General features: G+C 44.9%; 1 protein-coding gene and 1 long non-coding RNA gene across 5 annotated transcripts; one reads left to right on the top strand and one right to left on the bottom strand.

Annotated features, from left to right (window-relative positions):
- The first annotated feature begins 10,194 nt into the window (after positions 1-10,194).
- On the top strand, positions 10,195-54,568 carry LOC147014403 (SERTA domain-containing protein 1-like). 4 transcript variants are annotated; one of them, XM_085852323.1, is made up of 3 exons: positions 10,199-10,479; positions 10,641-10,749; positions 51,792-54,568. In XM_085852323.1, exon 3 carries the CDS (start codon positions 51,803-51,805, stop codon positions 52,589-52,591), a length of 789 nt encoding a protein of 262 aa, XP_085708449.1. In that variant the 5' UTR covers positions 10,199-10,479; positions 10,641-10,749; positions 51,792-51,802; the 3' UTR covers positions 52,592-54,568. The 4 variants fall into 4 exon arrangements, with proteins under 4 accessions (XP_085708448.1, XP_085708449.1, XP_085708447.1 ...); XM_085852321.1 differs by having other exon boundaries at positions 10,200-10,479; positions 10,641-10,772; XM_085852322.1 differs by lacking the exon at positions 10,641-10,749 and having other exon boundaries at positions 10,195-10,479.
- Positions 22,840-90,280, bottom strand: LOC147014402 (uncharacterized). Its single transcript, XR_015050753.1, has 5 exons — positions 90,071-90,280; positions 87,558-87,652; positions 66,875-66,942; positions 23,426-23,490; positions 22,840-23,141 (listed from the first exon to the last, which is right to left on the bottom strand). It is a non-coding gene; the product is annotated as an uncharacterized LOC147014402 (long non-coding RNA).
- Between the last annotated feature and the right edge of the window lie 19,720 nt (positions 90,281-110,000).

The raw sequence follows: 110,000 nt of genomic DNA, 5'->3' as shown, positions 1-110,000 counted from the left end.
GTTTGCATTTTGTTTGCTGGAATCAAGCTGGGCGTTAGCACAGATAATTTATCGCAAACCTGATACATCACAATGACGACATATTCGTTTTTATGACGTCATCATTAAGAGGACGAGGATCTTGGATCATTCGAGCTTGTTACCAAAGAAGGATGCTTTTTCACCAAAATGGGTGCCTTTTCACCAAAATGGGTGCCTTTTCACACCCAAAAGGGATGCCTTTTCACCAAAATGGAAGTCTTTTCACCAAAATGGGTGCCTTTTCACCCAAAAAGGGTTCCTTTTCACCAAAATGGGTGCCTTTTAACCCCAAAAAGGGATGCCTTTTCACATAAAAAGGATCCCTCTTCACCAAAATGGGTGCCTTTTCACCCCATTAAGGAATGCCTTTTCACTCCAAAAAAGATGCCTCTTCATCAAAAAGGGATGCATTTTCATCAGAAAGGATACCTCTTCACCAAATGGGTGCTGTTTCACCAAAATGGGTACCTCTTCACCAAAATGGGTACCTCTTCACTTAAAAGGGTGCCTCTTTACAAAAAGGGTGCTTTTTACCAAAGAAGGATGCTTTTTCACCAAAAAGGGATGCGTTTTCACCAAAATGGGCACCTTTTCACCCCCAAAAGGGATGCTTTTTTTTGTATACCTTGTCGAGGCTCATGTGAGAGCGAACACACAACGCACATCAACGGGGGCATGAGACAAGAGGGGAGGGAGTGGGAAGGACAAAACAGTGGGGAACAGACATTGGGAGATAGGTGGAAGGGAGAGGGATGGGACGGGGAACATGGGGAATAGAAGATGCACATTACAGGGACTTTTAGGAATAAAAGCAGGGAATTCGAGGAAGGTGGGCTTGGGTGGATTATCGGGGGAAGAAAAGATCGAGGATTTGGATGGGGGATGATAAGAGGTGGTTGTGAACAGCTGTTTTGAAGACCTGGAAGGAAGAATGGGAATGAATAGAGAGAGGGAGTTTATTCCAAAGGCGGGAATGAAAAAGAGGAATGAAAGAGGGAATGTGAGCAGTGATTCGTGATTTTGGTAGTTTTACCAGAAGGGGGTTGTTGGCGGACCTTGAGCGCCCTGTGGAAATGTGGTGGGAACAAATCGCAGAGAGAGCAGGGGTGGGGGGCGAGGCTGGAGAGGAGATGGTAGAAGACAGAAAGACCACCGACCCACTTGCGGTGATTGAGTGAGAGGCCCAAAGACTCAGCCTCTTTGCGGAAGATGCCAATGATCCGAAATGCCTTGGTTTCTACAGCGTGAAGCCGAGAAAGGTGGGAGGCAGGAGCACCAGCCCAGAGGGGAGAGCAGTACTCCATCAGGTTGTGGACAAAAGCTTTGTAAGTGGTCAGGAGCTCAGGTGAGCTGAGAAAGGACTTTGCATGACAGAGGATTCCCAGTCGGCGACTCGCTTTGGAGGCGAGGCTTGAAATGTGGCTTTCCCAGGAAAGGTCATGGCAGATAGTGAGACCCAGAAGCTTGAAAGAAAGGACTTCTTCCAGAACATTGTTGAGAAAGTGGATGAGGGTTTTTTCTAAATGGTCCTTTCGAAGAGACATAGTGAGAGTGTGAGATTTGTCCGGATTGAAAGACATGTTCCACGTGTTGGACCAGTTTGTGATTTTATCCAGATCTGCAGTGAGCGAAGAATCTGCTGCTTGCCGTTCTGAGGGATGACCGATGGTATGGCAGAGGGTGGAGTCATCAGCAAAGAGATATAGAGGATTTTCCAGAGAGTCGGAGAGATCTTTGATGAAAACCAGAAAAAGAACAGGGCCCCTACCTTGAGGAACTCCAGCCTGGACAGGAAGAGGGGATGAAAGAACTCCATTTAGGGCCACACGGTGACTGCGAGAGGAGAGGAAGTCTGTGAGCCATGAGTGGAGATGGCCTTGAATACCATGGGAAGAGAGTTTGGTGAGTAGGGCAGGGTGCCAGACTGTATCAAAAGCACGTGAAATGTCCAGGGATACGGCTCGGATTTCCTGTCTGGCATTGAGGACTTCCATCCATTGTTGGGAGAGCAGAAGCAGCATATCCAGGGTAGAGTGACCTGGTCTGAAACCAAATTGATGATCAGGAATCAAGCCATTGGAGAAGAGGATGGATTTAATGTCTGAAGCGATGATGGATTCCATAACCTTGCTGATGATTGGGAGAAGGCTGATTGGTCTGTAGTTACAGGGATCTGTTTTTGCACCTTTTTGTGCAGGCAGTGATGTTTGCTGATTTCCAAGCAGATAGCAGATGACCTTGAGCAAATGAGAGGGTGAATAGAACAGAGAGAGTGTGAGCAAGAGCAGAAGAGCAGGCTTTGAGGACACGTGGGCTGATGCCGTCTGGACCAGTTGCAGAATCTGAGTCGAGGTTTGAAAGCAAGCTCTCCACCTTGTCAGGAAAAAAGGACACAGAGTCCAGGAACAGTTGGGTGCGACTGGGTAAGGTGGGTAGAGAAAGTGATCGGTTTTGGACACAAGATTTAGCTGCAAACACCGAGTTTAGGCATTCAGCTTTTTCACGTGCGGTATCAGCAGTGCGGCCATTTGAGGTCAGGGAGGGGTTTCCCACTCAGGAGTTGAACATACACCAGAAACAGATTTGATTCGATGCCACCAGGATTTTGAGGAAGGAGAGAGGTTTGAGAGTTCAGACTTGAGATGAGAAAGATGTTGTTTTCTGGCTCTCCTGAGGGTAGATACACACTTGTTCCGAGCTTTATGGAAGGAACTGTGATTGCCCTCAGTTGGGTTTGCTTTCCATGAGGCAAAGGCAAGTTGTTTCAGGACAACTGCCTCACCACAAGCTTCAGTGAACCAAGGGCGATAGCAAGGGTAGGACAACTGAAGACGAGAGGGGATAAATCTGTGCATGAGGGAGAGCAAGTTTCTTTGAAAGAATTCCCAGGATGAGTTGATGTTGGAGAAAGTAGCGATAGGAGACCAGTCTGTAAGTTTGATGGCTGCTCGGAGACCCTGCCAGTCGGCTTGAGTGAAATGCCAGACTCGACGGCGGTGAGGTGGTTCTCTGATAATTGCCAGAGAGATGTCCACTTTGACAACCACGTGGTCAGAATAACCGATTGGAGCAGAAAAAGAGCAGCAGATATTGTCAGGGAAATTTGTCAAAATCAGATCCAGAAGAGATGGAGTACCATTGGTTGAGATCTGGGTCGGTTAGTTGACCGATTGAGTCAGTCCCAATGAGTTGCAGAAAGCTTTTGCTGAGGTGCCATGACAGGTGAGAGAGGTACCCACACCTAGCCAACTGGCATGAAGACAATTGAAATCGCCACATATGAGGAAGAGAGAGTTTGGATGAGAAGATAGAGAGGTCCACACTTTTAATGAAGAGGGAGGGGAGGAGGCTTAGGGTGCAGGGGTGTGGGGGGGAGGGGGAGGGTAGGACAAGGGAGAGGGGGAGGGGAGGTAAGGAGGGTTGTTGAAAGAGTGTGGGGGGTTGCAGAATAGCTAGGGGAGGGACCGGATGAGGAGGAGAAAAGGCTCTGTGGTGATGGGGGAGCGCGGAGACAAGAGAGGGGGAAGAAGGCAGTTGAGGATTTGAGGAGGGGGGTGAAGAGATGGAGGTGAGAGGGCAGTGGAAGGAGGCAGTTTTGTGGATGACAGGGGGGGGCAACTTTGAGGATGAGTGAGTGGGATGAATGGTGGGAGAAATGTGAGGGGGGAGTTTTTGAGAGAGGTGAGAGGGAGGCTTGGAGGGAGAAGAGTGGGTTGGTTGCTTTGAGAGTGAGGGGTGAGTTGGCACTGAAGTTGGAAAAAAAGAATGGTTGGTGGAAAGTGAACATTCATAGCAAACGGGTTTTTAAAAGTTTTAGGTCAGAGATGCGATTTAACACAATTCTTGATGGATGGAATAAAGGCGAATTCAGAGAATGGAGAGAAGAAATGCTGTAACAGTTGGATTTTTTAGGCAAGGTATGAAGGAAAGGTCGAATTGAGAGCAGTCTGTTTAAATAGCAGAAGAGTCGTGCATTATGATAATGTAAAGAATATCACACGTGTGAAAGAGGAAGATGAAGCATTATAAGAGATAGTTTTCATTATTTTTAATATTTGAGAGAGTTTTCAACAGATTAGGTCATGGAAGTGTTGTAGAAAAAAATCGAGGAAGAAGAAGAGAGAAGAAGAAGAGGAGATGAAGAAGAAGAAGAATCGAGAGTCATGAGTGAGGAAGGTGAAAGGTAGCGTTTATTTATTTAATTATTATTTTTTAAGATAAGAAATAGAGTGATTAGTTGAGAGGGATGGGGACGTTAGTGGGGAAAAAGTGGGGAAGATAGAAATTGAAGGTAATGGGGAGAAAAAACAAAACATGATCGTACACCGAGGGGAACCAGTAGCCCTCCAGCCTCAAGGGTAGGCCTCAAGCACCTGGTAAGACATGGTCGACAAAATCTCACAAAATAGCACCATTTTTTAAACAAAACCGAACTAGGAACACACAGTAACATGTAAGTGAGAAAATAAACAGTTATAACTGGACAGATAACGACCGGAAACAACTTTGAGATTGTCAGCAGAGAGCCCTGAAGGAGACCTGTCGACGCTCCAAACCCAGAACCAGAAGTGAATGGAAATTTTCATAAAAATGGAAGTCTTTTCACCAAAATTGGTGCGTTTTCACCAAAATGGGTGCCTTTTCACCCCAAAAAGGAATGCCTTTTCACCAAAATGGGATGCCTTTTCACCCCATAAAGGGATGCCTTTTCACCCAAAAAGGATGCCTCTTCACCAAAATGGGTGCCTTTTCACCCCATAAAGGGATGCCTTTTCACCCAAAATGGGTGCCTTTTCACCCCATAAAGGGATGCCTTTTCACCCCAAATGGGTGTCTTTTCACCAAAATGGGTGTCTTTTCACCAAAATGGGTGCCTTTTGAACAAAATGGGTGCCTTATCACCCCATAAAGGGATGCCTCTTCACCAAAATGGGTGCCTTTTCACCCCATAAAGGGATGCCTTTTCACCCAAAAAGGATGTCTCTTCACCAAAATGGGTGCCTTTTCACTCCATAAAGGGATGCCTCTTCACCAAAATGGGTGCCTTTTCACCCCATAAAGGGATGCCTTTTCACCCAAAAAGGATGTCTCTTCACCAAAATGGGTGTCTTTTCACCCCCAAAAGGGATGCCTTTTCACCAAAATGGGTGCCTTTTCACCCCAAAAAGGGATGCCTTTTCACCCAAAAAGGATGCCTCTTCACCAAAATGGGTGTCTTTTCACCCCCAAAAGAGATGCCTCTTCACCAAAATGGGTGCCTTTTCACCCAAAATGGGTGTCTTTTCACCAAAATGGGTGCCTTTTCACCAAAAAAGTCACCCGAACCCCCAGCAGACCCATATTTTCTTAATGCTGTGAACTAACTTTGGTACATTACGGGTAATGAAGGTTGTGGTCAAGTTTCATCAAAATTGTGTGTAGTGTCGGAGAAGAGAGCAAATACCTATTTTGGGGGTTCAAACCCCCCACAGACTCCCCTAGACCCTGAATTTTTTTTATGCCATGAACAAACTTTTGTACATCATGGGTGATGAAGGTCTTGGTCAAGTTTCATAAAAATTGTGTATGTCGTTTCGGAGAAGAGAGCAAATACCTATTTTGGGGGTTCAAACCCCTCGCAGACTCCCCTAGACCCTGAATATTTTTTGAATGCCATGAACAAACTTTTGTACATCTTGGGTGATGAAGGTTTTGGTCAAGTTTCATCAAAATGGTGTGTAGTGTCGGAGAAGAGAGCAATACCTATTTTAGGGGGTCAAACACTCCCCCTCCCCCCACCGTAGACCCCCTCCTAAGTGCAAATATTGATGTCGTCAACACACCTTCGTTAGGCATCAGAGATGAAGCTTGTGGAAAAGTTTCATCAAACCTGTTCGTTTTGTTCAAGCGATAATGACTGAAGTATTTACAGACCGACTGACTGACTCGCCCATGGACACTGCTCAATAGCATAAGCTCACCTGACTAAAGTCCAGGTGAGTTAATAATAACATCGTTAAACATCTCAAAATATTAAATCTGCAGATTTCACTCCAAATTTCGACACTTATTTAGTCCACGAGAACCGATTTTGAAATCCGATATATTATTTTGATTATGTACTTCAATTATTCCTTGAGAGTAGATCGTGTTTCCAAGGCAAGGTATGTTTGAATATGCCAAATCAACATGTCGGATAAGACCCCATGCGAAGCGAACTTGGGGTGACCAAGGATAAGCCTTTCATGGAGGTAAGCCGTTAATTATCTTCAAAAGGAGTGTTTTAATTAACCCAAACGCCCAGTTTTCACTCATGCAATTCCTTGGAATTCCCTGACTATGCATGCACAATTTCAGGCTACTCAGTCTCATGGTTTTAGAGTTATGGAGGAGACACACTGACACACACATACACACACGGACATTTATTGGTATCGATTACTTTTTTTTTTATCAGTGCAAGAAATCTACTTCCGTTATATTTCGGTTACTTCTCTGAAATTAGATCATATAGTGGGTCCAGGTGTCCATCCGTACATACGTCCGTTAACATTTGACTAAAACATCTCACAAATGACCTGACCGATATGGACCGAATTTGATATGATGCATCAGGACAGCAAGGTTTTATGGGATTGTGCTCCATATCTGGATCTGCCCCCTATAAAAGGCTGAAAGGGGGGGGGGTGCCTCAAATTCGGGTAATTTACTATATTTTAAAACCTGCTCAGAAACCGATAGCCACATGCAGACCAAACTGTTCATGAAACACAAGGACAATGCCGTCAACTAAGTTGTGCTCAACATGACCGTACCATTTCAGGAAGGGTGGCCATGGCCCTTTCCCCCTAATCCCTCATTTTCACCCCTTCTGTTCGAGGATATAACCGTCAATAACCCCACAGGGCTATATTTTAATTGTAATGTGACTTTTCAGCTTTATGTCGCAATTGTTACGGATTGCTTGTAAGTTGTAAAAGTCAGAAATAACAAAGAAAATCCATGATGCCTGTCCATTTTATCTTCCCCACTGGCAATTTTACAAATCGCACACTGCCTTTCACCATTAAAAGGGCATCCATATATTATAACAACTACAACGGCACTCGGTAGAGCGCATACCTCTGCCAGGCTGAACAGTTTACGTTTTGTATCCCACCAATAGGAGGGATCTGGATTCAGACCTTAAACAAAATCGAATAGGCTTGTTCTTGTCATCTAACCAATCCATCCACCAAGTTTCGTCCGACTCCGTCCACAACTTTTTGAGATATCTTGCTTACAGACAATCAAACAGTCAGACAGACAGACAGACAGGGGTGAAAACACAACCTCATTCCACCTTCGGTGGTGGAACAAACAATGCTTTATCTTGTATAAAGAAAGAATACCTTTTTCCGCTTTAACTACTTCTTTGAGAATTTTGTTGTTTCCTTTTTATTGCTATTTTTTTATTTCCTCCCTTCCCAAACCTCTCTCTTTTTTTTTGGGGGGGGGGGGGTGGAGACTGGAAACATTTCGCCCTCACACAGTTTTTAGGGGGATACTTTCCTCCCTGCTTTTGGTGCCCTGGACATGGATGAGACCCTTCCAGGGATTTACCACCCCCCCCGAATTATCCCAACACCCCCCATAGAATCCCAGTTGTAAAATATCATATACCCCCCACCACTCCTGCAAAGCCCCCAAAGTTACCACTGTGGACCGCTCCCCTTTCCACGTCAGACCTGTTTGGTTCCCTGGTGTTCTTGCATTCCTGGGAGGTGTAGTGCATGGGCTCATCAGCACCGAGCGCACCTGTCGTGCTGCTTTTTGTGAATTGTTGGGTGCGCCCCATGGTGTTCCTCCTTTCCAGTTCCCAACAGGCCTGGGGAAGGAAGGCACGCTGCAACGTACGAGTGCGCACGGACTTTGTTGGCTCTCGATACGCAATGATCGTCTGGATCGGCACAGACAGCGAGCGAGGCAGCAATACAAGTTCAACACCCTCACCCTCTTGCACACTCACAAGCACGTTGCATCGGAGGAGAGACATTTTGAATGTTTCAACTTGTCGGTTCCGTCGAACAAACTCACAACCCGCATCCATCCTCCTGTGTTTTCACTTTTCCGTGCAAATGATAATTTGTGTGTGTGGCTGTTTTATTTGTACAAATTTGAAACGTGCTACTCATGAAATAAACCTTTATTTTTTTGATTCCTGAATTCCAAATGGTCGTTCATTCAATGCACACAATTTCCAAACGATGCTTTGCTCTGTACAGATGAGGTGTGCTCATTGACTTCGCTGCAGAAGAGTTCAACAGTTTGCCTTGGAACTCGAAACCCGATACAGTTGATGTTTTAACCGGATCCACATTCTGATTTGACTGTTCTTGTGTTATGCACAAGAACAGCTTAAACTACAAGGGCACTCGGTAGAGAGCATACCTCCCAGTGTGACCACTCCTTGGCTTTTTTCACAAGATCTTGGCTATTCGTTGTTCACCTTGGCGTCTTGGTTTTCTATAGGTTTTCTTGGCGTATAGGTTTTCTGTTATCATCGCTTTTTCGAAACCTTGTGAATTCTTGGCTTTTTCATTGGCTCACCTTGGCATTTATGAAAATGAGGAGTGGTCACACTGATACCTCCACCATGCAATGCCTGATACAGCAGAACACATCGGACCCAATACAGTTTTGTAATATCAAGCTATGTCCTGTATGTCGTTTTTGAGCCCCATCTCTCAATGGTGAAGAATCACTTCAAAATTAAATAATTATTGTATCCGGATCTGGATTCGGATCTTCACCAAAATCGAATCAATTCGTCGTGGTCACATACCAAACCTGCCCACCAAGTTTCGTCCGGATCCGTGCACAACTTTTTGAGATATCGTGCTCACAGACAAACGAACGGACAGGTAAAGAGAGACGTACAGGTAAAGAGACAGGTGTTTTTGGGGGTGTTTCACGTGCACATGCGTTCATTGTCTCACGAAAGTGCTCCTTCCCTCGGATGGATGTTAAGCTGGGTGTCCCGTCAGCTGGCACAAGTTGGTTGACGTCAAAAATCGCACGGTGTGCTTCGTGGAGGGTGGGCGAGTTATCGCCGGCACCATGAACAGATTACAAATTCCTGGCCAAATCACCTTCAAGCGAACATGAGGCCTGGCCAGCCGAGTCGTGAAAAACTTGTGCCAAAAACGATCCCAGGCCGAGCCCACCCTCAGGTGGGAATAATTGGGGCCGTTCAAGTATCAGTAGTTGCGCAAATCACGTCCTGAGTTTATCGATCAAACTGGGATTTCTATCTTGCGCGAAATGGATTCGTTGAAACAGGCACGTCCCGTTGACCCACCTGAGCCATGTTCAAGATTCGGACGATCGACCGTTCCTCGGGACCAGTTCGCAACCACCTGGTCAATCGGACCTACGGGAATAGCGGAAAGCATCCGAACTTGCGACGAGTACGTGTCCTTTAACATGTACACTGCGTACCGTGAAACAGAGAACGTGGCCATGGTCGGACAAACAATGGCTTTTCCTTTTGCGAAATGTTGTGGGATCTTTCACCTCCACAACTGAAATGCTGATATGAACGAGGATTTCCGTTGCAGTCCAAAAGGGACGAGTGCTCCAAGATGCATCGCCCCCTGCTGGCACTGCAGAATCATGGCTCTTTTCCGGTCGAACGTGGAACGCACGTACATTGGAAATAGTCAATGTTTTATAAAGCGTTTCGTATTGCCAAATTGTAATAAATATGGTTAAATTGCCGAGATCAAATAAAAGTGTTTCGTGTTTACTTTCAAAAGTAACATAATTACGTATTAACGCAGCCTTAATTACAATTTATCGTTTCTGCATCGTTAAACGATTCAGATAAAAAAAAAAAAATAGAAACTGCACGGAAGGTGTAAATACCTATTTTAAAGCGATTTGTACGGAAGTTGAAATGAAGACAGTAAAGGTAGAATTGAAAGAATAAAGTGCTAAAACGTGCGTTCATACAATCATACTGTTCAAGTTGGACCGATCAGGCGTGGGAAGCGCGGCGGAAGCCCATGACGTAACTGTACGGGAAAAGGGCGGAGACTCGATGATGACGAGGCGTCAAGCCAACTCCAAATAAGGGCAAGTGTGCCGGCGGAATGACGTCGCGCGACGGGGGGAGTGACGTCATCGTAATACGTCGAAGAACGTGTGGGCAGGGGGGGGGGAGGAGCGTCGACGAAAGGGTTGTCGAACGGCGAATAAGCGGAGGTAGTCAGAAGAGAGGAATTACCTCAGATCGGGAGCTCTTTAAAAGCTTCACCGGCTCTGCCGTGCGAGCGCGCATGGCGTTCCCCCAAGTGTGAGCGACGTACGTTATCCAGTCAGGAATTTCCTTTCCCCCTTTCCCCCCCAACCCTCGCCACCTTTATTCCTGACTGGCTTGCTCTTCTCAGCGTCTGCCCGCTACCAAGTCCGCCGAAACGGGGCGGGCGAGCCAGGGAGGTGAGAGTCATGTCCGTTTGTACGCGCGTCTGAGTCACATTGAGATCCGTGTCTGTGTGTCTGTGTGACGTACGGTCTGAAGAGCAGAGCGAGTCTGGTTCGGACGGAAATCGATTTTGCTGTGCGATTCGAACCGTGTAGCCTTCCCACTACCGTGTCAGGAACCCTTGCCTCGCTGTCTCATCGAGTGACCATGATATCGTAGAACGCGTCCTCCTCACTCGACAAGGAAGCACGGATCAGCGTTTCGCAATTGGAAAACTACTTTCGGTAACTCCGTGAAACATATCGAGGTTGGTGTGACTGACGGTGCTGCTGATTTTTGAGAAATGAGGCTGTTTTTGGGCGGAGATCTGAGATTGGTGGGAATCTCGAGAGGGAGGACGTTTTTTGGGTGGCGGTGTGACGAGTGGCGGTGATTTTTTTTTTTTTTTTTCGACACGTCAGATGATGTTTGATATCTTGGAATCTTTCCCGTTCTTTGTGTCTTCGAATTAAGAGGGTTTTTTTTGGGTACATGTTCTTCCTCTTCAGTCGATTACACGAGGAACTCTGACGCAGGAAGGGACCGTTTGGTCCATCACACCTGTGTTGCGTACTTACATCGACGCCACATCAATTCATTCCAACGGTTCCAGCAACTTAGATTAATTGTGGGGTGGAGAAGCATGGCTGAGAACAGTGGGCCAGGCACCAACATCACCAGGGTGATATAAAAGATATATACGTAGAGATATTTTTTAGAATTATAAAATAATTTGGGGGGGGGGGGGGAGGGGAGGGGAGAGGCAAACATGGTTGTAATGTGAAGAATGAAGAAACACAGACAGCACATATCAACTACCATCCATTCCTGCCAGAGTCCACATTCCACTATATCCCCAATGCTTCCAAGTACCTGTCTAATTCTAATTTAAACTTATCTACTGTTTCTGCTGCCACTACCTTTCCAGGGAGACCATTCCATGCATTAACTACTCTGAGTGAAAGCCCTGCTTTACTACCATCTTAACCCTCCTCTTTACTCTAAGGCTGTGGCCCCTATTCATATCACTGTCTACTTTGCTGAAAAACTCTTCCACACCTGTTTTGTCCATACCCTTCATTATCTTGAACATCTCCATCATATCTCCTCGTAACCGCCTCCCTTTCAGTGTACAAAGCCCTGTCTCCTTCAGCTGCTCCTCACAGCTGAGTCCAGCTATGCCCGGAATCGATCTCGTGGCCCTGCGCTGAAGCCCCTCAATGGCATCTACATCCTTCCTAAGATGTGGTGACTAAAACTGTACACAATATTCGAGATGAGACCTCACTGAACTCCTTTACAATGTTAACACTTCCTCCTTTGACTTATAATTTATCCTCCTGTGGATATGCCTAAAGCCTTATTCGCTTTACATATAGCTGTCTGTGTACCCCTCCAATAAGGGAGGCAAACAGACAGCACATTGTCCGATTGTTCTTCTTCATGTAGTGTAAAGGTCGTCGATCTGCTTACCCTATAAATCCTGTAAGTTCCGAAAAATTCAAAATAGAGCGGTCGATGGCGGGCCATCACAAATCCCCACGCTTACCACCTAAAGTAAAGCTGAAGGATGCCAAAACATTCCACCTGGAATGACCGGATATCTAATTTTGAGTTTAAAATCCCCCCTCCCCCATTTTGACCCCTTCTGACCTGAAGTCCCCACCCCCTGCGGCATGAATCTGGTGTCAAATCCAAAAAATTGTTACATATTTCATGCATCTCCCATTGTTGATTATACCTGGTGTTGGCTTAATGGTTAGGGTGGTGGGCTGAGGATCCTAGGATCCTGAGTTCAAATTCTACTCAGCTGTTGAATTAATATCAGGTTGGGTTGACTCTGCCTGTCATCCTTCCGAGGTCGGCAAAATGAGTGCCAGCATGCTGGAATACTGTGCCGGAGTTGTGATCTGTCCAGGATTGTGTCCAATAGCCAAGGAGTCTGCTTAGGCAGCACCAACGCTCTGCACGGAGTATTGTCCCAATGGATGGATGGATTGTTGATTGCATATACAGTTTCATTCAAAAATGTTTGAAAATGGGCCCATAATTGCATTTTTTTTTGGTGTTTGACCTTCGTGACCCCACCCCAGGGCTCCGGGGGGGAGGGGGGGCTGGTCAAAAGAAAACAAAACAAACAGTGCTCTTGCATATTCTTTCCATGTGGTGATCATAACTACCAAGTTTGGTGAATTTCTGCACAATATTTTTTGGAGGAGGCAGTAGTGTGATGGACGGACGGACGGACGGACGATTACAATATACCCTGTTTTTTTCCGAAAAGCATGGGAATAAAGATTGTGCCCTATACCCCTCCCCCTTTTCACTTCTATCTTCTGTATTCTAATTATGATGATATATATATTATTGTACCCAAAGCGGTGTTCTACATCATCAACAATGGCCCTTCAATTAATCCAAGAAAATGGTCCTTAATCCCCAAACCTCAGATTTCTATCTAAACCAACTTATAATGTCTGGTTCCTTGTAGTTTCCATTTGCAGTTAGCACATTCAGAGTTATATTAGCCAAAAGAAACACCTTTACAAGAAATAGTACTTCCAAGAAAATCGATTTGGCAAACTTTGAAGAGGCATTGTGATTGGTTAAAGAAGTAAATAAGATTTGGTGGGAATTTTCATTTGTAGGAGCTTGTTACTTCTGCTTTGAATTGCTTGTCGATGTGCGTACATTCCAGCTGATTGTTTGATTAAAAACAAAAGTGCTTTCTGGTTTGGTCACTTTTGTTGTACACCTCACAGCATTAATATGAAGAGTTTTTTTTGTGCACACGAGGGCGGAACTCAGGAGGTTTGTCGACTCTGCTTGTGCTCGTGTACGATCTACCGAGCTGTGGGTGACACATCGAGGCCTTAGGGAAGTTGTGAATGCAGAATTGGGAAAGGAACCCACCGGTGGTCACACTCATCACGTTCCCGTCATCGTGCCAATTTCTACGTCACGTTTGCCTTTTACGATGGCACTGGAAGTCGCCCTCTTCTTGGCATGCATCCATGTGCAAGCAAACGACCTGTTTTATTGTAGCCTCAAGGTCCCAATTAGAATTCGTTTTTATTTTATTTTTTGGTGAGTGTAGTTTTGGGCAGCTCTGCCTTTTCATAGTTTTCCTGAAGCATGAGGAGTAGTTGTGTGGACTGGTGTTACATGTAGACCGTACCAGTTTTGGCAGGTAGATTACCCCCTCCTTCCCCCTTTCCCCTTCATGCAGACCATTATTGAGCCAGCTGGGTTTATACTGACAATCATTGATCATTCTCCAGCTCTCATTTCAGAAGCTTAGAACCCATCAACCTTGCTACTGCGTTTGGTCAGATTCAATCACACAACCTCTGGGATGCTGGCCACCAACATATCCATGAGCAACCTTTACGATGTCACAAGTTTTGTTAAAAATTGAGAGCTTTTATTGTTTGTTTGAGCTGAGATTTAATTCATTAATAACTGTCATGGGAATGTTTTCCTCCTGACTTGATTGATTTGCTTGCAGGTAAATTTGCCAGGTGTTGATTAGCACGTTGACCTCCTGCAACGTTGTGATCAGTCATGTTGCACCTGCTACAGTGCCTCCTGGCTAAGCTTTGGAATTGGTTTTGAACTTTGACACTTGGAGGCAAAGGGCAGTGGAATTGAATGTGCATTGTGCAATTGTGTGCTTTGGGAACCCATTGCATTGAGTTTTAGTCCGGTGCACTAATGCCATTTTGCACCTGTTCATTTTGGGAAGAGGGGTCCTTCCCGTGTGGTGGACTTGTCTCTTGCCCCCAATGGTATCATTAGTTTGGTTTCTCTATGATCTCTTTCATTTATGTTCATGGCTCTCACCCATTTTCATATCGACAGCTTGGTTGGCGTCATGGTCTCAGCAGTTATCTCATGAGGCTGTGAACTTGGGTATGGATCCTGCATATTTCTTTGACTTGTCCATTGCGATACAATGTATTTCATGGGATATACTGTGTTTGCAAGCCCCTCGCTGATCCTTCCATAATGTAGAGAGAATATAATTATCAATCCAGCACATTGACCACTGTACTGTCACTACCTAGGATTGAATTTACTAGTACCGTGTTTATTTTCTTGGTTAACATCTCTGCATGGAGAGTATTTGACTGCTTATCTCATTTGCTTGTGGGACCTCACACTGTAAGTTAGACGGATAGGTTGGGCATGCCTGTATCCTTGAACAAAATCCAAGTTTACGAAATGGGGCGCTGATAACCACACTACTGTACTTCCTTTTGAACTGTCATTTGAAGGGATGGTCATCTACATGACATACGTGAAATAAAAAGAAAGGTAAGGTGCTAAGGAATGTTGGGGTGGGGGTGGTGGGGAGATGAGGTGAGGTGGGGGTGGGGGTGGTGGGGAGATGAGATGAGGTGAGGTGGGGATGGTGAGGTGGGGGTGGTGGGGAGATGAGGTGAGGTGGGGGGGGAGATTAAATACAGGAAAAAAGCAAGTGTTTGGGAGGTGAGGAAAAAGAAAATACAAAGGGGCTTTGGAAGGGATAGGAATCGAGCAGAAGAGGAAGGAATGGAAATGTATGGGGCTTATGAAGAGGAGAAAAGGTGGTGCTGTTGGTGGTAGGGGTGTGGGGGGTGGGTGGAGTGGGTATGTACATAATTTATACAAAATTCTCACATCCGGATCCAGATCTTCACCAAAATCTAATCATTTCGGCCTTGGAACACTCTCAACGTGTGAAATAAATTTGTCCGAATCCATCCACAACTTTTTGAGATACCCTGTTCACAGACAAACACACATATAGGGGTAAAAACATAACCTTCGCCCACCTTAGGTGGCGCAGGTAATAAGTTAATGTGTTGATAGGTATATTTCAGTGTGGGTACATGTCCATGAGCATATGCAACCATACATTGAATGAAAAATGGTTTTCCATTCGATAAGCATGTTGAAGTAGAAAAACGAAGGCATGTACGAGTGACAATTGAGATCTGAGATACATACCCATGTTACAGATTTATTTGTGTGATAATCTTTCGGTGTTCTTTCTACAGTTGTCTTTACTGGAATATAAAAGCGATTGGTTTAAGTGCAATGGATAACTTGGCAATTGCTGTCCTTCATCCTGCGGTTATTTATGTGATTGTTGCTTTGAGCAGCATCAGGAGCGAGGAACGTTCCTAACCTCTGCTCCTCTCCACTTGGCCCCACGCCCGGCTCTCATCCGAGCACATGTTCCTCACCATCCGCCATTACATGGCCATGCATAATTTTGTCTCCATCTCCCATGCGTGTTGAAATTGAAAATAAAACCTTTTAGCACTCAAATTTTCTTTTAAATTTTACTTAGGGAAGGTATCAGGAATAATCCCACACTCCTGATCACCAGATGTCATGTCTGAGGCTCCGTTGACACAGTATGCCTCAGTGCCGAGACCTTTCGTCCTGGGAAATGGCCAAACGGCCTCTTACTGCGTTTAATTCTAATTCTTTACCGTTCCCAAAGGTAGCCCAAATGAGCCAAAATTGATGGGACACGCATGGGAAGCAGATGCTTCAATCACGTTTTCTTACCTTTTCGAGGGTTTATTTGTAAAGAAAAGTACAGGGAGGAGGGTACACGAGACGCTATCATAAACAGTACGAGCCAAGCCATCACCGAACACAGATAGGAATGAGGGGGCACACAAACTTATGTACAAGGAATAATAAATATACCCCACGAAAGCGCTGAATTTACTGATTCACATGAAGAACAATGGGGCAATCTTGGATGGCACATAGTGATTGGTATATGCAGGTCACTAGCGCACAGGCAAAGTGCTGCTCAGGATGGGCAGTGTCGCAGGAATGATCTGGTCAAAGACAGAAGGAGAAGATGATGCGGTCAAAGACAGCAGAAGATGGTGATGTGGTAGAAGACCAGGAGAGAAAAGATGGTGGCCCAACAGAGGTAAGGCGAGAGATGATTAATTGCTTAAAGTTTAGCTCCAGCCTCCTATTCTCCAGTCCCTGACTCTGTCCTGACTTCCTTTCTCTACCCTTGGTCCTCTGGCCTGCCCTCCGTACTTTGGGACTGCCTTTTCATGCCACAGGCCCCGTCATTGGTTTCCCGATCATTGTGGGAGGTCCATACTTTGGGCCGTACCGCCCATGGGGCAGCCCCAGTAAAGACGTTTTCCTGTCTTCTTCCAGGCTCCACAGCCTATTTTCTGCCATGACTTGAACACATTGGCCAGACAGATTGTGACGGTCCTATTGAGCCATTTCAATGTGCTTTCAATCTTCCAATTCCTCTCCTGGCCTTGCCTTACAGAAGGTCTGGCATTTTACAGCCTTGATCTCTCTACCCTTTTAAAAAATTACATACCCATTACAATTTCATATGCAGTTGCGTACAGTGATGAGACACACGGACCATGTTACACTTACCACAATATAACTACTGTATAACATTATTTTGTACTGCCAATTGAGCATTTATAGGACCTTCTTCTGAGGTAACTGACACTTAATTATTCTCCCCAATTTGCTTGTGCACTATTTTTATTTATTTAACATATTCTATGGTCAGAGTAGCAACATCAAGAATACAATGGACAAACAAAATGTGCTAAGAATGGTGCTTAGCATGCACATATCCTTCATCCTCTGTTCTCTTGTCTGTGGAACTGATTTCCTGTTGCCTCATAACCTTCCCTCCCTCCAGTCTTTCAAGAATGCTGCTCATCGTCAGCTCATGCTTTCTTCCAAACCCACCCATGCTCTCTTCTACTCTTGCTGACCTCCTTTAATCCCCTTTCCTTTTGCCATTCATGCACTGCTGTGCAATGTCTTATCTCATTGCTCCCTTTTGATCTCCTGTCAGTCTGGAGAACCTGCTACCCTCTACACCAAAATATCTGTATCCAAAAAAGGGCTTCCTTTACCACTGACAACACAAACAACAAAATCATAACCATATAAAGGTGTGAAAAAGGTCAACAAAAAGAGTAAAGAGCCTGAGATTAATGCAGAATAAACTGGAACGGCACTCGGTGGAGCGCATACCTCTGCCAGGCTGAACAGTTTACGTTTTGTATCTCACTGATCGGCCGGATCTGGATCCGGACTTGAACCAAAATATAATCAGCTTGATCTTGTCACCGAAGCAACTCATCCACCTCGTTCTCTTGTCTGGAACTGATTCGCAACTCATCCACCTCGTTTTGTCATAAGCTGTCCATAATTTTTTGACATATGATATATATATATATATATATATATATATATATATATATATATATATATACATGTGTATATATAGTTTTTGGCCCTCATACCCTATCTCTTCGTTTTTGGCCCCATCTCTCAATGGTGAAGAATCACATAAAAAAAATTTTCTTCTATCTAACTTGTCCACCAAGTTTTGTCTGAATCTGTCCATGACTTTTTGAGATATCCTTCTCACAGCCAAACAGGAGGTGAAACCTCCTTCCATCTTCGGTGTTGTAAAAAAACTGATTACAAGTTGGGGATATTTATTAACCCTTTGTGTTTGCTCATCAGGGTGATCAGGTTGTCGGTTTATTTTTCTTACATTTTTGTACTTTTCTGATTTCTGATTCATTTTTGGAATGCACTGATTCAAAGTTCTTTTTTACCACAGTTGAATGCCCGAGGGCTATGAAACGAGTTTCTGTTGCACATGAACACCCCATCTCCAGTTGGGGTGAAAAGTATGTGGGGAAAGAGCACTTTAGATTCTTTAGTTCATGATATCTTGCAGGCAAACGTGAAATTCATGTTAAATTGTACAAGCAGTTTGGACCGTAATCAAACATTTAGCACTTTTAAAAAGACAAAAACAAAACTAAATCTTTGATGTTGGGGCATACCTGTTCTTAATTCTCCAAATGCCTGATTGTTAGCTTAGACCATGCTTGGATTGATGTTTTTGTCCTTTTTGTGACTTTAATGAATTCAAAATAGCTTGCACATCCATAGTTGGACTGTTATGAATAATATATATATATATATATATATATATATATATATATATATATGTATATATATATATATATATATATATATATATATATATATCAGTGACGATGAAAATCTTTTCCTGGAGTGTGTCGAAGGATACTGAAAATGTTATATGCAGCTCCTGATGAGGTTTTGAATAGGTATCAATGTCTATCGTTTCCTCTTACATCTGGTAGAGCTTTTGGGAAGGAGGCGAAGAAATGTAGATAAAGGCATATAGATGCCAGATGGTTGACCTCTACTTTGCACCCGACTTTCCCTGAATGATGGAAAGTTATTTGCCTGCGAAGCAATGCTTAGCACCCTGCTCAGATGGTGGGAGTTGTGTACAGTGATGAAACCTGAACTGAGATTGGTTTCTTTCATGTAAACATCACTTAATTTTCTACATCATGAACATTATCTTCCAGTGATGTTTTAAAAAGGACGTATTTGTTTTTACCTCCGCCACTGAAGGTGAAGGAGGTTATGTTTTCACCCCTTTCTGTCTGTTTGTTTGTGTACAGGATATCTCAAAAAGTTGTGGACAGATTCAGATGAAATTTTGTGGACAGGTTGGGTGTGTGAAAAGGAAGAATTGTTTCGATTTTAGTGAAGATCCGGATCTGGATCTGATGATTTTTAAAAATGATTCTTCACCATTGAGAGATAGGGCTAAAAATGATATATAGAACAATATCTCGAAGTTGTGGAAGGATTCAACTAAACCTGGTGGACATGTTGGGTGTGTGACAAGGAATAATTTATTCAATTTTGGTGAAAATCCAGATCCGGATCTGATAATTTTTAAGTGATTCTTCACCATTGAGAGATAGGCCTAAATTAACATATAGTACAATATCTGAAAAAGTTGTGGACAGATTCAGATGAAACTTGGTGGACAGGTTGGGTGTGTGACAAGGCCGAATTGATTCGATTTTGGTGAAGATCAGAATCCGGATCTGGATACGAGAATTATTTAATTTTTAAGTGATTCTTCACCATTGAGAGATGGGGCCAAAAACTATATCGTACTGTATAGCATCATATTTCAAAAATGTATAGCATGATATTTCATGCTTTACCGTGTGCCCTTCTTGTTTGTTTTGTTTTACTTTAACAATTGGTGGGTTTTTTTCATTTTACCAACATGGACTCTGCCTCAAAGATTTTCTTTAATCAAAACTCTTTTGTGGAAGGTTTTGAACCCAGAATCCATGTGTTTATTTGTCTGTTTGCTTTCAAAATCTAGGCTGCCTAGATTTTGCATACAAAAAAAAAACAGAGTAAAAGGCAGTAAAATGACTGGGGCAATGGGGCAACTATTGGACACAAGTATAGGAAGTGATGAACAGGAAATAATAGGTGGGGAAGAGGCAGCGGTGCTAATGAGAGAAAGACTGAGAGAGAGAAAATAAGACAGGGAATGAGACAGAGAACAAAAATGAGGAGTCTCTCCCTGCAAGTAAGGGGGTTCGGTTAGATTGAGCTCATGGGAATAGAAAATATCACGAGTATGGATGGGGAATGACATGACATGGTGGTGCACTGTTTGCGTGATGCTCTGGAGGGAGCAGTTTGATTGAATGGCTTCAGGAAAGCAGTTGCACAAATTGGAGAAAATGGAAACAAAACCTCGGTGGTGCAATGGTTAGAGCATCCGCTCTGAGTATGGGAGGTCGGCGGTTTGAACACCGGCCGAGTCGTACTGAACTAAAAATGCTTTGGGCTACTTTCTTGCTTGATGCTCAGCATTTCAAAAGGATACTGCACTGATGAACAACCACAAGTCGCTTATAATAGTAGTGACTTTGATGGTCCTAATGGCCTCCTCCTGTATTGCAGTTCTTTCTAAGGGAACTCAAAATATCATATTATTATTATTAAAGTAGTGGATGTGGGTGGTAAGCTTGGATTTGGGGAATTTAATCAGGATGGAGTTACTGGAAGGACATGTGCATCCTGGGTTTGGAGTGTCAGAGGTCCGAGAGAGATCAGCGGAGAGGTGGTAATGGATGGAAACCCCTAATCTCGGACCTGAGATCAGAGCTGTCTCTCCAGACATATCTCGAGCATTTGGCACAGTCTGGCAGCCTGCCTTGATCTCCAAACTCTCTGTTTGTGGCAACCAAGGCCACCTTCTCTCATGGATCATTGACTTCCTCCACTCCCATATTCAGCATGTAGCTCTGAATGAGATCTTCACATCTTTTCTCCCCGTCAAGGCTGGAATTCCCCATTGCAGTGTATTGAGCCCAGTTTTGTTCCTCATCTTCATCAATGATCTTTCTGTTTCCCTGGAAAATCCTGCTTATCTCTTTGCTGATGATTCTACCCTCTGCTGTATCATTTTTCATCCTTCAGACAGGCAGGCAGCAGTATCTTCAATCTCTGCAGACCTTGATGGAATCAGGAACCGGTCCAACACCTGGAATTTGTCTTTCAACCCCTCAAATCCTACACACTCACCGTCTCTGAAAGGACCATCTGGAAAACCCACCCAGCTACTTCCGAAATAAACCACTTGAAGAGGTTAAGTCACTCAAACTTTTGGGCCTCACCCTCAGCCATGATCTGTCTTGGGCAGACCATATTTCCAAGATGGCCTTCAAAGGCAGGTTCCTACTCGGCATCCTTCATTATGCAAGGTCTTTCCTTGACCAGTCTGGACTATTGTCAACCAATAAGATCTTAATTTGAAATTTGATGGAGTACTGCTCTCCCTTTTGAGTTGGCACCCCTGCTACACACCTTGCCCTTGATGCCGTGGAAAGCAAGACCCTCAAAATCATTGGGATCTCCTGCGATGAAGCTGGGTGTCTCGGCCTGTTACTTTTGCATTACAGGCAGGTTGGTGACCTCTGTATTCCACTGCTTCCTTTTTGGTCTTGCACCAACTTCTAGCTCTCTTAGCTCCATCCCTCCCAGGTTTCTGCAGGGTGCACATGGTCTTCTGCAGGATGCCGGTAACCCTCTTCGTGTTAAACTCCTGAAATCCACAGTCACTGCTCACCTCCATTCATCCAGGCTTACTGTTTACCTCCACTCATCACCTCCATGCCACAAAAAAAAACAGAAGCTACCATCCTGTCTTCCATGAGAGAACAACAGGCCTTTTAATCGGTTTCATTGTGAGACTGCAATAAAGTTGAGAACTTTGGATTTCACAGATTCCAGGAGAGACAGATGTGATTCTGGGGTCTGAATACATAGGGGAGAATCTTACTCCACTGAGCTATGAATGAAGGCCTTCTAAGCTTTGAGTTGTTTTGATAGTTTCTGACAAGGCACTGTTTACATGAGGTTTATTTATTATTTTTTAAAACATTGATCTATTTAGCTGATGGCAGTACTTGTGCATTTACTAGATAACAAGACAAGGGATGTAGTAAAACATTGCTGTACCTTTATAGGAATTCCAAGGACATTTGAAGACAACTTGGAAAATCAACACGTGTATGGGAATTAAGCTTTGGATCCCAGATTCAGGAGGGAATTCCAGCAGATATGAAGGGTCAAAATAGTCTTTCACCTCCATCAATGTTAAATGCAAACTATATTCATAAGGTTTGCTTCAGATTTCCCTACTTCTGCAAGATTTTTTTTTATGTCTCTGCTTGTGAAACCATGTGTGCCTGATTCTCATTGTGCCATCATAGTCAGTGAATTTGAAGTGTGTAAACTTGCAGCAATGCCAGTCTTGGCAAGTGCAGAATTCATGTGAGATAATGGAGGCTGCAAGCAAGCGAAGGTGTTGCAGGATTGAGGGTTTGTGATGAAACCTTGTGACCACAGCACATGTCACACATGGGAAATAGATTTTCAATCTTGACTAATTGAACCTGTTGATCATTATGTTGTTCACTTGTAAGTTGGAAAGCCAGTAAAGTACTTTTCATGACTAAGATATTAATGCCAACTAATTAGTTTGGATTGTTTGCATTTGTAGTTCAGCAGAACGAGAATATGATTTAAGGTTCACCAATCCGAAATTTCGCTTATTTACAAGTTGACTTGATAGAGATCAATCTCAATTACTTACAAGTTGGGCAAATTTACAGACGAAAATAAGATTCTGGGGTGCATCCTACTTGCAGACATAATAAATATGTTTTATACATTTGATGAAGGGTATTGTGAAAGAGCTTTATATTGTCGCATTAGAGGAGTGCGTTAATACAGACCGCTCTGAGCTGGGGGTATAAGAACCCAAGAAGGACCAAAATGGTGTTTATGTTTCAGTGTTCATTTATTTAATACTGAGATTCCCCAAGCATCATCCAAATGGCAGCCGAACATGGTGGTGCAATGCACATGAGGCAAAAGGGAGGAAGACATTCCTTTACAGCCAAAATGGTTTATTGAAAAGAATATGGGAATAGACAAGACGCTAAAAAAATATTCCGGAGCAAATTAAGCGGTTGACAGACACGGCAAGGAATGACGGGGCATGCAAGCTTATATACAGAGGAGAAATCAATCCAACCCCCCTAATAGTGCTGTTTACCAGATTCACACACAATTAATAATGGGAACAAGCGAGGGCTTGTGGCTGGCACGAGCTGGTTGGGGCTCCACCACAATGGCATGCTCATGCAGGTCAACACTGCACAGACAAAGTGCAGCTCAGGAAGCGATGGAGCTGTGTAAATGGAGATATGAGAGGGACATCTCTTCTTCGGAGGGCAAAGAAAAGAGAGTGCGCATTTGTGCGCATCAGCTGTTATTGTCTCCCCTCCCCACCACCCCTCCCAGCAAAGAGAGAGTGCGCATCAGCCTTTATTTCCCACCCCCACCCCCCCCATAACACACATAACTGGTCCCAATACGGCCACTTCACTGGATGGGGGTGGAACTTTACCACAGCATCCCACCCTCCATCCAGAATCTCCCCTCCCCCACAGCACACAGTCATATCGATCTTACCATCCTTAGTGGGACTACTAGGGAAGTCCATGCCTGCTCGTCTTGCCTTGAAAGCGTCCATTGTCCTGGAAAGCATATTTATAGCATTGTTGTGCCTTTCATCTTAAATGCCACAAATTCTCACCTGGCCTCACCTGACAGAAGGTTTTACACAAAAAACATACTCTATAATGTCTTAAAGGTGACACTGCTGCCTCTTTGCTTGTTTTACAATACGATTTACCTCTAGCCAAATATATATTACAGGAGTAAGTCTAATGACACGGACATATGGACCATATTATTCTTAATACATTCTAGTTACGGATCACTCCCCCCCCCCCTTTCCACGCAACAACATATTTGATGAAGTGGATTGTGCTTGCAGTGATCAGAATGAGCTCTTTATTTAATGGGGTTTTTTAAGGTATAGTAATTATTCACCTTTGTTTGTTTGACTGTGAGCAGGATATTTAAATAAGTTAAGGACATATTCAGACAGGTTGGGTATGTGACAAGGACGGATTGATTAGATTTTGGTGAGGATCCGAATCCTATAAATTGTTTTTAATGATTCTTCACAATGGAGAGATGGGGCCAAAAATTATATATATATTTTTTTATTTTTTTTATTTTTGCGGATCCGGTGGGGGGGGCTCGGACGAGCTCGTCAATCACTGTCCGCAACCAGTTTGGGTTTTCGCACCCTACTCTCGACAGCCAAATGTTACAGATTCGGCGCCACCCTCACCACCGCCGTCTCCGGGGTTATAACGGCGGCTGGTTCGGCACAATTCTCGGGTTACGCATCTCGAACCACGATACCAAAATACACCTGTACCTTGCCAGCTGGGGGAATATACCCCAGTTATAGACTGGTTTTGTCAGAGGCCGAGCAGAGTCTACCAGTCTGTAACCATTTTCGTTTTTATATCCAAATCGAGCAAATTGTTTCTCAGCGCGGCACGAACAAACCCAAAGCGGCAACTTCATACGAATCAGTCAGATTGATTGGGGGACATCGGGGAACACGACACAAGCAAAACATTCACGACAATTTTATAATTAATCTGTAACCCGTTCTTACCTAGGGAGATATGGATTATGGGTTTCGAAGGGGACTCTAATGAGATAAGCCTTAAACGACATGCAGACAAGACATGGACAGCATGCAGACAAGACAGAGTACTTGGTGATGTTTCATGGACGAGAGGAAAGTGTCAAAAGCAAGAATGTGGCTCGTAATAAGCCGATATCTACGGATTCGAGCCCCAAGCTCAAGAACGCCATGTGGCAAAATGGAGGAGTCGTCCATTTGTCGCAGACCTCACGAACGCACTCTCGCGCGTTCAGACCCCGCGAGGTCGACTGCACCAGAGCGAAAGATCCACGGTGGCATGCTCCAGCTGGCTTTTCACAAGGTCCAGCATACAAGTCCAGGCCTGTCACCAGACAAGGCCAAATCGAGGTGCCGGGCTCCGCAGGGTGGGTCCATGGGATTACAAGACGTCGTCGAGCTGTGAGGTGAGTAGTGACAGTCAGAGGCTCCGTCGTTAGACACAGGTTGAACCTGTTGATGACCTCTCGAAGCCGACTCAAGATTCACACAGCAGCCAGGTCCTCTCAAAGCAGATTACAGCCTAACCCTCAGGTTCAATTCCTCCCTCGGCAGATTCGACCCTCAGGTTGAGTTCCTCCTACTGCTGATCGCACACTCGACCTCAGGCAGATCCTCTCCTAGCCGATGGCAGACAGACCTCATTCGGTCCCTTCCTTGCCTTTCTTTCGGCTCTCTCTTTACGAAAAACCCATCGCAAACACCCTCATGCAGTTTTTCCTACTGCTGATGGCAGACTCGACCTCAGTGCTCTCGTCACAGATCCACACTGCCTTTCCTTCGTTCGCTCGCCTCGAAGCGCCCTGGTTCCTCCCCTTAGTTTCACTTCCTTCTCTAGGCCACTCCCTCTCAACCTACTGGGCGGGGCCTCGTCAGGAGAGGGGAAGGAAGAAGAAGAAGCTCTCGGTACACCACTAATGTATGAACAATAAACATGCATCCTACACCTCCCGACACACATGTGGAGTCCATTTACCGAACAATCCTGGCTAAACATGCATTTAATGGGGGATCTGGGCTAATCCTATATTTAATAGCATACTAAGGGTCATTTCCACAATAATATATGTATAATTTCGCACAATATTTCAAAGAGTTATGGATTATGATAAAACTATGTGGATGAGTTGGTTTGGTGACAAGAACAAGTCGATTGGATTATGGTTCAGGTCTGGATCCAGATCCGACACATCAATGGGATATAAAACATAAACTGTTCAGCCTGGTGGAGGTATGCACTCTACCGAATATGTTCTACTTTTTACTGTACATACTAAATACATCAAAAGTTATAAAATAAACTTTTTTACATTCTAATGAGTTGCTAGGTAATGCTAAGAGATTGAGTTTATGATTCTAAGTCGAAGACAAATGTTAAGGAGTGGTACTGAAACTTCGAAACTGAAGTCCAAAACAACATACGGTAGATGGCAAGTGACCCTTGAGTCACAGCTTTGACCTGTTTTGTTTCTGAAAACCCGCAGACCCATTTGATTGTGGTTAAAACCCATATTGGATGGAAAGTATGATCAATTTTAAAAACGCAAAGTTTCGCTTCGATTCCACTCGTAAGGATTGACACACAGACTGATACACCTGGGATGCGTTCAGTTACCAAGTTTCTTGTAGAGCGCTCGTCAAGTGGCTTAATCACTCAAGCAAACATTCCATGAGAAACCGTTGATAAGGAACATCTGGTTTCACAAGCGATAGCAAGCTTATTGATAATTATTGAACACATCCCTGGAGTTACCAAGCAGCTCGCATTTCGTTGGGGTGCTTGCTTGAGTGCTTAAGCCACTTGGTAAGCACTCTATAAGCTGATTGGTGATGGAACACACACCCCTGGAGCGACCTTCAGCCAATATGTAATGATATCTCAAGTCAATTGGCTGTGTGACGTCGTGACCTTCGGTGAGAGAAAGCTCATGTCACCATCTTCCAGGATTCCGCACACAGTATCACTTCCGATCACATGTCATGAATAAATAAATAAATAACCCTGTTATATCCAGGTTAATATCCACTATCCAGAAATACTGATCATTATAACAGGGTAAATATGCATTGACTAAAACATGTTCTGAATGTCGCAATCGTCATAAGAGGGCGTTCATTCGAGCCAGGATGTCTTATACATATTGTTACGTTTGAGGGGGGGGGGGTATGCATTCAAAGGGTAATTAGGATGTTTAATTAGGTATGCCATGCTGTTCGAGTTTACCAGGATCTCGATGTAATAAGTAGCAATTCAGTGGTGATAAGTTGTCTAGTAAATGTCCATTTCTTCAAGGGGGAAATGATAATTGTCACGTAATTAGATAGGGACACGGGATAGGGTGTGTCTGCGTAAACCCCTTTTAGTAGTCCCTGGAGGCTGGCCGTGACGTCACAGGACAGTGCTGCGGATGGCTCCGCCCTGTGATCTCGATTGGCGGAAGGCGACGGCGCAGTGCCAATAAAACGGCTCGATTGAAAGTGACGAGGACGGGAGGATAAAAAGGTTCTGTTCGGGGTCGAAAAGGAAGAGGAAGAAGATCGGGACAAAAAGATCGTGTTTTTTTGGGGTGGAGGTTGTTGTGCTGGAAGCGTGCTTGTTGTTGCGCGGATTCGATCCTGTTTTTCATCGTGTCTTGGAGCCTTGCTGAGCCTCGTGCCTCACCTGGTTGGCTCTGGGGTTCTGCTGACTCGGAGTACGGGGTCGAACGGCGGGCGGACCTGCCTCCCTCTCCTGCTCGCAACTTGGCGCCAGAACTGGTTCCCTGGTGGCTGTGAGCGGACTTGGGCCAGGACCAGGAGGTCGACAGCACCACGGTTTCTCCTGCCTCCTTGACGAGAGCAAGGCCAGCTCGTCCGACGCCAATCCAGGGACAGTTGCGTCCACACCACGGTCTAGCCTGACCACCAGAAATAGCTACGTTTTGTGTGTGTGTGTGTGTGTGTGTGTGTGTGTGTGTGTGTGTGTGTGTGTGTGTGTGTGTGTGTGTGTGTGTGTGTGTGTGTGTGTGTGTGTGTGTGTGTGTGTGTGTGTGTGTGTGTGTACTTGGCGCCTTAGAGGGTTTGAGATTTGTATATTCATTGGAATTGTCTGTTTTCCCCACGCCCGATCCCACACCATCCCGTCGAATCGCCCCGGATCCCTCTTCTTGCCGAGTCTTGTTATTTCTGATTAATAATAAAAACAAATAAACATCATCAACTCAGTGAAAAGCGACTCGTGCCACCTTCCTCGTCCCGTTTGCGGTAGAGCGATTAGAACCGCCATGTTTGGGTTATAAATAAATAAACCGCCTCCATCGTTTCGGCTCATTCTACGTTGGCGGGACTGTTCAAGTCCCGTGGACGTCACAATATGTTTGACTGTTTATGCAAGTGTGCAATACTGAAAATATGCATTGTACCACTTCCTACTGTCAGTAAATGATAAATGTTTACTACCTCCTATCAATGTACACCATCCTTAAACGATAAATGTTTACTTCTTCCGACCACTGTACACAGTCCATAAATGACTAAAACCCACATACAGATCTCTAATCATACCGCCATAAAATCTGGAAACACCTGCTTCCTTTGGATGTGAATGTACCCTTGCAAGATCACATGATGTGCTATTGATATTGTCTTTATTCACGTGATTCGCCGTGAGCAGGAGTGATGTGCCATGGGATGACCTTTTATGGATACTGTATTTTAATTTACGAACAGTTGAATAAATTTTTTCCCTGAAATTGTGGCTTTGAGTTGCATCAATATTATATGCACGATTTCAACTTCTAACCAATCTGGAAAGTATTAAACATTAATGCGGTCAATGAGGAACGCCACAATAATGGCTGATCACCCTTCTCCATCTCATCTTGTCAATCGCCCCTTCTTCCAATCCCACAACTTCTAAATCTCTCACTACCGCATAGCATCCTTCCATCTGTTTTTTTTTGTTTGGCCTTCCTCTTCTTCTTCTTCCTGGCAATCCCATGCCCATCGCTTGCCTCACCATATACCGTTTCTCTCTCTTCATCACATGACCAAACCAATTAAATCTCTTCTTGGTACTTTCTTCGATGCTTCCACAATCTCCACTGACCCCCTGATATACTGGTTCCGAATCTTGTCCTTTCCTGTCACTCCACACATCCATCTCAGCTTCCACATCTCATTTACATCCAGTTTGTGTTCATTTTTCTTTGATTCACTCACTAACTCTTATAAATGTTTTGTACTTTCTAGGTGGGTGAGAAAGCTGAAATTTTGCACACTTATGTAATTTGAAACTAATATTCCAGGAGAAATCACAAAACTCACCGTAAATATCTGCAAACAAATGTCGGCTCGTGATGCCTCGCTTTTGCTCACAGAAGGTCAAGTGACTGAAGACAATGGCACGTCATGTGATCTTGCATGTCATGATCGCTCCCTAAGGGAGCTGGCATTTCTCGTTTGTATGACTGAATGATCAGCGAAGTGTCTGTGAGTTTTTGTCATATACAGACAATGTACAGTGAGTGGTAGGAAGTTGTAAACATTTTCATTTTCAGATGGTGTGCTGTGGTAAGTGTTGTGGTGCATATTTTAAGAATTGGATGTTTACATATACTGTTGGACCCCGCTATTCGCAGGGGATATGTTCCTGGAAATTTCCACGAATGGTGAATCCACAAATAGTGGGGCTTTGTTTCAATGGAAAAAGGGGGGATAGGTTCCCGGCGGTTCGTGACCCACGAAAAATATCGCGAATGGCAAAGTGGTGAATGTCGACACCATGAATGCCGCACATTGTTTCAATGGAAAAAAGGGGGATAGGTTTCTGGCAGTTCCTGATTCATGAAAAATGCCGCGATTGTTGAAGCTGCGAATGTCATGCGTTGTTTCAATGGAAAAAGGGGGAAAGGTTCCTGGCAGTTCCTCAATCATAAGGGAAACTTCTAAAAGTTTAATATCTTTTCAACTGCAAATGCACATGATTACAGTTTCATAACTAGAGGGGGAGCACTCGGTAGAGTGTAAAACCTCCGCTGCCAATACTGCTAGGTCACTCAAGTGAACCTGATATCCTATTCATTCAATTTGACGTCAACAGTGCTCACAAAGTTATAGTTTGCAAGTTTCCCTTTTACTTTTAACTTTTACATACTCAATTCATTCGTCATAACTAGATTCCTTGAGACAGAAATTGATTTTACGTGGGTATATCCATCTGAAGTTCCAAAATCAGCTGCAATTATAATTTTGGCATGTTTTTTTGTTGGAAATCACTTGTAACATGTAGAAATGCAAAAAAAAGAATCGAAATTTTGTTGAAAAAAAAGTTGTAAATTGTTTTTTTTTCTCTAACAATTTTTTTTTTGGGGGGGGGGGGTTGGAAATCACTTAAAACATGTAGAAATGCAAAAAAAAAAAAAATTCAAATATTTTTTCAAAATGGCCGCCATAGCGGCCATATTGGATTTTGGACCAAGTCCAAAATCTCATGGCATGATCCTTGGACCAGACCTAACCCCCCCCCACCAAGTTTCGTCAATCCGTCGAGGAGATTTTCCGTAATACTGTTCACAAACAAACAAACAAATAAACCAATGTCACCCACAGGGTGACCCGTATCTTGCCAAAAGGTGACCACGTGTGACTTCTTTAAGGTCACACTGAGGTGAACAGAGCTGATATCCACCAGGAGCGACTCCTTGAGGAATATCTGCCTACGAGAGATTCCGATGAGAATCGTTCTACAGAGTAACCATGAAAAATATCCGTTTGCCTCATAACGTCACCAAATGATGTCATAATGTCTCAAGCTTGACATATCTAGAAAGCACTCATCGAGGTGTTCAATTTGAGGTACTACACGATATGGTTCCAAAAACTTGAAAATTTGACCTTGGGGTCAAATATGTTTGACCTGAGGCGCTAACCATGAAGGTCAAGGCCAATCGTCACCAAAAATTAATCAGCTGAGCGCCAGACCATGAACTATATTCCCATGAAGTTTGAAGACGATCCGATCAAAATTACTCAAAAAGTAAGGGTTTTGTCGACTCCCCTGATTTGCGACAAAGTGACCTTGACCTTTGACCTTGACCTTCAAACTTTTATGCGCTGAAAGGGACCTCTATAGGCCTCTGATATACGAAGTTACAAAAATTTTCAATGATAACTGTGCTCTGCAGGGTGATATGATTTATACGTGATTACAGACAAAAAAAAGCATATGAAGGTCAAGGCCAATCGCCACAAAAATTAATCAGCTGAGCGCCAGACCATGAACTATATTCCCATGAAGTTTGAAGACGATCTGATCAAAATTACTCAAAAAATAAGGGTTTCGTCGACTCCCCTGATTTGCGACAAAGTGACCTTGACCTTTGACCTTGACCTTCAAAATTTTATGTGCTGAAAGGGACCTCTATAGGCCTCTGATATGCGAAGTTTCAAAAATTTCCAATGATAACTGTGCTCTGCAGAATCTTTTGTACGTGATTACAGACAAACAAAACAAAAAAAAAACATACAAGCTGACTAACATATCTTGCAAAAACTTCGTTTTGGCAAGATAACAAACAAACAGAAAGGGGTGAAAACAGTAACCTCCGATCTTCGATGGTGGAGGTTAAAAAATGCTTACAAACAAACCGAGAAGGGCACTCGGTGGATACACCTTCAGCACGTAATGCCTGATCTACGAGAACATATCAGGCCCATTACATTTTTGAAATATTATGCCATATATCATATTTTGCCCTTTCTCTCAATGGTGAAGAATCACTTTAAAAATTAAATAAATCTCATATCGAGATCCGGATTAGGATCTTCACCAAAATCGAAACAATTTGTCGTGGTCACACACCCAACCTGTCCACCAAGTTTCATCCGAATCCGTCTACAACTTTTTGAGATATCGTGCTATCTAATAGTTTAGCCGTATCTCTCAATGTTGAAGAAAAGATGAAAAAAATTATCGGATCCGGATCCGGATTTGGATCTTCACCAAAATTGAATCGATTCTTAACTGACAGCTCAAGCCAGATTAAATCTGTGTCTTGCTACAGGTACCATGTAAACCTGTACTAACCTGTTTCGTGGTCGGGTTGGCGGCGACTAAACCGTCTCCTCCAGATTTTCTGGTGAGGAGGGTGTATGGATATGGATACCCAGAAGGATTAAAAACAAAACCCATCAAAGGGTGGAGAAACTATTTGTGTGCCAACGGCCATCCATTTCCAGTGCCCAACTGTGTCTGCAGACGTCCTCCTGCAGTTGGGTTATTTTTTTGAGAGGTTGGTGGCAGGATTTGGACTCCGGCCACCATAAAACACTTCATTCCACAAAACACACAAATGTGAGGAAATCTGAAAACCCACTTCGTAGGAGTATCTCCTGTGCTGCTGCCCTTCACAGGGAAGCTCACTGGATGATGGGATTGGGGCAAAGCCTTCGGGACCCCCATTCTTTGATAATAGGAAAACTACGTGGTAAACCTCCAGAGTCAGATTGTGGTGGTGTATGGTGGAGTGGTGCTGAGGTGTCATCCACCAGACGATGGTCTCCTTGACTTAACCTGAGGCGGTCCCTTTGGGTGGGTGCCTGGAATGTCCTATCTCTAAGAGAGCGATGATCACCTGTCTCCGTTATCATCTGAGCTCAAGTGTTTAAACACCAGTATTGCAGCACTCTCTGAAGTTCGGAGACCGGAGAGTGGCGAGATCAAGGTGGGAGGTTACACCTACGATTGGTCTGGTCGCTCTAATGGTTACCATTACCCAAGGAGTTGCTGTTGCTGTGTCTAATAAGCTGACTCCAATGATAATTGAGGTAACACCAGTGAATGAGCGTATTGTGAGACGAAGGATTCATCACTTCTTGGGTGTGATTTCCCTGGTCTCTGTGTATGTTCCGACTGAGGCGAGTGAAATGTAGGTAGTTTGGTCACGGGAAACTTGGTCATGGTAAAACGGTCACGAGGTAATTTGGTCACGTTAATTCGGTCACAAGGTAATTTGGTCACGGTATTATTATTATTATTATTATTTATTATTCACTGCATTTAATGCCAGTAAGGCCCAAGAGCAGTAATGAACATTTTCATTTCGTGGCCGGCGAATCTTGTTGGCATAATGACGTATTGACCAAGTTTACTGACTACTATAATGTAATCGGAATTTAAAAGTTGAGAGAGACAGAATCGATTCCATTATAGTAGTCAGTAAACTTGGTCAATACGTCATTATGCCAACAAGATTCGCCGGCCATGAAATGAAAATGTTTATAACTGCTCTTGGGCCTTACTGGCCTTAAATAATAATAATAATACCATGACCAAATTACCTTGTGATCGAATTACCGTGACCAAATTACCTTGTGACTGTTTCCCTTGACCAAATTACCGCGCCCCGGCGAGTGATCTCACCGTGAAGGACGCATTCTATGTCATGCTCGAGTCTGTGGTTGATCAGTGCCCCAGGCAAGATACTCTTCGAGTCTTGGGGGATTTCTATACATCGACTGGAACTGAGAGGGATGTTATGAGACATGTGTTGGTCCCCATGGGTCTGGAACTGTGAACCAGAATCACATTAAATAACTAGACTTTGCGAGAAGTTATGGAATTAGGGTGGCTGATTCATGGTTTCAGCACCCATAGGCTTATCGCTGGACTTGGTATTCCAATGCTGGTGGTGTGGCAAAGGAATTTGACCATGTGCTCGTTGATGGTCACTGGAGGATGATCCAGAACTGCAGGGTCTACCGAAGTGCTCAGTTCCTCAATACCATCCACAGGCTTATTGGAGCAACTCTGAAGATGCAGCTTAAATCCAGGAGAATGGTACCATCCCAGCCTAGGTTGGATGTTGGCAAGCTCAAGGATGAGAGGGTAGCTGAGGAGTTTGCAAACAGTCCAAGTGGGGATTTGGGGGGGGGGGGTCTGGGTGCTTTGCGGAATCCTGAAGAGTTGTGGAGTGCCTTAAAGACCACACTCCTTGATGTTGCCGGTGGATGTCTTGGAACTCACCGCAGCCGAAGAATAATTTTGTCTCTCAAGGGACTCTGGATATCATTGACCAGAGTTGCAGAGCTGAGCTGTTTAGGGAGCTGAGGTGTAAAACTGTATGTGCTCTAAGGGTGGACAAGGAGGCCTATGTACAAGGAATCTGAGGGGGTATTGCATCAACCGTGGTTAAGTGATTCTCGTCCTGCTTACAGGGGAATTCGCACATTGCGTTCCTCCAATCCCATCCCTCGGTGTACTGCATTCAGAGCAGAGAGTGGTGGGTTCTTGACAGATGAGTCCGAAGTAAAGGCCTGTTGGACGTTGCTTTGAGCGGCTGTAGCAGGTTGATCCACCAGCTGTCGAGTTGGATGACAGGGATATTACTATCACAATTGCTGACCCTCCAATCAAGTGTGATCCACCTTCGTTTGTGGAAACACAGGCTGGGGTGAACTGGTTGAAATGGGGTAAAGCGACTGGGATCTGTGCCATCCATGCTGAACTTCTCAAAGCTCATGGAAATGCTGTACTCGTGTCGATGTATGCAGTTCTGTGCTCTGCCTGGAGCACAGGCATCATCCCAAGTGGCAGGATGAGGGGCCTTGTTGTCCCTCTCTGGAAAGGCAAGGGTAATCACCAGGACTGCAACAATGACTGTGGGGTGACGCTGCTTTCAGTGCCGGGCAAGGTCTTTGCTTGTATAATTCTTGATAGGGTTTGCCACCATCTGCTTGAGCACCAGCATCCAGAGCAGTCAGGCTTTACACCAAAGAGGTCAACAATTGACCGTATCCTTGCTCTCCGGGTCCTCACCAAACGCAGGCGAGAGTTTTTCGGCAGGGGATGCTTGCAGTCTTCGTTGGTCTCTGCAAAGCATTTGATTCAGTGAATCGGGATGCCCTCTGGAGGATTCTTGGTCTTCTTGCAGTACCACCGAAACTGATCGATCTGATGTCTGATCTATACTCTGGAACTGAGAGTACTGTGAGATGTTGTGATACCATCTTCGACTTGTTTCCAATTGTTACTGGAGTTCATCGGTGTATGTACTGGCCCCCTCACTTTTCAGTGCTTCTATGGACTGGATTCTGGGGAGGTTGTCAGAGAGATCAAGCTGCAGTGCATCATTTGGGAATGTCAAGATATCTGACCTTGATTTCGCAGATGATGTAGTCATCTTTGTGGAGACTGGCTATCCTTTTGGGGGTCCTCGAGGTGCTGAATGATGAGTCGGAGCCACTGGGATTATGGATTTCCTGAGTGAAAACTAAGATCCAGGCTTTCAATGACATCTTGGATGCTGCTACCTTGTCTGTACCTTTTTGTGGTGAGGATATTGAGGTCACGGAGAGATTCACTTACCCTGGCAGTGATATTCACGTCTCTGCTGGCTGTGAGCCAGAGGTCAATAGACGTCTGGGTCGGGCCTGGGGAGTCATGGATTCACTGGATCATGGGGTGTGGCGCTGCCGGTACCTGTGCGGGAGGACGAAAGTCCGAGTCTTCAGGTCCTTGATGCTTCCAGTCTTGCTCTATCAATGTGAGACTTGGACTCTGACCAGGGATCTGAGATGGAGACTTAATTCCTTTGGGACCATGTCTCTTCGGAGAATCCCTGCTATTGCTAGTCGGACTTTGTGTCCAACGAGCGGTTGCTGAGAGACTCAACTTAGGTTTGCTACCTGCATCGTCTGTGAACGTCAGCTGCGGCTGTATGGACATGTGGCTCGTTTCCCTGATGCTGATCCTGCTCACCAGATTCTCTCAGCGAGGGAGCTTCATGATTGGAGGAGTCCAATGGGCCAACCACTTGCCTCGTGGTTGCAGCAGGTTGATCAGCATCTTAAGATGGGGACGGGCCAGGCATCTGCCCCTGGAGTGCCGGCGGAAAGTGGACGCAGCGATGTGCTGTTCCAGCGCATGCTCCCATACCTGACCTAACGTGACCTGACAACGTGTCCACCAAGTTTCATCCGGATCCGTCCACAACTTTTTGAGATATCCTGCACACAGTCTGAAACAAACAAGAAGAAGAAGACATCGTGCAGAGCACGATACCTGCAAAATCCATAAAACAAATTTGACCTCAAAAATAATTGGTCGTTGAATTCAATGACCAAATATGCAAATCCTCTTCAAATTTCAAGTCAATCGGATGAAAATTGACAATTTTAGAAATTCGACCTATGTTGATCTTTTAGCCCATGTGGACCTCCAAAATAATAGGTGTTTGAATTCAGTGACCCAAAATATATACACTACCGGTCAAAAGTTTTGGAACACCCCCATTTTTCCATTTTTTACTGAAATTTAAGCAGTTCAACTCCAGTGAATAACCTGAAATGGTACAAAGCCAAGCGGTAAACTGCCAGAGGTTAAAAAAACAAAAGTTTAGGTTAAGGCCCAGTCACACCTTGACGTTTTAGCGAGCTTATGCCGATTTTTGGAAAATTTGTCTAAAACGCTGGTAAACGTCGAATACGTTATGGGTAAGTTTTTTTGATAACATTGAGAGCACGCTGAAAAACACTGTCATACGTCGTTGTACGCTGGCTTTAAACGTTGTACTTTTCGGTTGTCCTCAAATTTTCCATGCTTGAAATTTTAAGACTTATGCCAGCGTATGACTCTCACTTTCCGCATAACGCTGGCCATTAGTTGTAGGCACGTCACGCGATCGTTGACACACGTCGACACACGTTACTTGTGAGTTACTCATAAGTCGAAACACATCGAGGTAATGTTTAGCGTACCCGAAACTTATTTCTAACCTATGAGTTACGTGTTGTACTCACGTTACGCGATCGGTGACACACATGGACACACGTTACTTGTAAGGTGCTCATAAGTCGAAACACATCAAGGTAATGGTTAGCGTCAGTGTTCCAGACTCCCTGTTTTTTTTTTTGTTTGTTTGTTTTTTTTTCTTCCTTCCTTCGGTATGATGGTGATTTTGACACTTCGATTTCTAGTGCAGATTTCTATAATATAATTAATAGGCTGCCGCTCAACGATTTAAATCATAACTGCACTGTACACTGAACACCGTCATAGCGAAGAAAAACAAAACAAAACTGGGAGTCTGGAACACTGATGTTAACCATTGCCTTGACGTGTTTCGACTGATGAGCACTTTTTTTTTTGTATACCTTGGTCGAGGCTCGTATGAGAGCTAACACACAACTCACAGCAAGGAGGCATGAGACAAGAGGGGCGGGAGTGGAAGGGACAAAACATTGGGGAACAGACACAGGTGAACTGTGGAAGGGAGAGGGATGGGGATGGGACGGGGAACATGGCGAGGGGAAGATGGACATTAAAGGGACTTTCAGGAAGGAAAGCAGGAGAATTGAAGGAAGTGGGCTTGGGTGGATTATCGGGGGTAGAAAAGATCGAGGATTTGGATGGGGGAAGATAAGAGGTGGTGGTGGACAGCTGTTTTGAAAGCCTGAAGGGAAGAATGGGAAAGAATAGAGTGAGGAAGTTTATTCCAAAGGCGGGAAAAAAGAGGAATGAAAGAGTGAAGATGAGCAGTGATTCGTGATTTTGGTAGTTTTACCAGAAGGGGGTTGTTGGCGGACCTTGAGCGCCCTGTGGAAATGTGGTTGGGACAAATCGCAGAGAGAGCAGGGGGGGCAAGGCTGGAGAGGAGTCGGTAGAAGACAGAAAGACCACCGACCAAGCTGCGGTGATTGAGTGAGAGGCCCAAAGACTCAGCTTCATTGCGGGAGATGCCAATGATCTTAAAAGCCCTGGTTTCGACAGCGTGAAGTCGAGAAAGGTGGGAGGCAGGAGCACCAGCCCAGAGGGGAGAGCAGTACTCCATCAGGCTACGGACAAAAGCTTTGTAAGTGGTCAGGAGCTCAAGAGGGCCGAGGAAGGACTTTGCACGACGGAGGATTCCCAGTCGGCGACTGGCTTTTGAGGCAAGGTTGGAAATGTGACTTTCCCAGGAAAGGTCATGGCAGATAGTGAGACCCAGAAGCTTGAAAGAAAAGACTTCTTCCAGAGGATTGTTGAGAAAGTGGATGGGGGGGTTGTAAACGGTCCTTTCGAAGAGACATAGTGAGAGTGTGAGATTTGTCTGGATTGAAAGACATGTTCCACGTGTTGGACCAGTTTGTGATTTTATCCAGATCTGCAGTGAGCGAAGAAGCTGCTGCTTGCCGGTCTGAGGGATGACAGATGGTACGGCAGAGGGTGGAGTCATCGGCAAAGAGAAATAGAGGATTTTCCAGAGAGTCCGAGAGATCATTGATGAAAACCAGAAAAAGAACAGGGCCCAGAACGCTACCTTGAGGAACTCCAGCCTGCACAGGAAGAGGGGATGAAAGAACTCCATTTAGGGCCACACGTTGACTGCGACAGGAGAGGAAGTCTGCGAGCCATGAGTGGAGATGGCCTTGAATACCATGGGAAGAGAGTTTGGTGAGTAGGGCAGGGTGCCAGACTGTGTCAAAAGCACGTGATATGTCCAGGGATACGGCTCGGATTTCCTGTCTGGCATTGAGGACCTTACAAGTAAGTCTGGCACCTTACAAGTAACGTGTGTCGATGTGTGTCAACGATCGCATATTGTGCGTAAAACTTATTCCCATCGCATGTGGAGCGTGTGTCATACGGCAAGTACGTCGTAAAATTTTCAACATGTTTAAAATTACAAGACTTAGTCCATTTAATATGACGTATGATAGCGTACTTTAGCGTTCTATTCACGCATACCAAACTTACCCATACCGTATTCGACGTGCGCCAGCATTTTAGACGCATTTTTCAGAGGTTGGCATACGCTGGCAAGATCGCCAAGGTGTGACTGCGATGTTGACACTTCCATTTCTGCGGCGGTTATGATTTGAATCGTTGTGCGGCAGCCTTTTCATAACCTACACCACGTCATCGTCGGCGATGCGTGCAGCGCGCTATGCATAAGTTAGACTATCGTTGGGCATAGGTTGTGAATGCCGACAACAGGTTCAACATTCGTTGGTATAAGTTATCTATAACACAACGAAACGTTCTGTGTCCGCTACTAATACGTTATGCATAAGACCAAGTCGTTATGAATACGTCCGAATCTTTAAAAAAAAAACATCAAAAGTTCAATGTAAGCCAGCGTTTTACATACATTTTAATACGTTGCCATTGCTGGCTAAAATGTCAAGGTGTGACTGGGCCTTTACCAAAAACTGAAAAATAATGAAAATTTTAGAGTTGTTAAAAAAGGCCCTTTTCAGGAAACCAGTAATGGGTAAGCAACTGCAGCTGTTCTGCAGCAAGGGAAGTAAATTAAACCTTGAAAGTTGATGCAAACAATTCCCACAGGTGTCCCAACTTTTGTTGATTAATTAAAAACCTGTCTATATAAAAGCAGTGTTGTAACAGACTGTGTTGCTACACCCTCTGAAGCGTTATTTGGACAGCATTGCACTGCAGGAAGTAGTATATGTCTATCATAAAGGTGAGAAAAAGACAATTGACAAAGGAAGACAGACAGACCATGATAACCCTTAAAAGTGGAGGTCTTTCCTTTAGAGAAATTGCAAAGAAGGCCAAGGTGTCAGTGGGTACAGTTTCCTACACCATCAAAAGGCACTTGGAAAGTGAAGGAAAATCTGACAGGAAGAGGTCTGGCAGAACCAAAGCCACAACACAATCAGAAGACAAGTTTCTGAGAGTCAACAGCTTGCGTGATCGGCGGCTCAAAGGACAGCAGCTTCAAGCACAGCTTAACACTTGTCGAAGCAAGGAAGTCTCAGTTTCAACTGTGAAGAAAAGACTTCGAGCTGCAGGCGTGGCAGTAAGAAAGCCATTGCGAAGATGGCAAAATAACAAAAAGAGGCTTGCCTGGGCCATGAAGCACCACCAGTGGACTGCTGAAAACTGGAACTAGGTCTTATGGACCGATGAATCAAAATTTGAAATCCCACATGAAGTCATCACGTAGGGTTTTTGTACTCCGTCAAGTCGGTGAAAGGATGGTTCCTCAGTGTGCACACCAACTGTCAAGCATGGAGAAGGAAGCGTGATGATCTGGGGCTCTTTTGCTGGATCCAGAGTCAGCGACTTGCACAGAGTGACTGCCACCCTAAACCAAAAGGGCTACCACAGCAGTTTGCAGTGCCATGCAATACCCTCTGGTCTACGCCTAGTTGGTCAGGAGTTCATCCTACAGCAAGATAACGACCCAAAACATATCTCCAGGCTATTTCAGAACTACCTTAGAATAAAAGAACAAGACGGTAGGCTTCAAATCATGGAATGGCCAGCACAGTCTCCAGACGTAAACCCCATCGAGCTGGTTTGGAATGAACTTGACAGAAGGGTGAAAGCAAAGCAACCTACAAGTGCAACACATTTGTGGAAACGTCTGCAACAGTGTTGGGAAGAACTTTCCGAACAATATTTGATTTCCATTGCAGAAAGAATACCACGAGTATGTTCGGCTGTTATATCTGCAAAAGGTGGCTACTTTGATGAGTCAAAAATTTAGATTAAATTTTGTTCAACAAAACTATTCCATGATTTCGTTTTTATCTGCAATTGTTTATTTGTTCTATGCTTTAATTTCAGAGTACATGGAAACATTAAACTGCTTAAATTTCAGTAAAAACAGGAAAAATGCAGGTGTTCTAAAACTTTTGACCGGTCGTGTACATCTCTTCAAATTCCAAGTCAATCGGATGAAAATTGAGGATTTTAGAAACACCACCTTCATTGTTGAATTCGGGACTATGTTGACCTTTTGGTCAATATTGACCTCAAAAATAATTGGCTGGTTTAATTTAGTGTCCTGAAATAAAACTCATCTTCAAATTTCAAGTCAATCGGATGGAAATTGACAATTTAAGAAAACTGGCCTATGTTGACCTTTCAGCCTATGTTGACCTTTTGATCTATGTTAACCTCAAGAATAATAGTTACTTGAATTCAGTGACGTCATATGGAAATGTTCTTCAAATTTCAAGACAATCGAATGGAAATTGAGGATTTTTAGAAATCTGGCCTATTTTGTTCTTTTGGCCTATGTTGACCTCAAACATAGTTGGTGGTTGAATTCAGTGACGTGATAAAAAAAAGTCCTCTTCAATTTTGAAATCAATCGGATGAAAATTGAGGATTTTAGAAATTTCAAAAAGTTGTTGACCTTTGGCCTATGATCACCTTTTGACCTCAAAAAAGAAACGATTCTGTCGAACCGTGAACCGATTTAGTGAAGTTTCTTGAAGATGGGTTTAAAATTGTGACCTGTAGGTGATTAAAGTTGAGCGAGCAGATAAACAAACAAAGAAATGAAAGCGATCAACATAATTGTCAAAAACATTTTTTTGGCCAAGTAACAAATGGACCCAAGTGCAATACCCTTTCCTTCGGTGAGGATAATTAATATGATACCATTAATATAACAAAATACAATGTTGAAAACACTCATGAAGTAAACGAAGTGAAACATCCTTCTGACGTTACATCCGGATCGGGAGTAGCTTCGTACGGATCAAAAGTCAAAATCATAATTGTGTTGAGGAATTGATGAAAACTCCCACCCACCTTCGGACAGTGGCTGGGACCCCAAAATGTTGCACAGACGGTTTGGTGGGGCTAGCCCCAAAACAGAGGGAGTAGTTCAGGGACAGACAGACGGACGACGGGATACTACTGCTTTATAATATACCAGCAAATACAATCCGTCGCTTCACTGATGGAAATATTAAACAGGGGGAGGAAGAGGGAGGGAGGGGGGAGAAAGGAGGGGAGCTGAGAGGGGTGAGAGAGGGGGGAAGAGTGAAGAGCAACGCCTCACTAAATGTCGCTCTACACAGTTGGAGAGGATGGGGGGGGGGCGGGGAGAGGTGAGATTAAAACCCAGGCTCGACAGCTTAGAGCGAGCATTCGTACCTCTCGGCTATCCTGCTCTGATGTGTTGATTCATTCCTTTGTAACTGAAAACATTTTTTACTCATTGTAATCATCTAATTTATTTTGCCTTCTCAATGCCAGAGTTGTCCACACGGACAACCGCACCAAGGTATCGCCATGGAAGCTTGTAGAGATCGAAGCTTGAAGAGTCCAAGCAAGCACTCCAATGACATGGTTGAAGAAACTTTTAAAAACGAAACATTACATTTTTTATATGTATTTATCTCTGCTGAAGTGACGTATCTTATTATGAAAGGAGATCATACAAAAAGGGGAAACATGGTGTAAAGTAAAATTGCACATTTTTAGCGAGCCAGCTTCCATCTGACACTGCAGAACAACATGTGGCCAATGCAAGCAAGTGGTCCCTGAACTTTGTTCAAGTCGATTGATATACAGTATTCAATGATGGTACGAATATTGTAGAGCACTCGCCATTTGGCTTAAGCACTCAAAGAAGCACTCCAAACAAAAAAATGGTTGAGAAGTAACGACTAGCTTGGCAAGCGATTAGCGATTGCCGATTCATCATATTAAACATCTTCCACAGACGCTCGAAATGTTAAACTATGTCTAAATTGGACAAGTGAACACTTTTTAGCAGTCAGAATGTTTAAGTTCAGTTATGGAGCTTAAATTTTGAAATTTGGCTTAGTTTAAGAGAATCTACAAGTTATGGCATGTGTACAAATTAAATGAAGCCACGATCACTGGCGTCTCCGGGCATTTATAAGCATTGCAATGTCTCCAGTGATTCGTAGATATGATAATCGGGCATTAAATGATATAAATGAGGAAACTGAAAAATGAAAACTTTGTCGTTAAGGAATCATTTCTGCCTGTTCCAAGCCAAGGCATTGTTGAGCAGGCCAAAAAGAAATCGTGGCTTAAGACTCGTGCGAGCTGACAGAGGGCTGGCCAAGATGCAGCGCTGCCATCTTGGTATGGCTTATTTTGGTTTTTCGTGATGAGCACCCCATAAATTATCTTCAAAAGGGATGTTTAAATTAACCCAAACACCCAGTTTTCATTCATGTACCACCTTGGAGTGGTACATGAATGAAATGTTTGGGGTCGCTGGGTTTCGTGGTTTTGGAGTTATGGAAGAGGTGGACAGGTGGACAGATGGATGGCCACACACTGACGTTATTGTATACAAGTCGAAAGACTATGATGGTTCACGAGCGGTATTTGACGATGTAGATTGTTGCAGAAGTCAAGGATGAGACAATGTGATAATGTTTGACCAAGTTATAAAAATGATCAACATGATGTGGTACGGGTGACAGGTTATTAGCTGCAAAATGTCGAAAACCCGGTTTCGTTCAACAACTTAAAAAATTTGACCTTTGCATAACCGTTAAAGGTCCCAAAACAATGTTGTGGACATTAACATAAGGAAACAGGATGTATACGTGCTATAGCCTAATGGAGTTGGTTCATCGAAGGTCGAAAACCCGGTTCGATTCCCACAACTTTGAAAATTTGACCTTTGTGAACTTTAAAGGTCAAAGGTCAAGGATTATGACCTTTGGTGCAAAACTTCCTCAGGAACATTCCAGGAACAATATAACGTCATATAGGCTATATGGCATTTCACACTCCTTGGCTTATCCATACTTTGATGAAATCAGCGTAAAAACAAACTTGAAGGGGGCGCCACGGGCAAGGTGTTCGAGATAGAGCAAAATGGTTTCAAGACTTTAGGTGGGGAATGACCTCAAGATTATGCATAAAAAAATATTGTCATCCGAGCTCTCAAAGTTTGGGCGGTCGTCTGATTTTTATGTCAAAATTTGAAATTTTCTAAGTTCATGACCTTGTGACCTTGTGCCCTTGACCGTGGGACTAAAATGAAAAATCGAGCTCCATGGGGCTATGCAGGTGCCATTGGGCTAACCAAATACCGAAACCACTGCCAGATTCGACAACCCCCTCGGATAAGATGGCTTTTTATGTCAAAATCGCAATTTTCTAAGTTGGTGACCTTGTGACCTTGACCTTGAGACGAAAATGAAAAATCGAGCTCCGTGGGGCTATGCAGGTGCCATTCGGCTAACCAAATACCGAAACCACTGCCAGATTCGACAAACCCTCGAGGAGAAGATGCAAATTGAAATTGGCTACCCCCTAAAAACACAATTCGCAATTTTCTAAGTTCGTGACCTTGTGGCCTTGACCTTGGGACGAAAATGAAAAATCGAGCTCTGTGGGGCTATGCAGGTGCCATTGGGCTAACCAAATACCGAAATCCTGCCAGATTCGACAAACCCCTCGGCGAAGATGGCTTTTTATGTCAAAATCGCAATTTTCTAAGTTCGTGACCTTGTGACCTTGACCTTGGGACGAAAATGAAAAATCGAGCTCCGTGGGGCTATGCAGGTGCCATTCAGCTAACCAAATACCGAAACCACTGCCAGATTCGGCAAACCCCCTAGGAGAAGATGCAAATTGAAATCGGCTACCCCCTAAAAACACAATTCGCAATTTTCTAAGTTTGTGACCTTGTGGCCTTGACCTTGGGACGAAAATGAAAAATCGAGCTCTGTGGGGCTATGCAGGTGCCATTGGGCTAACCAAATACCGAAACCCTGCCAGATTCGACAAACCCCTCGGAGAAGAAATTTTTTTATGTCAAAATCGCAATTTTCTAAGTTCGTGACGTTGTGGCCTTGACCTTGGGAAGAAAATGAAAAATCGAGCTCTGTGGGGCTATGCAGGTGCCATTGGGCTAACCAAATACCGAAACCCCTGTCAGATTCGACAAAACCCCAAGGAGAAGATGCAAATTGAAATTGGCTACCCCCTAAAAACACGTTTTTTGAGCGTGGCTCCACCCATAATAGGTGCACCACGCCCATTTTCAGGAAAACACAAGTAGATCATGATATAAACCTCCCACCAAAATTTCATCAGGATCGGATCAAAACCCACGGAGCTATGCTCGGGACAGACAGACAGACAGACACAACAATAACGAATATAGTGGTCACTTTTATTTTTCGTGAACCAATATTTGTGTGTGTGTGTGTGTGTGTGTGTGTGTGTGTGTGTGTGTGTGTGTGTGTGTGTGTGTGTGTGTGTGTGTGTGTGTGTGTGTGTGTGTGTATATATATATATATATATATATATATATATATATATATATATATACATATATATATATACATATATATATATATATAGTTGCGAATTCGCGCCCGCCGGCGTGCGGACGGCCGTGTAACTCAGATCGCGGCACGTCGCACACCGGACGGGCAATTCAGCCGTGACCCTCTCGGAACAACGCCGGGAGCTAGTCACGGGTGGGGGTTTAACCCCACCACGACCGTGCCAATTTCCCACCCGCGCAGGATAGGGTTGCTCGCCAAATTCGATCTACCGAAGTACCTGCGCGGATGGTCGACCGGGCGATCGTACCACGCCACAGGCCGACTCCGGACACGAACCGCTTCAGCGGTCCGTTCCATGCTACAGTGATAACCGAGCGGTGTTATCATCTACCTCGACGGTTCAGATTATTTACCGGGCGTTTTGCACCCACTACGAACCCTTTACGTGAAGCAGGATGGAGGGTCAATAAAGAAAAGACGAAGCGAAATGGGAAAACAGTCCATACAATGCACATTTATTTCCCGGCACATGGAAAGCACATATATACAGCCATACAGTGAAAATGCACATATAGCAACCAAAACAAAAGCAACAACGACGCAGAGTTAATACCGACTACGCGCACACACGGCAACACTTATGCAGTTCTACTTCGCAGACGGTGCCAACACACATTTACTCAAAAGTAAAGGAAAGAAGCGACCCTCATAGACAAGGGGGCAGACAGGCCTGTAGGCCAATTGTGCGCGTGACCTGGAGGAGCGGCCATGTCCGTGAGACCGGGGGGGGGGGGCGGTCCAACCCGCGTCCTCGTGACGCGTTTGTGGGCGAGCCGCAGATGTGGCCGAGCGGCTGTGCCCCGACTCCGTGCTCCTTGGCGGGTTTCGTTGGCACGACGTTTGGAGTGGGGTGGGAACGGGGCCCCCTTTTTGCACTATCTCAGCGCGGGGGAAAGGGGGAATTGTTGATGCCCTGGGGGGAGGAGAATGGCTGGCTGGCTTGGGTCCCGCGACGAGCGATCCCACACCGTGACCTCGTCGCCGACCGCCGTCCTTCTCGCCTCGGATCCGAGCTCCTTTGCCTCTTCTCAGCCGACTCCAGAACCCAACTCTCTCGATGACACTCTCTTCCCCCGGCTCTCTTCCACTCTCCAACCAAAACTGACTCACTCTGCCCCGATTCGCTTTGCGCTCGCCGTTTTATAGGCTGGCAGGAGCAGCTAATTTGCAAATATTCGGATCAGGATGACCTCGGGGGCGGAGCCACGCTCGCCCATTGGTCGGAGGCAACGGGGGCGTGAACCTTCCCTGATCTTAGAATTTGCATATATCGATTTCACACAGGCACGCCTGGAGGCGGGGCCAAGCCGCCCCGCGCTTGCTAATTGGACGGAGGAAAAGTGGGCGTGTAGCGTTCTTGATCCAAATTTTCCCTCGGAAAGGCCGCTATTTGCGCTCGCGGCTCGGTGCGTTCGGCACCAATCACCGAACGGGCCCGAGACAGCCCGACGCCCAGTGTTCACAGGTGGTGCGGGAATGGCCGTAGGAGAGAGATGAAGGTGGTGGAGGGTTTTCGGTGGTGGTTGATGGTTATGGTGCCGTTGGGAATGGCGGTGATGCGATGTTTGCGGGATTGAGTTGTGAAGGTAAAGGTCGTGGCTGTTGGCGTTGTTGTTGTTGTCTGAGGGTTGGAGCGTGGTTGTAGTTGGTGACGATGGCTGGCGTGGTGGTTAAGGTGGTTGTTGTGTGATGGCGGTTGAGACGTGGTTGGTTCAAAATTAAGATAGAACAGAAAAACGCCTAACTCAAAGGATCGCAGCCCGAATGAATCGCATAAATTCCCTCGATACAACGGGTTTGGGCTAACTGCACATGTACTTAGAGATATCTCACCTACGGGCCCTGAATGGTGGTTTGCGAATTTCCACAGCCGTAACAATATGTGTGTGTGTATATATATATATATATATATATATATATATATATATATATATATATATATATATATATATATATATATATATATATATATCCTGTTGTTGGCATAGTGGTTAGGGTAGCGGCTTGGGATCAAAAAGGTCCTGACTTCAAGCCCTGTTGGCCGCTTAAATTAATACACACCAGGAGGTTGACTCAGCCTGTCATCCTTCTGAGGTCGGCGGAGTGAGTACCAGTGTACTGGGCCCGGTGTATGCCCCGGTTAGAAGAGGTGTACCATATCTCTGTGTCGTAAGAGGCGGCCAGGGTTGCGTCAGGAAGGGTATCCGGCGTAAAACCTGTGCCAAAAAATCATTATGCGGATCATAACGGATGATCCGCTGTGGCGACCCCCAACGGGAGCAGCCGAAATAAGAATATATATATATATATATATATATATATATATATATATATATGTATGTATATATATATATATATATATATATATATGTATGTATATATATATATATAATATATATATATATATGTATGTATATATATATATACACATACATCTTCTTCTTTCGGCTGCTCCCGTTAAGGGTCGCCACAGCGGATCATCCGTATGATCCCCATAGTGATTTGGCACATGTTTTACGCCGATGCCCTTCCTGACACAACCCTGGTCGCCTCTTACGACACAGGGATATGGTACACCTATTTTAACCGGGGTATACACCGACCCAGTACACTGGTACTCATTTCGCCGACCTCGGAAGGATGACAGGCTGAGTCAACCCCCTGGTGTATTAATTCAGTGGCCCAACGGGGCTTGAACTCAGGACCTTTTGGATCCCAAGCCGCTGCCCTAACCACTGTGCCAACACACCAGGCTATATATATATATATATATATATATATATATATATATATATATATATATATATATATATATATATATATATATATATATATATATATATATATATATATATATATATATATATATATATATATATATATATATATATATATATATATTACACACACACACACACACACATGAGCCGAAACCCCGTCACAGACGGATTCTGTCACATGAGCCCAATATGACAACCAGTGGCGGCTCTTGTAAGAGCCGGATCCCAGTCAATGTACTCCATGGCCTTACCTAATGAAGCCTACAAAACGTCCTTGAACACGACATTTTTGTGTACACTACTCCTAGTGAAGAAGTCCCCTGATTTGTGCACGTGTCTACTTTGACGTACAGACACCGTGTCAAAACTTCTCAGGTGACAGTACCGAGAAAAACGTGTCACGACCGCTAAGAGGAGCACAAAATTGGTCCTTCAGTATTAATATATAGATACAATGTTTCTTGTTACATTTTTTGTGTCAAATTCACATTCTGAGGTAGTCAGCATGTGTAGAAGAGGGTTTTACATTGCAGATACTATTTTCAAGGAGTGGAATTACACCTCTCAGCGGTGACGGTCTGTCGACAACAGGCGTAATGATGTCAGCGAATGACCGATGATGTCATGACGTCCTTACGCCTCTCAGCGGTGACGTCACACGTCGCCATGTAAAACGAAAAGTGTTTATTCTGCTTCAGAGTTGAAGTTTGACTATTGCCACGATGTGTGATGCACTCTTACAGGTACGAAGTTTCTTTCAGTCCAGGTCACAGTACCGAGAAAAACGTGACGCAACCGCTAGGAGGAGCACAAAATTGGTCCTTCAGTATTAATATATGGATAGATAGAAGATACTGCATGTGTGTGTGCACCTGTCACAGCACTAAGTCATACTTATGGCTTTATGCCAAAGGACCGAAGGATTTTGAATGCTCTGCCTGAGCATAAGTCTTTCGACATGCATTGAGTAGAGCACTTTCAAACAAAGCACTTAACTCTTTACGGTGGTGTTTGTTTGGAATAACTTGTGTATCGGCTGGTTTCTTGAAAGCATTTAAGTTAAACAATGGTTTTTCGTTGAAATTTGATGATCACATTCCAGTCTTTTGGATGTTTTTTGACATTACATTGCTTGGTAACTACTTTAATCTTTATTTGCTTACTCAAGAAATTGCTGGCTGTGGCAATCAACCATCTCTTACCCTTTTAATTTTGCGGAAATGCCATTTACAATAAATGGTTAACCACATGCACATTCCCAAGATGTGTACCTCCTCCTGAACCACAAAATGTATGATGACCGGACAATAAATACAGCAACTCTACTGTCTGAACACTTCTGGACATTACTTGTTTGGTTTTAAAGTGACCACAATATAGTGGGACACTTAATTAAGGTCAATTGTTTCATCGAATTCACACAAAACGAGATCTAACTGGGAGAATTTGCAACTTTTCTTTTTCAATACAATGATGTGGAGAATGTGAACAAGCTAAAGGTTAGAGTAAACCTTTTTGGTGTCTTACATAATCACACATCCACTGTGTTCATTCTAACTGCTCTTATCAGTGGTCCAGAGTCAAATTTTCCCCTTCTAAATTGAAGATCATATTGAACACGTTTTTTTTTTATCTTTGGCTTTAAATCAGAGTTCAAAGTATCACTCATGACTCGGCATTATTTTTGACCATCTCTGCATGAGACAGAGTGAAAAACTTGTTTCTCCTGAAAAACATGAGACTGAGAAATCCTGTCATTTTGGTGCTTGTTCAAGTGGATAGTTTGTGGTAGATACTGTTTGGGAACAAATTATAAAGATAATGTCCAAGTTTTTTTTGTACATTGTGAAGGAAATGCAAAATCGATTGATGGCCTGCTATGAGAGGCCAGGCAGGGCAGGGTACAATGTTTGCCCTGCCTGGCCTCTTATACCAGACGATCAATCACTCTTGGGCAGGGTAAAATGTTTGCTGACATCCCAGAGGTTGGGGGTTCAACCCAGTTGTAGGCAGCAGAATGAAGGATTTTGGTTCTAAACTTCTAAAAACTCAGCTCTTCCCAGTAAAACTGGCTTGGTCTTCCCTCGCTGGCTTATTAATGGATTTGTGAGTGGGGTAAATCTGCTTTCCCCACCTGGGCTGATCTATATGTTCTTCTTTTATATGTAGCATCATTGGCTGAGGGCGTGGATGTACCGCTGATACAATGCCCTCTGTAGGTTAGGGCGGGAATGTGGAATTTGTTGAGGGTGCTGGTGATGGCTTGTCTACTCTTCGTGAAAAACACCATGGAATCTTTAATGTCCACCACCTAATGCCAGCAGACGGAACACAATCACCCTTCCTGTGAAACACTGGGATGACATTTTATAGCTGTACTGAGATTCAAAACCAGGCTAGATAGCTTTGAGGCAAGTGTGCTTACCTGTAGACCATCCTGCTAGCCCAGTATGTATGTGATGTGATGACAGTCCGAACATACATTGTGGTTGACTTTTTATGCTTCCATAGCAACTCAGGATGGGCACTTAAAATCTGTCAAAAGGAAGTGCTGCCCAAAATCTCCCTACCCCACCTCCCCCCCCCCCAAAAAAAACAAAAGAAGAAGAAGAGTCGTCTATACTCTCTATGCATTTGAAACTCTTGAAAATAGAGCATGGCAAGTCCCATGTTTATCAGGAATAACCACTTTAGGATCAGGTAATGACCAAAAATGTTCTGAAACTTAAGGATTTAAAGGAAATGTAATTGGAGTGGTTATTATTGAACTGACAATAAGTCTTGAGAAATTATTAATTATTTTGACAAGGGCACATTCAGTTGTGGCTGTGACTTCCAAATTACTCTTACAATTCTGTCACTCCTCTGCCGGTGATCTTTCGCTCGTAGCAGGACCGAAGCACAGATTAACATGGGTGCAGAATGTTGGCAGGGTGCATGAAATAAACTCACCTTCTGTTGGCATATTTCACCCCCTCTCCCCTCCCCTACACTTTGTTCTTCTACTAACCTTAAGAACATGAGTCTCACTTTTCGCAAGCCCTCAACGTCTCTGCTTTTACGTGGCCTATCGCAGGTACCATGGAGATGCCGACACCACATGGTGGGTGTGCTCACCTTCGGTTTGTATTGGACAGCAGGATAAGTACCTGACTTTGGGAGCTGCTGGTTAAGGGTTGCCTTCAATCAAAATGTAATGATAAATAGTACAGCTGGCATTATTTGATAGGCAAGCAACATTCTGTCGGTTATGCTTGCTTTGTTTGTTTGTATGTCTTAGTGCAATTTGTTTTTTTCATCCAGGATTAGAGTCCACTTCTTGTTTTGTCCACAATACACATCGCCATCAGTGTGAGTGAATTATTCTTGTTTTGAGAAAACATTTCCAGCACTTCATTTATAAAGAATATCGAAGTCAGTTTAGTAAATCGGGAATCCAAAATAGCATCTCATGAGATTGCTGCCGTTTCTACTCCTTGGGATAAAAAGGTGGTTGTTTGTTTTACGTGTTTGCTTTCCCTCTTTCTCCTTTGCTCTATCAGCTATCCCTCCCTCCTTCTTCTCTCTCCCCACGGCAAGCAGCTGAAGGCATGCCGCTGCCGCATATTAGGTTGCACATAAATCTGCGCGCTCAGCCAGCATACGAGGAGCCCACCACAGCCCCAGCCTCTGAGCTTCGGCCACCACCATGCCTGCGTGTGTTTAAAAAAAAAAAAAACAGGCCCAACGCTCTCTTGCTTGCTCTCTCTCTCGCTCTCTCTCGTTTTGCTGCCGGAATGTTGGGGCTGTTTACTGCATGCCACGCTCAGACTTTGCCTGCTTCCCTGCCTGCATGCCTGCTTGCAACCCGTTGTGAACCGACGTTCTTCCATTGAGTTTCCTTCCTTCACAGCTACCACCTCCATGTACAAGTTGTCTCATTTGTTGTTGGTGAAAGCTGATCCGAAGGTGCCGTATTTGTCGTGTTGTTTGTAAATCGAATTGCTCCCGTTTTGTTTGTCATTGTTTTAGTGGGGTTTTCCTTTTATCAGAGAACACTGTCTCCAGACCCAGTAAGTTATTTTTGACTGGCTGTGATGTGATTGTATTTGGGGTAGTAGATTTGACATGAAATGCTCTCTTTCTGTGTCTCCAATGGTTTGCGACCTTGGTAGTGAGGGTTATTTGGGAGTAGTTTGTTTTTTCTTGCAAGCTCCATCCAGTAGATTGTGATCCCGGTCTGGTGTAAATGCATAGCACTGGATCCTGCTGTGGCAGATTGTCCCATGAAGGTTTCTTACATGCATTGATGGTTGTTGCGATTCCAGTGTGCAAAAGATAATTGTGACATGACGATGTTGGTTTCATGTTCTGTGATTTTATTTTGAATTTTGTTTGGAAGAAAAAAAGATGGCTAATTTTATGTATGCGTGTTCTGCAGTTCCTGTATATATGTTGGGAAAAGGCGTGAAGCGCAAGCTCAGCGAGTGCGAGGAATCCTCGGAAGGCTTGTGGTTCGAAGAGCCTGACTCGGTGCGAGGTGGGGATGCCTGGACACGGCTGGACGATGGTACTATTGTCTGTGAAGCTGGTGAATCTCCTAACCGTGAAATGGTCATTGCCCTTTCCGTGGCAAAACTCCATGCCCTGCGTTCGTCTCCTGACCCTTCTCTCCGTCTCTCGGTTCTTGTACGCAACACGTTGCGGGCAACGCAGGGTCCTAGCGGGCCGGACCTTGGCAATGACGTCGCGGTCACGGAAGACACACAGCCACTCATGGCAAGCCCAGCCCTTACACCTTCTTCGGTTCTTGAGGCAAGCATGGAGGGTCTTGCGTTGGCCAGTAGGATTCCGGAGGAGAGAGTGCCATTGGCGTCTGGCCGTGGAATCGGGTCCGTAGCACCAACCCGAGTATCTGAAAGCCTCTCGGCAGGCCTGAGGCCCGGTATCGAGGGAAAGAGTGGCCTGCCGTGCATCCGGGTGAGTGAAGCCTGCGGCCTGGAAGTGACTGCAGATATGGCGGGTTTCCTGTCAGACCTGACTCTGGACAGTGTGTTTTCAGATATAGACACGTCCATGTATGACTTTGACCCTTTGTCATCAACAATCTTGATCAGCAGCAAGCCTGTAACCCCTGAGGCCTTTCCTCCGTGCCTTGCTGAGGGCGCTTCATCACAGGCATGTACCAAGCAGGAGCTAAGTGACTTGGATCATATCATGCAGGTGCTTGTGGGCACGTAAATTCCAAAATGTCGAGTACATTATTCCAAAAAAAAGCGGTACAGTCGAGAGCACCAAACCGAAAGTTGTTTCTAAAGACTACCTGATGTTTTTCAACGTAGCTCCAATATCTCACTCTCACTCTCACTCTCACTCTCTCTCCTCCCCCTCTCCCCTCACAAGTTACTCTTACCAAGCAAATGAACAATGCCAGACACGGGCATAAGAGATGCATAACGATACCATTTATTTTCTTGTACCAGTGGAGAAAATGTTCGTAGAAGAGTGCCTTGAGTATGAACCTTGCAGACACGCCGGCCTTTGTCACAATGGTGAGAAATGTGAAAAATAGTTTTGTACGAATAGCTTATTATGGTTGGTTTTTCTTTGTTGGACGTGAGAGAGCTTTAACAAGTTGATCTCGCTCTTACAACAGACAGCAGCACATTGTAAAGGTTTGGGTTGTGATGGATATAGTGAACGTATCACCAGCGTATTTATTTAAAAAGACAGACGTGTGAATGAAATTGAGCGAACAGTATTACCAAAGCAGTCCCCTCCAAAAACCAACTTTCTTAAGAATACAAATGTTCAACTTTTACTTTATATATGTTCAGCTGCCGTTTAATTTTCCATTCTGAAAGCAAAGGTTCTGTTTCTGATGTTCATCGAGGATACCTTCCTTGTGTTGTAAAAAGAAGAAGAAAACAACAAACATTTAATCGCTTTTGTTAAACCGAAAGTATATTTTAGACAAAATAAGTGGTTTGTACATGGAAGAAGCCGCTGCATCGTCCCCCTTTCTGCAATCCGATGAAGAATCCTTTTACCCAGCACAAGGAATACAGATTTGAATCCCACTGATAATCAGTGAGGCTTTAGCTTTGTCGAGCCATTCATTCGTACGTGCCGCTTCGGCATTAGAAGGGTGACAGTCTAACTTATTTTGCTATTTATTTGTTTGTCAAACTTTGATATTTGCAAAATGCTTTTATCAATGAACATTTGTTAGATTTGTTGCATGGTGAATGTGTGTTGTATGTTGGTAGGTGAGGTGCGAGACCAAGCTGAGCAGTTGGGGGGGGGGGGGTGGGAGAAGAGGAATTTGATTGATGCCCCTTTAAGAGAGATTGGGGAGGGGGCACACGTGGTTGAGGGGTGCGACATAAATTGAAAGGTTTGACGACGTCGTTACAAGGTGGGTGGGGACTAAGTGGTGGGGGCGTGGCTTTGCACACCGTCAGTGTCTCGTGCACTGTACCCGAGTTAAGTGTCACAATGGCACACTCTATGCCCTATCAGAATAAAGTTCATACACAAAAAAAATCCATCCCATCGCTACAGGGGTTATGAGTTATTTTTGACCTGAACATTTTTGAAACGAGGTTCCAATTGGTGGTACGCTCTAAGGCCTAAGCGGAATGGCGTAACTCGCACTGATTGTAGATGTTCACAATAAGTTGAAAGGGGTCTGAGATTAGTCTATGACACGTCCACGTACTTTTAAATGGAGGTTATCGGGCCTAGGTTAAGTGGAGACTATTGGCAAAGCAAATAATCGACGCAGCCTACGGAATAATCATTTAATCGTCGAGGCTTCGTACGTATTATGTGCTTATCACGGGTTGGGTAACCTCGTTTGCTAAACATGTCATTTGGAGGTTTTACCCGAACCCTATCCCTCTCTCTTGTTGGGCTGGAGACGGGCACGAGTCACTGAAATGGCGCCTCCTTGGCAAGCTCACGTCACAAAGCTGCCAGCTTCGCATGAATGCCGACTTATGATTCCATGTTTGAGTCTTCTTTTTCAGGCACTGTGTAATAGGGTTGCTGTGTATAAAGCAGAGCAAACGCTTCCAATTGTTCTTTTATCCAAGCCTTCCGTATATTATAATTATTAAAAAGCGCTTGCACTGATCTGTCCGTTTAAGGTCCGAGTTCTTAATGTTTTTAACACTATTTTGTATTAAAATACTGCCCATTGAAAAACAAAACAAACACACTTGTTTTCATGTCATTATTTGTTGTTTGGTTATGACGTCATCTAACTTGCCCCACGTGAAATTGCCGAAGTGCACGCCCACCTTTTGTACCCCCATCTGCCGTCCCCTGCCCTCCCCAACACCCCTCCGGGTGAATGCACAGACAGACCGGTCATTTGTCTTGCACACACCCGATGTCCACCGCTTGGACGAGCCAAACTTGGCCACCGCGGAAATGAGGGATCTGACGGTCTTCATAAAGCTGATGTACAGTAGGGAAAACGTGGCAAGTTTGCATTTTACAACTATGGTAGAGCTGTATCAACCTTTTGATGTTCAGCGATTCAATTCTTTTTTTTCCCCCTTTTTACAAACATGGTAATATATAATGATTAATCATGTCGGACGGACTGAATGTGCAAACGTCTCTGCAACATTTTGTACGGGAAGCAGATAATGCAGCCATGGGCCCCAAAACATAAAAAGAAAAAAAGAACTTGAACGCCACTGGGTGGGTGGGGGCGTGTTCAGCTTGCACGTTGCCATTGGCAGCAGCTGCCTGCCCCTTTTGGTCACATGCACAAGGGGGTGTGGCAATAATGCCTTGGTTTTCCCAAACGTATTCCCAGCTTTTTTCCGCCTATAATCCGGCGAATACCTATCACAACCTGAGTGCCATGAGTCCTTTGTAACGATTGAGCTAGCCATTGTGATTCCATAAAGACTAAATAAAAAACATTTGGTTGGCCCATCAAAACCTCTTCGAATCATCAATTCCATGGATCTATATCAATGGATTCCATAACATGATCCAAGAGCAAATGATATGCAGAGAATAAGATAACGTGTTCAAATCTTTTCACTTCACTCCTGACACTGTAGAACAAGAGTCAATGTACATTGTAATGTCAGTGCATGGTCTTTATTGTCTTGTCCTTACTATAAACTTCGATTTGGGGGGGGGGAGGTGTTGGGTGGAGAGGCTCAATGGGTATTCCTACTCAACAGCTACTCTTCACGAATGGGATTATTACTCCCTCGTGCAAAGCGGGGATAAGCGATTGGTTCAGTCTGTCTGTCTGGCAGTGAAACAAAATTGAAAATAATTCCAAATAGGAAACTTAGTGTTTTTAATGATGTCATAAAGGACACAAACAACCGGCATGAAGAATTAATGTAACATGTTCAATAAGGTGGTATCATAGCCACTGCGTCACTGGTGGTAAAACAGTAGTAAACTTCCAGGATTCATTTATTTGTATAACTTTTAAAATCTTTATTTTTTGTTTTATTTAAATTACTTATTTGAACACTTGAGAACACAAATCACCTTTTTGGCACTTTCAAAACCCTTCCCTTTAGCAGTACTTGGACATGACAAATAAAGTTGTGTACAAGTCTGAACACGACGATTGTTCATGAGCGGTATTTGACGATGTAGATTGTTTCAGAAGTCAAGGATGAGACAATGTGATAATGTTTGACCAAGTTATAAAAATGATCAACATGATGTGGTACGAGTGACAGGTTATTAGCTGCAAAATGTCGAAAACCCGGTTTCGTTCTACAACTTTCAAAATTTGACCTTTGCATAACCTTTAAAGGCCACAAAACAATGTTGTGGACATTAAAATAAGGAAACAGGATACGTGCTATAGCTTATTGGAGTTCGTTCGTCGAAGAAGGTCGAAAACCCGGTTCGATTCCCACAGCTTTGAAAATTTGACCTTTGTGAAGTTTAAAGGTCAAAGGTCAAGGATTATGACCTTTGGTGCAAAACTTCCTCTGGAACATTCCAGGAACAATATAACGTCATATAGGCTATATGGCATTTCGCACTCCTCGGACTATCCATACTTTGATGAAATCAGCGTAAAAACAAAATTGAAGGGGGCGCCACGGGAAGGTGTTCGAGATAGAGCAAAATGGTTTCAAGACTTTAGGTGGGGAATGACCTCAAGATTATGCATAAAAAATATTGTCATCCAAGCTCTCAAAGTTTGGACGGTCGTATGATTTTTATGTCAAAATTCGAAATTTTTTGAGTTCGTTACCTTATGACCTTGACCTTGGGACGGAAATGAAAAATCGAGCTCCGTCGGGCTATGCAGGTGCCATTGGGCTAACCAAATACCGAAACTCCTGCCAGATTGAACAAACCCCTCGGAGAAGATAAATTTTTATGTCAAAATTTGCAATTTTCTAAGTTCGTGACCTTGTGACCTTGACCTTGAAACGAAAATGAAAAATCGAGCTCCGTGGGGCTATGCAGGTGCCATTGGGCTAACCAAATACTGAAACCCCTGTCAGATTCGACAAAACCCCTAGGAGAAGATGCAAATTGAAATCAGCTACCCCCTAAAACACGTCTTTTGGGCGTGGCTCCGCCCATAATGGGTGCACCACGCCCATTCTCAGGAAAACACAACTAGATCATGATATAACCCTCCCACCAAAATTTTATCAGGATCGGATCAAAACCCACGGAGCTATGCTCAGGACAGACAGACAGACACACAACAATAACGAATATAGTGGTCACTTTTATTTTTCGTGAACCAATAAGACTGCGTCAATAGCGCTAAACTTCCGGAAATGTTTTTTTTTTACCGATCTTTAAAATAATGATTTTATTTGAATTGAAGTATAGATTTGAACATTGCGTTCATCTTGTTCTATGAACTTGTATCTTGTTCTATGAACTCATGTTTATCTATTTACTCGCAAATGCAACCTATTGCTTTGCTTATGGGAATATGAAATGGGAGCGAGGAGGATGGGGGAGAGAGGAGAGAGAGGGGCTTTGGGAGGAGGTAAGCATGAGGGCAGGGGTTCTTGACTTGTGTTTGCTCTTGGGACTTGTAAAAAACAAAAAAGCGGGAGTGGGTAATACAGGATTTAATGAAATGGGGTATGTTAATACAGCACGCGGAGACTGCCGGAAGATGTCCATGGGGGGGGTGCAGAGGGGAGGAGGTAATCGTGAAGGGAGGTGGAGGGAAGGCAGCGTGATGGGAATGGAAGGAAGTGTAGTGTGAAGATGAGGCAGTGTGAGGAGAAGGGAATGTAGTGTGAGGGGAAGTGAAGGCAGTGCAAGGGGAGGGAAGAGAATGCGGTGTGAGGGGAAGAGAATGCGGTGTGAGGGGAAGGGAAGGCGGTGTGAGGGGAAGGGAAGGCAGCACAAGGGGAGGAGAAGAGAATGTGGTATGAGGGGAGGGGAAGGGAAGGCAGCACAAGGGGAGGAGAAGAGAATGTGGTATGAGGGGAGGGGAAGGGAAGGCAGCGCAAAGGGGGGGGGGAGGAGGTAGAGAATGCGGTGTGAGGGGAAGGGAAGGCAGCGCAAAGGGGTGTTGTGAGGAGAGGGGAGGGGAAGGCGGCGTGTGGGTTGGGGAAAGGAAGAGCGATGAAAAGTGCCCAAGTAGCAAGATTTTCTTTTTAACCGCTAGGTTCTATATAAAACTGGGTGGGAGCATTTAAAACCCATGCCATCTACCTGGCAAAGGCCTGCCTGGATGCATGCATGCATACTCGTTTAGGCCTAGGTCACATTTGCCACGGCGGCCGTGGGGTCTCCAACATCTATGGCCACAAGCAATTATACGGTGGCCGCATTATTTCCACGGTCACACAATGTAGCAGTCACATATGTTTTTTTATTTTTCGGGTAGCCGCACGGCGTATTTAGGCCTGTCACATTTGCCACGGCGGCCGTGGGGTCTCCAAAATCTACGGCCACTACCAATTATATGGCGGCCGCAGTATTTCCACGGTCACACAATGTAGCAGTCATATGTTTTTATTTTTCGGGGAGCCGCACAGCGTATTTATAAATTGTGGAGACCGAAAACGTGGGTTTGCCGTACGGTCTTTGATTTGATGTCACACGGCGACCTTAAGGGGGCCCTGTGGCAGCCATAGAATTTTCAAGGCAGACGCAAGGTAACCTTAAGGCGACCACAGGGGGCCCTAAGGCGAACGTGCGGCCAGACGGACGGTAACGAATGGGTTAATTTTTTTTTAACAGTTTTTTTTTTTCGGCTTGTCGAATTGCTACGGTGAACGTAGAAATGAAAAAAGTTATAACTCCGCGTTATAATTCCACGGCGACCTTACGACCTGTAAAATATAGCCAAATGGAGTAGGGCCACCCTGAGGCCACTGCAGAAACTCTGCGGCCGCCGCACGTTTCTGTCAATTTAGAGGGCGTACGGCCGCCGTATCCTCGCCGTAGAACAAATGTGACTTAGGCCTAACCGCTAGGTTCTATATAAAACTGGGTGGGAGCATTTAAAACCTATGCCATCTACCTGGCAAAGGCTTGCCTGGATGCATGCATACTTGCACATGCAGCGACCTTTGCACCCCTCCAGTCAGCTCACTCCAAATCTGATTCGTACAAACTACCCTTTGGGGAAGTGGTTTTAAATTCAAAACTAAACCGTCAGTGCTTAACAGCCCCCTTAACAGAGAGGAAAGGGTGGGGAAGCAGTGGGAGGGGAGAGGGAAGAGGAGTGAGGAGTGGGAGAGAGGTGAGGGGGTGGTGGGGTGGGAGAGAGGGGTGGGGGTGGGAGAGTGAGGGGTGGGGTGGGAGAGAGGGGTGGGGTGGGGGTGGGGGTGGGAGAGTGGGGTGTGGGGTGAGGAGGGGAGAGAGGTGAGGGGGGAGAGAGGGGTGGGGGGAGGGGTGAGATGGAGGGAGAGAGAGGGGTGAGGGGGAAGAGAGAGGTGAGGTGAGGGAGGGAGAGAGAGGTGAGGGGGGAGAGAGAGGTGAGGTGAGGGGGAGAAAGAGGTGAGGGGGAGAGAGAGGTAAGGGGGAGAGAGAGGTGAGGGGAGAGAGAGAGGTAAGGGGGGAGAGAGAGGGGAGGGAGAGAGAGAGGTGAGGGGGAGAGAGAGGTGAGGGGGAGAGAGAGGTAAGGGGGAGAGAGAGGGGAGGGGAGAGAGAGGTGAGGGGGTGGGGAGAGAGAGGTGAGGGGGTGGGGAGAGAGAGGTGAGGGGGTGGGGAGAGAGAGGTGAGGGGGTGGGGAGAGAGAGAGGTGAGGGGGTGGGGAGAGAGAGGTGAGGGGTGGGGAGAGAGAGGTGAGAGGTGGGGAGAGAGAGGTGAGAGGGGTGGGGAGAGAGGTGTGAGAGAGGTGTGACAGAGGTGTGAGGGGGGAGAGAGGGGTGAGGGGGTGGGGAGAGAGGGGAGGGGGTGGGGAGAGGTGAGGTGAGGGGGTGGGGAGAGTGAGGTGAGGTGAGGTGAGGGGGTGGGGAGAGTGAGGTGAGGGGGTGGGGAGAGAGAGGTGAGGGGTGGGGAGAGTGAGGTGAGGGGGGTGGGGAGAGAGAGGTGAGGGGGGTAGGGAGAGAGAGGTGAGGGGGTGGGGAGAGAGAGGTGAGGTGAGGGGGTGGGGAGAGTGAGGTGAGGTGAGGGGGTGGGGAGAGTGAGGTGAGGTGAGGGGGTGGGGAGAGTGAGGTGAGGTGAGGGGGTGGGGAGAGTGAGGTGAGGGGGTGGGGAGAGTGAGGTGAGGGGGTGGGGAGAGTGAGGAGGGTGTGGAGAGTGAGGAGAGAGAGGTGAGGTGAGGGGGGTGTGGAGAGTGAGGAGAGAGAGGTGAGGTGAGGGGGTGGGGAGAGAGAGGTGAGGTGAGGGGGTGGGGAGAGAGAGGTGAGGTGAGGGGGGTGGGGAGAGAGGTGAGGTGAGGGGGTGGGGAGAGAGGTGAGGTGAGGTGAGGGGGTGGGGAGAGAGAAGTGAGGTGAGGGGGTGGGGAGAGAGAGGTGAGGTGAGGTGAGGGGGTGGGGAGAGAGAGGTGAGGTGAGGTGAGGGGGGTGGGGAGAGAGAGGTGAGGTGAGGTGAGGGGGTGGGGAGAGAGAGGTGAGGTGAGGTGAGGGGGTGGGGAGAGAGAGGTGAGGTGAGGGGGTGGGGAGAGAGAGGTGAGGTGAGGTGAGGGGGGGGAGAGAGAGGTGAGGTGAGGTGAGGGGGTGGGGAGAGAGAGGTGAGGTGAGGTGAGGGGGTGGGGAGAGAGAGGTGAGGTGAGGTGAGGGGGTGGGGAGAGAGAGGTGAGGTGAGGTGAGGGGGTGGGGAGAGAGAGGTGAGGTGAGGGGGTGGGGAGAGAGAGGTGAGGTGAGGTGAGGTGAGGGGGTGGGGAGAGAGAGGTGAGGTGAGGTGAGGGGGTGGGGAGAGAGAGGTGAGGTGAGGTGAGGGGGTGGGGAGAGAGAGGTGAGGTGAGGTGAGGGGGTGGGGAGAGAGAGGTGAGGTGAGGTGAGGGGGTGGGGAGAGAGAGGTGAGGTGAGGTGAGGTGAGGGGGTGGGGAGAGAGAGGTGAGGTGAGGTGAGGTGAGGGGGTGGGGAGAGAGAGGTGAGGTGAGGTGAGGTGAGGGGGTGGGGAGAGAGAGGTGAGGTGAGGTGAGGTGAGGGGGTGGGGAGAGAAAGGTGAGGTGAGGTGAGGGGGTGGGGAGAGAGAGGTGAGGTGAGGTGAGGTGAGGGGGTGGGGAGAGAGAGGTGAGGTGAGGTGAGGGGGTGGGGAGAGAGAGGTGAGGTGAGGTGAGGTGAGGGGGTGGGGAGAGAGAGGTGAGGTGAGGTGAGGTGAGGGGGGTGGGGAGAGAGAGGTGAGGTGAGGGGGTGGGGAGAGAGAGGTGAGGTGAGGGGGTGGGGAGAGAGAGGTGAGGTGAGGTGAGGGGGGTGGGGAGAGAGAGGTGAGGTGAGGTGAGGGGGGTGGGGAGAGAGAGGTGAGGTGAGGTGAGGGGGTGGGGAGAGAGAGGTGAGGTGAGGTGAGGGGGTGGGGAGAGAGAGGTGAGGTGAGGTGAGGGGGTGGGGAGAGAGAGGTGAGGTGAGGTGAGGGGGTGGGGAGAGAGAGGTGAGGTGAGGTGAGGGGGTGGGGAGAGAGAGGTGAGGTGAGGTGAGGGGGTGGGGAGAGAGAGGTGAGGTGAGGTGAGGGGGTGGGGAGAGAGAGGTGAGGTGAGGTGAGGGGGTGGGGAGAGAGAGGTGAGGTGAGGTGAGGGGGTGGGGAGAGAGAGGTGAGGTGAGGTGAGGGGGTGGGGAGAGAGAGGTGAGGTGAGGTGAGGTGAGGGGGTGGGGAGAGAGAGGTGAGGTGAGGTGAGGGGGTGGGGAGAGAGAGGTGAGGTGAGGTGAGGTGAGGGGGTGGGGAGAGAGAGGTGAGGTGAGGTGAGGGGGTGGGGAGAGAGAGGTGAGGTGAGGTGAGGGGGGTGGGGAGAGAGAGGTGAGGTGAGGGTGGTGGGGAGAGAGAGGTGAGGTGAGGTGAGGGGGTGGGGAGAGAGAGGTGAGGTGAGGTGAGGGGGTGGGGAGAGAGAGGTGAGGTGAGGTGAGGGGGTGGGGAGAGAGAGGGGAGGTGAGGGGAGGGGGGTGGGGAGAGAGAGGTGAGGTGAGGGTGGTGGGGAGAGAGAGGTGAGGTGAGGTGAGGGGGGTGGGGAGAGAGGTGAGGTGAGGTGAGGGGGTGGGGAGAGAGAGGTGAGGTGAGGTGAGGGGGTGGGGAGAGAGAGGTGAGGTGAGGTGAGGGGGGTGGGAGAGAGAGGTGAGGTGAGGTGAGGGGGTGGGGAGAGAGAGGTGAGGTGAGGTGAGGGGGTGGGGAGAGAGAGGTGAGGTGAGGTGAGGGGGGTGGGGAGAGAGAGGTGAGGTGAGGTGAGGTGAGGGGGTGGGGAGAGAGAGGTGAGGTGAGGTGAGGTGAGGGGGTGGGGAGAGAGAGGTGAGGTGAGGTGAGGTGAGGGGGTGGGGAGAGAGAGGTGAGGTGAGGTGAGGTGAGGGGGTGGGGAGAGAGAGAGAGAGGTGAGGTGAGGTGAGGGGGTGGGGAGAGAGAGAGAGAGGTGAGGTGAGGTGAGGTGAGGGGGTGGGGAGAGAGAGAGAGAGGTGAGGTGAGGGGGTGGGGAGAGAGAGAGGTGAGGTGAGGTGAGGTGAGGGGGTGGGGAGAGAGAGAGGTGAGGTGAGGTGAGGTGAGGGGGGTGGGGAGAGAGAGAGGTGAGGTGAGGTGAGGGGGGTGGGGAGAGAGAGGTGAGGTGAGGTGAGGGGGTGGGGAGAGAGAGGTGAGGTGAGGTGAGGGGGTGGGGAGAGAGAGGTGAGGTGAGGTGAGGGGGTGGGGAGAGAGAGGTGAGGTGAGGTGAGGGGGGTGCGGAGAGAGAGGTGAGGTGAGGGGGGTGGGAGGGAGAGAGAGGGGGGGGGTATTCTGGCAGATGTGACGCCCAGTTTAACATCCATCTGAGAGACAGCACACACATTGATGAATCACCGTGATTGGGAAACACCAGGATGACATTTTATAGGTAGGTCAGGATTCGAACCCTGGCTGGACAGCTTAGAGTGAGCGTGTGTACTTCTCAGCTATCCTGCCATGATGTGGTGATTCATTTCTTCATTACTGAAACATTTTTTACTCATTGTAATCATCTAATTTATTTTTCCTTCCTAACTCTGGTATCATACCGCAGTATCGCCATTGAAGTTTGAAGAGTGTGCGCCAAGTGGCTTCACCAAGCACTCCACGAATTGGTTGAAGAAACTTTAAAAAAACGAAACGTTAAATTTTTTATATGTATCTATGCCGAAGTGACAGGTCGTATTATGAAAGAAGATACAACAAAAAGGAGAAAGTTGGTGTAAAATAAAATAAAATTGCACAATTTCAGCGAGCCAGCCAATGCCCGATGTACCGCAGAACGAGGGGCCAAATGCGGGCGAGTGGCCCCGGATCATTGTTCACGTCAATCGATATACAGTATCAAGTGACAGTGCGAATATTGTAGAGCACTCACCAAGTGGCTAAAGCACTCAAGGAAGCACTGCAACAAAATGGTTGAGAAGGAACGGCTGGCTTGGCAAGCGATTAGCGATCACCGGTCGGTCATATTCCCATATGTCGTATTCCTAACATTTTATCATATTCCTAACACCTCCCAGAGACTCCCGAAATATCAAACGATGTCCGAATTAGACAAAAGAACACTTTTTTTAAAAGAGTCAGAACTGCTGCCATGTTCAGTTCTCGAGCTTAAATTTTGTTATTCGGCATAGTTTAAAAGATTATAGAGGTTATGGCATGTGTAGAAATGAAATAAAGTGACAAACCTGGTGTCTCTGGGGGGTTTAAGCATTGCAATGTTTCCAGCGATTTGTAGGTGTGACGATTAGGCTTTTGATGATATGAGTGAGGAAAGTGAAAAAAATAAACTTTATCATGAAGAAATCGTTGCAGCCTGTTCCAACTCAAGGCGTTGTTGAGCAGGCCGAAGAAAACGGCGAATGAAGTCCCCAGCGAGGAAACCGAGGATATGCCTTAAGACCCCATCAAGGAGGAGGTGGCCGATGATGCGCCTGACAGAGGAAATAATTAAATATGACCTTTAATTATCTTAAAAAGGGGTATTTTAAGTAACCTAAACACCCAATTTTCACTCATGCGCTCCCTTGGAGTTCCCTTATGCAAAGTTTCAGGCTGCAAGGTTTCATGGTTTTGGAGTTATGGAGGACATACACACATGCACACACTGACTGACTGACACTGACATTTGTTGTTATTGATTTCGTTTTGAGGTTCAAGGTTTTTTTTTTTGAAATGTGCACTGGTGGATGATGCATTGGCATAGATCTTCACTCTCTTGTCCCTCTTCAGCAGACCCATTTCCGTGCAAGTTTCCTCACGTTATTCACTTAATCCTCCGAGGAAGCTGCACTCATCACCATCTCATGATCTCCCATTCTGACCACCATTCTTTTCCTGTCTACTACACTGTCTTTTCTTTTATCATTGTGCTGTTGTGTCTCTTGTACACCTGTTCTTCTCTGCCCTGCTGCTTGCTTGGATTTTTAGCTCTTCCATCCTCTGTGATGCACTTCTTCCATCAGTCTCAACCTCTAATAATCCTGGTGTTGGCTTCATGCTTGAGGTGGTGGCTTAAGATCTTAGGTTCTCGAGTTCAAGCCCCTGTCAACCCGTTAAATAACACTAGGTGGGTTGACTCAGCCTGTCATCCTTCCGAGGTCGACGCCCCCAGCAACGATGCAACCAGCAGCCACAGGCGACATAAGAACCACGTTTATTCGTTCACTGTCTGATTCCTTCTTTCCGTTGACTCTGACAAGCATGAACATAATGTATAACGGCTGTTGTGGCTTCTGAAAGCCGGCTATTCTGCTATCATGTTTACATTCACTGATCCACCTCGGAAGCCCAAAGTCCTCCATAACACTCGCGGACCAGTAAAGGTCCCAATTGTTCACGAGTGAAAATCTCGGTGGAGAAATACCTTTGAGATCCAGATGTTTTTTTGAGCTCATCCATAACGTCAATCTCCTAAATAGTAAATTTAATGGGGGGTGTACACCACTGCATCAGCGGCACAGCCACCCCCCAGAAAATGATGCACCCAAGCAGCCACAGGCTCCATGTGAATAAATAAATAAACCTCCAATAATAAAAGGTTACAGTTTCATACTTTAATTGCTGGTGTGTTTTCTGTGCCATTTGAACCTGGCCATTTCTGTGCCATTTATTTGGGGAAATTGTCGAAAGAGGATCGAGTAAACTGAAAATGACGGCCTGGAAAACATTTGGTCCAGTACCACAATAGCATTGTTTACATGGAGACCGCCATGTTGTTAAGCGGTGCCGAGCACTCCATTCCGTTGGAGTGTTTGCTTGAGCACTTTGAATCGAACAAGCCGCTTGACAAGCAGTAAGCAAGCCGCTTGCTAACGGAACATGCCCCTGCTGGTTCGCTCTGGATTTATCAAGTGTTGGGTAATTGTGTGGTCCTCATCAACGAATATGCAGGAGGATAGATTTCAATCGATGCCCGAAGAAGGCCAGTGACGGATCATACTTTCAGCACATGGATGGAACACTCCTTGTAAAAACCCATACAAAATATTTTTTGAAGTCCAGCACTATATGATTGTTTGATTCTCAGGGAAAATATTTGTATGTTCATAGAATTATTCAATACTAGCATTTTCAATACTGACGGGAATATTAAGAGAGGGGGGAGAGAGTGAGGAGGGAGAGGGGAGAGAGAGTGAGGAGGGGAAGGGGAAAGAGAGGAGGGAGGGAGAGCGAGGAGGGTGGGGGAAGGAAAGGCAGTGTGAGGAGGAGGGGAAGGGAAGGGAGGGCAGATGTGTGGTGGAGTGTTAATTACGATTCATATCATCTCATCAAAATGCTTCTGCATAGAATAACAGTGAAGATGGAAACAAAATAATGTATGAAATAAATTTCCTGCCGGTCATACTATAAAACACTGTGCGGAGACAAACACCACACAGTCACATCCAGAGAAAAACACCACCCAACCACGTCCGGAGATAAACACCATCCGGAGACAAACTCCTTCCGGACAAGTCCAGAGACAACCACCACCCTGAAATGTCCGGAGACAAACACCACCCAGAGTCAAACACCATCCAGAGATAAACATCGCCCAGACATATCCGGAGACAAACACTACCCGGACATGTATGGAGCCAAACACCGCCCGAGCATGACAAGAGACAAACACCGCCTGGACACATCCAGAGCCAAACAGCACCTAGACACGACCGGAGACAAACAGCATCCAGACACGTATGGGGATAACCACCTTCCGGCAGTATCAAATAATGTGCAAATACAATTCTCTGGATGTTTATAAGCATTACAGCTGAAATGCGATGTTGTCCTTTTGGCCTATGTGAACCTCCAAAATAATTGGTTGTTGAATTTAGTGACCTGAAATGTAAATCCTCTTCAAATTTCAAGTCAATCGGATGAAAATTGAGGATTTTTGAAATCTCACAAGTTGTTGACCTTTGGCCTACGTTGACCTTTTGAATTCAAAAACAATAGGCTTCTTCCTTATGGCAAATTCTACCATGTGGTGAAGTTTCGTGAAGATCGGTTTAAAATTGTGACATGTAGACGAAAGACAAACAGACAGACGGACAGAATAACAAAATCGAGTAACCAATATACTTGGAAAATCTTCGATTTTGCAAGTAACAAACAAATAGAGTAAAAACTGAGTACTCCCTTCCTTCGGCACCCAGCGATGATGTCATGCATCACCTGGATATGGAATTGGGAAAGAGTGGTGTACAACGACGCCGTGACAGTGTCTTGGAATGTACAAATTTAAGGTTAAAATTACCAAATTTCCCTGCTATTGATTTGGAGGGGGGAAACCCCCACCACCCGTCCACTCTTAATCACCTCGCTCCTTCGCACAACGGATCCTTTCCATCTGCCATCTTTTACTTCTCTCAATATTGGCAACTATGCTGTTAACAGACAGACAGACAGACAGAGTGAACCAATCGCTTAACCCCCTTTGCGCTCTGCACCTGGGGTAATAATTTTTAATAACGATCATAATACCTTAAGTCGAAGCATGTATAGACCGCAGGTTTTCTCTTGGAGTCTTGGGGATAGTGATGTGGAGGTGTCTTCATCAAAAAGAAAAGAAAAAAAAAACAACAAAATCAATAAAACGTTCATCACTGAAAGGCTGATATTTCACATTGAGATTCTTGTCACACAGCCAAACAACTTTAATTTGGCACATGGCTACAAAATGTACGGAATGTTCAACTAACTAACTGTTCATGTTCTTTATCGCATTCTTCACTTGTATCTCACGATACTTATTCGGAATTTCATTCTTTTGTTCTCTTTCTTCTGAGAACCTCTGAATACCTTTTGATTCCTGTGAAGTGGTTTAAAATTTTTCTTCATCATCCTTTTTCTCCTTAACTGGAGGTAAGATCAATCAGAGCAAACTGGAGGAACGACTCACACACCACATCACCACACACACTAACACATCACGTCTCACACACACACACACACACACACACACACACACATACACACACACACACACACACACACACACACACACACACACACACACACACACACACACCCTATGGCATTCTATTATTGCATATGAAGATGAACCTCAGTAGGAAAGCCTCATATGTAGGTGTTGGTAAAAGACAGTTTACAGAGGGATCTTCACTTAGAGAGTTGTGCTGAATCAGTGTCGTATACATTTTTAATCCCTCGAGCAATTTCGGCACAGCTCACAGCACCGTTGGTAAATTAAAACCGAGCCGTGAGCTTTCGGCACGACTTGCCAGTGGATAACACATTTACAAAGGACATTTATACAAGTGTTATCAACTTTGGAATATATTTCCACCTCGCGTCTCATGTGTAACAACTTATCCGTTCAGCATTATTTTATCTTCTATTAGTAAAATGAGAAGTGTGAGTGTGAATGTGTGTCAGTTTCGCTGCTGGGGTAGCTATCATTTCTTGGGAGCATGTCTGTGCCACTGATGCTGTACCCCTTCTACCAGTACGCTGGAACTCATTTCGCCGACCTCAGAAGGGTAACCAGCTGAGTGAACCCCCACCTGGTGTTGATTCAGCAGCCAACGGGGCTCAAACTCAGCACCCTAAGATCCGAAACCAGCCACCCCAGCCACGAAGCCCACACCAGAATTGTGTGTATGTCAGATCGTCACACTTCATCCTAAAAGGTTCTTGCTGTTGTATTATAACACAAATGGTACCGATGGAAAGCTCATGATCTATTTACTTCACAGGTGGGGACCCTTTCCTCATCAGAGGGCTGTAACAGCTACTTGTATTGTTAAACTTGGTACGGTCCGGATATATATATATATATATATATATATATATATATATATATATATATATATATATATATATATATATATATTGTTGTGGTTACCAGATTCGCAAACCACCATTCAGGTCCCTTAGGTGAGGTATCTCGGTAAGTGCATGTGTAGTTAGGCCCAAACCCGTTGTCTAGTGGGAATACATGTCATTTATACGTGCTGCGACTCTTCAGGATAGCCGTTTTTCTTTTACTATCTTTATTTTGGACCAACCGCCATGATCACAACCACAACAACAACCACCAACCACAACGCCGCTTCACCACAACCGCCACGACCTTTACCGTCACAACTCGCCACCATCGCATCACCGTCATCTCGCGCCACTCATGGGCACCGATGCTGGACTCGTGTAGGGCGCACGTTGAACAGCGTGTACAAAATCACGGATTTTCTGCTTCAAAAACGGATCGAAAACGACACACGCCCACTTTTTGCCGTCCAATCGGTGAGCGAGGGGCGAATTGGCCCCGCCCCCAGGGCGATCGATATATGCAAATTTGTGGATCAAAAAGCCTTCACGCCCACTTTTTGTCGGGCCAATGGGGAGCGAGGTGAAAGGTCAAAGGGAGCAGGTCAAAGGCGAAGTTACGGGGGGGATAAAAGGACGGTGTTCGTCAGTTAAAGAAGTAGTAAAGGTCGGAACGAGGCGAAGGAGTCGGAACAGAGAGTCAAGACTTCGCGGGCGGTGGAGCTGCTCGTCGTGTGCGTTGAAGTCGGAACGGAGGGGACGAGCTGTGGAGAGGCGGCGAGGGCGGACGAGGGGGTGCTCGCGTCGTGCAGGGAGCTGCACCCCTGGGAGGCCGGCAGCGCGACCTGGCCGAGGTGGAGACGCTCGTCGCATATAATAAAGATCCTCTATACCCCGAGCATCAGCAACCCCCTCCTGTTTCCCCCGCGCTGAGATAGTGCGACCAAGGGGGCCCCGTTCCCACCCCCTGCCAGGCACTGTCCACGAGGCCCGCGGGTTGCGGGGCCATCGCCGCTCCGCGTCTCATCACCAGACGGGTAGGCCCGACCAGGTCTCGGCCCCAGGCCTACCTCATTCTTGAGGGTATTTCTTTTCCTTGGTTTTGGGTATGTGTTGTCGGCGCCGTCTGTGAAGTAGAATTGTATAAGTGTTGCCGTGTGCTCGGTAGTCGGTATTAGCTCTGCACTGTGTTTTCACTTTTATGTTTGCTTTTTGTGTAAATGGAAGTGTGTTTTCTTTTTTGTGTGCATTTGGTGGAATTGTATTTGTGTGCTTCCCGTGTGCCGAGAATAAATGTGCTTTATTGTTGAACTGTTCTCCCGCTTCGCTTCGTCTTTTCCCCCATTGAACCCTCATCTTGCTTCACGTAAAGGGTTGGTAGTGGGCTGAGTACGCCCGATAATTAATCGAACCGTCGAGGTCGACGATAACACCGCTCGGTTATTCTGATAGTACGGAACGGGTCGCTTAAGTGGCCCGTGTCCGAAGTCGACCTGCGGCGAGGTGCGATCGCCCGGTCTACCCTCCGCGTGGGTACTTAGGTAGGTCGAATTTGGCGAGCAACCCTATCCCACGCGGGGCTGATTGGCTCGATCGCGGTGAGACCGAAAGGTCCACCCGTGACTGGTTCCCGGCGTTAGTCCGAGAGGGTCACGACTGGATTGTCCGTCCGGTGGGCGACGTGCCGCGATTCGAGTTACGTGGCCGTTCGCACGCCGGCGGGCGCGAAGACCGCAACACTGGTGTCAGGAGTGGGATACAAATTCATCGCCCTCCTCGCGGCACTGGTATCGGAGAACAGGAAAACGGGCTCTCCTGTCTCCGGCTAAATTTACGGGAATCGGTCCAGGGGTGAGAGAAGCGACCCCCGATTCCCTCCAAATTACGAGCGAGCAAATTAACCCTTCACGAGAAGCAAGATGGCGTCTCAAGGCGAGCGGGAGCCGGGGGTATTAGAAATGTATATGTGTAATAATGTAGAGTCCATGGTCCAGGATGGAATCCCCGTGCAGGAAATGTTGATTGTGCAGGAACACGGACTCGCCCAACTAAACCCAGAACCTGAAATGGGTGCGGCAGCGGCCGCAGTGTATGACACCTCCCCCCCCCTCTCCACCAAGACCCTTCCCCAACCCTTGCCGAAACGGCTCAGCTGAGTGCATCCAACATGGCCCAGCTATGCGCCATGCTGGCGGCAATGAACGAAAAAATGGATGCAAACACAAATGAAATGAAAAACGAAATGAAAGGCATGAACGAAAAGATGGATACATTCACAAACGAAATAAAACGCATGAAAACTAAAATGGTAACAAACATGAAGGAAGAAACGAAAAAGTTCCGGGGTGAGACGCAGAACATGGGCCGATGCCTGCAGGCGGGCATGAAGGCCGTGAGCAGGGAACTTAAAATGGCGACTCCACGTGTCGGAACAAACGAGCTGGAAGGGGGTGCAACGGCTGACAGGCCCGCGGTGGAGGCGGGTAAGGAAAAAGTAATTCGGGAGACAAGAGACGAGGTGAAAGTAATTGCGAGGGAGAGAAAAGAACAATTAATACGGAGAGCAAGGATGAGGTACGCGGAGATCGTGAAAGAGCAAGGAGTGAAAAACAGGGAAGGACGGGAGCGACTTAAAGAGAAAGCAAGGTTGACCTACATAAAGATAAGGGAAAGACGCCAGAAAGAAGCAGAGACCAATAAACACGATGAAGACGGGGTAAGTGACGCGCACACACACACGGAGGTAGTGGAGGACAATGGGGGTGAGCTCGCGGAGCGTGTAGGGACCCGGTGCGAGCAGCGGGATGGCCTCCTCCAGGAACGAGGGGAGGGAGTATGCCCCCTTGAGGCGAGTCACGACCAGGTGAGTTCGGTCGTGCTTTGCGAGGTTGAGGGGACGAGTGCTGTGGACGGGTGCACGGAGAGCTTGGGGGGTGTAGAGGCCCCGGAGACCCTTGTGGGGACACAAATCCCCAGTGTGGTTGTCCCTGTGTGTGTGGTGCAAGGTGTGAGTGCGGCACCGTGTGTGGAAGCGACCCCGTGTGTGAGTGGTGTGGTGGCGATGGTGCCGGAGTACGTGCTTCCCAGCACGCCGTGTGTGGATGAGGCACGGAGTGCGAGTGAGGAACCGCAGGTGAGTGCCCCCGCGTGTGTGAATGAGGCACGGAGTGTGGATGAGGCACAGCGGTTGAGTGCCCCCGCGTGTGTGAGTAGTATGGTTTGTGTGAGTTGTGAGGCACGCGTGGGTGAACGGCCGTGTGCAAGGTCGTTGTGTGCAAGGGAGACCGTGTGTGTGAGAGAGCGGTATGAGAGGGAGATGTCGGTCGGCATGCGGGAGCACGCAGCCGCGTCTCCCCGTGTGAATGTGATAGAGTGGACTGTGTGCGTCGTGACACGCAGGTGTGCGTGGGTGGAATGGAGACGGAGACGGCGACAGAGGAGAGAAAGCCGGGTAGCGGCTGTAGTTGTTTCGAGGACCGTGCCGGGTTCACCCAGCAGTGAGCACGCGGTTCGTGCTGTGCAACGCACGAGACCACCACGTGCTCGCTTGCGAGAGTGAAGTCCCGGTCCGGAAACGCACGCGGTGGATTTGCCGATCCCGCGGACGGACAAAGTTTAGGCAGGTAAACGGATTTGGACCGGACGGGTTCTCCACGCGATCGTGCGTGTTAAGCTCCAACGGGCAAAGCACATGTGTTCGCGTGGGGAACCCCTCGAGACGTGTGGCTTGTGTTTTTTTTTTTATATGCGCACGGTGACGTCATGGCTGCACGTGGGGTTGGAATCCGGCAGGAGGGGTATCTCTGCCGGATGGTCCCGTCCAAGGAGGGACGAGGAACACGTGCAGCTGCATGACGTCACGGGCAGTTGCAAGGTGCAAAGAGCGCGAGTTGCCGCGCAGGTGCTGCGCATGGAAAAAAAAAAAAAAAAGAAAGCCAAGCCTCACTTTCGGGTGCAAAGGATTCCTGGGCAAGGGGTGAAAGACCCCCTTACCTGGGCACAGGATGAAAACTAGTTAGGGGGAAGGGTTAGCTTAGCTAGACCGACTTCATGGGGCAGGGGTAAGTCCTCATGGAGTCCGTGGAATGGATTAGTTAGAGGGATTGTAGCCAGATATAGGTTGGGAAATAAAATGAATTATTTGGAGACAGAGACAGACTTTGGATGTGTAGTGGGGACGTAGTTTAGCTACGTAGTGTTAAAAGGAACGTGCTGTAGTTTAAGGGACGACGTGGGAGCACAAGTTAGTTAGGGGAGGTAGTTAGAAGAATGGCAGAGTTCAGCGGTGAGTGTGTTGAAGAGTTGGTGAGTTGTGAGGTGAGTACTTGTTGAGTGAGTGAGGCCAGCGGGTCTGTGTGAATGGGGAATGCATGGTGCGATGAGTGATTGGGGGGAGGAGTGACTCCCGCCCAAGGGACCCCGGGGTCAGAGTAAAGTGAGTCAGCTGGGTTAGTCAAATTGAAAAATGGAGGTCGTTTTGCTGTTGGTGGGAATGTAGGCTCGAGACCCATTTGGAGGGGTGCAGGAGCCCTGTTGACGGGCTTGGGAGCGTGGCTGCGAAAGGTGAGTATCGCTGAGTGGGTACCCCGGGCACCAGGCTAGTCGGCCGCGGTAGGCCATGGGCCCATGGGGGGCCGGGATAGAGTAGTGGGCACGGGTGCGCCTGCTTGGTGCGGGGGCCCGGGGCGCCATTAGCCGCGTGGGCAGTGTTGTGGGCACGGGTGACCCTCGGAAAGGGGCCCGGGAGGCCGGCCTGCCACGTGTGCGTTTCAGGGGAGGTGCCATGGGGGGCACTCCCCGGTGTTAGGGAGCTGGTAGGCTCGGAGGCAGTGTAGTGCCCGGGGGTGCCATAGCGGGAGATTCGGCAGAGGGTCGTGCCTGCCGGAGGGAGCCACGTGTCCCAGCCAGGAGACCGTGTGAGGGCACGGAGAGAAAATTGGGGGGCGAGGCCCGAAATTGTGAGGACACCAACACAGGCGACGGGAATCTGGGTTGTTAGAACCAATAGTTTAAGCGAGAGGCGCTTGTTGAAAGCCCCGGGGTAGTTTAGCAGTTAAATGGATAGGGTAGATTAGGAAGTGTACCCCTCCGCACCATCCATCCCCTCGCTGTCGTTGTGGGCCGCTGGACCCACTTTGGTTATAGATCGCCGAACTCTGGGGAGGCCATTCTGAGGCTTGAGTTGGGCCTCGACACAGGACGTTAGCTCTCCCTTATTCCCCTCCGGGAAGGGAACGTAGGGGTTGGGAGTAGGCTAGGTGACAGTATAGGTTAGCCGAACAAGGACGATAAAGGGGGTTAGGGGACGATTTATAGTAGGGAAGTAAAAATAAAAACAACAAAAAAAATAAGTGGGGGCTAAATTGGTTTTTCACAAATTAAGGGAGTGGGTATGTACAGTGACAGGCAAAGGCGATAGGTGGGAGGGAGACAGGAAGGTAGGTCCGAGCCCGCCTTCCAAGTGGCCAGCACCACCGCACTCCCTCCACCAACCTCCACTGAACGGCAAAAGCTGGCCAGCTTCATCTGCTGGCTGTGTTGCTGCAAGGCCTGTGCCGGCCCACTTCATCTGCCGGCTGGCTGTTTTTCTTCAAGGCCTGTGCCGGCCAACTTCATCGGCAGCTGTTGTTTTGCTGCGAGGCCTGTGCCGGCTGGATCATCGGCAGCTGTGTGCTGCAAGGCCTGTGCCGGCCAGTTCAGCTGCTGGCTGTTTTTCTTCGAGGCCTGTGCCGGCCAGTTTGTCTGCCGGCTGTGTTTGCCTGCAGCGGCCTTCTTCTGCGGGCTGTGTTTGCCTGCTCACCTTTGCCATGCCATGCCCACTGCCCATGTTCACCAGCCCCGTTCAATTTTTGCTTTGCCCCCCCCTGTTCATTTCCATGTGCGCCAGGATCAGAAAGCAACAGTTTGCAAGCTGCGAGAACTGCCCTGTTGGCGGCTGCAACGCGGGCCTGCGGTGGCGGCCCGTGCACCGTGTTTGTGTTCATGCATCCATTCGTTGTGCTCATTGCGTGTGCCACTTGAGCTGGCACGGAGACTGCGTTTGTGCAGCCCATGCACCGTTGTGGTTCACTGTGTTCAGTTCAAAAGGGAAGGCCTTGGACTGCGTGTGAGCAGCCAGCCACGTTCCCTGTCACCTGCATTGTTTTGAGCCAGAGACTGCATGTGGGCAGCCTGGCTCCCTGCTAACTGCTTTTCTTTTGCAGAGTTCAGTGATCCTGGGCCATGGTTTAGTGTAAAATTTGTAAGTTAAGGTTAAGATGTACTGTAAATATGAGTGCGCCCCCGGCATGTTTGTCTTAGCGCCGGCAATTTTATTTAAGTCGTCCGTGTGAGTGAGTTTGTTTAGATAGTTACGCAGCCCTCAGGTTATTTATTTTGGGGACACGAATACCATGAATGTCGCACTCAGGGATCCGTAGGTAAAGTGTACTAGGGGAAAACTACACATGATGGCACACGAAAATTTGACGACTCGGGACGAGTCTGTAAAAAGGGAAGGGGGTAGTGTTGTGGTTACCAGATTCGCAAACCACCATTCAGGTCCCTTAGGTGAGGTATCTCGGTAAGTGCATGTGTAGTTAGGCCCAAACCCGTTGTCTAGTGGGAATACATGTCATTTATACGTGCTGCGACTCTTCAGGATAGCCGTTTTTCTTTTACTATCTTTATTTTGGACCAACCGCCATGATCACAACAACAACCACCAACCACAACGCCGCTTCACCACAACCGCCACGACCTTTACCGTCACAACTCGCCACCATCGCATCACCGTCATCTCGCGCCACTCATGGGCACCGATGCTGGACTCGTGTAGGGCGCACGTTGAACAGCGTGTACAAAATCACGGATTTTCTGCTTCAAAAACGGATCGAAAACGACACACGCCCACTTTTTGCCGTCCAATCGGTGAGCGAGGGGCGAATTGGCCCCGCCCCCAGGGCGATCGATATATGCAAATTTGTGGATCAAAAAGCCTTCACGCCCACTTTTTGTCGGGCCAATGGGGAGCGAGGTGAAAGGTCAAAGGGAGGGGGTCAAAGGCGAAGTTACGGGGGGGATAAAAGGACGGTGTTCGTCAGTTAAAGAAGTAGTAAAGGTCGGAACGAGGCGAAGGAGTCGGAACAGAGAGTCAAGACTTCGCGGGCGGTGGAGCTGCTCGTCGTGTGCGTTGAAGTCGGAACGGAGGGGACGAGCTGTGGAGAGGCGGCGAGGGCGGACGAGGGGGTGCTCGCGTCGTGCAGGGAGCTGCACCCCTGGGAGGCCGGCAGCGCGACCTGGCCGAGGTGGAGACGCTCGTCGCATATAATAAAGATCCTCTATACCCCGAGCATCAGCAACCCCCTCCTGTTTCCCCCCGCGCTGAGATAGTGCGACCAAGGGGGCCCCGTTCCCACCCCCTGCCAGGCACTGTCCACGAGGCCCGCGGGTTGCGGGGCCATCGCCGCTCCGCGTCTCATCACCAGACGGGTAGGCCCGACCAGGTCTCGGCCCCAGGCCTACCTCATTCTTGAGGGTATTTCTTTTCCTTGGTTTTGGGTATGTGTTGTCGGCGCCGTCTGTGAAGTAGAATTGTATAAGTGTTGCCGTGTGCTCGGTAGTCGGTATTAGCTCTGCACTGTGTTTTCACTTTTATGTTTGCTTTTTGTGTAAATGGAAGTGTGTTTTCTTTTTTGTGTGCATTTGGTGGAATTGTATTTGTGTGCTTCCCGTGTGCCGAGAATAAATGTGCTTTATTGTTGAACTGTTCTCCCGCTTCGCTTCGTCTTTTCCCCCATTGAACCCTCATCTTGCTTCACGTAAAGGGTTGGTAGTGGGCTGAGTACGCCCGATAATTAATCGAACCGTCGAGGTCGACGATAACACCGCTCGGTTATTCTGATAGTACGGAACGGGTCGCTTAAGTGGCCCGTGTCCGAAGTCGACCTGCGGCGAGGTGCGATCGCCCGGTCTACCCTCCGCGTGGGTACTTAGGTAGGTCGAATTTGGCGAGCAACCCTATCCCACGCGGGGGCTGATTGGCTCGATCGCGGTGAGACCGAAAGGTCCACCCGTGACTGGTTCCCGGCGTTAGTCCGAGAGGGTCACGACTGGATTGTCCGTCCGGTGGGCGACGTGCCGCGATTCGAGTTACGTGGCCGTTCGCACGCCGGCGGGCGCGAAGACCGCAACAATATATATATATATATATATATATATATATATATATATATATATATATATATATATATATATATATTGAAGATTTGTTGTTAATGTAAACGGCATCTAAACACACATACAGATAGGTAATGTAACTAATCATCTTGACATTCTCACTTGTGATTGAAAACCAATGCTCTCTGAGTCAACTTTTCGCTTCTTCAACACTCGCCACTCAACTCACCATGGATCCACTGCCAATGACAAATCAAAATACAGGTAAAGGTGTTCACTTATTTCACCTCTTTTTATCTCAAACTGATCGGACTTTTATTGCAAGACAACGGTAATACAAAATAATTCGGATTTGTACTTGCTTTTATCTCGTACAACGAGGTTGTACACTGGCACCATGAGATAAAGAGCTTGTCTGTCGTGTCGTTAGTGTCTTCCAGTTTACTTCCTGATAAAACTGATGATATCTCCTGCAGTAGTGAATATGGTTGTACACAACCTATTAAGATGAAACGAGTTCAAACATTTCTTGGGAAATACATTTTTCATGATCTTTAATATTCTTCTTTCCTCCTTGGGGCCATCAGGCACACAGGACTGCCGAGTCAATTTAATTGGCTGGGCCGCTGGGGGGTTACGACCTGGACGGGTCGCCACTCCGAAGTAGGATATTCGACTGCAAGTGAAAGAATATGTAATTTAGTCAGGTTGCCGGTTACAGTTCACCTTCTCTTCATGAAGGACATCTTGGGGTCTTTACCGTCCACCAACGAATGTGAGTAAATGGGATATCCGGTTTAACGTCTATCCGAGGGATGGAGCACACGTTGATGAATGGCCCTGCATACGAAGCACCGGGATGGCGGTTTATAGCGAGGTCGAGATTTGAACCCAGGCTTGACAGCGCCGAGGCAAGTCTGAAAACTTCAACATTATCCTGGCAGCCCTTCTCACAAAAGCGACGTAAAATACTGAACATCCAACTGAACAAGATATCATCATGCGGGCCGGATCAAAACATGCCGCGTGCCGGAGGTTCCCCAAGCCTTATTTACCAGGTTGGAAAGCAAATAATCAATTTACTTTGAACAAAATATCGTGCCCGTTTAATCATAAAGTACCTCTTTTGAAAGCCCATATTTCTATACAGAAGAGGAAGAGGCAGAACTTAGAGCTTTATTGTAACGGTTCCAACAGTATGACAGCAGGAGTGTGTTCAATAACTAAGTTACTTGTGGAGCACTCACCAAGTGGCTTAAGCAGTAAGCACTCAAGCAAGCACTCCATTCAAAACCGTTGATAAGGAACGGTTGCCTTGGCAAGCACAAGCGAGCTACTTGGTAAATTATCACAGCCTGGGAAACTTTAGAATAAAGCGTGACAGATACTTAAGGAGCACACATACAGTACCTTCAGAAAGTATTCACACCCATCGACTTTTGTCACATTTTGTTGTGTGACAGCCTGAATTTAGAATAGATTAAATAAATAAAAAAAATTGTGACATTTCCACACAAAATACCCCGCAATGACAAAGTGAAAACATGTTTTTTGAAATTTTTACAAATTAATTAAAAATGAAAAGCTGAAATGTTTTGCATCAATAAGTATTCAACCCCTTTGCTATGACACTCAATATTGAGCTCAGGTGCATCCAGTTTCCTTTGATCATCCTTGAGATGTTTCTACAACTCGATTGGAGTCCATCTATGGCCAATTCAAATGAATGGACATGATTTAGAAAGAAACACACCATTCTATATAAGGTACCACAGTTGGCAGTGCATGTCAGAGCAGAAACTCCACCATGAAGTCAAAGGAACTGTCCCTAGAACTCCAAAATAGAATTTTGAGGAGGCATAGATCTGGGGAAGGGTATAAAACAATTTCTAGTGTTGAAAGTTCCCAAGAGCACAGTGAGCTCCATCATTTGGAAAAGGAAAGAATATCGAACTACCCAGACTCTTTCTCGAGCTGGACGTCTGACCAAACTGAGCAACTAGGCAAGAAGGACTTTGGTCATGGAGGTGACCATTAACCCAATGACCACTCTGACAGAACTACAGAGTTCCTTGGCTGAGATGGGAGAACCTGCAGGAAGAGCAACAGTCTCTGCAGCACTTCACAAATCTAGGCTGTATGGGAGAGAGGCCAGATAGAAGCCACTCCTGAGAAAAAGGCACATGACAGCACACCTGGAGTTTGCAAAAATGCACTTGAAAGACTCAGAGCACGAGGCAAAAGATTCTGTGGTTTGATGACACGAAAATTGAACTCTTTGGCCTGAATGCAAAGTGCTACGTCTAGCGGAAAGTGAGCACAGGTCATCACCCATCTAACACCATCCCAACTGTGAAGCATGGTTGTGGTGGCAGCATCATGTTTTGGGGATGCATTTCAAAGGCAGGGGCTAGGAGACTTGTCAGGATAGACAGAACAATTAATGGAGCCAAATACAGGCAAATCCATGGGGAGTACCTGCTTCAGAGTGCAAAACACCTGAGACTGTGGTGAAAATTGACGTTCCAACAGGACAATGATGCCAAGCATACAGCCAAAGCAACACTGGAATAGCTTCAGAACAAGAACGTGAAAGTCCTTGAGTGGCCCAGCCAAAGCCGAGACTTGAATCCCATTGATAATCTGTAGAAATACTTGAAGATTGCTGTTCACCGACGCTCTCCATCCAACTTGACAGAGTTTGAGCAAATCTGTAAGGAAGAATGGGGGAAAATCCCCAAATCTAGATGTACAAAGTTGATGCAGACAAACCCAAGAAGACTCGAACCTGTAATCACTGCCAAAGGCACTTATACAAAGTATTGACTCAAGGGGTTGAATACTTATTGACACAAGACATTTCAGCTTTTTATTTTCAAATAATTTGTAAAAAAATTCTGAAAACATGTTTTTACTTTGTCATTATGGGGTATTTTGTGTTGATTGATGACAATTTTTTCTTTTTTAATTTAATCCATTTTATATTAAGGCTGTAACACAACAAACTGTGACAAAAGTCGAGGGGTGTGAATACTTTATGATGGTACTGTACAGCAACTCAAGCCATGATGAAAGCAGCAACAACAACAACAACTGCGCGTCATAAAAGATCCTTTATTTTGGTGTTTCACTTCATTTTACATCCTCACGAAGACTCACAGATCGACATTCAATATGTTTGCTAAGTGCAACATGCTGTCTTTTGATTAAACACGTCAGTGCAGCGATGCGTAGGCACGGATTGTACTTTATGAAAGAGGAAACGATGATGGAATTGCGTCAGAGTTCTGACATTTGAAGTTCAATACTTTTTGTGACGTCATGGGATTGCAACTATTCGAGAATGCAATTTCCAGTGACTTCCATTTTTCTACAATAACAAAATGAGGAAGTTGTACTTGCATCACATGCAGGAACAAGACATTTAGAGATATTAATTTACTTTTACAAGACATTTAGAGAAATTAATTTACTTTTATAAGGACATTGAGAGACAGTGGCAAAATCAACAGTGTATACTGTGGAGGGGATTTGATGCAGGGATTCCATTACAATATTATGTTATCGGCTCAGCATTAATTTGCTCCAAAGCAAACAAAATACAGTGGCCTGTAAAAGTATTCACCCGCCTACAAAGTTTTCACAATTTGATGCCATCTGAACTTATTTCATGATGCTTTCAAATCAAACTTAATATACAGTCTTCACACACTATTCTAAAGTGATAAAGTTAAAAAAGAAAACATGTCGATAAAATGTGAATATATTAGATTAACAGAGAAAATCAGTTGATTCTCAGTTGCATTAATATTCAAACTCTTTGCCAAATTAACCCTAAATCACTTCAGGAGCAAATTATTTGTTTGAAAGGTTACAAAGTCAGTGTAATAGGTTTCACCTGCATGTAATCAGTGGTTTTACTTTTAAATTAAGCTCCCCCACTTATCTAAGGAGTTTAAGGTGCAACTCACTTGGTCAATCAACAAGGTAAAGATGAAGACCAGAAGGAGGTTTCCAAAGAAGTCAGACATGAAGTGGTGGAGAAGCACCATTCAGGAGAGGGTTATAAGAAGATTTCAAAGTCTCCTTATCCCTTTGAGTATGGTGAAATCCATCATTAAGAAGTGGAAGATGTATCATACCATTCAGGAGGAGAGGAGATTGGGACCTTACTCTGTGCAGAGCGTTGGTGCTGCTTAAGCAGTCTCCTTGGCTACTGGGCACAATCCTGGTGGGTCACCACTCCGACACAGTATACCAGCAAGCTGACACTCATTTTGCCGACCTCAGAAGAATGACAGGCCAAGTTAAACCCACCTGGTTTTAATTCAACAGCTGAGCGGGATTTGAACTCAGAACCCTAGGATCCCAAGCCCACCACCCTAACCATTAAGCCAACACCAGGCATATACCATCCAGACTCAACACAGATCAGGTCACCCATCCAAACTCAGAAGCTGGGCAAGCAGGAAACTGGCTCAGGATGTCACTGTAAATCCAACAATTATTTTGAAAGATCTGCAAGGCTTTATGTCTGAGATGGGGGTCAGTGTTCATCAATTAACAATATCCTGTTCCCTTCACAAAGCTGGCCTCTATGGGCAAGTGACAAGAAAGAAGCCATTACTGGAGAAGAGGCATCTAAAAGCTTGTATGGAGTTTATGAAAATGCATCTTAATGATACTGCAGGTATACGAAGAAACGTTTTGTGGTCAGACGAGACAAAAATTGAACATTTTGGTCTAATTTCAAAGCGTTACATATCGTGCAAGCCTTACATTTCACATCACCAAGTCAACGCCATCCCTATTATCAAACATGGTGGTGGCATCATGATATTTAGCTGTTTCTCAGCAGCAGGGACCGGCGAGTTTGTTCGGATAGAAGGTATAATAGACGGTGCAAAGTACAGGAGAATCCTTGATGAAAACCTGCTTGAGTCAGCCATGAATCTGAAACTGGGTAGAAGATTCACATTTCAGCAGGACAATGATCTGAAGCACAAAGCTAAAGCCACACTGGAGTGGCTGAATAAGAAGAAAATATATGTTCTTGAGTGGCCAAGGCAAAGTCTTGACTTAAACCCAATTGAACATTTATGGTGAGACTTGAAGATTGAAGTCCATCAATGATCCCCATCAAACTTGGTAGAACTAGAGCAATTTTCACGTGAAGAATGGGAAACGATTTCACCATCTCACTGTGTGAAGCTGGTAGAGATCTACCCAAAAATACTCATCACAGTCATTGCTGCAAAAGGTACTTCCCCCAAGTGCTGATCTAAGGGGTTGAATCCTTTTGCAACCAGTGAATTTTGATTTGTACCTGTTTTTTGCAGGTATTCCTGACATGTAACCTCCTTCAACTATAACAGTGTTTAGTTTGATCTCCAGTTATGAGTAAAAAAAAAACTTCATTTGGAAAAATAGTTTCCACATAATTGGTAATTCATCTAAATGTGGCATTATTAGTTGGGAGTGAATACTTTTGCAAGCCACTGTAGATTTGGTGTGTTCATTCCAAAATGATAACAGAAGAACATTTCCGTTGTAGAAAATCTCAATGAAGAATTTCCTTTTAATTGCAGCTGTGGCAAACTGCAAAACCAGCAGGAAATAGGACAGAAATGGGAACAAGCTCTAGCAATCCCAAAACAACAAAACATAAATTGTTTGCGTTTATGAATTTTACTGAAAAAGGGGAACTGCACATACGAGCCAAAGAGAAAGTGAATGGAAATTTTTCACAAAATAGTCTAATCAAAGAAATACTAACGTTTTAATGTCAACTACTGCTACTATTACTTCAACGGCCCCAATTATTCCCATCTTCTTATTGGGGCCAGTGAGAGAAAGGTTTTGGCCTGACTTTTTCACAAACATATCAGCTTACTTCCAATCATCAGCAAGGTCAAGGATCCATTATCACAGTTGACATAAAATCATTCCTTTTCTCCAACAGTCTCATCTCAAATCGGATTAAGACCAGGCCACTCGATGTTGGACATGCTGCTTTTACTCACCCAATCAATGGACGTCGGCCCACAATGTCAGACGTGAGATCAGGGATGTTTCTCCAGACAAATCTCGAGCTATCACTACAGTCTGGCATCCCCCCTTGCCCTACAAATGGTCTGCCTGTAGCATCCAAGGGCAACGCTACACATGGCTTTCCGATTTCCTCTACTCTCGAAGCCAACGTGTGGCTCGCAATGGAATCCTATCATCTCTTCTCACTGTCAAGGCAGGAGTTCCCCAAGGCAGTGGTCTGGGCCCAGTCCTATTCCTGGTGTTCATCAATGATCTCGCTGACTCTCTGGAAAATCCTCTTTATCTCTTTTCTAATGACTCCACCCTCTGCTGTGACATCCCTCATCCTTCAGCCAGGCAGACTGCAGCCTCTTCCCTCTCTTTAGCCATTGACAAAATCCCAAGCTGTCAAACACTTGGAATATGTCTTTCAATCCTGACAAATCTCGCTCTCCCACTATCTTTCTCTGAAAAGACCATCTAACACCACCTCCCCCCCCATCTCCGCCCCACTCCCCATCTACTTTCTTAACAATCCTCTTGAAGACGTTCAGTCATTAGTATTCCTGGGTCTCACGATCGGCAATGATCTTTCTTGAGCAAATTACATTTCAGTTGGCCTCCAAAGCCAGCTGCTGAATGGGCATCCTCCATCATACAAAGTCCTTCCTTGGCACACCTGAACTCCTATCCACCTACAAGGCCTTCATCCGCAGCTTCATGGAATGCTGGTATCCCCTCTGGGTTGGTTGCCCTGTCTCATACCATATTCAGCTTGATGCAGGGGAAATCAAGGCCTTTAAGATCATTGGAATGCCCCACAATGAAGTTGAGTCTATGGGCCTTCATCCATACACAAACATTGTGTATGAAGGGTGGGTAGGTGAAAGATTGTCTCTGGAGGAAGGGTGGGTAAGGTAGAGATTGTGTATGGAGGAAGGGTGGGTCAGGTAAAGATTGTGTATGGATGAAGGCTGGGCCAGGTAAAGATTGTGTATGGAGGAAGGGTGGGTCAGGTGAAGATTATGTATGGAGGAAGGGTGGGTCAGGTAAAGATTGTGTATGGAGGAAGGGTGGGTCAGGTGAAGATTATGTATGGAGGAAGGGTGGGGCAGGTAAAGATTGTGTATGGAGGAAGGGTGGGCCAGGTAAAGATTGTGTATGGAGGAAGGGTGGGTCAGGTAAAGATTGTGTATGGAGGAAGGGTGGGTCAGGAAAAGATTATGTATGGAGGAAGGGTGGGCCAGGTAAAGATTGTGTATGGAGGAAGGGTGGGTCAGGTAAACATTGTGTATGGAGTAAGGGTGGGTCAGGTAAAGATTGTGTATGGAGTAAGGGTGGGCCAGGTAAAGATTGTGTATGGAGGAAGGGTGGGTCAGGTAAAGATTGTGTATGGAGGAAGGGTGGGTCAGGAAAAGATTATGTATGGAGGAAGGGTGGGCCAGGTAAAGATTATGTATGGAGGAAGGGTGGGTCAGGTAAAGATTGTGTATGGAGTCAGGGTGGGCCAGGTAAAGATTGTGTATGGAGGAAGGGTGGGCCAGGTAAAGATTGTGTATGGAGGAAGGATGGGTCAGGAAAAGATTATGTATGGAGGAAGGGTGGGCCAGGTAAAGATTATGTATGGAGGAAGGGTGGGTCAGGTAAAGATTGTGTATGGAGGAAGGGTGGGTCAGGTAAAGATTGTGTATGGAGTCAGGGTGGGCCAGGTAAAGATTGTGTATGGAGGAAGGGTGGGCCAGGTAAAGATTGTGTATGGAGGAAGGGTGGGTCAGGAAAAGATTATGTATGGAGGAAGGGTGGGTCAGGTAAAGATTGTGTATGGAGTAATGATGGGTCAGGTAAAGATTGTGTATGGAGTCAGGGTGGGCCAGGTAAAGATTGTGTATGGAGGAAGGGTGGGCCAGGTAAAGATTATGTATGGAGGAAGGGTGGGTCAGGTAAAGATTATGTATGGAGGAAGGGTGGGTCAGGTAAAGATTGTGTATGGAGTAATGATGGGTCAGGTAAAGATTGTGTATGGAGGAAGGGTGGGTCAGGTAAAGATTGTGTATGGAGGAAGGGTGGGCCAGGTAAAGATTGTGTATGGAGGAAGGGTGGGTCAGGTAAAGATTGTGTATGGAGGAAGGGTGGGTCAGGAAAAGATTATGTATGGAGGAAGGGTGGGCCAGGTAAAGATTATGTATGGAGGAAGGGTGGGTCAGGTAAAGATTGTGTATGGAGTCAGGGTGGGCCAGGTAAAGATTATGTATGGAGGAAGGGTGGGTCAGGTAAAGATTGTGTATGGAGGAAGGGTGGGTCAGGAAAAGATTATGTATGGAGTCAGGGTGGGTCAGGTAAAGATTGTGTATGGAGGAAGGGTGGGTCAGGTGAAGATTATGTATGGAGTCAGGGTGGGTCAGGTAAAGATTGTGTATGGAGGAAGGGTGGGTCAGGTGAAGATTATGTATGGAGGAAGGGTGGGTCAGGTAAAGATTGTGTATGGAGTCAGGGTGGGTAAGGTAAAGATTATGTATGGAGTCAGGGTGGGTCAGGTAAAGATTGTGTATGGAGGAAGGGTGGGTCAGGTGAAGATTATGTATGGAGGAAGGGTGGGTCAGGTAAAGATTGTGTATGGAGTCAGGGTGGGTAAGGTAAAGATTGTGTATGGAGTCAGGGTGGGTAAGGTAAAGATTGTGTATGGAGTAATGATGGGTCAGGTAAAGATTGTGTATGGATGAAGGCTGGGTCAGGTAAAGATTGTGTATGGAGGAAGGGTGGGTCAGGTGAAGATTATGTATGGAGGAAGGGTGGGTCAGGTAAAGATTGTGTATGGAGTCAGGGTGGGTAAGGTAAAGATTGTGTATGGAGTAAGGAGGGGTCAGGTAAAGATTCTGCATGGAGTGAGGGTGGGTAATGCAAAAATTGTGGATGGATTCAGGGTGGGTCAGGTAAAGATTGTGTATGGAGGAAGGGTGGGTCAGGTAAAGATTGTGTATGGAGGAAGGGTGGGCCAGGTAAAGATTGTGTATGGAGGAAGGGTGGGTAAGGTAAAGATTGTGTATGGAGTAATGATGGGTCAGGTAAAGATTATGTATGGATGAAGGCTGGGTCAGGTAAAGATTATGTATGGAGTCAGGGTGGGTAAGGTAAAGATTGTGTATGGAGTCAGGGTGGGCCAGGTAAAGATTGTGTATGGAGGAAGGGTGGGTCAGGTAAAGATTATGTATGGAGGAAGGGTGGGTCAGGTAAAGATTGTGTATGGAGTCAGGGTGGGTAAGGTAAAGATTGTGTATGGAGTAATGATGGGTCAGGTAAAGATTATGTATGGATGAAGGCTGGGTCAGGTAAAGATTATGTATGGAGTCAGGGTGGGTAAGGTAAAGATTGTGTATGGAGTCAGGGTGGGCCAGGTAAAGATTATGTATGGAGGAAGGCTGGGTCAGGTGAAGATTATGTATGGAGGAAGGGTGGGTCAGGTAAAGATTGTGTATGGAGTCAGGGTGGGTAAGGTAAAGATTGTGTATGGAGTAATGATGGGTCAGGTAAAGATTGTGTATGGAGTCAGGGTGGGTAAGGTAAAGATTGTGTATGGAGTAATGATGGGTCAGGTAAAGATTATGTATGGAGTCAGGGTGGGTAAGGTAAAGATTGTGTATGGAGTAATGATGGGTCAGGTAAAGATTGTGTATGGAGTAATGATGGGTCAGGTAAAGATTGTGTATGGAGGAATGGTGGGTGGGTCACACCATGGACACGACGGTGGGACATGGCACAACATGACATGGAGACAACAGTGGGACACAGCATTGACACGACGGTGGGACATGGTACAGACATGATGGTGGGCCATCGCACAACACAACAATGGGTGTGGGACACAGCATGGACACAACAGTAGGATACAGCATGGACACGACGGTGGGACATGGCACAACACGGCATGGAGACAACAGTGGGACACAGCATTGACACGACGGTGGGACACGGCACAGACATGATTGTGGGACATCGCACAACAAGGCCTGGACACAACAGTGGGTGTGGGACACAACATGGACACAACAGTGGGATACAGCATGGATACGATCACAGATACAAATAGCGTCCTGCGAAAGTATGAAATGGGACCATCCCATAACATACAGGACAACTGGTCAGCCTGCAATGGTGCGATGAAACATTAATCGTCCATTTTGTCGGTGGTGTTCGATTCTGCCCATGTTCCTTTCATGCCGTGTCCATGCCGTGTCCATGCCGTGTCCGTGCTGTGTTTCTGCTGGAGTAGTACAACTGATTTATCAATTAATAAAATAATCCCTTATAAAGTGCCAATTGAATGCAAAAACAAAACCTCGAAATCTGTAGTGAAAATGGCTCCGGCGTTTTCATCTTTTCGAACACCTCCATTGTCGCCATCTTTGCCTGAATTTCTCGCATAAGGCTCAAAACGCTACGGCTCCATAATCCCCCCCCCAAAAGCGTTTCCATCACTAATTTTGTTCTTCATAGTTTCTTCAAAATTCCAAATGTCAGTTTCACCATTCTGAGAACCATCAGAGTTGATAATGATGGTGGAATCAGAGTCGGAATCCGAGCTCAAAAAACACTGTTTCTCTCTGTAAAGCTGCCATTTGGATCAAGGTGGGTTCAAGGTGTGACATCACCGGTGAAAATCGAAAATCGACACTCCAGGGCTTTTTGGCACTTTGTGATCGACAAAAAAAAAAAAAAAAAAAATTCAAAAAATCATTTTCCCTTCAAATTAGACGGTGATTAATGATTTTCAGAAAGAAAAAAAAAATTGTGTTTTGGTTCCCCTTTAAGCTGGCTGTTCCACCTGATAGCATTAGTTGCTGGGCGTTAAAGAAACCCACGGTGTCGTTTGGTGAAGAGTCGTCGAACAATCGCCGGCACAATCATCAAATTACGAATTCTGATCCAAATCCGCTCCAAACGCCAGACCTGACCAGCCAATTCATGAAAGACTTGGGGCAAGAGTACACACCCCACGAGCAAATGGAATCTTTTTCTTTCATTTGGTATGTAGCACATGGTGAAGGGTGGGAGGCATCATTTTATGGGGGCTCAGCTGTGCCATTGATGCAGTGTCCCCTGTGGGTAAGAGCAGGAATTTGGAATTTGTTCAGGGTGGCACTGATAGCTTGCCGACTCTTCGCGAAGGACACCGTGGAATAGTTGACGTTCTCACCAACAAATGCCGGCAGACGGGATACCCATTTAGTGGGATACCCGTTTCGCGTCCATCCGAGGGATGGCACCCAGATCGATGCCTCACCATCCTGCCTGCAAAACACCAGGATGGAAGTTTATAGCTGCGTCGGGAATCGAACCAATGCTATCCAGCCCAATAAATAGAATGTGATTTTATCTTAAATACATTAATACAACTATAAGGCTATGTGAATCCATTTGAATATGTAATATGTATATGATCCCTTACCATAGTGATGGTGCTGGTCAAAAATACTACATTTAATAAATATATCATTAATCTTAATTCCTTGTGATTGTAAGCAGACCGGCCGAGTTTCTGTATCATTTTGAAGAGCAGCTTGCTTCTTGATGCAGCAACCCCTGTTGGTAACTATGGAGAATAGCAGCTTCCAGATCCAAAACCAAAAGGGTCAAACCGAGATCAAGCCTGGCCAGAGGTGAACATTACATGATTGGGATAGTCTACCAAACCAACTTTAGACATGGGTCCCTCCTTTAGCCAGGATGAAACCTTGTATATAATCTGTTGAAGCTTTCAAATGGGGTCTGGACAAGGCTTGGTGGGGTTCATTAATCATCAGAAGGAATTGGGCTTACGAGAGACAAATAGCTGAGAGGGAATGTGGAGAAAGACCAGAAATGAGGTGATAGAAAACTGCTGGGTCATCAGCTTCTTTACGGTAGGAGTGGAGCAGGTCTTGCACCTCAGCATCATGTTGACCTTCTACAATTAGCCTCAGGACCATGGAATATACTGTACTACTTTCAAGGGAACAAGGTGAGATCTTGTGGCACCAGCCTATAGATGACATCCATATGCCAGGATACTGTAGATGAAGACTTTGTACATTGTTTGGCGCTGAGAGCGGCCGAGGAATGACTTTGGTCTGCAGAGGATTTCAAATCAACTCCCTGTCCTGGAGACCAGATTTTTTTTTTGTATACAAAGTCAAGGCTTGTGGAAGAGCTCAGATGGAGAATGGATCAGGACATAACAGAACAAAAGGAACAGTAGACATAGACAGAGAGGGGGGAAACACACCCACGGCAAGGATGAGGGATGCAATAGAGGGAGACTTGGACAAAATAAGGAAAGTGAGGAAGAAGAAGGGATTAGGGAAGAATGCATGGGGCAGACAAGATGGATACAGAAGCAAACTAGAAGGGCACTCGGTAGAGCGCATACCTCCACCACGTAATGCCTGATCGACGAAAACATATCGGGCCCATTATATTTTTGAAATATCATACTATACAGGACTATATAATTTTTGGCCCGATCTCTCAATGGTGAAGAATCACTTTAATATTAAATAATTATCGTATCCACATCTGGATTCGGTTCTTCACCAAAATCGAATCAATTCGTCGAGGCCATACACCCAACCTGCCCAGCAAGTTTCGTCCGAATCCGTCCACAACTTTTTGAGATATCGTGCTATATATTGGTTTAGCCCTATCTCTCAATGGTGAAGAATCACATAAAAAATTATCGGATCCGGATTCGGATCTTCACCAAAATGTAATCAATTCTCGCTTGTCACGCACCCAACCTGCCCACCAAGTTTCATCCAGATCCGTCCACAACTTTTTGAGATATCCTGCACACAGGTAGACAAACAGACAGACAGAGAGCGGTGAAAACATAACCTCCTTCACCTTCAGTGGCAGAGGAAATAAACTCTCAGGAAGAAAAAACTGGAAATTTTGAAGGAGGTGTGTTTGGGGAGGGTTCACAGGGGTAGAAAAGATCATGGTTTTGGATTGGGGGTGGGGAGGCGGGTGATCGGAGATGGTGGTGAGCAGCTTTCTTGAAGACCTGGAGGGAAGAATGAGATTGAAGAGAATGTGAAAGTTGGTTCCACAGGTGGAAAAGGAGGAATAAATGAGTGGAGGTGAGAAGTGGTTCTGGATTTGGCAGTTTCAACTGGAGGGGGTTGCTGGTGGACCACATGCATCCTGCAGATACCTGGGGGAGGGGAGGAAACAAAGCACGGAGAGGGCAGAGGGTACAAGACCAGAAAGGAGGCGGAAGAAGACAGAGACCACCAACCTGTTGGTGATGGCGAAGTTATAGTCGTGATGGCGAAATTCTGGGTTCTGGGAGTTTCACCAGAAGGAGCTTGATGGTTGACAGAGTGCACCCTGCAGATATTTACCTGGGGTGGGGGATAAAAATGTATGGAAAACAGAGGGTGCAAGACCAGAAAGGAGACATTAGAAGACAGAGAGATTGGATACATGATTGGCCCAGGAAGTCATGGCAGGTTGTTATCCCAAGTGCTCTGAAGATTACACCTCTGCCACAGGTTGATTTCAGCAGTAAACTTGAGGGCGATATTTGGTCTTTATGTAGGCACGAAGTGAATATGTGGGATATGATTAGATACATTCAATGACATTCTCAGTAATTGACCGGTTTTGTATTTCCTCTAAACCAGTGGACAAGGAAGTGATGGCAGCCTGCCTGCCATTGGTGTGAGCTACCTTATGACAAAGAGTGAAGTCATCTGCAAAGTTACATGCAAGAGTTTCTTTCAAAGAAGCCAAGAGGTCCTCAATGCAAGCCAAAAGCAGGATAGGTTCCATCATCCATGACTACCTTGTTGGACACCAGCCTCTGAGAAAATAGGAGAGAGAACACCATCAAGGGTTATGCATTACTTGCAGACATGAAGCAAATCTACCAGGCTGTCAAGGAGAGGATGCCGATGCCCTGACCGAAAGTTTAACGATCAAGGTTGGGTGTCAGATGCTATTGAATGCTTGGTCGATGTCCAGTGAGACAATTATGACCTCTAATTGGTTAAGGTTGAGAGTGTCTGCATTAATTGCCGAGTTAGCACGAGGAGCATATCTACAGGGAGAAGGTTCTGCACTTATCCAGTTTTGTCGATGAGAAGCTCATCTGCTTCTGTAATTGGGAGGGAGATCTGAAACAGGGAGGGAGAGATTGGGAACCTGAGCCTTTTCAGCAAAGACATAATTCTAGCATTCTACCTTAATATGAGCTGTGTCCATTGTGACTTATTCCTTGATGAGCGAATGAATGAAGAAGAACATGTTCTTAATAGTTTTAGTTTTCACCAGGATTTTTGCAAAATGGAGAAAAAGACAAAGGTCTGATGTCAGGTGAGCATGGTGCTGTGTTCTTACTCTTCTAATGACTGATAAACTGTTGTGAATCTGGAAACCATGAGCATACAACAGCCAGGTCCTATAGATCAGTTATATCGGTAAGTACGTGTTTCTCGTTAGGGTCTCGTCCCTAGTCTAATGGAAATTAAATGTTCGTGCGCTGCGGAGTTATTTTTATAGTTAGGATTTTTACATCCACAACGACCACAACAACAACACTCTGCTCATGGCATTCTCCGCGCACTCGCAGCGAGCACGTGCGTGGCGGAGTTTAACATTGGCATGGCGTCGCTCTCTGGCCAACCGGCAAGGAGCGGGCGTCTCACCTGACCCATTTCCGACTCAACACCATTGCCATTACGCACGTGGCCGGAGGTAGGCGGAGCTACAAATGCCTCTGATCGGGACTCCACCCAGAAGGGTGGGAGTTGCCCCGCCTACCGTGGGCCTGTTCAATGGGAGATGGCCAGGGAATCGCGCGATGGGTCCGACCAATCAGGAGGCGAGTGGCCAGAAGAAGAAGCCCCTCCCTCCAAAAGAGAAAGATGTGGTTGTCGGGTCCAGGGTGAGGAGATTGCATCCCGTGTGGCTCGAAGCGCTTCTGTCTGTTCTGGCTGACTGCATCGCGCGCTTCTGTCTGGGTCTGCGGTGGGCTGCATCACGCGAATCCGAGGGTCTCCTCTGGTGCATTACGACAAGCGGTCGACCATCCCATCATGGGAGATCACCTCGTCTCGCCTCTTCTGGGTTCGGCTCCCCTGGTCTGTGCTTTTGGCGACTGGAGCTCCGGGAAGGTGTGGACGACCAGCCGCACGCTCGCGGACAGGTAGCCAGCTGTTTTGACTCCCAGCCGAAATATCATCTTCGGCTGGAGAGCCGAATAAAGACCGGCGGGTCCATTTCTTTTTTGGGTGTGCGTGTCTGTGTGCGGGCCTGTCTTGTCTAAGTAGAATTGTTAAGTGCTTGCGTTATTGTACATGGGTTGCATTGCTTTTATTCGGTTATAACTCTGCTCTGTGTTCCCCTCCCCGATTATCGTTATAAATAAGTACCCCTTTTGTTGAATGTGCCAGCTTGTTTGTGTGTTTCTTTCATTGGCTTAGCATGGTGTGTGTTGGAAAATAGCGAAGTTGCAAATTGTTCATTTGGTCCAGCGCGGTTCTCGTAACTCCGCTCGCTTACGCCGGTTCCGAGTCGTTACCTGCGACTCGGATCAGACAGAGTCGGCCGAGGGTGTGGTTCCCTGGTAGTTAGACTCCGTGGGTATTTAGGTACATTGAAAGTAGGCAATTAACCCTACCCCACACTGTCGAAGTATTGGCGACCACGGTCCCTGAAGTGACCCGTCGGCTCCGGAGTTATCTGGGGTGACGACCTATAAATTCCGGGTGTTCGGTGGAGCCGATTTTCCTACTCCCTCTAGTGGTCGTGCTCGCCACCGAGACCCGGCCCCACAACAAAACATGTTTTTGGGTCTTGTGAAGCATTTGCCAGTTACCAAAGACTGGAACATTCTTCCCTGGAATGTTGTGGATGTTCACAAAGTCTGTTGAAGGTTTTAAATGGGGTCTTGTCTCGACAAGGTTTGGTGGGGTGAGCGATTCAACTTGCACTGAACATCACCCGATCATGAGTACTCTAAACTAGCACCAACCACCAATTTAACTAAGTACCATTGATAGTACAGATTGGAAGATCTACAGGACTACCTTCACTTCTGTAGACATGATGATGACGACGACGACGACGACGACGACGATCCTTTCAGGTAGAGAAGGAAATCTGACACTTCCTTGGTTTTGCATCACAAGCTTCTGTGTACAATTTCCAAAGTGTTGTCCATGCAAAACCCATTATTTTCCATACAAGTTCTGATCGTCTCTGTGACACAGCAAAATGTCCTGTCCTTTCTGTCCTGGCTGTCCATGTGTATTGTATTAAGTCGATTAAAAAATAAATAAATAAAAGAAAACAACAGCTCCTTGTGTGTTCTGAGTTCTGCAATCATTGTACATATCATTAGATCAAGAATAGGCTGCCGAGCTGGTCCATAGATTGAATGAATGTTACTTCTCATTCTCTAATCACGATCCATATTTATTACGCCTGGTGTTGGCTGAACGGATAAAGTGGCTGGCTTAAGAGCCTATAGAAAATCCTATAGGGTTCTTGAGTGGGTCTTGAGTTCAAGCCCCTGTCAGCCCGTTGGATGAACACCAGGAAGGGTTGACTCAGCCTGTCATCCCCTTGAAATCAGCAAAATGATGAGTACTCGTGTGCTTGTAACAGGGGGCACTGCATCAGCGGCACAGCCATGCCCCCCAAAATGAACCAAGAAGCCACAGGCTGCATACGAATAAATAAATAATTATTACTGGGTGGTGGAGGTGCAGCGGGTGCAGGCAGTGGTGGAGGTGCAGTGGGTGCAGGCAATGGTGGTGGTGCACCAGGTGCAAGCAGTGGTGGTACAGCGGGTGTAAGGAGTGGTGTAGGGTGGAGGGAGTGTGTTGTTTTCACAACACAGAAGCAAATGACCCAATATCGGCGAGAGCTTGGCAAGTGGCTTGGTGCCGATAGCTACATCGTCAGAGGCCAATAATAGAAAAACGACAACCACGCCACATTGTGCACGATACGAGCGGCACGGACTTTTTAACTCATTTCTGGACTAATTATATCAGCATCCTCTTTTTCCCTCCATTTCTCCATCTGACACTTGTATCTATATCCTTTTTCATTCCAAACCGACATCTAATTATTACATCCGATATTACGGTTGTCAGGGCACGGTCGGGAGTTCGTGCAAGGCAATTCATGTTGCGGAATTCGGTGCGGGGCAATGCATATCATGTCGTGAGGTCGGAGCGAGTTGATCCCACAGCTTGGGGTCATCTTGCCGGAAGTGGAGTGGAACCGCCGCTTCCGGTCATCGGGGCCGGGGCCAATCAGAGCGCCCAATTCGGGTGACGACACATCGCTTCGGGGTGGCCCCCGCCCCGCACTGCGGGATTTATAAAAGGCGGATGGCGAAGCAGTTCTGTCTCTCTGACGCGCTGGATCTCCAACTCGCCTTCTCCTCCCATTCGCATGCGACTCCGCCTTCTTCACCCTTCGTCATCGCTGCGACTCCGCCTCCACTTCTCCGCCCACACGTCGCTGACTTCACCCACGCACCTGGTCCCCCATACCACTCCATCCACTTGCTCTCGACTCTGCCTTCTCCACCCAAGTCCCTCCCTTCACGCCCGACGGTTGCGTCTCATTCTCTGGACCGACGCTCGCTGCTGCACGAAGTGCCCCAAAGCCAGAAACGGCATGCCAGCTCTTAGGGAGATATCGGACAGCGGAGCATTGTTGGCATGATCAGGTAATCGTGCGAGGTATTCAAAGACCGTTAGCCTCATCTCCTCTCCTCCTTTTTCTCTTCATTAACTCCTCTTCATCGGTGTGTGTGTGTGTGTGTGTGTGTGTGTGTGTGTGTGTGTGTGTGTGTGTGTGTGTGTGTGTGTGTGTGTGTGTGTGTCCTGGCATCTGTCCTTGTAAGTTAAGATTGCAGAAAATAATTATTATTATTTCAGGTTAAGTCTGCTCTGTGTCTGCTTTCGTAAGTTGCTTGTATATTGTCGCACCTCACGCTTCTTTCTATCCCCGCATTACACACACACACACACACACACACACACACACACACACACACACACACACACACACACACACACACACACACACACACACACACACACACACACACACACACACACACACACACACACACACACACACACCAATACAACTATTCACTGTTCCACATAACTTTCCTCGTTTGCTTGCAAATAAGTTATTATTAGAAACGTTCCAGGCTCGTTTTTGTCTATTCTTTCATTGATCCAGCATGGTCCGAATCCTAGCTTAGCCGGAACTTTATTCCCAACGATCCGTTCCTTTTAGCCGGTACGTCCTTGGCAGTGTCAATCGGCTGCATCCGGTCTGGTAAAGTGATCCGGTTCGGACAAGGCGTACCGATGGCATGTTCTCCGGTAATTAAATCACATGATTAATTAGGTAACCTGGTTAACCCATAGATGGGAGGACCCTCGGTCACGCGGTTGAGTTATTGGCGTTCACAGTCGGTTATCAACCCGCCGCGTCACGGAATTATCCGTGTGCAACAGCCGACAATTCTGGGGAGTCTGGTGGGAGCCGAGGTTGCTCCCCCCCCCACCCCCTAGTGGCCCTCTCACCCGACCCCCGGCCCGCAACAATATATTCTATACCAATGCTAGAAGCTTAAATAATAAGACGGAAGAGCTTGAAGCCAAAGTAGATAGTGAGGAGTACGATATAGTTGCAGTGAGGGAGACATGGTTTAAGGAGGAGAGTAACTGGAGGACAGGATTAGAAGGCTACAAGGTTTGTCTGTGATAGGAAGGAGAGAGTAGGCGGAGGAGTAGCAATCTGGGTAAAGGACAGCATTGTATCAAGAGAAAGAGGTGACATTATGGAAGGAATAAATGTTGAGGATTCTGTATGGGGAGAGATTAGAGATTGTAAAAACAGTAAGATACTGGAAGGATGCTTTTATAAGGCTCCAGGTGTGAAGGAAGAAGAGGAAGGAGGAGTACAAGAAGAATTCAAAAGGGCATGTAGTAAGGGAAGAGTATGATTATGGGGGATTTTAACTTGCCAGGGATAGATTGGGTAGAGGAACAGGGAAAGGGCAGAGTGGATGAGGATTTCCTAGTTTTAGTCCAGGATTGCTTTTTAACCCAGTTTGTAGATAAGCCCACGAGGGGGAGTGCAGTGTTAGACCTCCTTTTAAGTAACGATCCCAATATGGTGGAGGAGGTGGAGGTCGGGGGGCATTTAGAAGCAAGTGACCACAACTTTGTGTGTGCAAAGACTCTAAGGGTTTGAGTTCAGGATAGTAGGTTAAGACTATTAGATTTCAGGAAGGCAAACCTTGAGGGTATGAGGAGAGAATTGGGTGATGCAGATTGGGAGACTCCAACAACAGGACAATCAGCATCAGAAAAATGGGAAACCTTTAAGGACCAAATGTGTCGAGTACAGAGTAAGTAAGTACATGTTGTGTGGTTTTAACCAAGCCCATGCCCCCTCCCATGAGAAGAAAAAAAAATTACAAAAAAACCCCACAAAAACTGAAAATAAATAGTTTTTTTTTTTAAACCCCACAAAAACACTTAAAAATAAATAATTATTTTTTGCATTTTCTTCTTTGGATCTTGTGTTGATAAATTCGTGTGGTGTTGATGTCATGCAGGCATGGTGGGCTGAATGGCCTCCACCAGTGTCTGATTTCCTTGTATTTCCTGAGTTCAATACAAACCAACGATTCGGAAGGAATGAGTGAAGCCGCCAGGAGGGGGCACCGGCCACCTGAAAAAGCATTCAGGCTGCGAGGCTGTGGAGATGTTTCTTTTTTGTGGTGGTGATTGGGTCTCAGGGCAGAGATGTCTAAACATTGGAAACTTCACCATTTGGGGCTAAGGTGACCCACGAATTGTTAGGGTCAACAGATTATGGGACTGCGCACTTCAGTCAATGGGTGGGAGTGGATAAAAGTGTAATTTATTACCATGGAAACGTCTTTTCCTTTAAATACAAGTACAATTATTTGCAGAAAATGTCAGTCGTTATTCAATCTGTGCAATAACCCTTCCGCAGTTCCACCGTTTCCCTCAATCGGTTGGGGGTGGGATGGGGCGGGGTGGGTCAGTGTGGGACGGGGCAGGGCGGGACAGTGGGGATGGGGCCGGGCGGGTCAGTGGGGGCGCGACGGGGTGGGGCGGGTCAGTGGGGGCGCGACGGGTTAGTGTGGGCGGGACGGGGCAGGGCAGATCAGTGGGGGCGGGGCGGGTGGGTCAGTGTGGGCGGTAGTGGTGACTTCCGGTTTAAAACGTTGACATGAGAGCATGGGGGTGTATTCAGTCACCAAGTTTCTTAGAGTGCTTGCCAAGTCTCTGAAGCACTCAAGAGAGCACTTCATTCAAAACTATTAATAAGGAACTGCTGGCTTGGCAAGCGCTAGCTAGCTGCTTGGTAACGGAACACGCCCCAAGCGGTAAATTAGTCTCTACTCCGAAAGGTGAGTAAATCACAATATAGATGTATTTAACTGGTGAGAAGGGAAAATCATTCCAACAAGTTTTGCTTGTTTTACTAGTGATAAATGTTGTTATTGTTGTTCCATTCTGTGATTGGTGGGTTTTGTCCTTTCCAGTCATTGTCTTATCCCAAGAACAATTCTAGAACCGGCTGAACAAATATATTAACAACATGAATTTGGTCGAACGTCCATCAAAACGACATGCACACACAAAATGATCACTTTCATGAAGGGCTGGAAGAGCCCTTTGAAAATTATCCAAAAGTGACGAAGAAGAAGATTTTTTTTTCTTCTTTTTTCAATCATTGATACATTTTCTGTTCAATTACAACCGAAAATTTTGGATGTTTGATTTGTTTCACACTTTTACCATCACATTTCTGATATCATAAACATTTACAGTATCCTTTAATCCCATCCTTACCTGAAACAAGGACAAATGTGCCCAAGAGCTGCGTCCTTAAAGGCCCGGTCACACCTTGACGTTTTAGCCAGCGATGGCAACGTATTAAAATGTATGTAAAACGCTGGCTTACGTTGAACTTTTGATGTTTTTTTTTTTTAAGATTCGGACGTATTCATAGCGACTTGGTCTTATGTATAACGCATTGGTAACGGACACAGAACGTTTAGTTGTGTTATAGACAACTTATACCAACGAATGTTGAACCTGTTGTCTGCCTACACAACCGATGCCCAACGATAGTCTAACTTAGGCATAGCGCGTTGCACGCATCGCCGACGATGTCGTGACGTAGCCTATTAAAAGGCTGACGCACAACGATTCGAATCATAACTGCCGTAGAAATGGAAGTGTCAACATCGCGGTCACACCTTGGCGATCTTGCCAATGTATGCCGACCTAAGAAAAATGTGTCTAAAACGTTGGGGCACGTCAAATACGGTATGAGTAAGTTTGGTATACGTGAGTACAACGCTAAAGTACGCTATCATACGTCGTAGTAAGTAGAGTACGTCAAGAAATTTTAAACATGTTCAAAATTTTACGACGTACTCTGCGTATGACACACGTTCCGCATGCGATGGGGATAAGTTTTACACACGTCCACAAAGGCTACTTATAAGCTACTCATAAGTCGAAACACGTCGCGGTAATGTCTTTTTTACGCGAAACTTATTTCTAACTTATGTTTGACGTGCTTTGAACCAATTCTTTACGTAGTTCCAACACACATCGACATATGTAGACGTATTCCAATGACGTCTTCCGGTCGACAAAAAAAATAAATTAACGTGTTTCTAGCTTACAACTGCCATACAAAGACGTGTTCCCAGCGGTTTTGGGAATTGGTATATAAAAATGGTGTTCATAAAAGGGGAACCCAACAGTGTTTTTGAGTCGATGTCCATGTCAGCAGTATCAGTATCAGTATTAGTATTAGTAGTAGTTTGTTCATGTTGCCAGTGGTCGGTGAGTGTGAGGGGGAGGGTGTGGGTTATGATGGATCGTCCTTGCGTTTAACGATTTAACGATTTAAATGATAAACTCAACTATTTAAATGGCTGCATCTCCACTATTGAAAGTAGACGCTTGCGCTCAACAATTGGATTTTTTTTTACATTCAACGACTTTTAAACGGTACCACTCAGCTATTTTCATTGTTTACAATGAACGATTTAAATTGCTGTCACTCGCCTTTGTTTTTTGACGCTGGGGTTTGGAAATCTGAAGCGTTTCTTCTGAACGTGTTAAATCGCTCAAACTCGACTATTTTAAATAGACGCTGCCGATGGACAATTGGAATCATAGCCAAGCTAGACATCGAAGTGTGAACATCCTCGTCATGCCGAAGAAAAGTTTGAAGAATGCTGCAAATAAGTGTCCTGGCCATGGCCGTGGACGCTGACGCAAGGACGATCCATTATACCGACGTCTTTCAGCCTATTAGTAACTTAAAAGTAACGTCTGTCGATGTGTGGCAACGATCGCGTAACGTGCCAACAACACGTTAATCATAGGTTAGAAACAAGTTTCGGGTACGCTAAACATTACCTCGGCGTGTCTCAACTTATGATTAACTTACAAGTAGCATGTGTTGACGTCTGTCAACGATCGCAGACCGTGCATACAACTTGTGGCCAGCGTAGCGGAACGTGTGAGTCATACGCCGGCATACGTCGTGAAATTTCAAGCATGAAAAAATTTGAGGACAACCGAAAAGTACAACGTTTAAAGCCAACGTACAACGACGTATGGCAGTGTTTTTCAGCGTGCTCTCAATATTATCAAAACTTACTCATAACGTATTCAACGTGTGCCAGCGTTTTAGAAAAAAAATTAAAAAAATCGGCATACGTTGGCTAAAACGTCAAGGTGTGACCGGGCCTTAAGGTTTTGTCTTCACCAGAAGAAGAGTGAAAGAAGAAGAACAACGCGGAGCTCTCTTAGAGCCAGCGTTTGCAACGCGACGTGGCTAAAAATGTCAATGTCCAATATTTCTTATGGATTTAAATGTAAAACGTCCTATTGTTGGAGGTTGTACGAAATGAAATAATCTTTATTTATTACTAGCAGTGATTACTGGTCGTCATTGAGGGGGTAAAGCAAATCTGCTGGTAAATGGTAAGGGAAATAACCACAGATTCATGGAAGATAACAATCATGCAGTTACCAGGGAAAATGAATTAAATATCCATCCTGCACGGCCCAAGGTGTCACTTCATCCTTCATCCTGTCCGACAACTTTTTGTTCTACAACACTATTCTGAAGCGAAAACGCATGATTTTATTGAAATAGTGAGTATTTTAGCTTCAAATTCGCAAATCGTTGCATTTCACAGAAAAAAACATGTAAGCGCAGAAATGCTCAAATTGGCCAAATACAAGCTTTTTTCACCAAAGAAAAGCATTGTCCGACAACTTTTTGTTCTACATCAGTATTCTGAAGCGAAAACGTGTGATTTTATTGAAATAGTGAGTATTTTAGCTTCAAATTCGAAAAACGCTGCATTTCACAGAAAAAAAAACTTGTAAACGCAAAAATTGGCCCAAAACAAGTTTTTTTTCACCAAACAAAAGCATTGTCCGACTCAATCTTTTGTTCCACATCACTATTCTGAAGCGAAAAAGCGTGATTTTATTGAAATGGTGAGTATTTTAGCTTCAAATTTGCAAATCGCTGCATTTAACAGAAAAACCTTAAAACGCAAAAATGCTCAAATTGGCCTAAAAGAAGCATTTTTTTCACCAAACAAAAGCATTGGCCGACTCAAATTTTTTGTTATACATCACTATTCTGAAGCGAAAATGCGTGATTTTATTGAAATAGTGAGTATTTTAGCTTCAAATTCGCAAAATGTTGCATTTCACAGAAAAAACCTGTTAACGCAAATTTGCTGAAATTGGCCTAAAACATGCTTTTTCACAAAAGAAAAGCATTGTCCGACTCGAGTTTTTATTCTACATCACTATTCTGAAGCGAGGACGCTTAATTTTATTGAAATATTGAGTATTTTAGCTTAAAATTAGCAAAACGCTGCATTTCCCAGAAAAAACTTGTAAACACAAAAATGGTCAAATTTGCCTAAAATAAGCTTTTTTTCACCAAACAAAAGCATTGTCCTTCTTAACTTTTTGTTCTACATCACTATTCTGAAGCGAAAACATGTGATCTTATTGAAATAATGAGTTTTTTTCGCTTCAAATTCGCAAAACGCTGCATTTCACAGAAAAAAAAAAACTTGTAAACGCAAAAATGCTCAAATTGGCCAAAAAAACAAGCTTTTTACACAAAACAAAAGCATTATCCAGCTCAACTTTTTGTTCCACATCACTATTCTGAAGCGAAAACGTGTGATTTCATTGAAATAGTGAGTATTTTAGCTTCAAATTCGCAAAATGTTGCATTTCACAGAAAAAAACTTGTAAACGCAAAATTGCTGAAATTGGCATAAAACATGCTTTTTCACAAAAGAAAAGCATTGACCGACTCGAGTTTTTGTTCTACATCACTATTCTGAAGCGAGGACGCTTAATTTTATTGAAATATTGAGTATTTTAGCTTCAAATTAGCAAAACGCTGCATTTCCCAGAAAAAACTTGTAAACACAAAAATGGTCAAATTTGCCGAAAATAAGCTTTTTTTCACCAAACAAAAGCATTGTCCTTCTTAACTATTTGTTCTACATCACTATTCTGAAGCGAAAACATGTGATCTTATTGAAATAATGAGTTTTTTTCGCTTCAAATTCGCAAAACGCTGCATTTCACAGAAAAAAAAAAAACTTGTAAACGCAAAAATGCTCAAATTGGCCAAAAAACAAGCTTTTTACACAAAACAAAAGCATTATCCAGCTCAACTTTTTGTTCCACATCACTATTCTGAAGCGAAAACGTGTGATTTCATTGAAATAGTGAGTATTTTAGCTAAAAATTCGAAAAACGCTGCATTTCACAGAAAAAACTTGTAAACGCTAAAATTGGCCCAAAACAAGCTTTTTTTCACCAAATAAAAGCATCGTCCGACTCAACCCTTTGTTCTACATCACTATTCTGAAGCGAGAACGCTTGATTTTATTGAAATATTGAGTATTTTAGCTTCAAATTAGCAAAACGCTGCATTTGACAGAAAAAAAAAACTTGTAAACGCAAAAATGCTCAAATTGGCCAAAAACAAGCTTTTTACACAAAACAAAAGCGTTATCCGGCTCAACTTTTTGTTCCACATCACTATTCTGAAGCGGAAACGTGTGATTTCATTGAAATAGTGAGTATTTTAGCTTCAAATTCGAAAAACGCTGCATTTCACAGAAAAAACTTGTAAACGTAAAAATTGGCCCAAAACAAGCTTTTTTTCACCAAACAAAAGCATTGTCCGACTCAACCTTTTGTTCTACATCACTATTCTGAAGCGAAAAAGCGTGATTTTATTGAAATAGTGAGTATTATAGCTTCAAATTTGCAAATCGCTGCATTTAACAGAAAAACCTTACAACGCAAAAATGCTCAAATTGGCCTAAAACAAGCTTTTTTTTCACCAAACAAAAGCATTGGCCGACTCAACTTTTTGTTCTACATCACTATTCTGAGGCGAAAATGCGTGATTTTATTGAAATAGTGAGAATTTTAGCTTCAAATTCGCAAAATGTTGCATTTCACAGAAAAAACTTGGAAACACAAAAATGCTCAAATTACCCTAAAACAAGCTTTTTAAACCAAACAAAAGCATTGTCTGACAACTTTTTGTTCTACATCACTATTCTGAATCAAAAACGTATGATTTAATTGAAATAGTGAGTATTCCAGCTTCAAATTCGTTAAAAAAAATGCTCAAATTGCGCTAAAACAAGCTTTTTAAACCAAACAAAAGCATTGTCTGACAACTTTTTGTTCTGCATCACCATTCTGAATCAAAAACGTGTGATTTCATTGAAATAGTGAGTATTCTTGCTTCACATTCGCGCAAAAAAATGCTCAAATTACCCTAAAACAAGCTTTTTATACCAAACAAAAGCATGGCCTGACAACTTTTTGTTCTGCATCACTATTCTGAATCAAAAACGTGTGATTTCATTGAAATAGTGACTATTCCAGCTTCAAATTCATTCAAAAAATGCTCAAATTACCCTAAAACAAGCTTTTTAAACCAAACAAAAGCATTGTCTGACTCAACATTTTGTTCTGCATCACTATTCTGAAGCGAAAACATGTGATTTCGTTGAAATAGTGAGTATTCTTGCTTCAAATTCATTCAAAAAATGCTCAAATTACCCTAAGACAAGCTTTTTAAACCAAACAAAAGCATTGTCTGACTCATGCTATTGTTCTGCATCACTATTCTGAAGTGAAAACGTGTGATTTTATTGAAATAGTGAGTATTCTTGCTTTAAATTCTTGCAAAAAAATGCTCAAATTACCCTAAAATAAGCGTTTTAAACCAAACAAAAGCATTGTCTGACTCAACCTTTTGTTCTGCATCACCGTAATGAAGTGAAAACATGTGATTTCATTGAAATATTGAATATTTCATCTTCAAATTCGTGCAAAAAAAATTATCAAATTAGCCTAAAACAATCTTTTTAAACCAAACGATGGCATTGTCTGACAACTTTTTGTTCTGCATCACTATTCTGAAGAGAAAACGTGTGATTTATTTGACATAGTGAATACTTTAGCTTCAAATTCACGCAAAAATTGCTCAAATTACCCTAAAACAAGCTTTTTAAACCAAACAAAAGCATTGTCTGACTCAACTTTTTGTTCTGCATCACGATTCTGAAGCGAAAACGTGTGATTTCATTGAAATAGTGAGTATTCCCGCTTCCAATTCGCGCAAAAAATGCTCAAATTACTGCAAAACAAGCATTTCAAACCAAACAAAAGCATTGTCTGACTCAACTTTTTGTTCTGCATCACGATTCTGAAGCGAAAACGTGTGATTACCTTGAAATAATGAGTATTCTTGCTTCAAATTCGCGCAAAAAAATGCTCAAATTTCCCTAAAACAAGCTTTTTAAACCAAACAAAAGCATTGGCTGACTCAACTTTTTGTTCAGCATCACTATTCTGAAGCGAAAACGTGTAATTTCATCGAAATTGTGCATATTCCAGCTTCAAATTCGCGCAAAAAAAATGCTCAAATTACGCTAAAACAAGCATTTTAAACCAAACAAAAGCATTGTCCTACTCAACTTTTTGTTCTGTATCACTATTCTGAAGCGAAAACATGTGATTTCATTGAAATAATGAGTATTCTGGCTTCAAATTCATGCATAAAATGCTCAAATTACCATAAAACAAGCATATTAAACCAAATAAAAGCATTGCCTGTCTCAACTTTTTATTCTGCATCACTATTCTGAAGCAAAAACATGTGATTTCATTGAAATATTGAGTATTCTTGCTTCAAATTCGCGCAAAGTTCAAATTCGCGCAAAGAAATGCTCAAATTACCCGAAAACAAGCTTTTTAAACCAAACAAAAGCATTGGCTGACTCAACTTTTTGTTCTGCATCACGATTCTGAAGCGAAAACGTGTGATTTCATTGAAATAGTGAGTATTCCCGGTTCCAATTCGCGCAAAAAAATGCTCAAATTACTGCAAAACAAGCATTTCAAACCAAACAAAAGCATTGTCTGACTCAACTTTTTGTTCTGCATCACTATTCTGAAGCGAAAACGTGTGATTTCATTGAAATATTGAGTATTCTTGCTTCAAATTCGCGCAAAGTTCAAATTCACACAAACAAATGCTCAAATTACCCTAAAATAAGCTTTTTTTTGTACCAAACAAAAGCATTGTCTGACTCAACTTCTTGTTCTGCATCACTGTTCTGAAGCAAAAACGTGTGATTTCCATGAAATAGTGACTGTTCCAGCTTCAAATTATGCGAAAACAAGCTTTTTAAACCAAACAAAAGCATTGTCTGACTCAACTTTTTGTTCTGCATCACTATTCTGAAGTGAAAACGTGTGTTTTCATTGAATTTGTGAGTATTCTTGCTTCAAATTCGCACAAAAAAATGCTCAAATTTCCTGAAAACAAGCTTTTTAAACCAAACAAAAGCATTGTCTGACTCAACTTTTTGTTCTGCATCACTATTCTGAAGCAAAAACGTGTGATTTCATTGAAATAGTGACTATTCCAGCTTCAAATTCCCACAAAAAATGCTCAAATAACGCGAAAACAAGCTTTTTAAACCAAACAAAAGCATTTTCTGACTCAACTTTTTGTTCTGCATCACTATTCTGAAGCGAAAACGTGTGATTTCATTGAAATAATGAGTATTCTGGCTTCAAATTCATGCAAAAAAAATGCTCAAATTCCCGTAAAACAAGCATATTAAACCAAATAAAAGCATTGCCTGTCTCAACTTTTTGTTCTGCATCACGATTCTGAAGCGAAAACGTGTGATAACATTGAAATATTGAGTATTCCAGCTTCAAATTCGTTCAAAAAATGCTCAAATTACCCTAAAACAAGCTTTTTAAACCAAACAAAAGCATTGTCTGACTCAACTTTTTGTTCTGCATCACTATTCTGAAGCGAAAAGGTGTGATTTCGTTGAAATGGTGAGTATTCTTGCTTCAAATTCTTGCAAAAAAATGCTCAAATTACCCTAAAATAAGCATTTTAAACCAAACAAAAGCATTGTCTGACTCAACCTTTTGTTCTGCATCACCATAATGAAGCGAAAACATGTGATTTCATTGAAATATTGAATATTTCATCTTCAAATTCGTGCAAAAATTTTTTTTATCAAATTAGCCTAAAACAAGCTTTTTAAACCAAACGATGGCATTGTCTGACAACTTTTTGTTCTGCATCACTGTTCTGAAGAGAAAACGTGTGAGTTCTTTGACATAGTGAAGACTTTAGCTTCAAATTCACGCAAAAATTGCTCAAATTACCCTAAAACAAGCTTTTTAAACCAAACAAAAGCATTGTCTGACTCAACTTTTTGTTCTGCATCACGATTCTGAAGCGAAAACGTGTGATTTCATTGAAATAGTGAGTATTCCCGCTTCCAATTCGCGCAAAAAATGCTCAAATTACTGCAAAACAAGCATTTCAAACCAAACAAAAGCATTGTCTGACTCAACTTTTTGTTCTGCATCACGATTCTGAAGCGAAAACGTGTGATTACCTTGAAATAATGAGTATTCTTGCTTCAAATTCGTGCAAAAAAATGCTCAAATTTCCCTAAAACAAGCTTTTTAAACCAAACAAAAGCATTGGCTGACTCAACTTTTTGTTCAGCATCACTATTCTGAAGCGAAAACGTGTAATTTCATCGAAATTGTGCATATTCCAGCTTCAAATTCGCGCAAAAAAAAATGCTCAAATTACGCTAAAACAAGCATTTTAAACCAAACAAAAGCATTGTCCTACTCAACTTTTTGTTCTGTATCACTATTCTGAAGCGAAAACATGTGATTTCATTGAAATAATGAGTATTCTGGCTTCAAATTCATGCATAAAATGCTCAAATTACCATAAAACAAGCATATTAAACCAAATAAAAGCATTGCCTGTCTCAACTTTTTATTCTGCATCACTATTCTGAAGCAAAAACATGTGATTTCATTGAAATATTGAGTATTCTTGCTTCAAATTCGCGCAAAGTTCAAATTCATGCAAAGAAATGCTCAAATTACCCTAAAACAAGCTTTTTAAACCAAACAAAAGCATTGGCTGACTCAACTTTTTGTTCTGCATCACGATTCTGAAGTGATAACGTGTGATTTCATTGAAATAGTGAGTATTCCCGCTTCCAATTCGCGCAAAAAATGCTCAAATTACTGCAAAACAAGCATTTCAAACCAAACAAAAGCATTGTCTGACTCAACTTTTTGTTCTGCATCACTATTCTGAAGCAAAAACGTGTGATTTCATTGAAATATTGAGTAGTCTTGCTTCAAATTCGCGCAAAGTTCAAATTCACGCAAAGAAATGCTCAAATTACCCTAAAATAAGCTTTTTTTTACCAAACAAAAGCATTGTCTGACTCCACTTTTTGTTGTGCATCACTGTTCTGAAGCAAAAACGTGTGATTTCCATGAAATAGTGACTGTTCCAGCTTCAAATTACGCGAAAACAAGCTTTTTAAACCAAACAAAAGCATTGCCTGACTCAACTTTTTGTTCTGCATCACGATTCTGAAGCGAAAACATGTGATTACCTTGAAATAATGAGTATTCCAGCTTCAAATTCGTGCAAAAAAAATGCTCAAATTACTGCAAAACAAGCATTTCAAACCAAACAAAAGCATTGTCTGACTCAACTTTTTGTTCTGCATCACTATTCTGAAGCAAAAACGTGTGATTTCATTGAAATATTGAGTAGTCTTGCTTCAAATTCGCGCAAAGTTCAAATTCACGCAAAGAAATGCTCAAATTACCCTAAAATAAGCTTTTTTTTTTACCAAACAAAAGCATTGTCTGACTCCACTTTTTGTTGTGCATCACTGTTCTGAAGCAAAAACGTGTGATTTCCATGAAATAGTGACTGTTCCAGCTTCAAATTACGCGAAAACAAGCTTTTTAAACCAAACAAAAGCATTGCCTGACTCAACTTTTTGTTCTGCATCACTATTCTGAAGCGAAAACGTGTAATTTCATTGAAATTGTGCATATTCCAGCTTCAAATTCGCGCAAAAAAATGCTCAAATTTCCCTAAAACAAGCTTTTTAAACCAAACAAAAGCATTGGCTGACTCAACTTTTTGTTCTGCATCACTATTCTGAAGCGAAAACGTATAATTTCATTGAAATTGTGCATATTCCCGCTTCAAATTCGCGCAAAAAAATGCTCAAATTACGCTAAAACAAGCATTTTAAACCAAACAAAAGCATTGTCCTACTCAACTTTTTGTTCTGTATCACTATTCTGAAGCGAAAACGTGTGATTTCATTGAAATAATGAGTATTCTGGCTTCAAATTCATGCATAAAATGCTCAAATTACCATAAAACAAGTATATTAAACCAAACAAAAGCATTGGCTGACTCAACTTTTTGTTCTGCATCACGATTCTGAAGCGTAAACGTGTGATTTCATTGAAATAGTGAGTATTCGCGCTTCCAATTCGCGCAAAAAAATGCTCAAATTATTGCAAAACAAGCATTTCAAACCAAACAAAAGCATTGTCTGACTCAACTTTTTGTTCTGCATCACTATTCTGAAGCAAAAACGTGTGTTTTCATTGAATTTGTGAGTATTCTTGCTTCAAATTCGCGCAAAAAAATGCTCAAATTTCCCTATAACAAGCTTTTTAAACCAAACAAAAACATTGTCTGACTCAACTTTTTGTTCTGCATCACTATACTGAAGCAAAAACGTGTGATAACATTGAAATAGTGACTATTCCAGCTCAAATTCGTGCAAAAAATGCTCAAATTACCCGAAAACAAGCTTTTAAAACCAAACAAAAGCATTGCTGACTCAACTTTTTGTTTTGCATCACTATTCTGAAGCGAAAACGTGTCATTTCATTGAAATATTGAGTATTCTTGCTTCAAAATCACGCGAAGTTCAAATTCGCGCAAAGAAATGCTCAAATAACGCTAAAACAAGCTTTCTAAACCAAACAATAGCATTGTCTGACTCAACTTTTTGTTCTGCATCACTATTCTGAAGCGAAAACATGTAATTTCTTTGAAATAGTGAGTATTCTAGCTTCAAATTCGCGCAAAAAATGCCCAATTACGCTTATACAAGCATCGTCTGACAACTTTTTGTTCTGCATCACTATTGTGAAGCGAAAACATGAGATTTCATTGAAATAGTGAGTATTCTAGCTTCAAATTCGTGCATAAAATGCCCAATTACCCTTACACAAGCATTTTAACCAAATCAAAAGCATTGTCTGACTCAACTTTTTGTTCTGTATCACTATTCTGAAGCGAATACGTTTGATTTCATTGAAATAGTGTGTATTCTCGCTTCAAATTCACACAAAAAATGATCAAATAACCCGAAAACAAGCTTTTTGAACCAAACAAAACCAATGTCTGACTCAGCTTTTTGTTCTGCATCACTATTCTGAAGCGAAAACATATCATTTCATTGAAATAGTGACTATTCCAGCTTCAAATTCGTGTTTAAAATGCTCAAATTACCCGAAAACAAGCTTTTTCAACCAAACAAAAGCATTGTCTGACTCAACTTTTTGTTCTGCATCACGATTCTGAAGCGAAAACGTGTGATTACCTTGAAATAATGAGTATTCCAGCTTCAAATTTGTGTTTAAAATGCTCAAATTACCCTAAAATAAGCTTTTTTACCAAACAAAAGCATTGTCTGAATCAACTTTTTGTTCTGCATCACTGTTCTGAAGCAAAAACGAGTGATTTCCATGAAATAGTGACTGTTCCAGCTTCAAATTCACACAAAAAATGCTCAAATTACGCAAAAACAAGCTTTTTAAACCAAACAAAAGCATTGTCTGACTCAACATTTTGTTCTGCATCACGATTCTGAAGCGAATACGTGTGATTTCATTGAAATAGTGCGCATTCCAGCTCTAAATTCGCGCAAAAAAAGCTCAAATTACCCCCAAAATAAGCTTTTAAAACCAAACAAAAGCATTGTCTGACTCAACTTTTTATTCTCCATCACTATTCTGAAGCGAAAACGTGTGATTTCTTTGAAATACTGAGTATTCTCGCTTCAAATTCGCGCAAAGAAATGCTCAAATTACACTAAAGCAAGCTTTTTAAACCAAACAAAAGCATTGTCTGACTCAACTTTTTGTTCTGCATCACAATTCCAAAGCAAAAACGTGTGATTTCATTGAAATAGTGAGTATTGGAGCTTCAAACTAGTGTTAAAAATGCTCAAATTACCCTAAAACAAGCTTTTTAAACCAAACAAAAGCATTGTCTGACTCAACCTTTCGTTCTGCATCACTATTCTGAAGCGAAAACGTGTGATTTCATTGAAATAGTGAGTATTCTTGCTTCAAATTGGTGCAAAAAAATGCCCAATTACCCTGAAACAAGCATTTTAACCTAATCAAAAGCATTGTCTGACTCAACTTTTAATTCTGCATCACTATTCTGAAGCGTAAACGTGTGATTTCATTGAAATAGTGAGTATTCGCGCTTCCAATTCGCGCAAAAAAATGCTCAAATTACTGCAAAACAAGCATTTCAAACCAAACAAAAGCATTGTCTGACTCAACTTTTTGTTCTGCATCACTATTCTGAAGCAAAAACGTGTGTTTTCATTGAATTTGTGAGTATTCTTGCTTCAAATTCGCGCAAAAAAATGCTCAAATTTCCCTATAACAAGCTTTTTAAACCAAACAAAAACATTGTCTGACTCAACTTTTTGTTCTGCATCACTATACTGAAGCAAAAACGTGTGATAACATTGAAATAGTGACTATTCCAGCTCAAATTCGTGCAAAAAATGCTCAAATTACCCGAAAACAAGCTTTTAAAACCAAACAAAAGCATTGTCTGACTCAACTTTTTGTTTTGCATCACTATTCTGAAGCGAAAACGTGTCATTTCATTGAAATATTGAGTATTCTTGCTTCAAAATCACGCGAAGTTCAAATTCGCGCAAAGAAATGCTCAAATAACGCTAAAACAAGCTTTTTAAACCAAACAATAGCATTGTCTGACTCAACTTTTTGTTCTGCATCACTATTCTGAAGCGAAAACATGTAATTTCTTTGAAATAGTG

This window comes from Eptatretus burgeri, chromosome 13 (genome assembly GCF_056783735.1).
Source record: "Eptatretus burgeri isolate ZD-2024b chromosome 13, Ebu_testis_v1, whole genome shotgun sequence".
Lineage (NCBI taxonomy): Eukaryota > Metazoa > Chordata > Myxini > Myxiniformes > Myxinidae > Eptatretus > Eptatretus burgeri.
This window is presented reverse-complemented; position numbering and strand designations above follow the sequence as displayed.

What these genes read in the sequence shown, in the direction of transcription:
- LOC147014403 (XM_085852322.1), top strand. Translation starts at nt 51,803, where the DNA reads ATGTTGGGAAAAGGCGTGAAGCGCAAGCTCAGCGAGTGCGAGGAATCC.